The sequence below is a fragment of the Somniosus microcephalus genome, chromosome 20 (assembly GCF_052327205.1).
Source record: "Somniosus microcephalus isolate GS21.2 chromosome 20, FLI_Smic_1.0, whole genome shotgun sequence".
Taxonomy (NCBI): Eukaryota; Metazoa; Chordata; class Chondrichthyes; order Squaliformes; family Somniosidae; genus Somniosus; species Somniosus microcephalus.
The window spans coordinates 46675210-46819388 of record NC_141006.1 but is presented as its reverse complement, the minus strand read 5'-3'; the positions used below and the strand labels follow the sequence as shown (position 1 = coordinate 46819388).

The following is a 144179-nucleotide window of genomic DNA, read 5'->3' as shown; positions in this document are numbered from 1 at the left end:
TTGGTCAGGTCCTCGATTTGTTTATCGATTCCCGGCCACCACACATAAGCCCTGGCTAGGCTTTTCATTTTTACCCCTCACAGATGACCCTCATGAAGTTCATTGAGCACTCTATCCCTTAACTTGGGTGAAATTACCACTCGGGATCTACACATCAAGGTCCCCCGGTACACTGACAGCTGTTCTCTCCTTGTCGAGAATGCTGGCAACAGTGAGTCGCCATGTGCTGGCCATCCCTTCACCGTCAAATCATATACCCGAGACAGTGTCGGGTCATTTCGGGTTTCCTTTTCGATACAAGCGTTAGTTACCGGTAGGTATTCAACTATAGTCGAATGGAATATTTCGACAGGATCCACTGCTGGTGCTTCCTCCGCAGTAGGCAGTGGCAGGCGTGATAGCCCATCAGCATTTCCATGCTGTTTCGTGCCCTTATATTCAATCTCATAGTGGTGCGCCCCTAGAAAAAGTGACCATCATTGTAGTCGTTGCGCAGTCATCACCGGAACGCCCTTCTTCGGATTAGAGGCTGGTGATCAGTCAGCAAGGTGAATTTCTGCCCGTGCAGATAGTGATTGAACTTTTTCACTCTCCACACTAGGCTGAGGGCCTCCCTGTCAATCTGGGCGTAGTTACGCTCGGCTGAGGTTAGTGATCGTGACGCAAAGGCTATTGGCCTCTCTGAGCCGTCCGAGAATTTGTGCGACAGCACCGCTCCAATGCCGTAGGGTGACGCATCACATGCCAACCGAATTAGTAATGCCGGGTTGTAATGGGCCAATACCTCTTTCGATGTGATTAGTGTTTTGCTCTTTCTGGAAAGCTCGTCTACATTCGTCACTCCACTTCCATGGCACCCCAGTTTGCAGTAGGGTGTTCAGTGGGTGTAGTATTGTAGACAAATTTGGCAAGAACTTATGGTAGTAGTTTACCAGCCCGAGGAACGACCTCAGTTGTGACACATTTTCCGGTGCTGGAGCCTTGACTACTGCTTCAATCTTCTCTGGGGACTTATGTAACCCCTCTTTATCGATAACGTGGCCACAATACGAGATCTGTTTTCTAAAAAACTCGCATTTGGGGCGGTTAGCTCGGAGCCCATATTCCTGCAATCTAGTGAGCACCTGCTCCAGGTTGGCAAGGTGATCACTGTCATTTTCGCCCGTGACCAGGATGTCGTCCAAATAACACTGGGTCCCTGGGATCCCTTGCAGGACTTGTTCCATTGCCCTCTGCCACATAGCCGGAGCTGATGCTACCCCGAATACCAGCCGGTTGTATTGGTAGAGACCTTTATGGGTGTTGATTGTGAGGTATTTTTTTGATGCTTCTTCTACCTCCATTTGCAGATACGCCTGGGCCAGATCAATCTTAGTGAAGCATTTCCCTCCAGATAGCGAGGTGAAAATATCTTCAATCCGCGGAAGTGGATATTGTACGGTGTGAAGGACCGGGTTCACTGTTACCTTAAAGTCCCCACGGATGCGAACCTTCCTTGGTTCCCCAGGTGTGCTGCTCAACGACTTTTTCATCACAGGGACGATGGGTGTAGCCCACTCGCTCCAGTCTACCTTGGACAGTACTCCTGAACGTTCCAGACTCTCCAGCTCTGCTTCGACGGCTGGGCGGATCGCATAAGGTACCGGTCTGGCCTTAAAAAATTTTGGGCTTGCATTTTCTTCAATTTTAATCATCGCTGTCATGCCTTTTAGTGTTCCGAGTCCTTGCTGGAACACTTCTTTCGCGTCAGTTAGGATCTTTGACAGTCGCCCAGGTGTGACGTCGTCATCCTTTTTGTCAGCCACAGTCAGTGCCTGTATGGAATGCCAATCCAGTTGTATTTTCTGGATCCATTCACGTCCCAGTAATGGTGGTCCTCCATCTTGCAATACATACAGGTCTAGTTTTAGTGTTTCCTTACCGTTATATATAACGGTCACCCTTATTTATCCTTTGGGGTAGACTTTTTGCCCCGCGTACGTCTTCAAAATAACTTTTGTGTCTCTCAAGGGTATGTGTGAGAATAGCTGCTCGTAGTCCCGTCGGTTTATGACTGTTAGGGCTGATCCTGTGTCCGATTCCATCTTTACCTGGACTCCTGCTAACTTGAGAGTGACCCAAATGGTTCGGTGATCCTCCGTTGTGATCACATTATGTAGTTTCAGACAACTCAGTTCCCTGCTTTCGGAGTTGTTATCACTCTTTTGTTCGTCTGAACTATTCTCCGTCATCTTATGTACCTTCTTGTACTTTGCTTTGGTAGGTTTCTTATTGCTGGTTTTCTTTCCTGACCTGCAGACTCGTGCTATGTGTCCTACTTTTCCACACTGTCTGCACACTTTGTCTTTGAACCAGCAATCATTCTGGTCGTGTGTTGTTCTGCCGCAGCTCTGTTCCATATGACATTTCGTTTGTGCCATATTCTTGTGGTCTCTGTTGTATCTCTGCAGCGCCCTGTGCTGCTGCTTCATATGATATCGCAATGCTGAAAGCCTTTTCCAGCGTAAGGTCCTTTTCAGATAAAAGCCTTTTCTGGGTTCCTTCACTTTGAAGCCCACACACAAACTTGTCCCTTAAGGTATCTGCCAGTCCCGCTCCAAACTGGCAGTGTTTCGATAGTTTGCGCAGTTCTGTTAAATAATCAGCATTCCTTTCATCCTTATGCTGCTTCCGTTTGTGAAACTTGAATCTTTCTGCTATCAGCAGCGGTGTGGGGTTTAAATGTTCCTTTAGTATCATTACTATGTCTTCAAAACTCTTTTCCATTGGCTTTGTTGGGGTTACAAGATTTCGTAATAAACTATACATCTTTGCATCCATTAAATTTAACAATACCGACGCTTTCTTGTCATCTGACACCTCATTTGCCTTGCAGTACACCTCTATTCGTTCGACATATGCAGTCCAATCTTCGACTTCATTGTCAAATGCGGTGATACTGCCACTCTTCGGCATTTTGGGTGTGGTTTAAAATGGCGTCTCCCAATGGCTTAAAATGGTGTCTCCCGCGTTTTCCTTCCTCCCCCGCTGCTGCCAACGCCACTCCCGGTGGTTCTCGTGGCAATGGCGGCGCCCTGTAGGTTTTGCGCGCTTCTCCTGCGCTGCTGCCAACGCCGCTCTCGGCGGTCCTCGTGGCAATGGCGGCGCCTCACGGGTTTCTGCGCGTCTCTCTCTCCCTCTCTCCGACGCTGCTCGGCCCCTGAACACTAGCTATGCCCTGTGTGCTCTGCCCTCTCTCTCCCCCGTCGACGCTGCTCGGCCCTTTGCTGTGCCGCTCGGTCGGGCTCTAGCCCGCCACTGTCCGGGAAGGGTCTGCGCACTACCTGTTGCCAGCCCGTTTCGCTGGACCACCTCGACTGGAAAGCCAAGCCTGGCTCTCGACAGCCTCCCCTGCAATTCTCGAGTCTCTGCTGGATGACTGGGCGGTTGCCCGTGGTCGACGCCCGAGTCTCTGGCCTTGACCTCCAATCCACTGATCTCCAGGAATGAATCCCCGGGAGGTGATGCAGAGTTGCAGGTAGGTTCGAACCTGCCTCGTCGCCAATGTTGCGTCCATGTATAATAAGACACAGACTACGGAGAACGGTACAACAGGTGTTTACTCAACGTGGCTCACACTGCAACTGATCTGTACAGATTACTACTCAGTGCTATATACAGGTGTGGTCACTGCCGGTACTACAGTATACATGAGCTGTAAAACATAGTTCCCCCTTAAAGGTATATACATTACAGTAACCTTCTCCATCTCCAAATTGGAAATGTCTTCTTTTGTATATAGCTCTTGATAAAAGCTGCTAGCCGCCTCCAAAGTCTCCTCACTTTCATGAATGATCTTCTCCCCAACCTTCAACTCTTCAATTAACGATAATCTCTGTCGCAGCTTCTCTTGCTCCAGAAAATATCTAGTGCATCTTTCGCCCTCCAATGCTTCTCTAGCCTTTGCACAGAGAATGGCCCCCTTGCATTTTTCAGCTTGCAATAATTCCCACTCTTCCTTTAGCACCCGGAACTTAGTCTCAGCTCCCTTATCCCCTCCGTCAACTGCTTTACAGACATCCGTAAACCTTTTGTTTACATTCTCTTCTCGATGCCGGTTAGCTGCCGCCCTCTTTTTCCCATAACATACCGAAAAAATTTTTACCTCATATTTGAAATTGTCCCACCAAACTCTTCTTTTTAACATGGCTCAAGGATGGCCAGGACTGGGAACTCAACATCCAGGGGTGTTCGATATTCAGGAAGGATAGGCAGGAAGGAAAGGGAGGTGGGGTAGCATTACTGGTTAAAGAAGGGATTAATACAATTGCAATGAAGTATATTAGCTCTGATGATGTGGAATCTGTATGGGTAGAATTGAGAAATACTAAGGGGAAAATAACATTAGTGGGAGTGGTATATAGACCTCCAAACAGTAAGGCGGAGGTTGGGGATGGCATTAAAAGGGAAATTAAAGATGCGTGCAATAAGGGCACAGCAGTCATCATGGGTGACTTTAATCTACATATAGATTGGGCCAACCAAATTAGTAACAATACTGTGGAGGAGGAATTCCTGGAGTGTTTACGGGATGGTTTCCTGGACCAATATGTCGAGGAACCAACCAGAGATCAGGCCATCTTAGACTGGGTATTATGTAACAAGAAAGGATTAATTAGCAATCTTGTTGTACGAGGCCCCTTGGGTCGGAGCGATCATAATATGATCAAATTCCTCATTAAGATGGAGAATGAAGTAGTTGACTCAGAGACAAGGGTCCTCAATTTAAATAAAGGAAACTACGATGGTCTGAGGAGCGAGTTGGGTAGGATTGATTGGGGAATGGCACTCAAAGGGTTGACGGTGGATAGGCAATGGTAAACATTCAAAGACCGAATGGATGAGCTACAGAATTTGTTCATCCCAGTTTGGCATAAAAATAAAACAAAAAAGGTGACTCAACCGTGGCTAACAAGGGAAATTAGGGATAGCATAAGATCCAAGGAGAGGACATATAAATTGGCTAGAAAAAGCAATAATCCTGAGGATTGGGAGCAGTTTAGGATTCAACAAAGGAGGACAAAGGGATTAATTAAGAAAGGAAAAATAGAATATGAGAGTAAGCTTGCAGGGAACATAAAAACTGACTGTAAAAGCTTTTATAGATATGTGAAGAGAAAAAGATTGGTGAAGTCAAGCATAGGTCCCTTACAGTCAGAATCAGGGGAATTTATAATGGGAAACAAGGAAATGGCAGACCAACTAAATACGTACTTTGGTTCTGTCTTCACAAAGGAGGACACAAATAACCTCCCAGAGATGCCGGGGAACATAGGGTCTAATGAGAGGGAGGAACTGAAAGAAATCAGTATTTGTAGGGAAATGGTGTTAGGAAAATTGATGGGACTGAAGGCCGATAAATCCCAAGGCCTGATGATCTACATCCCAGGGTACTTAAGGAAGTGGCCCTAGAGATAGTAGATGCATTGCTGGTCATCTTCCAGAACTCGATAGACTCTGGAACAGTACCCATGGATTGGAGGGTAGCTAATGTTAACCCACTATTCAAAAAAGGTGGTAGAGAAAAAGCAGGGAAGCCTGACATCGGTAGTGGGGAAAATGCTAGAGTCTATTATAAAAGATGTAATAGCAGAGCACTTGGAAAGCAGTGACAGGATCGGACAAAGTCAACATGGATTTCACACAGACACAGAAATCACACAGAAACCCCACAGTGCAGATAGAGGCCATTTCGGCCCATCGAGCCTACACCGACACATATCCCACCCGATCCCCGTAACCCCTACACCAACACATATCCCACCCTATCCCCGTAACCCCAAAAGATAAATCATGCTTGACTAATCTACTGGAATTTTTTGAGGATGTAACTGTTAAAATAGATAAGGGAGAACCAGTGGACGTGGTGTATTTGGACTTTCAGAAGGCTTTCGATAAGGTCCCACATAAGAGATTAGCGTGCAAAATTAAGGCACATGGGATTGGGGGCAAGATATTGACTTGGATAGAGAACTGGTTGGCGGACAGAAAGCAAACAGTTGGAATAAACGGGTCGTTTTCCGAGTGGCAGGCAGTGACTAGTGGGGTACCGCAAGGATCGGTCCTAGGACCCCAGCTGTTCACGATATATATTAATGATCTGGACGAGGGAATTGGATGTAATATCTCCAAATTTGCAGACGACACAAAGTTGGGTGGGAGGGTAAGCTGTGAGGAGGATGTTGTGAAACTCCAGTACGATTTGGACAGGTTGGGTGATTGGGCAGAAACATGGCAAATGCACTCTAATGTGGATAAATGTGAGGTTATCCACTTTGGTGGCAAAAACAGGAAGGCAGATTATTATTTGAATGGCAATAGATTGGGAGAATGGGAAGTGCAAAGAGACCTGGGTGTTATTGTGCACCAGTCGCTGAAGGTAAGCATGCAGGTGCAGCAGACGGTTAAGAAGGCAAATGGTATGTTGGCCTTCGTAGCAAGAGGGTTCGAGTACAAGAACAAGGATGTCTTGCTGCAGTTGTACAGGGCCTTGGTGAGACCGCACCTTGAGTATTGTGTGCAGTTTTGGTCACCTTACCTGAGGAAGGACGTTCTTGCCATGGAGGGAGTGCAGCGAAGATTCACCAGGCTGATACCTGGGATGGCAGGAATGACGTATGAGGAGAGATTGTGTCAATTGGGCTTATACTCACTGGAGTTTAGAAGATTGAGAGGGGATCTCATTGAAACCTATAAAATTCTGTCAGGTCTGGACAGACTAGATGCAGAAAGGATGTTTCTGATGGCCAGGGAGTCCAGAACCAGGGGTCATAGTCTAAGGATAAGGGGTAAGCCATTTAGGACTGAAATAAGGAGGAATTTCTTCACCCAGAGAGTGGTGAACCTGTGGAATTCTCTGCCACAGAGGGTGGTGGAGGCCAGTTCATTAAATATATTCAAGAAACAGTTGGATATATTTCTTGAGGCTAAAGGGATCAAGGGATATGGGGAGAAGGCAGGGACAGGGTACTGAATTTGGATGATCAGCCATGATCTCATTGAATGGCGGAGCAGGCTCGAAGGGCTGAATGGCCTACTCCTGCTCCTATCTTATATATATGTTTCTTTCAAGAACAAAAGTTCCTTCCGAGCATTCTTTATTATATTTATAATCCCTTCTTTATAAGCACTTTCTTTGAGGTATTGATTGTTTAAAATCCACACCCCTGAACCGATCTTAACTCTGCTGTTCCTAATTCTAAGAACCAAAGCCGAGTGATCACTAAAAAATACTTTTTTATAATAAATCTCCATCACCTCCGAAGTTAACCCTTCCCGCATTAACACAAAATCTATTCGGCTCTGTTTTAAAACATCACCCACCCAACCTGCTCTGGAGAACTCCCTTTTTATGGGGTTCCGGTCCCTCCATAAGTCTGTCAAATTTAAATTTGCCATCATTTTTACAATCATCCCTCTGGAGTTATCATCTTTAAAGGTCATCTGGGCTGAAATGTCCATCCAAGATAAAAAATACATTAAAATCCCCCACTATACAAGGACTTCAGTGAATAACACCCGAAAAAACTCGCGACGCTTGCAATGGTCGTTCGGTGCATAGATATTAAAGAGATCACAATTGAATCCCTTCAATTTTACCCTTAGCCGTAAAAATCTCCCCTCAGTGTCCTTGTCCACCAAGGCAACGTTCTCTTCTATGGACGGACTCACCAAAACAGCTACCCCTCTACGGTTATTGTTTGCACAACTTGCAAACACCTCTCCCTTCCAAACCTTCTGAACTCTTTCTAGAATATCCTCATCCCAAAAGGTTTCTTGCAGACACAACAAGTCCGTGCCTTTAAAACCCTGCAACAACTGCTGCAATTTTTTCTCACCCCTCAGTCCGTTCACATTAATCGAGACCAATGTAATCATGGCTCCAAAGAAGGGAAGTATGCCCAATAATCTCCCCATCATTTAATCTCTGGCTCTTCCCTCCTCTCATGCTCCATCTCAACTTTTCGGGCAGCTGTTGCTTTTTCCTGCAGCCTCCGGCTCTTTTTCACCTCCTGTTTGACCCCACCCCGCTGTTTCAGCCTCTTCCTTGCCTTAAGTTTGGACCCAGGAGCTGCCCTTTCTCCCTCCTTCTGCCCCTCACTAACCTTTCCCTTTCCACATGATGCCACCCCACCCCCGACTTCCATGTCTCTGTCCCCCTCTAATTCCTCACTCTCAAACTCTTCTGCAACCCCCTGTGCCTGCTCCCCGTCAGATACATAATCCTGCTCCCCGTCAGATACTTCATCTCCCATAGAGAGTCTTCCTGCTATCGCAGTTTCTCCCACTGTGCCGTCCCCTTCGACCACGTCTCCACCTCTGACCCTTGCACCTTGTTCCCTCACTCCATGGGACAATGGCGCACCTAAATTGTTCCCTTCTGACGGCTCTATCTCGCTGATCCTAACCTGCTGTCCCTTTAAGGCTCCTGCCTCTTGCACCCTCTCCCCGCCCTGCCCCCTCCCGCTCACTAAAATATCTGACTCACCGCCTCTCCCCGGAGCACTCACTTCCACCACACACCCCGCTCCTGCCTCCTCTCCCCCCGCAGACACCAGACTCCCCAGGGGGAGCCGAACTGCACTAAGGCTCGAGTCTGCACTCGACCCTCGCTGCCCGCTGCTGTCTTTGTTCCCCTCCACAGCCCTCGCCGTGTTTTCCACCATCTCCATCTCGATCTCCGCTCCGCCATCCTCAGCCTCTTTTTGTGCTCCTTTTTCCTTCATTTTACCGGCTGTGTCCTCCGACTGCACCGCACCTCTGGCCGTTCCACACTCCTCTCCCACTCCTTCTCCCATCTCCTCATCACTCATTTCGCTCCCTTCTGCCACACACTCACAGCGGGTGGGGCCTTTACGACACACCCCACAGCTCTCCGCCTTGCAGCTCCGCGCGATATGTCCCGACTCACCGCAATTGTAACAATACAAATCAGGACAGTTTCTTACGAGATGGTCATGTCCCAGACAATAGTAACACACCTTTACTTGGTTATCGTGCAGCACACGAAAGTACTGCACTCCCTCCAGTGTCTCGAACTTCATGCTGTATGGCAAAGACCTCACCCCCTCTGGGAACTGCACCTTTACATATCGGGTTCCGTCTGCTACCCGTGTTCCCGGATAGTACCTCCTCTTTATTTCAGAACAGATTTTAATGTCCCACGACTCCAACTTTTTACTCAGCACTTCGTCCTCGATGTACACAGGCAAGTTCAAAAATGAAACCACCACCCCCTTTGAATATAGCAGAGTCACCTCCAAGAATTTCTCCCCAACTTTCAGACTGAGCAGCAGTTTTTCCACCTCCTCACGGCCACTGACCGTCACCTCAAATCCCACATTTGGTTTTGGTCGGCAGGCAAAACAGCTTCCCTCGCCACAGTCCTCATGAACCGCCTGGATTATATCCCAGGCTCGAATCTTCTTATCTTCACACTGCACCACCACCGTATTTTCTTTACCAAACCTCCTGAGGTCCCGGCCCAAATCTTTGGGCCTTTTTTTCCCCTTCCCACCACAGTTTCTTCCCTAATAAAATTCCTCTCGGGAATATTGTCCTCTGAGGGGCCCGGCACTCCGGACCCCTCAGCAGCCATCTGGCTGTTTTTTGTGGGCCAAAAAGGCCCTAAAACCTGAAAACAACACCCCAAAACCCTCCACCAACTTTTTACAAAACTCCCTCCAACACCCAGCTGCAATTAGGCAACCAGTCACACCTGGCTCACTCCTAGCCCCTCCGACCTAGAGAGTGCGACCCACTGAGCCACAGCTGACACTCTAATGTGTCTAATTAATCTATGTATAAGTTGCAGGTCCACAGATATTGAGTAAAACTGCACTCTTTTTGACATCTTGATTGCTACCCCTTCCACCACCTTAAACATTCACTCCCTCCACCACCGGCGCGCCATGGCTACAGCGTGAACCATCTACAAGCTGCACTGCAGCAACTCATCAAGGTATCTTCGGCAGCACCTCCCAAACCCGCTACCTCTACCACCTAGAAGGGCAAGGGCAGCAGGCGTGTGGGAACACCACCACCTCCAAGTTCCCCTTCAAGTCACACACCATCCTGCCCTGGAAGTATATCGCCGATCCTTCATCGTCGCTGGGTCAAACTCCTGGAACCCCCTCCCTAACAGCACTGTGGGAGTACCTTCACCACACGGACTGCAGCGGTTCAAGAAGGCGGCTCACCACCACCTTCTCAAGGACAATTAGGGATGGGCAATAAATGCTGGCCTGCCAGCAATGCTGTAAGGGGTTTTCTCTTGCCCAGTCTCTCTCTCTGGTGAGACCTCTCTCTCTTTTGCACAGTAATTTACCGAGTGGTTTGACCCACTCACCCCTTAGGTTCTGTACACTGGACTTTGAGGCAGGAACTACAATGCAGAGAATACTCTGTAGACCAAGTTTAATGAAACGAAGTGAAATTTTATTGCATAAAGGAAAAATTGAATGTAAGCCAAATTAAGGTACATGGGAGGGAAAAAACAAATCATAATACAGTACTAACCAATATATCCACAGGCATATTACACTTTACAAGGTTCACCATGAAATAGGGAAACACACGGAACATCGAGGGACAACAACTCATTGTTAACTATCCCCTAAAATGCCCACCCCCTAAACCTAGCTAGATTAGATTATGAGGGGCCAGAAACATGCTCACCAGTCCCAGTTAGAAAATACAGATTTTGAAGTCTGCGTTTTGGTCCTCTCAGGCGTCCTGTCTCCACGTGGTCAGTGAAACGCAGCGGGCTGCGACACACTCTTTTCTCCCTCGAGGTAATGGACACAGACAGGCTGGATGTTAGCAGGCCTGGACGTCGGCATGGAAAGAGACCAACTGTTTGACCATTTTCATATAGGTTTCTTCTTGGCGGGTCGCCGTCTTTTCGTCTCGTCAAATGGCCCGGGGTTTGTCGATGATCTCCCAATAGCTACCCCGGGTCTGGGCGCTGACTCGATCTTCCCTCTCGAAGCTCTCTCTCCGAACTCGAACCTCGATCGTCTGAACCCGATCCTCTCCTCGATCGTCTCAGCTCGAACCTCTGAACTCGAACTTCTGCACACCCTGATAGCTACCCCAGGTCTCCAGTTATACTTCTCATGGAGGCCCTTATCTCCCGCCATATCAAGGTTAGTCTTTGTTTAAATTTTGGCGGGCTTGTAGCACAGAGGGGTAGTTATTGTGCTTAAAGTACTTTCGGGATGGCCGGTAACTGCCATCTCTGGTCTGGAATGACCTTGTATTGTCTTTAATGGGTCTTGATGTCCCCCTTTGAATTTGAAGCTGTTTCCCTTTGTCTGGGTAAACATTTTGATGGCCTTTATCTACAGGCCGATCTGATTGGATCTGCATCCAATCCATATGTATGGGGTTCTGTCTGGTTTCGCATTCTCCGAAATTGCATTCCAGAACTTACTGTGGGCCGAATCCACAAAAGCTGACTGTGGACTGCAGGAACCATTTTAAAATGTCCCAAAAAGCTGGTCACGGGGTCTGGCGGCCATTTTGTGTGCCCCTTTTTCTGGGCTTCTTTTAAAACAGTCTTTAAAATTAAGGCCTTTTCTGCCAATAGACCCTTATAGGACAATGTTCAATTTTGCAAATCCTACAGTCCCCCCTGATGATTCTATAACTTGCTTGAAGTATCATAATTCTGGGTGAGCAAAATTCTCTGACTCTCCATAATCAAACTATCTATGACCCCATGACACATGCATTTCCCATTTCAGAAAACCCACAGTGTACATTAAGCATCTATAGATGGCAATACATTGGAGTTAAAATCTGACACACATAATAAACTTCAATAAAAATAATAAAGAAAGAAAATACACACAAAATCATACATGAATACTATCAAAAATAGAGGAGGGAGGGAAACTCTAACTCTATACTCTAACTCTATACATAGCAGCAAAATTTAAATGGTTTTATGAAGGGGAAGTCATGTTTGACAAATTTGCTGGAGTTCTTTGAGGAAGTAACATATAGGGTGGATAAAGGGGAACCAGTGGACGTAGTGTATTTAGACTTCCAGAAGGCATTTGACAAGGTGCCACACAAAAGATTATTGCTTAAGATAAAAAATCACGGGATTGGGGGTAATATTCTGGCATGGATAGAGGATTGGCTATCTAACAGAAGGCAGAGAGTTGGGATAAATAGTTCATTCTCGGACTGGCAATCAGTAACTAGTGGTGTTCCACAGGGGTCAGTGCTGGGTCCCCAACTCTTTACAATCTATATTAACGATTTGGAGGAGGGGACCGAGTGTAACATATCAAAGTTTGCAGATGATACTAAGATGGGAGGGAAAGTAGTGAGTGAGGAGGACATAAAAAAGCTGCAAGGGGACATAGACAGGCTAAGTAAGTGGGCAGAGATTTGGCAGATGGAATACAATACTGGAAAGTGTGAGGTTATGCACTTTGGCAGGAAAAATCGTAGAGCAAGTTATTATCTTAATGGCAAGAAACTGGAAAGTACTGAAGTACAAAGGGATCTGGGGGTCCTGGTGCACGAAACTCAAAAGGTTAGTATGCAGGTGCAGCAAGTGATTAAGAAGGCCAATGGAATGTTGGCTTTCATTGCTAGGGGGATAGAATATAAAAATAGGGAGGTATTGCTTCAGTTGTACAAGGTATTGGTGAGACCGCACTTGGAATACTGCACACAATTTTGGTGTCCATACTTAAGAAAAGACATACTTGCTCTCGAGTCAGTACAAAGAAGGTTCACTCGGTTAATCCCGGGGATGAGGGGATGGACATATGAGGAGAGGTTGAGTAGATTGGGACTCTACTCATTGGAGTTCAGAAGAATGAGAGGCGATCTTATTGAAACATATAAGATTGTGAAGGAGTTGGATCGGGTGGATGAGGGGAGGATGTTCCCGATGATGGGTGAAACTAGAACTAGGGGGCATAGTCTTAGAATAAGGGGCTGCTCTTTCAAAACTGAGATGAGGAGGAACTACTTCACTCAGAGGGTGGTAGGTCCATGGAATATGCTGCCCCAAAAAGCTGTAGAAGCTACATCATTACATAAATTTAAAACAGAAATAGACAGTTTCCTAGAAGTAAAGGGAATAAAGGGTTATGGGGAGCGGGCAGGAATTTGGACATGAGTCTAGGTTCGGATCGGTCATGGCCCTGTGGGTAGCAGAGCGGGCCCAGGGGCCGTGTAGCCTGATCCTGCTCCTATTTCATGTGTCTAATTCTGTTAGATTCAGGAGATGGTTCTGTGATAGTAGATTGGCGGTTAGGATCAGATCAGCCATGATCTTATTGAATGGCGGAGCAGGCTCGAGGGGCCGATTGGCCTACTCCTGCTCCCATTTCTTATGTTCTTATGTTCTCCTCGTCTACCCGCACATAATGCTCCCTCCATTCTCCTCTGTTTTCATACTTCTAGAAACGTTCGTCCCTCTTACAATGTACAAAGAGTAAATAAATCACAATAGAAATCTGACATACTACGAGGATGTGGGAGGCTATCCTAATCCATGAAGGGACTTCTATATTAGTGAACAGGTCCCACCACTGTGTGGTCACTATATCTAATATGTCTGCCCCTATTTCTAATGTCTTCTGCTCCAGCATGTAAAAATGTTTCTGTGAAACGGCAACGGCTTTTAGTATCTTGATGAGGTGTTCAGGGAGAGGGGGAATGATGTAGCCAAAATGTGCAATGAATCGTTGCAGATCGGTGAAATTATCTTTGACAGTGAGGTGAACAGTAGAAGGTTCAGGAATAGGGACAATTCGCTCTTGGGCCACTTGAACTTCTGCCTTGGGTTTGAAACAGAAACTGCTGTCACTGACCGGACACCAGCCGTGCTGTCCATGTTGGTAGTGGGGCGCTGCAGTGGTGACACAGTATGTCCCACCTCCTATATATGCTACCTGCGGGGGCACATGGCTTTGTGCCATTGCCTCCATGGTGCAATTTATAGGCTTCGCGCCAACAGTTCTGAACCCGCACTGTGGTTTCGAATAGGCATTCAAGTGCTGGGGACACAGGATGATGTGTGCTTCCCGGCTCCAGCACCCCGAGAGGTCGGTACCCGTCATTGCATGCTCCCATCGAATGACGTAAGGTGGGACCGCTGTGTAGCGAATGTGTGCACCACCTTGAATGACTCCAATGTTCTCCACCCTGTATACCGGGGCGGGTTTAGCTGTCTTTCCCATAACCGGCATTCTTACCACTATGCCCATAATGGTGTGATTAGACAGCCCACAGTCCACTGGGACTGGGTAGGCCTCTGAAGCTAGTCTGAGCTGGCACGGACTTAATGCGTTCTCAAAAGGAGGGCTGCGAGGTGCTTATTGCTGATCCAGGAGGGGACCAAACCTTGTTTTAAATCCTCCAGATTACTGCGGCCCTCGCCCAGTAACCACGCCCCATACAGCACGCACACCTCATTCTGCGCAGCCTGATCTGATGCATTCCGATCCTCTCTGATGAGAGCATTTACCGTTTTAGCGTGTTTCTCCAGCTCAGCTATGATTTCTTTTAAGTGTAGTGTCAAGGCCTGGTCCTCATGTAACTCAGAACCCACTACCTTATTCTCGTCCGTGAGTATCTTTCTTAACTGCGTTTTTAAACCATTGATCTGGGTCTGCAGCTCCACGTCATCCAGAGTGTTGATGACAGAAGTCCCTGTGTTAAAGGCGGTAAAAATATCATTGACTGTACCCCTTCTTTGTCTCCCTACCCTGTCCAAGACCGCATGTGGTGTGGTGTACAATCCGGCTCTTTCGACATCGGCAAAGTCGAACTCATAAAATTGTCTGAACATATTTGTTAACAGGACCTGGTACATTTGCTCCGTTTCCTTGGGGCACCACTCTGGCAATCGCACCTCGGTGAGGTTTAAAATCACCGAGGCTACCGCGTAGTGCACCCCTTGGAGAGCACCTGACCTGTGGGTACCAATACCAGTCCGTTCCCGGGTCCCTTGGTAGTGGCAGGGCACCCTTCCTTGTGGGCTTTGGCTACCGGAATCGTGGGCAGGGGCTTGCGGGGGCGGGTGATGAGCTCAGTGGCATTCACCGGGATCGGAGAGTATGGGACTCTGCACGCCCGCGTGCTGACGTCCTACCTCATCCCTTTCCCAGCATCCTGCCACTGTCTCTGGAAAAAGATGGAGACGCCTGTGAGGCAGACGCGTTCTGAACCCCGCATGCAGATGTAAATCCCCTCATCTGGTTCCCACCACTTGTCCCAACAGACACTCAATCCCCCATGAGTCCCCGTAATAGTCCGATGGGTATTGTTACCCAGTCGCTCCCACTCGACCATGGAGAGTTTCATGGTCTTACTCAGCTTCCGAAGCCACCACCATCTGTCCAAAGGAACATGTCCATTGCATACTAAACAAATCTTCCTCCCGACGGTTACGCTGACTCTGGGCGCGATGATCCTCACCCTGGGACACATTAGAGAAGTCTCTCCGTATGCAAACCCGGACTGGCTGGAGTATTCCGTAGAGTTCGACCCCAGCCATCCTGGCCACCTCCCTTCGTGGAAGTAGGTGGCTGTGTCCTCAACGTCCTGTTCACCTGTCCTATCAGTCACGATGGGGGCTGTGTCCCCGGAGCATCCATACACGATGGAGTCCTTGGTGTAGCCCCAATAGGCCAAGCTACACCCGATCACCGCGAACACGATGAGAATCCTCTCCATGGTACCTTTGGTTCCTGCAACAGATTAAAACGATACAGCCAGGCTCCCGAGAGATTCTGGCATAGGTGAAGGCATGATCGGGTCTTTCGACCTCGATCCAAAACAAACACACATGCTGGGCAGATTCCAAAACTATTTCTTATAACACCCATCACCTTAAAAATTTACACACCTTATACTTAACCAAACTTAAACTTAACTAAACTTATGTACAGTGCCGCCCGTCCCCGGGTGGCCTGCCTAATCCCTGTTCGGACTGCAGCTCACCGCTCCCTGTGGCGGGGCCGTACTGACCTGTAGCTTGAGTCCCCCGCAGCTTTTGCTGCCAATTGGGACTGCATCTTTCTAGGGATTTCCCAAGTTGGTGTCTGCTGAAGTAGGGGGAATCTGGCCAGAGTTTTATTGGCTGAGGCGTCCGAGACGACCAGCGAGGGGGTGCCTTGGGCGAGGCTCCCTTTGCGAGTGGACCTTTGGTTGAGACTTTAGCCCTCACAGCCCATGGCTTCTCCACGATTGTCGGCTTCGGCTCCCTTCCCTCAGACTCCGTCCCTTTGGGATTTGGGTCTGTGGCAGACGACTCCTCCCTACCTGTCCCTACAGGTGGAGAATCTCCGCCCCCAAGTTCTACCTCCCCTAAGCTTGAGCCGAGGGTGGGACCTCCATCCTCTGACTCCACCTCCTCCAGAATCGTGTCAGGGGCGGGGCCTAGCTGTTCAGGCTGCCCCCTAACTGTGCTCGGGTCAGACGACCTGCGAGGGGGTACTTCGGGCGAGGCTCCCTTTGCGAGTGGACCATTGGTTGGGACTTTAGCCCTCACAGTCCGTGGCTTCTCCACGACTGTTGGCTTCGGCTCCCTTCCCTCAGACTCCGCCCCTTTGGGATTTGGGTCTGTGGCAGACGACTCCTCCCTACCTGTCCCTACAGGTGGAGAATCTCCGCCCCCAAGTTCTACCTCCCCTAAGCTTGAGCCGAGGGCGGGACCTCCGTCCTCCAACTCCACCTCCTCTAGAATCGTGTCAGGGGCGGGGCCTAGCTGTTCGGGCTCACCCCTAACTGTGCTCGGGTCAGGGGGAGGGCCTTGGTCTTCGGGCTCCTCCCCGTCTGAGTCCCAGGCCAATGGGGAAACCTCCCAGGTAAGCAGGATAGCTCCTCCCCTCAAGCAGGCTGTGGCACCAGCCTGTGTGGTCTGTGACTTATTGCACGCCTCAGACTGAAGATTTTTACCCTCAGACCTGGCCTCGGTTGTTGGCTCTTTTGCACCTGGCTTAAATAGTTTGCACTGGTTTACGTGAAACCATTTAGTGCGCCGGGGCAACTTCACTGCATATACCATGGGGCTGGCTTTATCTACAATACTGTAGGGCCCCATGTACAGTGGTTCTAAACTCCCCACTCGGGCAGAGTTTCCTATCATGACCTTGTCACCTACTTCCCACTTCTGGGCTACGGTGGTGGGGACCGGTGGGTCTTGCACCGATTCCCGTCTGGCCTTGTCTATGGCTCTCTCTCCAGCGCGGATGGTCAGACCCAAGAATTTTACTTCCTGCTGGCCGATCCGTGATTTCTTTGGGTTTACCTTTCTGCCTAACAGCTCCAATAGCTCGGCCAATAGTGGGCCATGCTCCTCCCTGGAATCTGTGAACAGGAGCAGGTCGTCCACATACTGCACTAGCTGATTGGGCTGGCTGAACTCTTTTAAGTTCCCTGCCATACATTGATGGAAAATGCTGGGGCTGTTATGGAAACCCTGTGGCAAGCAGTTCCAGGTGTACTGTTGCCCTTTAAAAGTAAAGGCAAACTTGTACTGATCTTCCCTCCTTAAAGGGATGGACCAAAACCCATTGGAAATATCCAGCACCGTGAACGTGGTTGCGGATGCTGGAATACTCCCTATCAGGTCGGCAACTGCTGCTACCGTCGGCGCGCAGGCTGGGATGTTACTATTGAGGACTCTGTAGTCCACTGTAGGATTCGCAAAATTGGACTTTATATTAATAAGGGTCAAATGGCAGAAGAGGCCATGATTTTAAAGACTGTTTTAAAAGAAGCCCAGAAAAAGGGGCATACAAAATGGCCGCCATACCATGTGACCAGCTTATTGGGACACTTTAAAATGGTTCCTGCGCAACCTCAGACAGATTTGTGGATTCAACCCACAGCAAGTTCTGGAAGCCGTTTCTGAGAGAACAAAACCAGACCCACACGTATGCATATGGATTAGATGCAGATCTAGTCAAGATCGGCCTGGAGACAGAGGCCATCAAAATGTTGCCCCAGACAAAAGGGGACAATTTCATATTCATGAGAACAGCACCCAGGACTAGATAACGAGATCAGCAGGCCATTCAAAACAATGAAGGTAATTCCAGACCAGAGATGGGCCAGTTACCAGCCGTTTAAGACATTTTAAAATATAATGGCTACCCCACTGTGCTCGCAGCCCGCCAAAAATAAAACAAAGACTAACCTGATTTTGGGCGGGAAGCGAAGCCTCTGAAAGAAAGGCATATCTGGAGAGACTTTTCGGCAGTTGGAGGAAGCTGGCAGCTGGAGGACACGCAGGCACACAGGCAGACACGTCGGGTTGGAGAACTGGAAACACGCAGCTTGAATCCGGACAGCCAGAAGAAGGAGCAGTCAATCGCAGGAGGAAGAAGAAAGCCAACATCGAGAAGGCTGTCTTGAAACCGGCGTTCCGCCCCGGGGAAGTACATCGGGAGATCATCGGCCATCCCCGGGCCGTTGCCGGAACGAGAGGCCATCGATCCAACTTGGGAGAAGAGACAAAAAAATAAAGGTCCCAAGAGAAGGAACCTTCCAGCCACTCCGGCTCGGGAGAAGAGAGAAAAGGAACCTGAAGGAGCGATGGGAGCCAGCCCAAGGCTCCTCTAACCAGGGTCGAGCCGACGATCCTCGACCCCGCCGACATCCAGGCCCGCCGGTGTCCACCGCCCCCGACCCCCACCTCAGGAGAGAAGTGTGGCGCAGTTCGCAGGGGCTCCACGATCCACGTGGAGACGAAACGCCTGAAAGGACCAAACACAGACTCGATTTCAAAACCTTGCACTTCCTAGTGGGATTGGTGAGCATGTTTCTGGCCCTTCACAATCAGATCTAGATAGGTTTAATAAGGGGGTGGATTTAAGGGTACAAGTAACATGAGTTGTTGTCCCTCGATGTTTCGTGTGTTTCCTTATTTCATAATGATCTTTGTAGAGTATAAGATGCCTGTATTTGCTTTAGTTAGTACTGTGTCGTTATGATTTGTTTGTGTGATTTTCCCTCCCACGTACTCCCTTATCTGCTTGCATTTGGTTTGATATTTTTCCTTAAGCAATAAAATTTCATTTTGTTTCATCAAACTTGGCCTACAAGAGTTTTCTCTACATTGTAGTTCCTGCGCCTAAGTCCAGATTACAGAATCTAAGGGGAGTGGGTCGAACCACTCAAGGTTTTACTGTGCAAGAGAGAGAGGCCTCTAGAGAGAGAAACCTCAGGGAAACCTCTCGAGGAAAACCCCTTACACCACCGTGGCTCTCCAGGAATTGTCCGGCTTCTTCACCGGCCACAAAGGAAAGTTTACGTGGGTGGCTATCGGCCTCAACACGCCCTGCTGCACCAGTGAAGACATTGCTGTCTCCATGTCAGGCTCCGCTTCCCTGGGGAAGTTGTACTGTTTTTGGGGTTGGGCCATGGGGTCCCCGTCTACTCTGACCTCAAACCCGGTGACCCTCCCGCAATCGTGTTTGTGAGTGGCAAATGTAGTCAGGTGATCTGACAGGAATGCCTGCAGATCTTGTGGGACGCTGGCAACCATGAGCTCGAGGTCGTAGCCCTCTTTTGGCTTCACGGTACATAGGGTCCCTTTCCCTTCCTTCCCTGGGATGATGACTACCTCGCCTTTCTTACCCGTACTCGCTCCCCAGAGACAGTGATTTCTAAGATCCATGAGGATCCCGTGTTCTACTAAGAAATCAGACCCAAGGATCCATTTTCCACCCTCCACCTCCGCCAGCCTGTTCTTTGCCCGTGAAGCCTGACAGAATATATGGAACCCCAGTGGACAGAGGTGAGGTGGTAGGGTTAGCTGCATGGATCACGGTGCACGATGCCCCCGTATCCAACAGATAGGTCCCTTTTACCTTCTCTACCTCCATCACCACGAGGGGCCGCCTCCATAAATCATATCACAACGAACACAGGTAAACGGGCTGTATGGGCTCCAGTCATTGGGGTGAAGCGGTCGGGGCTGCGGGAACGACTGCTATCTTCCCCTGTGAGATCATAAGAGACCGCATTGTCTCTAAAATTGATTCTATCGCAGCGGGATCTATAGCTGCACCGGCTCCTCTCTGGAACAGGGGCTGCGGCTTGGACCTGGACTCGTGCTGGGGCGGCAGTCTGGGCTTGGGCTTGGGCTGCGGGAGATTTTCCCTTATTATCCTTCCACGGATTTTTACAGTCACTGCGCCAATGCCCATCCTTCCCACACCCGTAGCAATTGAGCTTGGCCTGGGGAGGGCGATTCCCCTCCTGATGCCACTCCTTTTTACTTGGGGCTGCGGGTTTTGCCTCATGCACTTTTCCCTTAGAGGGAGGTGCCTCCTGACTCCTGCAATTCTTATACGCAATGGTGAGCTGTCGGAGCACTGTCTCCTCTGTGGTACCGGGACCTTGGGGGTCAAACCAAGATTTGGCTTGGGCCTGTATCTGCGGTAAGCTGTTGGCAACCAGGCAGCGGAGCCAATGAACCCGCTGGACATCGTTCATTGCGGCCCGTTCAGGCATGCCCGGACAGCTGCGCCGATACACTGGCCACAGAGTTTCTGCGAAAACCCGTGGGGGATCTCCAGTTAGCTACATAGTCCCTTCCACACGGAGGAACGGGTTGCCGTCATCCACTCCCATAACCTCCAGGACCTTGTCCCGGAGTTCCTCATACCCTTTCTGCCCCCTCCTACTCCCGTCTGAGAGGCAGTGAAGGATTGTGCTATCCAGGGAGAATAGCAACATCTTAGCCTGTTCTGGACCATTGCAGTCATTGACGGCGGCTGTCTGCTCTATCTCCCTGAAATGGACTGAGGGATCTCCCTTCTCGGAGAGTTTTGGGAGGTGGCTCACCATCGCTCTGATTTGTTGGGCACTGTGGGGCAGTATGATATGGTTCTGGAGGGGTCCATCATCGCCATTTGCGGCGGTGGAACCGTACCTCTGATGCCGAGCAGGACACATTGGTGCCGGCTCCGGCTTCACTACCGGGGGTTCTTCCTCCGGTTCTACCTCGGCTTTCTCCTCTTCTACCACCCCTTCTTTGGGCCAAACCTCATTATAGCTTGGCGGTGCTGAGGGTTCAGTGGCTGGTGCCACAACTACTTCACGTGGAATCGGTTTTTTGGATTCCTTCAGGAAGTCTATGTGACTTGTCTTTGGGCTTACGAGGCATACCATGCCTTTTGCCTTAGCCAGGGCCATTCTTAGGTCTTCTACCACCTTCTGGCAGGGGCCGTGGTCTGCGCTTTCCAACCCCTGCTCGATGGCCACCTTGCAAGCTGCCTTAACCTCCACTACTTTCTCCTCCTGCGCTCTTAGCTGTTGTGTGAGGCGGGCGCTTTTCTCCTGTACTCTCGCTTCATGAATCTTTGCCTCAGTAACCTGGCATTCCAGGTACTCTACTTTAGCCTGATGTTGGCTGGCTACAGTTTGGCGTTCCTGATTCAGCGCGTGAAGCGCTGCGATCAGCTTTTCCCCACCCATGGCCTTTTCCTCTATTTCTGATGCCTGGGTTTTGATCTTGGCTGCCTGCACTGCAACGACTCTGTCCAGAATCTGGACTTGTCTTTTGTAGCACATCAGCCACACTGCCTTCTCTACTGACTTTTTATGTTCTTTACTCTCTGTCCACCTGACGGCTGCGTCTACCGGACGCCCATCCAGTAAGAAATCGGAAATCCACTGCTTAGTGAGATTTACCTTACCAAAAACATAATCCGCTATCCATAACATTTCATCCATTTAAACCTGGGTCTAATACATTGCAATCCTGCTGCCAATGTCCTGCCGTGGTCGCCATTTTCTGTAAGGGGTTTTCTCTTGCCCGGTCTCTCTCTCTGGTGAGACCTCTCTCTCTTTTGCACAGTAATTTACCGAGTGGTTCGACCCACTCACCCCTTAGGTTCTGTACACTGGACTTTGAGGCAGGAACTACAATGCAGAGAATACTCTGTAGACCAAGTTTAATGAAACGAAGTGAAATTTTATTGCATAAAGGAAAAATTGAATGTAAGCCAAATTAAGGTACATGGGAGGGAAAAAACAAATCAAAGTACAGTACTAACCAATATATCCACAGGCATATTACACTTTACAAGGTTCACCATGAAATAGGGAAACACACGGAACATCGAGGGACAACAACTCATTGTTAACTATCCCCTAAAATGCCCACCCCCTAAACCTAGCTAGATTAGATTATGAGGGGCCAGAAACATGCTCACCAGTCCCAGTTAGAAAATACAGATTTTGAAGTCTGCGTTTTGGTCCTCTCAGGCGTCCTGTCTCCACGTGGTCAGTGAAACGCAGCGGGCTGCGACACACTCTTTTCTCCCTCGAGGTAATGGACACAGACAGGCTGGATGTTAGCAGGCCTGGACGTCGGCGTGGAGAGAGACCAACTGTTTGACCATTTTCATATAGGTTTCTTCTTGGAGGGTCGCCGTCTTTTCGTCTCGTCAAATGGCCCGGGGTTTGTCGATGATCTCCCAATAGCTACCCCGGGTCTGGGCACTGACTCGATCTTCCCCCTCGAAACTCTCTCCGAACTCGAACCTCGATCGTCTGAACCCGATCCTCTCCTCGCTCGTCTCAGCTCGAACCTCTGAACTCGAACTTCTGCACACCCTGATAGCTACCCCAGGTCTCCAGTTATACTTCTCATGGAGGCCCTTATCTCCCGCCATATCAAGGTTAGTCTTTGTTTAAATTTTGGCGGGCTTGTAGCACAGCGGGGTAGTTATTGTGCTTAAAGTACTTTCGGGATGGCCGGTAACTGCCATCTCTGGTCTGGAATGACCTTGTATTGTCTTTAATGGGTCTTGATGTCCCCCTTTGAATTTGAAGCTGTTTCCCTTTGTCTGGGTAAACATTTTGATGGCCTTTATCTACAGGCCGATCTGATTGGATCTGCATCCAATCCATATGTATGGGGTTCTGTCTGGTTTCGCATTCTCCGAAATTGCATTCCAGAACTTACTGTGGGCTGAATCCACAAAAGCTGTCTGTGGACTGCAGGAACCATTTTAAAATGTCCCAAAAAGTTGGTCACGGTGTCTGGCGGCCATTTTGTGTGCCCCTTTTTCTGGGCTTCTTTTAAAACAGTCTTTAAAATTAAGGCCTTTTCTGCCAATAGACCCTTACAGGACAATGTTCAATTTTGCGAATCCTACAATGCCCATATCCTATGAATGAATTTTTAAAAATCTATTGCAAGTTCACTTGCCTCAAAATGAATATTAAGTTTCTACATATTCACTCTAGCTCAACTCCACTCAATAGTCTACAATTTTTTCAAATACTACCGATATTATTTTAAAAAATAATCACAAGGTAGACCAGTACCTAAATAACAAAGATGTACAATATTCAATCTTTTTAACAATGCTCTATCTTTTATTCTTATCACCACTGTTACATTTGAATAAACACCTGAACTGGTTTGGTAATAACTAGCTACTTTATTTTCCAGACCCTCTAGAATATTCATTCAAAGAATAATGAAGTAATATGAGAGGACAATGGAGTATAATTGTTCCAATGTGCTTACTCCCATCAGAGGGTCATCTGGTGTTTAGTTAACAATATGCAAGTACCTTACGTATCAATTGTAACTTTAAACCATTGTAAAAATGGGATCAAACCAAAAGTTGAGCGGTGGGACATACGGCCCACTGACCACGCCGCTACACAAGAATGGGGTAGCTCCTTCTCTCAACTTTTAAAATAAAATCGCAACAAAAAGAGAAATTAACCGACACTTCTGCTTTACTGGCAGAATCATCACATGAATGATTTTTTCCCCCACCCAACAGGGATCATTTCAATCACTGTTTATATTGAAGCCAATGAGGCAAGGGGAACGGAAGACAGATTAGGTAGAAATTGGACCTCGTTGCATCTGTTTTACAGGCGTAAAATGGGCATAAGGTCTCATTTCAGGGACCAAAGTCCCTTGCCCAAAGTATGCTGAAAAGGTGGCCGGCCCGGTAAATGACGGGCCTAATGCCTGTTTTCAGCTTCCTCTGGGTAACTGGATACCGATGAGCAGAGCAGGAGCAGGACCTGCTCCGCTCAGGATCCTTCAGCAGCCGATGCAGCCTAAGCAGGGCTGCCAACAGAAGGTAAGTTTTTTTTTTACATTTAATAAATCATTGCTATGGAGCCAGGAGAAACCGGAGTGGTGCTCAGGCTCCACAGTACTCTCAATGTCCCCCCGCTCCTGTTCTCCCTCCACCACCACCACACACACCCCCACCCCCAGGACCTACCTTCAGGCGGCTGGACGATGTGGCAAGCGGCAAGAAAATTCATCTTCTTAAAATGGGCGAGCTGCTGTCAACTCACCCAAGTAATATTAATGAGGCCCAATGCTCAATTTCGGCTGGCCATGGGCCTCCTGGTTGGTTTGCGTGCCCAGTGCGTGACACTCATTTCAGGCCTGAAAACAGGCCTAAAGAAATTTCCACCCTATCTTGTATTAGCTTCCCACCCACAGCACATTAACAAGTGAGGAAAATTAAAGAATTTCACAAAGAGAGGATTCTGCAAAGCAACTTTTAATCATATTAGGTCACCCCACTACCTTAAAATAAAAGCTTGTTAGGTATCCTTAGTTCCATAAATTGATGAGGAATTCAACAGTTGCTTAAATTCTGCAAATTTAACTTAAAATTCTCTTTTCACGATGCACCAGTTTAAAATAAGTTGCAAAAATCCACTGCAGGCACTATAAAGATAACAAGGTGGGTTAATGAGTTTGATTACTTACATAGGTTGCAAACTGCTAAAAAAAAAACGTCTGGTTTGAATTAATTTTTTAACTTTGAAGTAGAGGAGATTTCTTTTGCTGTGAATGATCCTTAAGAATTTGCAGGGTTGGGAACACCTTCTGCCTGCTTACATCACTCATGATCTGGATGAGGGGTAAGCCATTTAGGACTGAGATGAGGAGGAATTTCTTCACCCAGAGAGTGGTGAACCTGTGGAATTCTCTACCACAGAACGCAGTTGAGGCCAACTTATTAAATATATGCAAGAAGGAGTTAGATATATTCCTTAAGGCTAAAGGGATCAAGGGATATGGGGAGAAAGCAGAGACAGAATGTTATAAATCTCATCAACATAAAGAAACGACTCATGAAATAACACTGGACGGCCAGCTGGCGGCGCCGTCCAAGGAGTATAAATACTCGGGTGTGGGCCCAGCTTGCCCAGGGACATTTTGTAAGACAGGAACTAGTGAAGTACAACTAGACCTCCATGTTTTGAAACAAGTTGATTAAAGCCTTGCTTTATGCTCAAACCAAGTGCGTAGTGAGTTTTATTATGTCACAGGGTACTGAATTTGGATGATCAGCCATGATCGCATTAAATGGCGGAACAGGCTCGAGGGGCTGAATGGCCTACTCCAGCTCCTATCTTCTATGTTTCTATGATATTGTAACCTTCTGAACTCCTGTTTTGCAAGACTTACAGAATTTTCTCACTAACCACAAGTAGTCATTTTGTGCCCAAAGAAGCCTCTTTTTCTAAAAATAAGTGTTATTTTCAGTTACAGCGCTGCAGTATTAAACATGATTATTTTAATTTTCATTCAATTGAATGTAAAATACAGTTGAAGTTCTCCTCAAGATTATGGGTCATCTTTTAAATTTTCAGACACTCAAATTTTGATATAAATTGTTCAGTAACTAATCACATTGAGTTCAGGTGCAGATGTTTTACACAAAAAAAAACCTTTTGAAAATGATTGCAACAAACTGCTTCATAATGTACTGAGCAGTCATAAGGTTTCATTGGTTTAAACTCCTTCGTCGCAAAGATGATTTTTTATCTCTATTAACACCTACAGGAGAATATTGTGTGTGTGCTGTGATAGTCTCCTGTAACACACAGTCATCCCAAAGTTATTACCATTTCAATCGTGTGGTAAAGTATCACTTCTGTCCAGATCACATGCTGCAGTTGCAGGAGCTGATCGCCATTGGTAAAAGCTACATCACAGCAACAAAAGAAGTGAAAAACAGAGAAGCATAAACAATGGTAAATGATGTTAAATGTGTATATGTTATACAGAATCGTGTAAAGTGCGCTCCAAGACAACAATAGATCTCCATGTCATTGCCTGATTTTTGTGTTGTGCTACGAATTAAATTATCCAGGTTTCTCCTTGGTTTCTGCGGAAATTTTTTACTGACATTATTTCACCAACAAGCTACTCATTGCAGTCTATTATCCGTCCATTCTCGTATCACTCTGCACTCTAGGTGCATCAGCAACTTGCATTTCCAAAAAACATCACTACCACCAGCATTGCTGGCCACACAAAAACAAAAGAGGGCAGTAAGAATAATGCAACAGACCATAAAATACATTTTTTTTTTATTTAACTTTTTTAAAACTTAAAAAAATTCTTTTGGTCAGATGACAAGGTTTCCCAGTTAATAAAACGTGTTTGGTTATTTGTTCACATTTTCCAAAATCATTCACAATCCAATAAATGACAAAGTCACACAGTATCTGGTACAAAAGGCACAATGAGGACCAATGGGATATGCAGTTTACCCCATAAGTAAAGACCAACTCATAAACCATGAACAGCACAGGCACTGGGTCTTTCTGGGTAATCAGCTGTGTACCTCACCCTCCCAACTGTTGATGCTTTCTCTGCCGATGTCTGCCATTGCCATTAATTGTTTCTGTCAGTGGACAGAATATTCCCTTTGGTGAAGCAGTGCAGACATTTGACCCAAGTACTGAAAGGAAGAAAGAGATTAACAGCACTTTGCTCTCTCACCTTGGGAAATATATCCCCTATTTATTTCCCCACCCAAACACAATTACTACCACCAGCCACGTTGCTAAGAACTGGTACTGTGACTAGTCCTGCGCAAATTTCAGAATGGGCATTGGTGCAAATAACTAATTAGTGTTAATTAGCACAAGACATACAAAATTAAAGTTTTTAAACACTAGACCTCATCATTTAAGGCAATGCTAGTTTTTAGAAGTATCAAATCATTTTTCCTCCTTCAAGAAACAAATGGACTCTTGCATTGAACCTATTATATATACTTTCCCTGGAGTGGAATAGATCAGCATTTTGTACCTGGGTACCCATTGCTTTTTCATTTGTTGAAAATAAGTGAAGGAGGAAGAGGGGATGGGGGGTACGAGGAAGATGGGAATAGGATTCTACTCATTTATGCACCACACTGGAGATTGATAGAAATACATTTTCTTTTATACAGTTAAAGTTTAAAAGACAACGTTTGTTTAGAATATGTGAACTTTGAAGACTGCCTCTCTGTGAACACCCAAGAGAAGGAAAAAAATGGCAATGGCATACAGACACAGTGGGAGGCTTAATTCCCTCATTAGATGAGGAATGCATCAACTTAAACAGTTTCTTTAAAGAAGTTACATTTTACTCAGTTGAAATTTTTACAGGAATTTGGCAGTGAAGCTTCTGTGCTGCGTCATTAAGAATCTATTATGACATCCAAGAAGCTACAATTATAGATTGTTACCCCAGATATGCTAATTCATTACAGTGGGATAACAAAAATATATCACGCATTCTGAGACTACACCTGCAGTTTGAAAAACATCAAAGAAAACATGAAATGTCCATCACCACACTGTTGATACTTGAGCCTTACTCTTTATATGTACAATATATACGCTTCACAATGCGGAGATCCTGAGCACAATACTAATAGATATCACAAACTGACTATATCACGATACACAAACCCCATAATAATCACAATAAGGTCAACAGAAAATGAACCAAGACAACGCATATCAAAATATTTCCTTGCCTTTGTGCACTAATGTTAGTGAAAGCGTCAGCCTGAGTATAAAGCATATTTCTGACTTTATACTCAAGTAAATGTCCTCACTAACATTAGTGAAGAGAGGAAAATATACCCCAAGAAGGCTACATTTAAAATGTTATAGTTTAGTAAATCAAAAACTTGAATCGCTTTGATTTACCATATCTTCAGGCATAGAAATGTAAGGTTTCCGCAAGTAGTTTGTCGAGCAACCTACACACCAAATTTGGAAGCTCAGTAAAAATGTTATAAACCAAGACAATGAGCTAATAGGAACCAGTGCTCTTCCCAGTTTGCTGCATTGGAAAACACTGCTTTTTTGCCTTATTTTGCCATGTGACAATCACGGAGAACACTTGCTATAAAAATAAGAACCTATGCATGATAAATGATTTTTAAAAAAAGGTAGGCAGTTAACAGGGCTACTAATATTGTAAACCTAGCCGCCCAAGTAATATTTTGGTAACTGCGGGATGCTAGGTCACTCAGCATTGTTTGCTTCCCCTTTATCTATGATACAATATTTTATACATATCCATAGTACAATGCTTTAATGTTTCAAATCATGATATGATACCAGCACACCATGATTCTAAAACACACACGTCCTCTGTATGCTGATAGTTTTAAAGATTTTGGAAATCATTGATCATATCAGGAGGTCCTGGTACCATTTTGTGGCATTAAAATGATTATACATGAATATTTCCTCTATTGAAGCATTAGGGAAGTATGTCATGGATTCATGATGTGTAACAGGGAAGGATGTGATTTTGAAACCATACACTTTGACTAATATTTCAAGAAAGAAATGGTTTTTGAATTATCATGGAGCCAATGTCCCCCAAAAAAGGAAATAGTTTTTTTATTTTCTCATATGAACAATGAATTCTTCCACATACTTCATGAGCACCATAAAAGCGTTTGATAGCAATCTATTTGCCATTCCTTATATTGAAAAACCTGTTGAAAAATCTGAAAAAGGTTGAAATCGCAATAAAAAATGACATGTAAATTGCAGAAAAAGGTGAATAATCCTAAGATTACACTGAAGTAGACATAGGCTGGCTAGTGATTCCATGTATATGGTCCAAGAGTCAATAAGAATTTATGTCAGACAGAGCTGAAAGCATGTAGTACTTTGACATCCGAGATTTAACAAGTTGAGTTGTATAAACAAAGGAGAAAAAAAAGATTGCTTCAGTGACACACTGGGCTTCATCCAACACAAGTGCAGATTAAAAATATGATAATGTTCAACTCTTCATGCTTGGCTTCAACAAGCTAGTTTTTACACCTGGCCGGAAAAGAGTGATGGCGCAAAGTTCTTAGGTCCAAATATTGAAAGCAGCCAATAGTCTATGTACATTGAGAGAAGAGGAAGAGGTAGGCTGATTCCTGTTCTGTTCCTATATTCTGGGCTCCTTTGAGTTTGTCCATGAATGTTGAGGATCCTTAAACCTCTTTAAGTGTTATTTGACAGCCTCCACTTATGTCCTTTATCTCCACCAAAAATGCAGCATGGTTACAGTAATGCTGCACAATGTTATCATCCATGTTTACCAAGATTCTGTAGGAGGGGAAATGGAAAACGAATGTCAATTAGAGCTCAATAATTGTGGTCAAAGCTCTTGAGCCTCAAAAAACTGCGCCATAAGGGACAGCTTCTCCCTACATGACTCATGTGGAGATAATCGCCTATGAAACCTCCTTTATATGAGACAGCAAAGTGGCCTGACCAGTGCTAATGCTATTCCTTAATGAGCCAATAGGAGACATGCTTCCACGGGGTGGCATAGACAATAGGCTGTTCTTCCTGTCCTCTGAGGAAGAACACTTTGAACTTGCAATTTATTCGTCCAATCTGCTTGGCTTAGAATTAAAGCTCATCCCTAGCTGTTGCAAATCTATCTGTGTCACAACCAGTTGCAACTTGTTTTCAAAATCAGGGCTAAAATAACCTGACTAGCTTACAATATTTATTGTTTCTAAATTTAAATACAAAATTCCTTGCCATGAACTGGGAACACCTGTTTTGAGTTCTTGCGCTGAGTCATTGACAAGGACCAAAATCAGTGTTCAAATCAGCAATGGCCACATTCCAATCCAGTCACGAACAAACATTCCAAGGTTTTTTTTAACTATTTGCGCATATTCATTTCCTCTTATTCAGCTGTTATCCCTTTTGTTTTGCAAAGCTCTGATATTAAAAAGAAAAATCATGTCTATTTTAATGTTAATGTAGGCTCTGACATTGACATTTTTATTATTGGGTTGAACAAACACCTCAAGGAAGGCTTAAGAGATGCTGTTCTCCATATTGCTCAATGTTAAAAATGTGTCATCTTTGTCATTCTATGAATGGAGCACATATTAAAAGATGCAAATTTAAGAATTCAACGAAGATAATGTTAAAAAAAATGCATCTTCCAAGTAAAATTACAAACATAACCTTTGAAATTCACCTTGAAGTATTGTAATAATATAACAACTTTCCAGAAATACAGCGGATAAATGAGTGGAAAACATTTTAAAAGGAACACCAGCACCAGTTCCAGACTTCATGATTACTATGAGCCTTCCCAGTGTACTATAGTTTGCATTGATGTTAAGCAGTTTAGGCCTACACAAACTGTGTAGTATAATTTAGGAGTAAAGTCAGCGAGACAGAATTTTGGCAAGCGGTGCAACACCACCTTGAGGAGATAGTCTGAGAATGCTATGGCTTTGCACTGGCTGCAGCACAACTGGTGTGAGGTGAACTTTAAAAATTTCTGACTGGAAATTAAAATATTCTATTAAAATAGAATTGCAACACTAAAGCAAGCAATTTGGCCTAACCAATTTGTGTTGGTGATTATCTTCCACACAAGTAGTAGTCCTCATCTCGTGCTCGCCCTGGTCCCATAGCCTTTTATCCCTCTTTCCTTCAACCATCCATTTAACCTATTCAATTACTAACTCCAGTAGTGCATTCCCTAGCCTCATAACCCTCTATGTAAAAAGGTTTCTCCTGCTCTCTGTTCTTAATCTCTTACATTTAATCTTATATCTTTGTCCCCTCATTCTAGACCCTTCAATCACTGGAAACAGACTGTCTCTATCTTCTCTGTCCCATCCCTTCATATTTATTATGTTATCACCAATTACTATCCCATTCCAGACCTTTTTATTTAAGATCAAGTGTAAAAACTCTGCATAATAGATACTGGTACAAATTCAGAGGCAGGAAATGAGAAGCAGATTCACCTCTGGTGCATGCTCATTGTCATTGCCTATTTTACCACAGCCATTAACTGTGCAAATATATCTATGTACCCAGAAATGCGCACATGCCAATGAATAAACGATTCAGGCCACAAGTGAACTGACCCTGCCAAGATCTTCTGCTGAAATGAGGGTCCACACCGCTAATTAAATTACTCCAACTACTGATTGCTCACAATATCAGAGCTGCTCAGTTTATACCATCTCAGAGTTGGAAAACTCCATTTGAAAATAATAAGATGTATCACTTTCAAACCTTAGAGCTTAGTTATCATGTACATGATGAGTGTGATCACTCCGCTGCTGTCTAAAAGGGAGAGTCACTCCATGGAGACGAGCAATAACTGCAATTATCTTGATTTCAGAGTTGTGTCTGGTATGAAACCCACAGTTTAAGAACAGAGTTCCTGTACTGGTCATGACTCCAGTTTGTGTACTTACCAGCCCACTAGGGGTTGCTACTAATGTGGCCGTGTAAATGAGGCACTCCCAAAAGAGATAAAATCTGCTCAATTACTCACCCTTTCATACATTTCTTGTAAACGTTGCAAATTCTCTCCTTGAGCAGCCCATACTTCTCTGAGATCTAGGTCAAGAATGTCAAAAATGCAATTGTCAAAAGGGTCAAACAAAATTGCTTCAAGTATCTCAGAAGGTCAACTCTGCTCCGAGGTTTATATTAGTGAGTCCTAATAAGGGTTGAAACATGGGAAAGAAGGACCACATGATATTTACTGGAGGCTTTTACTGTCCATTGTAGTCCTTATATATATTTTTTAATACTTTTTTCCTAAATGAAGCAATATGGTTAAAAACCTCAATACAAACAAATAATGAGAATATGGAACTATAGGATATTCACCAATCCTACATTCCCAACAGCCACATCCTTGACCTACACTCTCTTCAAGCTCAGTCTGTTGCTGGGATTCAGGGTCAGTGAATTTACCCTTGTTTTTCTATAGTTTCTCTCTTGTGGCAATTTCTCTATAACAGTTTTAATGTTTCTTGTGAAGTTCAATGGGTGTGTTTGCCATGTAAATAATAATAGTGAAGAAAATACAAAGCAATGAAAGAAATCAAAATATTTACAACCTTGCAGTTGTTGCTGGCGAGCAAATTATCACCAGGTGATAAAAGAAGTCCTGAATAAACTGGTTGCCGATTATATTTGAGTCTTTCACAACACACAGATTGCGAGAAGCTAATGAAACTAAAGTCCAAAGATGTGCGGGTTAGGTTGATTGGCTATGATAAATTGACCCTTAGTGTTAGGGGGACTAAATACGTGGGGTTACGGAGATAGGGTGGGATATGTGTTGGTGTAGGGGTTACGGGGATCGGGTGGGATATGTGTCGGTGCAGGCTCGATGGGCCGAAATGGCCTCTATCTGCACTGTGGGGTATCTGTGATTTCTGTGAAACCCTTATTTAATGGGGGGAAATCACAGTGTGCTACATTAAAATGTGAGTGCACTTAATTTGAAAGTTTAATGCCCTCATTAAAATAGCAGGCAGAGCAACATGTTAACACATTCATATGCTAAATTACACCGTGCAATTTCACCCCATAACAAAAAACTTTCCAATTGAATTCAGCTGATTTTTGTAGACAGGTCCACTTTCCAAATATACTGTATATACACCGAATCATATTTTTTCATGGCAATTTTCTTCCACCTCTCTGCTGAAGTTCATGCTGGGTGCAGTTCCACAGCTGCCAAGCTCTCTCTGATACTTCACCAACGTAGCCAAGCCTGATCTTGTCCTCACCCGACACCCATACCCACACACTTCTAGTAGGTCACTTGATTAACAATCAGGAGCTGGAATCCTGGTCAATTTACTCCTCCCTAACTCAGGGACACTGAAGCCAATTGTACTGCTTGTAAAGTCACGCAGCCTGAGATCAGCTAACTCAGCACAAACCAGGGACCTTCTGGTCATATTGGCTCAGCTACTCACTGAATACATTTGCTAAGTCATTAGGAAGATCCCACTGAATTACTTTTTATTGTCAGTGTGAATGCTAGTTGAATTCTGTATCCAGATGGTCATCCTACACAGATGCTCTGAACAGCTGGCCTCTGTATAAAGTTGAGGCAAGCTTTTCCCTCAGGGTGATGGTGGAACATTTACTGTTCCACAGATCAGGATTTCTCTGCAGCTGCAGAGGTGACAGAATTTTAATATTGAAATATCCCTTGAGTGGAATTAACCTCCTACCACAGCCTTCTTTAGCACCAGTAAGAAAAAAGGGCAAAAATCATGTGACAGCTGAGCAATGCTGCCCGCCTCATCCATTGTCACCAACTATGTACCTCTTTCCGAGCCTTATCAACGTCACAGGAACAGGTTAAAAGCAAATAACTGGTGGTATCACTAGGGGTAATTCAGACTTTGTGCAATTGTATAAAAGGGGTGATAGCCCATTTAACATTTCTCCTGATTTTTATTTCCGTTGAAGTCCATAGGAGAGATGTAAAACGGGCTGCCCCACAAAGCCAGATTCAGACAGTTATGAAATTGCTCAATTTGCTGAAAATGCTGCAGTAGTTTAATACTATGAAATGCAACAACTTACATATTGATTTTTTTCCCATTTTATCTTACTACATTTTGAAACAGGATATTCAATAAAGAGAAGTAAATAATACGATACTTACAGCATTCTTCAATCCATTAAGGTTAGGAGTCTTTAACATCAGGGCATCAAAAACTTCTTCTGACTCCCTCCGCACATATAATAACACTAGAAAAGGAATATAGATAACGTTTTTATTTGCATTATATTTTGCATTTGCTCATTATTCATCCAGTTTGCCAAGAAAAACCATGCAAAGTGAAGAGCCAGTATTAATAGAACATTGTCTCAGTGTGTTATATTGACACATTCACAGACAATTATAGAATTGCTAATAGAACTGTTGATTTAAAGTTTAAAAAGCCGAAAGGATTTGAGATCTGAATTGGCTTCAACAGCTTTCAAAACTGCACAATGTCTCAGTAATATTTTTTATGTGATTTTCTATATTTTACGACACAAATTATCTAAATGCGCAATGGAAATATATTTATTCTGTGCACAGTTCTATTAATTTTGACACTATACATCCAATAATGAACCTGCACTGTATACTGCAGCAAGTTCATTTTAATCCAATATTAAATCCAAACTGCATGAGCATAGGGTTCAACCATGCCTAATAAATATTTTTTTTATGACAGACAATCTTATGAATTAATAACACCATTAGGGAGCTTTGTTGCTGACCTTTCACCTATGTATAAGATTATATTAAGTGATATGAATCTATTATTCATTAGTTAAAACCAACAGGGATTATAAAACAAAGCACAGCTCTTTATATCCTGTAATCTTCAAAAACTGAAAAAATGAATTGTACTTCCTACATTTGCAATTTGGTAACAAATATAAAGGTTAATAATCTGGAGTGGAGATCTATAGAATACTGTAGTTTGAATATTTGGAACATATATTTCATAAATATTTTATATGGCATATATATTTTAATTAATTCCTTGTTTACTTTACATGTGAGATACAGCACTAATGGAGATATACAAAAGCAAGGCAAGATCTATTTTCAGTAAATATTTTAATAATTATTCCATTTTTCATGTGGGAAAATATATTTTTATTACAATATTACAGTTTTGAGCAGTTTTAAATTTTGACGATAATGATCTCTCACAAAGATAAAGTCTTATGAAACTTCTACAGGAGTTCTATGAAGACAGAGTGACACATTAACCCTCACACACCAACCAAGAGGAACAGTCACAGGTGGAACAGAACTCAAGATGGTGACATTAAATCCCAGTAACAGATACCAAAATATAATACAATCCACTGTGGTGAGGAGATTCCTGACATTAACAAATCTTCATCAAGTCCCAAAACATTTGCCTGTGGGCCCCTCAAAGCTGGATATTAAGGGAATCAAGGGATTTGGGGATAGTGCAGGAAAGTGGAGATGAGGTAGAAGATCAGCCATGATCTTATTGAATGGCGGAACAGGCTCGAGGGGCCGAATGGCCTATTTCTGCTCCTATTTCTTAGGTTCTTATGAAAAGTAGTTCTTGCAACATTTAATGTCGAGAATTTTTACAAATACACGCAATATATAAGCATTGTTGATGTGAACAGATTCTTTGTTAAAGGTTTTTAATCACACTTTTTATTAATATCAATTTGATGGCATACTACAGCAGTTTAGTGCATTTCATCCAAAATTTGAAAATTAGGTGGCAGCTGGGATTACAGGAGCCTCCTTGTCCTCTTAATTCCCCACAATCACTGTGTAAGCCACACAGTGATGTCACTGGTTGCATATCTGGCAACGTATCCTTACTATACCTGAAGTGTTAAAAATAAGATGGAAGATGCCACATAAACCCCAAAGAAAGGTTGTCTATCCATTTATTTTCTGGGCAACTAGACAATTGCAGTTCCTGAGGTGTTCAGGGTGCATGCAAGATAGGGTAGGATGGAAGAGCTGCAAATTACTTTGGCCAGAAATATTGTTTTTTCTGGACTTGAATCTCAGTATTACCCATTTTTACCTTTGACTACTACACTATATGGCATCAGATTTATCTCTCTGGAATTTTGCATCTGTTTGAAGATAGCAAACTTTTTGACTCTCACCTAATCAAGGTATTTCTGGAACAACCATTGGTAGATAGTTTAGGAGCTTTGTGACTATCTTCTAGCAGTATAATTCTACAATATTTTGCACTTGCTTGCATCATTACTTTGATTCACAGGGCTCTAAAAGCAAGGAGTTTATAATATCCACCAGTTTAAGAAAATAGTTATTTTAAATATATAGAGGGGTAATTAAAAGGCAGTAACACACACAATGAGATCCAGCTAATATTTACAAAGCCCACAGATTTTGATCTTATGTCCTCATCAAAACCTGTTATCTGTATGGTTACCCTGGAACTCCCTTCTGATTTTTATTGTATTTGTTAATAAAAGGCACAAGTCAAATATAAACAGCTTGCACGTTCTTTCTTTTAATCAGTAACTTGCATTGTTACCAGATAGCTGCTTATTAGAGGAGCACATGCTAATTGGTTAATTACCTTCCCCGATGACTGAGGAAGGTCTGTATAGGTGAGAGAGCACAAAACTACTTAGTTGGACTGGGAAGGTACAGCAGGAAAGCCACTGAATACATGGTCAACCCTGCCTCTGACAGCTAGCCCAGTTTCTGATTACATTGCCGTTTGGGTTGGTGCCGCCTGCAGGAACACCAATGAGAACTCTCTCTTTTCATGGTGCTCAAAGCTGACAGAAGCTACAGTCCACCGTTGTTGACTCTGCCGTGCTACAGCTGACATTTGGGCTACCATCTGTGGCAGTGTTGTAAACAATGTTATTAGGCTTCAAAATTATTGGTTGTTCAATCCATAGTTTTAAAGTGAGAAAGTCTTAAGCCTGTATTTTAACCCAGCCCGCTTGTCGCAGGTCCTTAAAATGGCAGGCAGGGGGGTTTGTGATGCATTCCTGTCTGACACTACTTTAACTCATCATTAAAAAGCACAGTAAGGTCACCAGTCCCAGACAGACGGGGTCCTACTTTACATTCAAAAGTTACAGTCCGATGACTGGGGCCAAACTGATAGCCAGACTTAGTGAAACTCAGCAGAGAGGCAGGAAAAGATCAAGGTAAGTATTTTCATTGAGGATTCTTTTCAACGATTCATTTGTGGCTCAGGAGAAACAGAAGTGCTCCTCTGGGCCCCGCAATCATCCTTGGGCCTCCCCAGCCCTGGCCTGGGCTCTCCCTCCCAGCAATGGCATCTCCTCTCAAACCACCACCACCACCACCGCCCCCTCCCCAGCACTAACTTTATGTTGCAGACTGTTCCCTTGAGTCCCTGGTGGTGTCGGGCTCCCACCAGAGTTCCCGCTCCCACCCACCAGCCCCGATGTCACTCTTGCCGGTGCTGTACTATTCAAATGAGACCCGGGAGTTCAAATGTCCCGGGCACTGTAGTGTATGTACCTTGAAGAAGGAACTATATTCTGCAGCCCCTGTATACTGCAGTACCAGTAGTGACCACCCCTGTATATAAGCCTGTGTAGTAACTTTGTATAGTAGTTCCAGTTTTGTCTCCATTCAGTAAACACCTGTTATAACCAACTTCTGCAGTCCGTGTCTCAATTACACACGAACATTACATTGGCGACGAACAGATCCGAACTTACCTACAGTTCTGCACCACCTCACGGGGATCCATCCCTGAAGCGAAGTTATTGGAGGTCGAAGCCAGAAGGAAGAAATCCAAAAAGAAAGAAAAAAAGAAAAAAAACAGACAGAGGAAACGGGCGTCGACCGTGGGCAACCGCCCTCTAATTCATCGAATTCGAAGATTTGCAGGAGAGGCTGGCGAAAGCTGGGCTTGGTTCTCCAGTCTATGGTGTTCCAGCTAATCGGGCTGGTGGCAGGTAGTACACTGATCCTTCCTGGGCTGCGGCGGGCTAGAGCTCGATCGGGTGGCTTTTCAACGGGGCCGAGCAGCGTTGTCGGGAAAGAGGAGAGAGAGAGAGAGGGTGGAGCACAATGGGCGCAGCCGGTGCTACGAAGCCGGGCAGCGTACAGACCCGAGAAGAGGGAGGAAAGTGTCCCATAGGGTCTGCTCTGACGACGGGAACAGTAATTAAAATAAAGGAAAAAGAAGTTAGAAGCACAGAAAGCCGCGAGGAGCTGCAGTTTGCCACGGGGACCGCGGAGAGCGGCGTTGGCAGCAGCGTGGGGGGAAGCGCGCGAAGACCATAGGGCGTCGCCATCAAGGCATAAAAATGCCAGCAACAGCGCTGGCAGCAGCGGAAAAGACAGAAAGCACGGGAGGCGCCATCTTAATCCAGCGGGGAAGAAGGCAAAGCGCGGGAGGCGCCATTTTGTTCAATCGGGGAAGAAGGCAAAGCGCGGGAGGCGCCATTTTGTTCAATCGGGGAAGAAGGCAAAGCGCGGGAGGTGCCATCTTAGATCTCCAAGATGCCGAAGACTGGCAATATCACTGCCTTCGATAATGAAATAGAAGACTGGACCACATATGTGGAAAGAGTCGAAGTATATTGCAAGGCAAATGAAGTAGCCGATGAGAAAAAGGCATCGGTACTACTAAACTTAATGGGCGCAAGAACGTACGGCCTATTGCGGAACCTGATCACTCCAGTCAAACCGATGGGGAAGAGTTTTAACGAAATTGTTGATATCCTACAGGAACACCTAAATCCTACACCGCTGCTGATAGCAGAAAGATTTAAATTCCACAAGAGAAATCAGCATAAAGATGAGAGCAATGCTGATTACCTTACGGAACTACGCAAGCTATCAAAGCACTGCCAGTTTGGAGCAGGACTGGCAGATACCCTATGGGACAAATTTGTCTGTGGACTCCTGAGTGAAGGAACCCAGAAGAGGTTACTCTCGGAGAAAGAGCTGACGCTAGATAAGGCTTTCAGCGTGGCAGTATCGTACGAAGCAGCAGCAAGGGGAGCTGTGGAAATACAGCAAAAGCCACAGGAATACGGCACCCATGAAATGACACGGGGATTTGAAAAATGTTATCGCTGCGGCAGAACAACCCATGACCAGAAGGACTGCTGGTTCAAGGACAAAACATGCAGGCAATGCAGAAAGATGGGACACATTGCACGAGTTTGCAGGTCCGGGAAGAAGACTAATGACAACAAAAAGACTACTAAGGAAAAGTACAGGAAAGTACAAAAGATGACGGACAGTAGTTCCGAAGACCAGAAATGGTGTGGTGGCCGGGAATTGATAGAGAAATCGAAGAGATGACCAAGAGCTGTACAGCATGCCAGAAGGTCCAAAACGCCCCACCACAAGCCCCTCTACATCCATGGGAGTGGCCCTCATCTCCATGGCAAAGGGTGCACATTGATTTTGCTGGTCCATTTATGGACTCGATGTTTTTAGTTGCGGTGGATGCACATTCAAAGTGGCCAGAGGTAATAAAAATGTCCTCAACCACCACAGAAAAAAACTATCACAGTCTTACGAACCATATTCGCTAGAAATGGGCTGCCTGAACAGATTTGCTCCGACAATGGACCACAGTTTGTGTCTGAAGAGTTCCGGAGGTTCTTAAAGAACAATGGTGTTAAGCATTACACATCCGCCCCATATCATCCAGCCGCCAATGGATTGGCTGAGAGGTTCGTTCAAACATTCAAGAAGGCTATCAAGGCAATGTGTAATGAAGACATACCCCTACAACACAAGGTGGATAACTTCTTGTTTGCCTACCGGAATGCGACACATGCAGTTACCAACCAAACTCCAGCCATGATGTTCTTCAATCGAAGACTAAGATGCCACTTGGATTTGGTTAAGCCAAACATCAGAAGAGATGTGGAGAACAGGCAGTTTCAGAATATGAATGAAAGGCCAACCAGGAGTTTCAAGATAGGTCAACCAGTTTTGGCCCGGGACTACCGCACAGAGAAATGGCAGCTAGGAACGATCTGCCCATGGCAAGGACCTCTAATGTATACCGTGGACGTTGGAGAGAGCATTGTAAGACGCCATGCTGACCAGATTCTAGAGTCACTGGAAACGTCAAATCTACACCACGATCCTATACACCTGATGATGAAACCGAAGTACCAATTGCATCTACCTCAGAATCGGTGATATTGGAAGCAGACGAACCAAACAACGACGTTGATCCCGAATCAACTTTGCCAGAAGAACCTGATACCCCAAAGAGGCGTTATCCGGACAGAATCAGGAAGCCTCCTCAAAGACTGAATTTATAATTGATTAACTTCAGCTAATGTATATAGCAAGTGTAATTGTAAATATGTTATTTAATTATTAATCGAATGTTATGTACTGTTTAGCTAAAAGGGGAGGAATTGTAGTGTATGTACCTTGAAGAAGGAACTATATTCTGCAGCCCCTGTATACTGCAGTACCAGTAGTGACCACCCCTGTATATAAGCCTGTGTAGTAACTTTGTATAGTAGTTCCAGTTTTGTCTCCATTCAGTAAACACCTGTTATAACCAACTTCTGCAGTCCGTGTCTCAATTACACACGGACATTACAGGCACAACATCTCTCTGCGGGGACAGCATCTCTCCGCAGGGGGGGGGGTTCCCTCCTGCCCTGTACCCTGCCCGCTCTGAACACGCTCCAAGTTAAAATTGGGGCCTTAAAGATTGTTCATGCTGTACCTCTCTCTGCTTCACAAGGCCTAGCCAGTTTGACAGGCGGCGCCAATTCATTCTTGTATAGTGTCTCGTTATCCCTCTTTATTGGGAACCTGCAAATTTCAAGCACACAATGATGAGTGATACTCAATACTGTTTGATACCACAAAAGAATAGAATCATAGGCACATTGCGGTAAATTCAAACAGCTATTATCTATTTCAATTCTAGACATATACACATGGAAATTGAGATTTCTGTCGTCTAATGTAATTTTAGATGGTTCGAGTAAATCTGATTTTTTTAAATGGCTTCATCCCGCTGCACCTCTGGGATCCCTTTGTTCTGTGGCAACGTTGGTATATGCTGAGCATCACATGTAAATGGCCACATGTAACTCAGACCTTGTCATCACATTCAACCAGAAATACCCGTTCTAAATTGGTTTTCTTTGTTGTGTCAATGCAGAACAGAACTACACAAAATACAGCCCATAGCTTGTGTCCATGGGCCATTCCATATTGCTATTCTACATGAATTATTCTTGGTGATGGCTGTCTCAAAATGTATCTCTTTAATCTTGAATAGAGAACAAATGTGTCATGACAGATAAAACAACCTCTGGGTGCATTTACACTGTAGCCACCCATCTGAGACTGGTAGCTACAGTTCAGATTCAGCCGGGCAGAATCTTGTTTACATTGATTGACTCCTGCCTGGTTACAACTTTCACTGTCCTGTTTAGGAGAGGGCTCTGCAAATACCTGGATGCATGTTTGTCTCTTAAATTTAGAAATGTAAATGTTTACAGAGCAGGTGGGAGAGAATCTGTGCTCTCTCAAACATTTATTGAGGACTTTGCAAACAGTCATAACAGTCACTCCCTCCACCACCAGCGCACCGTGGCTGCTGTGTGTACTATCTACAGAATTCACTGCAGCAACTCGCCAAGGTTTCTTCGACAGCACCTCCCAAACCCGCGACCTCTACCATCTAGAAGGACAAGGGCAGCAGGCGCATGGGAACACCAACACCTCCATGTTCCCCTTCAAGTTGCACACCATTCAGACTTGGATATATATCGGGGTTCCTTCATAGTCACGGAGTCAAAATCCTGGAACTCCCTCCCTAATAACAGCACTGTCGGAGCACCTTCACCACACCGACTGCAGCGGTTCAAAAAGGCGGCTCACCACCAACTTAAGGGCAACTAGGGATGGGCAATAAATGCTGGCCTTGCCAGTGATGCCCAAAGCCCAAGAATGAATTATAAAAAAAAATCAGGTTTGACACTGCACTGTATTCACACTCCATCAAACTGAAGCAATGTGAGACTATTCCCTCCAGTCTCACATCAGGTCAGGTTCTGATCCCAGATTTGGACTGCTGGTTTTGCATCTGTACAAAGCTGAAATTGCTTCATACTGACAGTGTAAATGGATTCTTTGTAAGAGGCTTCTTTCCATCAAGCGGTGCTCTAATCTTTTACTTAAACCACAAAGTCTAAGGGCTAAAAATTGAGCCGCTCCCCATTTGGGGTGCTAACTTCGTCGGGGCGCTACTTTTAGCGCCCCGGAGAGATTAGCACCACCGCACCGGAAATTGAGTGGTTGCGCCCCAAGAGGACAGCGGGGCGCTACTGGAAGCGCCCCGCATCCCTCTTGGGGCGCTGCGAGTCAATATCGCGGCGCAATGTGCCGTGGTATTGCAGGCCTTCCTCCCCTTCCTAAAGGGGAGGGGCCTTGCGAAGCACGAACCGGGGCCCAGCTGGGCCCCCGGGGATCGGGAGTACCGGCAAAAGAGCCCGACGCTCAAGAGAGGTGCTCTCTTGGCGCACAGCCGGCACTCCGCGGGGGTGGGGGGGTTTGCCGTTCAGGAGGCCAAGGATGAGAGCGCAGGCAGGTGCTGGCAGGCGGCCAGCAACAAAAATGGCCGCCCCGCACCTCGCCTTTAAATAGCCCCTCCCTGGCCGCAGGTAGGCCCCCCTGATCCCGTCAGACTTAGCGTCCGACGATAAGTCAGGGGGCGCTCCCAAAGATCTGGTTAGCACCGCCGCTAACCTCCCACTGAATTTCACGGGAGGCGTGGGCAGCGCCGCGCCCAGGCGCTAGTTGCTTTGCGCCCCGTTAGTGCCCTCTTAAGGTGCTAACGGGTGATGCAAAGCAACCCAATTTTTACCCCTAATATTTTTCTGTAAATCATGTAATCTACAGTCTTGCCTGTGACCGAACAAGACTGTGGAACACATTCAGCATGTACAGCTTCGCTGAAACAGAAACTGTGCTTACTGATTTTTTAAATTTAAAATAAAATCAAAGCAGTATTGTATATAATAAACCTCACCTGAATGTGGGTTAAAAAGTTCTAAGCTAACCTTTAGTTTCAGCTCTTGATGTTTAAAACAGGTCGCATTATATTCCCTCAACCTCTTATAATTCACACCTATGACTTTTTTTCCCCAATTGCTTTAAAAGTAAAATAATTCCTAAATGTAGGCAGTCTTTTGCGGGCTTTTTTCAGAGGCCGGTGTTGGGAGCAGCAGGAGAGCGGCGTTACAGTGAGTATTTAAACTCACTTTCGCGGGCTTTTTTCAGAGGCTTATCAATCTCGCAGACCAGCGGCGGCATTCCAGAGCCACGTCATGATTCAAAAAGTGACATGGGCAAGAGGAAGCAGCTGATTGGGTGAGTACGGCCAGGTGAGTATTTATACTATATAGTTTGACAGTTAAGGTTAATAGTTTATAAAGTTTAGAAGGTCTTAATTTTTGTGGTTTATAGTTTCTAAGGTCTCTGTTGTGTAGCGGGGAGTGCTAGTAAACAAGGGCCCTTGAGTATATCATTTAATTGTAGTGTAATTTGTGGTATTGATTTGATTTAATTTAATTTGAATTAATTAAAGGGGAAGTCATGGCAGCACAGCTCAGCCCTGTGGCATGCTCCTCCTGCATTATGTGGGAAATCAGGGACACTTTCTGTGTCCCTGACGACCATGTGTGCAGGAAGTGTATCCAGCTGCAGCTACTGGAAGACCACATTGTGGCGCTGGAGCTGCAAATGGATACATACTGGAGCATTCACGATTCTGAGGGCATCGTGGATAGCACATTTAGGGTGTTGGTCACAATGCAGGTAAAGGCTGCACAGGCAGGAAAGGAATGGGTGACTGCCAGGCAGAGTAGTAGGCGCAGGCAGGTAGTGCAGGGGTCCCCTGTGGCCATCCCCCTCTCAAACAGATATACCGCTTTGGATATTGTTGGGGCAGATGGCTTATCAGGGGAAGGCAGCAGCAGCCAACTTCCTAGCACCATGGGTGGTTCTGCTGCACAGGACAGGAGGAAAAAGAGTGGGAGAGCTATAGTGATAGGGGATTCTATTGCAAGGGCAATAGATAGGCGTTTCTGCGGCCGCAAACAAGGCTCCAGGATGGTATGTTGCCTCCCTGGTGCAAGGGTCAAGGATGTCTCGGAGCGGCTGCAGGGCATTCTGGAGGGGGAGGGTGAACAGTCAGTTGTCGTGGTGCATATAGGTACCAACGATATAGGTAAAAAATGGGATGAGGTCCTAAAAGCTGAATATAGGGAGTTAGGAGGTAAATTAAAAAATAGGACCTCAAAGGTAGTAATCTCAGGATTGCTACCAGTGCCACGTGCTAATCAGAGTAGAAATAGAATGAATACGTGGCTAGAGGAATGGTGCAAGGGGGAGGGATTCAAATTCTTGGGACATTGGAACCGGTTCTGGGGGAGGTGGGACCAGTACAAACTGGATGGTTTGCACCTGGGCAGGACAAGGACCGATGTCCTAGGGGGAGTGTTTGCTAGTGCTGTTGGGGAGGGTTTAAACTAAAATGGCAGGGGGCTGGGAGCCTGTGCAGGAAGACAGAGGAAAGGGAAGCAAGGATAGAAGCAAAAGACAGGAAGGAGAAAAGCAAAAGTGGAAGGCAGAGAAATCAAGGGTGTAAATCAATCAGGGCCACAGTAAATAATAATTCTAAAAGGACTAAGAGTGTTAAAAAAACAAGCCTGAAGGCTTTGTGTCTTAATGCTAGGAGCATTCATAATAAGGTGGATGAATTAGCTGCGCAAATAGATGTAAACGGATATGATATAATTGGGATTACGGAGACATGGCTCCAGGGTGACCAAGGCTGGGAATTCAACATCCAGGGTTATTCAATATTCAGGAAGGACAGACAAAAAGGAAAAGGAGGTGGGGTAGCATTGCTGGTTAAAGAGGAGATTAACACAATAATAAGGAAGGATATTAGCTCTGATGATGTGGAATCTGTATGGGTAGAACTGAGCAATACCAAGGGGCAGAAAATGTTAGTGGGAGTTGTATACAAACCCCCAAACAGTAATGCTGAGGTTGGGGATGGCATTAAATGGGAAATTAGAGATGCGTGCAATAAGGGCACAGCAGATATCATGGGTGACTTTAATCTACATGTAGATTGGGCTAATCAAATTAGTAATAATACCATGAAGGAGGAATTCCTAGAGTTTATACAGGATGGTTTCCTGGACCAATATGTCGAGGAACCAACTAGGGATCAGGCCATATTAGACTGGGTATTATGTAATGAGAAAGGATTAATTAGCAATCGTGTGCGAGGCCCCTTGGGAAGGAGTGATCATAATATGATAGAATTCTTCATTAAGATGGAGAGTGAAGTAGTGACTCAGAGACTAGGGTCCTGAATTTAAATAATGGAAACTACGATGGTATGAGGTGCGAGTTTGCTAGGATGGATTGGGGAATGTTACTTAAAGGGTTGACGGTGGATAGGCAATGGCAAACATTTAAAGATCGTATGGATGAACTACAGAATTTGTTCATCCCTGTTTGGCATAAAAATAAAACAAAAAAGGTGACTCAACCATGGCTAACAAGGGAAATTAGGGATAGCATAAGATCCAAGGAGAGGACATATAAATTGGCCAGAAAAAGCAGCAAACCTGAGGATTGGGAGCAGTTTAGGATTCAGCAAAGGAGGACAAAGTGATTAATTAAGAGGGGGAAAATAGAGTTTGAGAGTAAGCTTGCAGGGAACATAAAAACTGACTGTAAAAGCTTCTATAGATATGTGAAAAGAAAAAGATTGGTGAAGTCAAGTGTAGGTCCCTTGCAGTCAGAATCAGGGGAATTTATAATGGGGGACAAAGAAATGGCAGACCAATTAAATACATACTTTGGTTCTGTCTTCACAAAGGAGGACACAAATAACCTCCCAGAGATGTCAGGGAACATAGGGTCTAATGAGAGGGAGGAACTGAATGAAATCAGTAGTTATAGGGAAATAGTGTTAGGGAAATTGACGGGATTGAAGGCCAATAAATCCCCAGGGCCTGATAATCTACATCCTAGGGTACTTAAGGAAGTGGCCCTAGAAATAGTAGATGCATTGCTGGTCATCTTCCAAAATTCTGTAGACGCTGGAACAGTACCCATGGATTGGAGGGTAGCTAATGTAACCCCACTATTTTAAAAAGGTGGTAGAGAGAAAACAGGGAATTATAGACCGGTAAGCCTGACATCGGTAGTGGGGAAAATGCTAGAGTCCATTATAAAAGATGTAATAGCAGAGCACTTGGAAAACAGCAACAGGATCGGACAAAGTCAACATGGGATTTACAAAAGGTAAATCATGCTGGACTAATCTACTGGAATTTTTTGAGGATGTGACTGGTAGAATATATAAGGGAGAACCAGTGGATGTGGTGTATTTGGACTTTCAGAAGGCTTTCGTTAAGGTCCTGCATAAGAGATTAGCGTGTAAAGTTAAAGCACTTGGGATTGGTGGTAAGGTACTGACTTGGATAGAAAACTGGTTGGCAGACAGGTAGTAAAGAGTTGGAATAAACGGGTCTTTTTCCGAGTGGCAGGCAGTGACTAGTGGGGTACCGCAGAGATCGGTGCTAGGACCCCAGCTATTCACAATATATATATTAATGATTTAGACGAGGGAACTAGATGTAATATCTCCAAGTTTGCAGATGACACAAAGCTGGGTGGGCGTGTGTGCTGTGAGGAGGATGCAGAGAAACTCCAGTATGATTTGGACAGGTTGGGTGATTGGGCAGATGTATGACAGATGCAGTATAATGTGGATAAATGCGAGGTTATCCACTTTGGTGGCAAAAACAAGAAGGCAGATTATTATCTGAACGGCAATAGATTGGGAAAAAGGGAAATGCAACTGGGTGTCCTGGTGCACCAGTCGCTGAAGGTAAGCATACAGGTGCAGCAGGCGGTTACGAAGGCAAATGGTATGTTGGACCTTCATAGCGAGAGGATTCGAGTACAGGAGCAAGGATGTCTGGCTGCAGTTGTACAGGGCCTTGGTGAGACCACACCTTGAGTATTGTGTGCAGTTTTGGTCGCCTTATCTGAGGAAGGATGTTCTTTCCATGGAGGGAGTGCAGCGAAGATTCACCAGACTGATACCTGGGATGGCAGGAATGACGTATGAAGAGAGATTGGGTCGATTAGGCTTATATTCGCTAGAGTTTAGAGGAATGTGAGGGGATCTCATTGAAACTTATAAAATTCTAACAGGACTAGACAGACTAGATGCAGGAAGGATGTTCCCGCTGGCGGGAGAGTCCAGAACCAGGGGTCACAGGCTAAGGATAAGGGGTAAGTCATTTAGGACTGAGATGAGGAGGAATTTCTTCACCCAGAGAGTGGTGAACCTGTGGCATTCTCTACCACAGAAGGCAGTTGAGGCCAATTCATTAAATATATTCAAGAAGGAGTTAGATACATTTCTTAAGGCTAAAGGGATCAAGGGATATGGGGAGAAAGCAGGGACAGGGTACTGAATTTGGATGATCAGCCATGATCTCATTAAATGGCAGAACAGGCTCGAGGGGCCAAATGGCCTACTCCTGCTCCTATCTTCTATGTTTCTATGTCTTGTATTTTTCACAGTTGCCCCACTGTTCTGTTTCAATGAACATTACTTTAACTGTCCAGTTCAGTGATATCACAGTTTCTCACAGAAGAAATAAATAACAATTTGTCGTTGTGAATTAACTTGTGATGATGGAATTCCAGGATGAAAGTTTGTGCTAAGATTTGGAGGATTAATTGCTCCTTTGGTTAGGCACTCAGGTCATTCACCTGACTTCATAAAATATATATTATGCTTCAGTAATTAATAAACACTAAAATATCAAATTTTCCACAATTTGCACTGATTTATATATTGCAGTGTAGTACCTCATTTTTTTAATGTTTGTATTTTGTGACTGTTTCTTACATGCTAAATTATTGATGTTTAAACTTTTCCATGCTTGCACATAGTGAGATGAATTTCTTTGCACATCGGCGCCTTTCACGACCTCAGGATGTCAAGCGCTTTACAGCCAATTAAATACTTTTTGAAGTGCAGTCACTGTTGTAATGCAGGAATGTTGTAACGCTAAATTCCAGCATCCCCTGTAGGAGTCGGTGTCAGTGCGCAAAACCATTTGAAATTTCCCTTATATCTTTCTCAAATTACTGCATGGAGGCACATCTATGAGTTCTCTGAAGTGAACAGCTTGACTGCATGGAACATTAAAGCGAGCTATCTCATCATCAACAACATGCATACATACATAGCACCTTTAACATTGAAAAATATCCCAAGGCACTACACATTAGTAACCTAGAATAAACAGAAAGGATTCCTTACCTCTCGGGACGTGTGACCTCACAACCCATCGAGTGCACCTGAAAACAAACAAAGCAAGATTTTCACACAATTTTCAAGTATTATCCAGGGCACTTTTTTTCAACTAGCAGTTGCTGCTAAAACTGAAAGAGGCTATTGAAAAGCATCTTTGTGAGTCACAGACTGAAATTTGGGAGCACTGAACTTGGCCATGTTATGTATTTAAAGCTTTTCTTAGCTACTGAAAATGTTGCTACAGAGCTCTGTTAATGTTAACTGCTAGTATTCCTGTTTAACGCCATGCTGTGGCAAACAAGGATTCTGCTCTGAAGAAGCAACTGTACTGAGCTAGTGCAGTGCTTAGAACACTGTGTTTGTGGGCCTGAGAGTGGAGCTCAGCAGGTGATTGATTCGCTTCAAGCAATGCTGTGGCACAGTGACACTCTCTGGCAAAGAGCTGTGCTTCTAGTTTTTCAACAAGGAGATTTTATTCTGACCTCTGGGAGAGAGGGATGATTTTTTTTTAAATCTCTGATAATTGTTGGAGGTTGTATGTAAAAGTATTTGAGTTCAGACCCCATTCACAGTACAAAACAGTCCTCAAAATAAAATTTACATGTGGCCTGATGGCTCTGACTAAATACACAACATAAAAATAAGAAAAAAACACTTGCATTTATATAGCGCCTTTCACAACCACCAGACGTCCCAAAGTGCTTCACAGCTAGTGGAGTACTTTTTTTTGAAGTGTAGTCACTGTTGTAATGTAGGAAGCGCGGAAGCCAATTTGCGCACCACAAACAGCAATGTGACAATGACCAGATGATCTGTTTTAGATGTTGATTGAGGGATAAATATTGGCCCAGGACACTGGGGATTACTCCCCTGCTCTTCTTCGAAATAGTGCCGTGGGATCTTTTACGTCCACCTGAGAGTGAAGACGGGGGCCTGGAACTGAGCCATATTGACCAAGCTGGTAGGCTTGGTTCCCAGATCTACGCTGCATTAGCTAACCTGTATTGAGGCAGCAGTAAGGGCATGAAAGTTGGCCCCTCAGGGTAGGAAGTAATGCAGTGAACTCTACTGGAAAGTCATCAGCGAGAACAGGACAAGGCCTGGTTTTGATGCCTTCCATGTTAAATTAGCTCACAGGCACTCTCTAATGAAGAACAGCTACTTCAAGGTACTGGAGGGCTGCTGCTGCCCATGGGACTTAACTCAACACAAGCAGGAGCAAAGGCAGGAAAAATTAGGAAGGAGGAAAAATTACAATTGGAGCCCCATAAAATAAACAGAAGCCATCATCATTCTACAGTATTACACATGCTGCACTGATCAGCACATTTACATACCAATGCAGTTCGTTGTGAATAAAGAAAATGGATTTCTGGGGTGAATAGAAGAGGAGAAGAAATCACATCTGTCACTGTCTTAAAATATGTGATGTCATTTCCTTTGTGGTCTGGCTGTGGAAACCTCTTGCTTTCGGCAGCTGCTAAATATAAAGGACAAGACATAAGATCAGGCATTAGGAGTTCAGCTTTTGCAGATTGATAGTGCATGCAGATAGGAAAAGGCTTCGTTCATATCTTCGAAGCAATAGGTTGAAGTCCCTGCACACTTCAGGATCAAATCCCCACCCACCACAGATAATGTAACTTAGCAGTCTTTAATCACTCCAACAGAAATTAAGAACTAAGAAAAGATCCAGCACATTGGCCTCGCTGTTAATCCCCCCCATGACGGGCGGGAGAGGATTGCGGGGGGAGGGGGGCGGTTAAACAGTCAAATGCCCAAAATGCGACCCCAACCCCCTGCGCACATGCCCGTTGCAGCTTTTATGGCAGCAGGTTTCGTGGCATCCGAGTGTCCCACCGTGGAGAGATGGGACATTTCATTAGCATATTTACACTGGGCTCCCAATTGCACAGTGATTTAAAATTCACTGCTGCTACAAGGGTTTCCCAGGGGTCGGAAAACCCAGCAGTGAAAGGGAGGCGGGAGCTGCTGGCTCCATAAAGTAAGTGCATTTTCCACCAGTCCTTGTGGGCCAGGAGGAGCAGGAGTGAATATCGGGGGCATTGAGTCTATTTCTTTCAACTTCCCAATCTAGCCCGTCCTGTCTGACTGTGATTGCAATGTCAACCAGAACAGTTCTTCCCTAAGATGCCTTAACCTCAGAGGAAATAGCCAAAAATGTGAATTTTGGTTTCAACACCAATGCCCTTGTGGCCACTCTGAGTGAGAATCCTACAGTAAAATAAATAGGGAAAACTGCATATGCTAGAAATCCGAAATGAAAACAGAAAATGCTGCAAAAATAGATCAGGTCAGTCAACATCTATAATGAGAAAAGACAGGTTATGACATTTTGGATGTGTACTCTTCATCAGACTGAAGGTTAAAAGATAAACAGTAATTTTAGTAAAGTTGTAAGAAGGTAAAGAAAAAAGGGTGGGAGGTAGGAGGAAAAACTAAGATACATCAATCGCAGAAAGGTAGTTAATGAGTTAAAAGACCTGCAAACTGCTCAGCAGAAAATAAGTGATCTAAAGATCATCAGTGAGATAATACAGACATATAGAAAGGGCAAAGGAATGTGCAAATATGAGGGAAGGGGTTGAAAAGACAAAGGAGGCACATGTCGAATAAACATTTGTGAAATAAATAAACATTAAAGAAGAAATTTTTTTTAAATGTGGGTGCAGCAGAATTGAAATTATAGCAAAAAAGAGAAGTAAAATGTATATCTAATATGACAAGAAGAGATAAAGAACAAGTGCACACCAAGGCCCCAGACCCCTGCCAACACTATGCTCTGCCAGAGTCGCCTATCCAAATACCAGCCCACCTCCCCTCCTCCCAAACATTGATAGACCCTTTCTACATCACGAGCAGTAACTGCTGTGAAGAGAATGTAGAGTGTAGCTAAGGTCTGAAGTTATGAACATCAATGTTAAGACAAGAGGGCTACAATGTGCCTAACAGAAAGATAAGGGGGGCAATTTTGCCAGCCCTGGGTATGGAGGTGGGACTGCCGGGAAAATGGCAGAATTTGGGGGTGGGTGCACAGCCCGCCTCCATGCCATCTTCCCAGGAGGCGGGTAGCCGTCCCATGGCGGGTCCCGTCTCCTTGGAGGCAGGAAGGGATTAAAGCCTATTAACTGCCTGTTAACAGGCAGAAAATAGGATTATCCCCTTTTTGCCCTCACAAGTGCGGGCTTCCCAAAGGCTTCAAAACCCGCCAGGTCAGCGAGGCGAGTACTGGGTCTGTGGGGGTCAGGGGGGTGCAAAAGTGTGGTGTGAAGATAAGTGATGGGTGCAAGAGTGGAGAGGTGAGTATCTGAGGAAAGTGCAAAGTGTTAGTAAAAGTGTACTTACCTTTGTTTCTTCCTGCAGGCTTCAGTCGGTTTGTATGCGGAGAGTCTCGGACCACCGTGTTGCAGATGAGAAATGGCCATTGCATTCTCCAATGCAACAACCATCTCATTTCTGTAAAAGAAAGAGGTTTGATGAGGTCTTGAATTCAAGACCTCATCAAACTACAGAGAATGTCACTGTTTGACAGCTTCACAGAGCTGTCAAATGATGATAATTCATCTGTCAAAATTTTTTGACAGATGAATCGTCATACGTTGACGTTCTCTGCAACCGGCTTTCCCTTAATTGGCCTGCTAAGCCCACTGGGCAGGCTTAACAAGGTCAGTCAAGGGAAAATAGCGTGGGTTGCCCACAAATCGATGGAGGCGGGACATCGACCTGCCAAGCAGCAGTCCCGCCTCCAACGCGCCCCCATTAACAAAATCGCCCCCTAGGTTACGGTTTTTGAAGTTTACATTGAGCTTCCCTGAAACCACGTCGGAGACTAAAATGTAGAGGTCAGAGTGGGGATGGGAAAGAGCGCTAAGGTGGAGAGCCATAGGCAGGTCAGGGTAACACTTATAGATGGAACAGAGATGTTCAGTGAAGCAGTCACATGATCTGCATTTGGGTTTCCCAACTTGGAGGAGACCATGCAGTAAGCAACCAATGTGGTGTATTAGATTAGAGAAAGTACTTGTGAATTGCTGTCTCACATGGAATTAGTGTTTGAGGCGTTGGATAATGGTGTGGGAGGAGGACATGGACAGGTGTTGTATCTCCAGTAGTTGCATGTGAAGGCACCAGGAGAAGGACAGCTGGAAGTGGGGATGGTGAAAGAATTGACAAGAGTATTGCATGGGAACCAGTCCCTTTGAAAGACAGAGAGGGCTAAGGAAAATATGCTTAGTTGTGGGATCATTCTGTAAGTAATGGAAATGGCTGAAGATGCTGATCATTGAAGAGGTTGGTGGAATGGAAAGTGAGGACAAGAGGGACCCTGTTGGTTTTGCGGGAGGAGGGGGAGAGGTAAGAGCAGATATTCAGGAAATGGAATGGACAATGTCAAAGATCCTGTGCACTACTGTGGGGTGGTGGTGGTGGGAGGGGCGCTCGCCTGAGGGAAAAAGGGGAGATTTCAGAAGCTCTGGTGTGAAAAGTGGAGTCATCAGAGCAAACTTAGCAGTTTGCAGATTTTTTAATACCGGGGCGCTAATTTTAACGTCCCGAAAAAGTTAGCGCCCCCACGGCCGACTTCCCAGGTAGCGCCCCGAGAGGGAGGAGGGGTGCTACTGGAAGCGCCCCATGTCCCTCTTGGGGCACTACAAGCCAATATCACAGCGCTACGTGCCACAGCGCCACGTTCAAGAGGAGTGCCAGGCTCACGGAGAGCAGCCGCCAGCCGGCACCCCGCGGGGGGGCTTCACGGGGGCCGGGGACAGCAACAGGGGCAAATGCTGGCAGGTGGCCAGCAACAAAAGTGGCCGCCCGCCAACTCCCCTTTAACTAGCGCCGCCCCGGCCGCAGGTAGGCACCCCTGACCCCGGCGGACAAAGTCGGGGGGCGCCACCCAATATTATAGCCGGGGCGTGAGCGGGGCGCTGCGCACGGCGATGATGTCATCGCCGGCGGTGCAGCACTGCATGACGCTAACGGTTAGCGCCGCCACTAACCTCCCACTGAATTTCGCGGGAGGCGTTAGCGGCGCCGCGCCCAGGCGCTAGTTGACTTACGCCTCTTAGGGCGCTAACAGGAGGCGCAAATCAACCGAATTTAGCCCCCCAACTCCCTCTGTGTAATTTGCGTTTCTGTTAGTTCTTCCCTCTCTCCTCCTCTTTTTCTCTCCATTTCTCGACCTTGTTAAAATATCTGTTTATCTCACAGCCATAAATCTGATGAAGGGAACACATCCAAAATATTATAATCTCTCTTTTCTCTTTACAGATGATGACTTACTTGCTGTGTATTTCCAGCATTTTCTGTTATCATTTCTGAATGAGGATCCTATTGTTTTAAAAATATTAATTTTCCTTCCAATATTTCACAGAGAATTCAATTTTTTCTTTTGAGTTCTTTAAGTTCAAAATTTTCTATTTTGGACCGGATGTATATTTTGTACATTCTTTACTTTGCCTTCGTGTTCATAGTGTTCAGATTTATGTTTTTCCAAAATATAATTTATGAAAACATAAAAGTGATGGAAATAAAATCTGGACGTGTTTAGTGCCATTAGGATTTTTATTCATTTTATTCCACCTGGCATGCTATCCCAAACATTATTTTACTCACTGTCTGTGGTGGAATCTGGGAACTTGCTTTTTCTTTTAGATTGTTTGCGCTCTTCATCTCTCATTTTTCGCTCAGCACCCTGGAATGAAGGATATAAGAAGAATGTGGAATGACTATCCAGAATGTGAATTGTAGGTGAATTAGTTAACAGAAGACGGATCTTTCCCTAGTATAAAATTCAACAAATAGTGATTATACAATCCTGTTGTAATTAATTAAGAAACTAAACACCAGTTCTGACTTCATCATTCTCAAAGGGTGTACAGTATTTCCTGTTTGTAGATCAAATTCCCAATCATAGAATCATAGCATGATACAACACAGAAGGAGGCCATTCAGCCCAAAGTGCCTGTGCCAGCTCTTTGGTAGAGCTATCCAATTAGTCCCACTCCCCTGCTCTTTCCCCATAGCCCTGTAATTCTTTTACACTTCAAGTATTATTTTTAATTTGTTTATGGGATGTGGGCGTCGCTGGCAAGGCCAGCATTTATTGCCCATCCCTAATTGCCCTTGAGAAGGTGGTGGTGAGCTGCCTTCTTGAACCGCTGCAGTCCGTGTGGTGAAGGTACTCCCACAGTGCTGTTAGGGAGGGAGTTCCAGGATTTTGACTTAGCGACGATGAAGGAGAGTATTCCATCACACTCCTTACTTGTGCCTTGTAGATGGTGGAAAGGCACATCTCCTATCGGCGATATACTTCTAAGTCAGATTGGTGTGTGACTTGAAGGGGAACTTGGAGGTGGTGGTGTTCCCATGCGCCTGCTGCCCTTGTCCTTCTAGAGGTCACGGGTTTGGGAGGTGCTGCCGAAGAAGCCTTGGCGAGTTGCTGCAGTGCATCTTGTAGAGGGTACACACTGCAGACATGGTACGCCAGTGGTGGGGGGAGTGAATGTTTAAGGTGGTGGATGGGGTGCCAATCAAATGGGCTGCTTTGTCCTGGATGGTGTCAAGCTTCTGGAGTGTTTTTGGAGCTGCACTTATTCAGGCAAGTGGAGAGTATTCCATCACACTCCTTACTTGTGCCTTGTAGATGGTGGAAAGGCACATCTCCTTATCCAAATCTCTTTTGAATATTACTATTGAATCTGCTTCCACCACACTTTCAGGCAGTGCATTCCAGGTCACAACAACTTGCTGTGTAAAAAAATGTTTCCTCATGTCGCCTCTGGTTCTTTTGCCAATCACCTTAAATCAGTGTCCTCTGGTTACCGACCTTTCTGCCACTATTTACTCTATCAAAACCATTCATGATTTTGAACACCTCTGCCAAATCTCCTCTTAACCTTCTCTGCTCTCAGGGGAACATCCCCAGCTTCCCCAGTCTCTCTACATAACTGAAGTCCCTCATCCCTGGAACCATTCCAGTGAATCTCTTCTGCACCCTCTACAAGGCCTTGACATCCTACTTAAAGAGTGGTGCCCAGAATTCAACACAATACTCCAGCTGAGGCCTAACCAGTGTTTTATAAAGTTTTAGCATAACTTCCTTGTTTTTTGCACTCAATTCCTCTATTAATAAAGCCAAGGATCCCATATGCTTTTTTAACAGCCATCTCAGCTTGTCCTACCACATTCAAAGACTAGTGTACGTACACCCCCAGGTCTCTCTGTTCCTGCACCCTTTTTACAATTGTACCATTTAGTTCATATTACCTCTCCTCACTCTTCCTACTAAAATGCATCACTTCACACTTCTCTGTGTTAAATTTCACCTGCCATGTGTCTGCCAATTTTCTGTCAATGTCCTCCTGAAGTCTGTTACTATCCGCCTCATTGTTTACTACATTTGCGAGTTTTGTATCATCAGCAAACTTTGAAATTATACCCTGTATACTCAAGTCCAGGTCATTAATATATATCAAAAAGAGCAGTGGTCCTCATTCTGACCCCTGGGGAACACCACTGTATACACTTTTTGTAACAGTCCAAAACCTCCTTTGATTTCAGGCCGTTGCTAATCTATTACTTTAATCCGACTAAAACACTGGAAAAGTAGCCTGGTGCTACGAGCTGTTTAATCTAATTGAATCTATCTACTGTCTACCTGTCTATGCAGGATGCCTGGCCAGGAGACAAACCATCAGATCATTGTTAGTTTCCAAACCATGCATTTACATGGCTTATGAAAATATAAGGGTGGGATATGGGACCACATACCATATCATTAGATAAACAAAACAAGTTGTTTCTATACTTCGGGTGTTACTTAAACTCCATGCTCTCTTTCATAGTGACATTCCATTTCAGCTTTATCAGTTATTTTGTAGTGGTTGACGCCTCAGGTATTCATTACGTATCTTTCACTAATCCTGGCTCAGATTTTAAAGGAGATCCTATCTCTCTTCCTTTCCTACCATTATTCATAATGGAAAAGAAAAATCAACTTAAACCAGAGACCTCTATAATACCCTAGAGGTTTCTCTTACAATGACTAGTCAGCCAGTACAATTTTTCCACAATGCTCTGCAGTCATTACGGTCAACCAGCTGGCATTTTCCTACCACGACCAGATTGCTAAGTAAGTACTACTAATAACTACAAGCCTTTCCATTGCATTCACCTGTCATCCAATGAATGCAATACCACAGTCAAGCAGCTAATAATGCACCGGTCAGCCAATCCGCATACACCTTACCCTAATCAAAGATCCTTCTGTTATGTCCTGTTTGCTACTATAGCTACAGACGTCTTGGTAACTTTGAAAACTCAGCCTTTCATAATTCTCCATTCACAATACAGTGTGCATCCATCATATGCATGAAGAAATGGGTGAGGTTCACCCACTGGGAAAGCAGGTGTTTCACTCACTATTATAAATGCAAAGTTTTCATGAATAGGTTAGCTGTCTTATACATTGCCTACATTGTTTATCTTCTAGCTATGGGCCGCAAAGCACAGTACCTAGAAACATACTTTGAAAGCCAATCAGAATATCATGTTTTTATTTGGAACTTGCCCACAGGTAACTCATGACATGAACTGAAGAGAAACCTACAGGTCTTTTCCACCACTTTCTGCTTATCGTGTCATCAGTTTCAATGCAGTAATCAAGGCACAAAGAGTTGAGATAACTCAATCACTCAATATGTGCACAACTCAGAGAGCATTCCTCGACTGCACTCACCCAAACCGTTCAAAAAACTATTTTGCAAGATTTGGCATTTTAATTGTGCAACACATATTCCTATCACTGAGTCTCCACGGATGTTGCCTGACTTGCTGAGTTTTTCCAGCATTTTCTGTTGTTATTTCCTATCACTGAGATTGTTTTCATTGCAGTAAAAGTATTGTCTTTTTTTTATCATAGCTGTATCTTTTTCACAAAAAGAAAAAAAATCTTTATCCACTGTCATCAATAGGGGTTTCAGAAAAAGGGAGAGCTTAGGATACATGTTCTCCCAAAATGTTAACACTTTGCAGTACAAGGGTATAATTTATGGCACTTGCCCATGATAAACCACAACATTGAACAAATTTTACTGCAGATATATTCTACAGTTCACTATCACACTAAAATGAAGTATAAAGCACATCAGTTCTTTACCAAACCCAGTTTGGGATCAGAACATAACTAGAATGCTCACAATACTAGGATGTAGGCTTTGGAATAATTAATGGACCATTTTCTATGAACAAATATCTTTTAATGTACATTATATTATGGTCAGCTTCATAATAAAGCTTTCGCTATTCTTCCAAGAATTTGCTTTAACCTCCAACCTCAGAAGAATACTTTCTACTGTATAAATGCGATATTTCTGTTTTCTACACAATCCTTATAGCATCGCTGAGTAAGGCTGACAATTTTATACCAATCAAGACTGAATTGTGAGCAGATTTGTACAACCAGCCAAATTTATCATTTCAGTTTCTGCTTTTCTTTTAGTAATATCTGAAACTCTTATTTTTTTTTTCTATTTTTTCTACTTTTTATTTTTCTACACTTCTCTTTTCTATATTTCCTGATCTTTGCTAGTTATAATATTAAATATCAATATTCTCGGGATACAAAAGCACAGCAGCTTTTAAGACACCACAATCACAGAGTACTCAGATAAAACTGTACCTTGTCCACAAATATTTTAATCTGACAGACAGCCCGGTGAATAGGCTTGTCTGATTTGGCTTCACAGTCGTAGGTGTCTATCTGGAGATTCAAGGGAAGACCTTTGACTCCCTTCTGTGAGGAGAAGTCTGTGCTCAGGCAGTTAATTCCAATGTAAACCTATTGGAGAGAAACAAAAATAAGTATTATTTTTTGCACATTGTTCAACACTGCTTTTTAAAAAGCATCCCATCTAAGTGAGGCAGGAACTTTTGGACTGAATTGTTAGAGGACTACAGAGTAGAACTATCCCTAGGGAGCAGGGGACACATTCAAAGCCTCATACTTCATTAGAAATATTCTTTCAAATAAACTCTTTCTTATAGATGGATCCTATGGATAATTACTGGTACTTAGAGTGATATAGTATTATTTGGTGGCCTTGGTGATAGTTCTTAAAACTCCATCTTGGCTACAACCGTCATATTTCTACAAATAACATGCCAAGAGGGGTGTGATTTCAAGAGTTGTCCTGGGATGATTTCGGCACTGTGTGATTTTTTTTCCCAGGGTTTATCATTCTATTTGGGTTTTTTTAATTGACGTCCATGACTGATGCTACAAGTTGAGTGGTTGTGAGAATACAACAGAATCCTCAAACCTTGATCAGACGAACTCAACTGAAGCATTTAAAGTATATGTTAAAGAAATAAAGACTTGCATTTATATAGCGCCTTTCATGACCTCAAGATGTCCCAAAGCGCTTTACAGCCAATGAAGTACTTTTGGAGTGTAGTCACTGTTGTAATGTAGGAAACGCAGCAGCCAATTTGCGCACAGCAAGCTCCCACAAACAGCAATGAGATAATGACTAGATAATCTGTTTTAATGGTGTTGGTTGAGGAATAAATATTGACCAGGATACCAGGGATAACTCCCCTGCTCTTCTTCGAAATAGTGCTATAGGATCTTTTACGTCCACCTGAGAGAGCAGGCGGCGCCCCGGTTAATGTCCCATCCGCAAGACGGCACCTCTGACAGTGCAGCCCTCCCTCAGTACTGCACTGGAGTGTCAGCCTAGATTTTTGTGCTCAAGTCTCTTATATAAAGTGCACTGAGCATCTGTTGCTTTACCTTCGCGAATAATAAGGTCTGAGCTGTAATAAAATCAATCACGTGTGGCGTCATTGAAATAAAAAAGTCAAGTAGGTGCAATACTCCTTTCAGGGTCATATGGCAAACAGCCAGTCATTCATTTCATTCGACATTGTTTCTGACTGCACCATTCAAATGAACATCATTATGGTTGGGAAGGGGAAAGAGCTACTGGGTTGAAGCAATCAAAATTAGCTGGTTGTATGAACTCTGTTTCAGAGCCACCTGGAAACCTCAGAGTTACCTTAAATCAGCATCAGCGGTCTTTGTGCGAATATCTTAATTTAAAAAAAAACTTTTACATAAAGGAAACTTTGTTTCTGACAGTGTTCACTGAACACTTGTTTACCAGTAATATCACACATAAATCATTTTAGCAGGAAAATGTTACCCTTTAAGATTATGTTTCAAATGCCATGCATATAACAACCTCATGACAAAATCAGGAGCAGCAGCTTTATTGCGAAGTAAACAATGAATCTGCATGGGAATCTTTTGCTGTTTCTTTGAAAGTTAAACTCGGCTGGTGCCTTAGGCCCCTCTCCCATGCCACACAACATTCCACAACCAGAGGACGACACAAGATGCTGTTTCCAGGCCTCTCTGCCAGTATTAACCAGCCAGTAGGAGATGATATATGACAGCAGAACAGTTGTTTATGTTTCATCCTGCTTCCATTTAGTTTGCTGTATATATTCAATTCATGACATATCATCCAGATATAGTAACTGGATAATGTTTTAGCAGAAAATAATATGTAGTGAGAGGTTATTTGGAGAGTTGCAAGGTACTGAGTCAGGTTTTGGACCAATATCTACTGACCAATAATCCTGGCCGGCCTCTCATCTTCCACCCTCTATAAACTTGAGCTCATCCAAAATTCTGCTGCTGCCCGTGTCCTAACTCGCACCGAGTCCCGTTCACCCATCACCCCGTGTCCTAACTCGCACCAAGTCCCGTTCACCCATCACCCCGTGTCCTAACTCGCACCAAGTCCCGTTCACCCATCACCCCGTGTCCTAACTCGCACCAAGTCCCGTTCACCCATCACCCCGTGTCCTAACTCGCACCAAGTCCCGTTCACCCATCACCCCTGTGCTCGCTGACCCGTGTCCTAACTCGCACCAAGTCCCGTTCACCCATCACCCCGTGTCCTAACTCGCACCAAGTCCCGTTCACCCATCACCCCGTGTCCTAACTCGCACCAAGTCCCGTTCACCCATCACCCCTGTGCTCGCTGACCCGTGTCCTAACTCGCACCAAGTCCCGTTCACCCATCACCCCGTGCTCGCTGACCCGTGTCCTAACTCGCACCAAGTCCCGTTCACCCATCACCCCTGTGCTCGCTGACCCACATTGGCTCCCAGTCCGGCAATGCTTTGATTTTAAAATTCTCATCCTTGTTTTCAAATCCCTCCCTGGCCTCGCCCCTCCCTAGCTCTGTAACCTCCTCCAGCCCCACAACCCTCCGAGATCTCTGTGCCCCTCCAATTCTGGCCTCGTACGCATTCCCGATTTTAATCGCTCTGCCAGTGGTGGCGGTGCCTTCAGCTGCCTAGGCCCTAAGCTCTGGAATTCCCTCTGTAAACCTCTCCGTCTCGACCTCTCTCTCCTCCTTTGTCGCTCCTTAAAACCTACCTCTTTGACCAAGCTTTTGGTCACCTGTCCTAACATCTATCTCCTTATGTGGCTCGGTGTCAAATTTTTTTGGATTAATTAAAGACGCTATATAAATGTAAGTTGTTGTTGAATGGCTATGTCATAATGCGCATTGATTATTTTATAGTCATATATACACACAAAGTATTTTCTTCCACTGTTTACATGAAAAATGGCTGAAAATGAGTTGAGTTCAAAGATTGAGGCAAGGTAAGAAAAGAGTAAATAATAAACTATAACAGGATTGTGAAGGCACAGGCACTACTCGACATTGGATTAAATTGGAGAAACACCTGCACATTCGGATTTAAGAATGTAATTTACAGAGGCTTTCTAACATCCGTTTCTTGCCAGTTTTCTCCCCTGAAGGTATTGCTTTGCTGGGATCTCTGGTTCCACAGGCACAGGGCACCCTCTGATACCTTGCCCAAAAAGAAAAGAAATACTTGCATTTATGTAGCGCCTTTCATGACCGCCGGACGTCTCAAAGCGCTTTACAGCCAATGAAGTACTTTTGAAGTGGAGTCACTGTTGTAATGTGGGCAACCCGGCAGCCAATTTGCACACAGCAAGCTCCCACAAACAGCAATGTGCTAATGGCCAGTTAATCTGTTTTTGTTATGTTAGTTGAAGGATAAATATTGGCCAGGACAGTGGGGATAACTCCCCTGCTCTTCTTCGAAATAGTGCCGTGGGATCTTTTACGTCCCCCTGAGAGAGCAGACGGGGCCTTGGTTTAACGGGTCATCTGCAAGACGGCACCTCCAGCAGTACAGCACTGCCTCAGCACTGCACTGGAGTGTCAACCTAGTTTTATGTACTTAAGTCCCTGGAGTGGGATTTGAACCCACAACCTTCTGACTCAGAGGTGAGAGTGCTGCCCATTGAGCCACAGCTGGCACTGTGGCCATCAATCATGTGCAAGTCTTGACAGTGTGCGTTGACAGCCTACTTACTCACATGGGATTGGGGAACAAGAGGAGAATATCACAGGCAAGTCTCATCCAACATCTACACATGCACACTTCCAGCAGGATGTTACTGGATAGCGATTCTAAGTGGGAATTCCCTCCCTAATTCAGGGGCACTGATGCAATGGATAGCACTCCTGCCGCCCTCTTGGCTGAGATGAGCTAACTGCACAAACTGAGGATTGAATTTAGGACCTTGTTGGTTTGTATGGCTCAGCTATTCACTTGATAAACTTGTTCAGCCATTAGCCAGTGGCAACTTATATAGTTATAGTAACAACTTGCATTTCTATAGCACCTTTGATGCAGTAAAATGTCCGGAGAATGTCTGAGAGTAAAGAACTATAATCTCCAATTATCTGATGGGGCTTAAAAAGAGCAACCCAGTGATTCAACTAGTTAAGACACTAGGGGGGAAAAATTCAGTATCGCCCCATTTGGGGCGCCATTAGCGGCCTTGCACAAAGTTTAGCGCCTGGTGCTAATTATTGCCTCCGACGGCAAACTTAACTTTTATCGCCCTGGAGGTGATTGGAACGCTAAATCAGACGCTTCACACCTGTCTTAAGGCGCGAAGGCCGAGGAGCGAGGCGCTACCTCAGAGCGCTGGCGAAGCTCATGTGATGTCAGTCAGCAATGGAACACAGACACACTGGCGCCGGCCAGTTCTTAAAGGGGAGGTCTGACGAAAGGTCATCAACCTGAAACGTTAACTCTGTTTCTCTCTTCACAGATGCTGCTTGACCTGCTGAGTTTCTCCAACATTTTTTTGTTTTTATCTTAAAGGGGAGGGTTGATTTTGCACTCCATCCACATCCTGCTCATTGCAGCCTTGAATCTCAGCCTGGAGAGACCTGTACATCAAATCTGCTGGAAAGAACAATGGAGAGACCCAGGGAAAGAGCTCAGAGTGCAGCCCCCATAGTCTCTTCTAAATAGATACAAGGAAGGGCATATCAAAATGAACCTGCAAAGTGCTGCTCAGTATGCAAAACTCCTTCACACAGTGTTGAATCTCTCCAGAAGTCTCTCTCTCTCTCTTTCAGAATGCGTGGTGCAAAAATGTCACCAACAAAAAAAGGCAGGAAGTGGCCGACTTTAAATAGCGCTCCCCCAGTCCCTTCCTGACTGCAAAATGCTCCCCTCAACCTGTCATTGCTAGCGGCAGGCGGTAAGGCAGGGGGCGCCACTCAATATCCGGTCCGGGGCGCTACCGGGGTGTTGCGCACTCGACTGACGTCATGATCTGCCGGCGCAGGAGATCGTGGCGGTAGTTTTTAGTGCCACTGCAAAATGTCTAGTTAATTTCGCGAGCGGTGCAAACATCGCCGCGCCTGGACGCTAGTTGCTTTGCGCCCCATTAGCACCCTTTTAAGGCGCTAATGGGAGGCGCAAACAATTGAATTTTTCCCCTAGGCTCACACATGAAGAAAGACCATTTTGATGAGGTCCAAGTAAGTAATGGGCACCCATGGACCTGTACCTAAGGACGAGCACAAAAAAATTGGTGGCAAAAGATTGAAAAAGTAAAATGTTTTTCAAATAAAATTAATAAAAGTTATTACTGTGATTCCACTATGTAAAGTCACAGTGTAAGTCAATCCTCATTAAATAATTGCTCACGACCCCTGAAATAAAATGTTACCTAAAATTTCTATTAATTGCAAAACAAAAGGAAAATAACAGAGTCATCATAAAGAATGACAGTCCAGCCCTGCAGCTCAATTCTAATTAGCATCTGGCTTATACGTAGAGCCTCGGAATTATGCCAAGTGATATTAGTGCACAAGCAGGAAGTGTTCATGAGCTAAAATCACAGCATCATTTGAAGCCTACATCACAAATTTGAAAATAGCTTCTTTTTAAAAAATACCTATCCAGGGTGAAACAAAACTGATTGAACTGTACGTTACTTTTAGCACAGATCACAATTCAATCCTGTTCCAGTGATGCGATCTTATTGGTTTTTCTCTCTGTCTTACTCAAGTTTCCTTCAAAAGACCAAATCGAGCCAGCTGCACAATGATTACAATCAGACCCTGAAGGAGTTTCGTTTCAAACATATCTATAGGCTGTGCTGTCAGAGGAGTTTTAAATCATTTGTCACAACTGGATTTTTTTCTACTTTATTTCCTTGTTCTGTTTGACATGGAGGAACATGAACATAACAAGTGAGCACTAAAAGTTGCTTGCATGGCAGGAAGCCATCTCAATATTGCCAAGAAGCATTTCGGAATATAATTCCAAAGTACTAGCGCTGCAAAGAACAGGTGTCGGAGAGAATGAGGAACAACAGAGGGGGGAATACAACACTTTTTCTTTTCCCTCGTCTGTCCTCGTCTGTAATTAGCTTGAATATGGTTTGTGATTCCACACCCTACAGCCTTTAGGGAGAAAAGTCCATAACATTTCAGGTACCTGTTCAAGGTGTACATTATTGAGCAAATGCCCTCGGGAATGTTACATACCTAAAGTGTTTTTAATGGAATGATGCCCGCATCCCCACCTCTTAAAGTAACTTTACTTTCAGATATCACGCCAGCCTATGGCTACTACACAGATATTTAGTGTGAGTGTAGCTTTAACGCAGCACTATTACCTTAGAACATGTCCTGCTAATCACTGTACAAGGTTTGAATAGAAATCCTTTAAGCAATGACCTTCAGCGAAGCAATGCTATTATAACGTCAATCAAATGTAATCAAACTAATTTATAAATTTCATAAAATATCAGCAAAAAAGTCACAATATTTAGAGCAGGGATAAAAAATAATGTTTATTGCAGCGATCCATAGCTCAGTGGAAATAAATGCCAATTTTGCAAAGGTGAGTTTGAGCTGGCCCATGCTGAGTCTCACAGGACAGAGGGCAGGTCACGCCACATTTTGCTCACAATCTTTCATCGTGCCAAAACTGGATGGTACACTTTCCTTGAAGATGGGGAGTCGCAGCCAAGTAACAAATAAACAGATGCTCAGGCATCCAGGCCGAGGTACTCCTCTGCTGTTTGGGGGGTTCTTAGTGTAGTCAGTAGCCTAGTTTCTTAGTGTAGTCAGTAACCAAGGCCAGTCCTGGTCTCCTAAGAGCTGTTGCGTTTGTGTTTCATCTCCTACAAATAAAGTGGGCATACTGGACTGCTGCCCAATGAAGGCAGTGTGACTGTTTTCTGGACAACGGCCACTGATCTTCATAATCATGTTTCTGTGGTCAGACGTCGTCTGAAAATTAATTGAGCGCACCTTTTCTGTTCACATAGGTTATGGGCTTGATATGACGATAGCCCAAATACATGCTAGCTCTGGGTACTCTCTCACCTAGTGAAAGTTGTGCATCCTATCTAGCGGATGTCTCCTTTCCACAGGGAAAGTGATGAAGGTGTTGCTCTTGCAAATGTAGCATTTGATACTATCTTGATACACGTGTGTACTGCCGACCCTTTTATGTGGCAGATGTTCCCTGGATTGGCTTGAAAAAATCCAGTAGCATGAAAGCTTCATGCTTTGGTTAGTTGCAATGCTACAGGAAGAGCCATCCCTGTTCCAGACATTGTCTGCAGGAGATGGGGTATCCTACAGCAGATGGTGCAACTCTGTGACAGGGTCTCTTGTAAAGTAGAGGTGACGAAAATGTATCCAGGTACATGAGAAGGGGTCTATAAATAGGTCCAGAATAGGACAGGTGCAGACAAAATGGCTCAGGTGTCTTAACACTTGCTTTTGTAGTCCCTCTTGAACTCACTTTACTCACCTAAATCAAGTGGTGTTTTGGAAACACACAAAGGAACTTACAAAGGAACACAGGAACACGAGTAGGCCATTCAGCCCCTCGAGCCTGTTCTGCCATTCAAATAGATCATGGCTGATCTGTATCTTAACTCCCACTTAACTGCTAATACAAAAAGAAAATACCGCAGATGCTAGAAATCTGAAATAAAAACAGAAAATGCTGGAGATACTCAGCAGGTCAGGCAGCATCTGTGAAGAGAGAAACAGAGTTCACGTTTCAGGTCGATGACCTTTCGACAGAACTGAGTTATATGCATTCAATATTACATCAAAAAATCAACTAATCACCCATGTGCATTCTCTTAGTAACTGTCTTGCATGTGACTTTGCCTATCTTAGTGATGTTACGCAGTGCTACCCCAGTGACTGCAGCATGGCTGGTGGAAGGCTGCTGACTTTCAGCAGGGGGCACTACATTTGGCCTCGCAGGACGACCTCGAGGAGCTGGTGGCTGGGAGTGTCAAATCGAATGACAATGTTTCTTCTTCTTCTTCCTCACTCTCATCTCTCTCTTCTTGGTCAACCACTGGCTGAGCAGGCTGGATTTCTTGGGTGTCTGAAATGAGGAAGGCACAAGTGTAGGAGTGTGGTGAGGGGAGGGTGGGAAAGCAAGAGGTCCATACTTACACCATGTTCTGCTTGTACATTAGAAGAGATTGTGAGATGAGAGAGAAGTGGGATGTGAGAAGGAGAATAATGTATGAGGATACCGGCATCTTATAGTCTTTCAGCCCCACCGTTGGCCAAGGGCTCAGCCATGCCCTGCCAAGAATGGCCAGCACCCTCTCCTCCAAGGAGGTGAGGTGAAGCTAGAAATGTGAGGTGTGCCTCATGTTTGGTAGAGATTGTTGGTAGGTGAGTGATGGGGGGGGGGGGGTAGTGTTCATGCATTGAGCAGTGCATGAGGCTAGTGGTGCAGTTGGTAGGAGATGGTTTATGAAGATGCATTCATTGACCTTGACCATTTGTCTGAGGTGATGAGACTTCTTTGAGTACTGGAGCCAAGTCCTAGGGGCAACATTGCTGGCAGTGACTGCCTCGATGTTCTGGTCCCACATCCTTCTTTCTGGAGGGCCTCCTAGCCCCCCGTGGGTAGAGGACCTCTCTTCCAATGTTGACCTCCTGCACAAAGCTCGAGTACTGCATGTGAGAACTTGGGTGCCCTTTCCCTGGCCTGTTGAACCATTTGTGTTAGTGCTGAAGCACTTTTACCATTTTTTACATGCAGAAGGCAGTTCAGCTTTAAGAGCTGAAGGCTGCCTAGTTGGGAATGATTGTTAATGTTTTTTGTCAGAAGGCAGTTGCGCTTTAAGGGCTAGAGACTGCCTATTTTTGAATGATTTTTAATTGGTTTTCAGAAGGCAGTTCACATTTAAGGGCTCATAACGGCTTTCAAAAATGACAGACTTGCTTTAAGAGAATGCAGCCTCGCTCCAGCGACGCGACACTGGGCCTCCTGCTGAGCGCACAGCCTGAAGCAGCACATTCGTCACTGGGCTGTGCGCTAAAATCATTCAAATCAGCAGGCAGCACCAAAAATAACCTGCTGCCTGCGCTTTCTAAATGGGCATGAGCAAATCTCGCCCCGTGGTGCCACCGCCCATTTTCAGGCCTTATCGAATTTCTAGGCCTTTAATCCTTTGTCATGGTAAAGTTATTTAAAATGCTTGTGAGCTAAGCATTGAAGTTGTTTCCCCAAAGATAGAAAACAATAAGCAATTTATTACCCTGTCACAGTAATCAATGAATACCTCACCCTCATTGTGTTAGGAATTCCCTGGTCCTGAACACACAACAGGGAGGTCAGCTATAGATTTTCCCCTCTGAGATAATAGAGACAGAAACACACACTGAGAGTCAGGTTTTTAAACAGATGGCTCCTGGGGCAGGACTTCACCAGACTCCAAAGATTAGAATGCAGGAGGGTAATTCGAAATAATTTAAGTCAAGCAAGGTGACCAACTGATGTGGGGACGTGTAGTATAGTCATAATTTTGTATTATTATGTGATGACCAGTCTTAACATTTCCTCTGTATGTTCACTTGCTGTCTATGAAATAAAGCAGTGTAACAATTTATATCTGGCCTTGTCTCAGCAAGCGTTTTTTTGGTCAACAGGTGCATGTACGAGAGATATGACTTCTACTTCAGATCACAAGGAGGTCCTATTGTTACACCCTTGGTTTATGCGATCATAGATTTAGTTATTGGGCAGTACGGGGCACACCTAAATGGTGCTCAATCCACTAATGGAAGTGACCAGAATCACTGTACCTGAGAGAAGATCTAAAGTAAGATGCAAATTTGTACAAGTGAGATATGCTAATTTTGCTTTAAAAAATTAACCTATTTAAATGTATCTCACTCTTAAAATTAAACACAGTTCCTCCTGTTTAAATTAGCTTGAGATCAATTTTATTCCTTTTGATCATATCACTTAGCATTAGCTAAGCATTAGAGTTAAGTAAATATTGAAAACTGACAGGGGCATTTAACCCTTTTCTCCTGGAGGGATATGAGATAATAGAACCACTGGCTACCACCTCCACATTTTTACAATAAAATGGGTGTGGTTCTCAGTGTTTGCTTCCAGAGAAAACATTATGTGGCTACAAACATGAACTCAAGATTGCTTAGTAGTCAAAACAGGCAAATGTATTGAACTGCTGCCAATAGGTAAGATCGTCAGAAAGAAGGTCGCAGTCACAACCCACAATTGCTATTGGCTTTACTCTTCAATTTTGTACTTGGGCCAATTGAATATAACACATTTTAAAAAAAAACTAGTTTATCCTTCAATATAACCCACGTGGGTTGTAATCTTCCACTAAACCCAAACCTTATAGTAAATACAAAAGGCGTTTGACAAAGTGCCACATAATAGGCTTGCCAGCAAAACTGAAGCCCATGGAATAAAAGGGACAGTGGCAGAATGAGGGACTTCAGTTACGTTGATAGACTGGAGAAGCTGGGGTTGTTCTACATGGAGCAGAGAAGATTGAGAAGAAATTTGATAGAGGAGTTCAAAATCATGAGGGGTCTGGACAGAGTAGATAGAGGGAAACTGTTCTTATTGGCAGAAGGGTCAAGAACCAGAGGACACCAGGTGATTGGCAACATAAGAAAGCACTTTTTTACACAGCGAGTGGTTAATATCTGGAATGCACTGCCTGAAAGGGTGACGGAGACAGACTCAATCTTATCTTTCAAAAGGGAGTTGGATAAGTATCTGAAGGAAAGAAAATTGCAGGGCTACGGGGCAAGGGACTAGCTGAGAGTCGGCATGGGCTCAACGGGCTGAATGGCCGCCTTCTGTGCTGTAACCATTCTATGATTCTATGATACATAAACCATCTCCAGCGAGAGGTGAAAGATGACTTTACCAAGCTGAAGTCACCAAGTTATCATTGGTCACAATTATTGTCACTGCCTATCAATATACGATCCAGTGATTGGGCTGCTGGCACTTCCAATCTGAACCTTCCTAGAGGAACCATATTTTTATAGTGTTGGACTGGGTGTAGAAGAGGAAAGATCCAACACTATCTGTTCTCTCAGAAGCAAAGAATATTTTAAGAGGGCAGGAGGGAGGGGTCACCTCGTAAAACAGCACTTCCAGTGGAATGCCAAATAGTCCTCATCAGCCTATCTGCTGCAGACACTGCTGTCCACAGCAGCATTGGTAGGAGTGACACAACATAGTCCCTGTCAAAAAGAAATCTTGTTTTCACCATGAGGGCATCCTCTATCGTGGGGTGGTACTACTGTACTACCATGATGATTGAGTCTGATTAAGGACAGTTCTACCAATAACCAGCTCATCCATGAGGTGTGGGCCACACCAGCAGCCAAATTGTATACCATCACAATCTGTAACTTCACACATCCCTGACTCCAACCTCTCCATCAAGGTGGGAGATCAACCCTGTTTTAATAGGGAATGTAGATGGGTGCACCAGGAACAACACCATAAGGCACTAACCTAATGAAGGTACAACACAAGATTACCTGCATGCAACACACCAAAAGCAGCAGGTTATAGAGTGAGCTAAACAGTCCCACAACTAACAGATCAGAGCAAAACTCCGTAGCCCTACTACATCTTCAATGGTGGTGGAGAATCAAGCAGCCAAGAAGAAGAGGAGGCTCCACAAACATTGTCATCCACAACCATGATGGAGATCAGAAAGTGAGTTCAAGAGACAAGGCTGAAGTGTTTGTAAGCAACTTCATCCAAAAGTGCCAGGTACCCAGCCTCTTCCCGAGGTACCCACAACCACAGATGACAATGTCCAGTCAATTCGGTTCACTTCATGTGACATTAAGGAACGGTTGAGTACATTAAATACAGGAAAAGCTATGGGTCCCCACGTGCGCCTCTTGAATCTTTTCAAAGATCAAAGGATCAGAACTAGCCACTCTTCTGGCCAAGCTATTTCAGTGCAGCTATGACACTGGCATCTACCGGATAATGTGGAAAATCACCCAGTTATGTCCTATCCACAAAAAGCTGAACAAATCTAACCCAATCAATTACTGCCCTAACAGTCACTTCTCAATCAATTACAAAATAATGGAAGAAGTAATCAACAGTACCATCAAGCCACACCAACTCACTAGTAACCTGCTCACCTATGATTAGCTGAAATTCTGCTAGAACCACTCAGCACCTTACCTCATCACAGCCTTAATCTAGGCATGGATGCAAGAGCTGAATAGCAGAGGAGAGGTTAGAGTAACTGCCCTTGACATTAATGCAGTATTTGATTGAGTATGGTACCAAGGAACCTTTACAAGAACGAGATCAGTGAGGTCAGTATGAAAACTCTCCAGTGGCTGGAGTCACATCTGACACACATGAAGGCACTCGTGGTTGCCCGAGGCCAATCGATCGTTGCAGCTCCAGAATGTCGCTACTGGAGTTCCGTGGGACGGCATTGTAGGCCCAACTATCCTCAGTTGTTTCCTTCAGTGACTTTCTCACCATCATAAGTCAACAATGGGGCTGTTTGCTGACAATTTTATAGTGTTCAGCTCTATTCACAACTCCTCCAGCATACAGCAGGACCTCAGCAACATCTAGCCTCAAGCTAATTAGTGACAGGTAACATTTGCATCTTAACTGCCCTCTGAAGTGGACTAGCGAGCATTCAGTTATATCAGGGCAACAAGGAATAGGCAATAAATGCTGACCTTGCCAGCAATGCCCACATCCTAAGAATGAACAAAAAAAACGTGGCTCAGTGATAGCACTCTCACCTCTGAGTCAGATGTTTGTGAGTTCAAGCCCTGACACAAGATACTTGAATACATAATCTCAGCTGACACTCCTGTGCAGCACTAAGGGAATGCAGTACAGTAAGAAGTGTCGTCTTTCGGATGAGACATTAAACTGATGCCCCATCTGCCCTATCAGGTGGGCATAAAAGATCCCATGGTACTTTCAAAGAAGAGCAGGGGATTTCCCCCAGTGTCCTGGCCAACATTTATCCCTCCACCAACATCATTAAAACAGATTAAGAACCTAAGAGCATAAGAATTAGGAGCAGGAGTAGGCCATACAGCCCCTCGAGCCTGCTCCGCCATTCAGTAAGATCATAGCTGATCGTCGACCTCAACTCCACTTTCCTGCCCTATCCCCATATCTCTTAATTTCTCTGGAGTCCAAAAATCTATCTATCTCAGCTTGGAATATACTCAACAATTGAGCACTTTGGGAGAGAATTCCAAAGATTCACAACCCTCTGAGTGAAGAAATTCCTCCTTCTCTCAATCTTAAAAGGCCGGCTCCTTATCCTGAGACTATGCCCCCTCATTCTAGACTCTCCAGCCAGGGGAAACAATCCCTCAGCATCTACCCTGTCAATCCCCCTCAGAATCTTATATGTTTCAATGAGATCACCTCTCATTCTCCTAAACTCCAACCTACTCAATCTCTCCTCATTAGACAATCCTCTCATCCCAGGGATCAATCTAGTAAACCTTCGTTTCACCGCCTCTAAGGCAAGTATAATACAGTTTCATTTCTGCTTAATCAAATGATTATTTTCCCAGTCAATTTGTGAATTTCAGTGAAGGTGTACAGGAAACTTTGGTTTATCTGGAGGTTGTATGTCCGGAATACTCGATCTAACGGCAAAAATCAGGAGCCGTTTACTATAAGTTTTTTTAGTTCTCGTTCTTTTTTTTTCCCAGTCAGGCACTGCAAGGTCTGTAGCTATAGCAACAGCTTCAGCTGGAGACGATTGCAGCTGCAGCCGACTGTTTAGAAGCTTTTGCTAAGCAACAGTGTTTGTTGTCAGATACGGAGATGAAAACCTCCGTATGCTTCAACATTAACTTTGTATGTCCGGCAGTTTTGATAGATCGGCAACACGCCGGTCCCGTCGGTGCCGGATATCACAAAATTTCCTGTATTTGACATATGGCTCCCCTCTGATATCCCATACATCTCCCAGTTTTACCTTTGCTTCCTTGCTGGTATCCCAAATGAAGGACAGAGCATTAAATGCCACTTCTTCAACACAGCTGATGGTGCTGTTGCTTTCCTTATAATCTGCTGTAAAAAAACAAATAGATATAAATAAGCTGCAATATATAATGTAACTACAGGAAACTCTCGTTTAAACAGCATCTAAATATCCGGAAATCTCTATTAACCGGCAAAATGCAGGAGTAGGTTCAGGTATGTTTTACTTTATATTAGTGGCCGTGTAACCGGGGTTCCTGCACCTGTGGCCATGTAACCGGGACTCCTGGATCTGTGGCCGTGTAACCGGGGTTCCTGCACCTGTGGCCATGTAACAGGGACTCCTGGATCTGTGGCCGTGTAACCGGGGATCCTGCACCTGTGGCCGTGTAACAGGGACTCCTGGATCTGTGGCCGTGTAACCGGTGTGCTGTGTAACATTGCTCTCGTACCTCGGTAGGTATATCTCTCCATTATCCGGAATTTTTAATCAACCGGCACCATCCCGGTCCCGTAGGTGCCGGATACCAAAGAGCTTTCTGTAACTGTGAACAAAACAAACCTTTGAGACCAATGTCGGGATTCTCCTCCCAGTGATAGTAGGGCAGTACTTCCCTCACTGCTGTGACACCATTGCAACCCTGATCCAGTTTTCTGACGCACGACAGGTTTCTGGTGGGATTCCCACCACCAAGGATGAGCTTGCCATTGCCCGGTTGCTAAATCCCAGCAGCACTGCAGCAGGGGGCACCAATGCAGCACCAGAAGAGATAGCAGGCAGGTAAAGGGGCAGAAGTGCCCTGAAGACCAGAAGAGCAGCAGGCCAGCAGGCCCAGGGATCTATTGCCACCTGCCCCATGGCAGCCCCAGGAAGTGGCGGTAAAATGCACGGACGGAAGGATAATCCATTGGGGTCCTGGAACCTTCTTCCCACTGTCCTTTGCACATGGCAGACAGAAGAGGAGCAGCCAGCTGCCCCCCACTGCGGGGGGGGGGGGGGGTGCGGGGCGGGGGAGTGGGAGGAAATGCAGATCAGGCCGTGATGCCTCACTGCCTAGAAGGTTCCATCATTCTCTGCTGCTATCACACTCGATTATGTAGGTGAATCCAGCTCCAACTGCCCATAATTATAAATTTTAAAATGTTGTTTCCAGTTCAATAATCTAAACGTTATATGTATGCTGGGTGCTTCTAAAGCTAGGCAGTGGGACTCATTTTGAATTACTCCAGCAAAGATCCTCCATAGATATGATGGTCTGAATGGACTTCTTCTGTGCTGTAACCTTCAATATTTCTATGTAAAATCCTTTCTTTTATTTGTTGCAGGACCTCTTGCACCTTTTAAACCTTCACGGATGCTGTCCTCTGATAGCTATACTGATCAGGCCAAGAAGATCACCTTTTCCTTTAGATAATCCCACAGGTTGAGGTCTGCGACAGATTTCTTTGTTTGAGCTATTTGTGTGGGGGTTTTGGCAGATATCCCTGTTTAATCATTGACCCCTTGGTTGGTGATCTCACAAACGAAAGCCTCAGTGGAAAAATCACTTTTTTCCCCCTACAGTCAGTGGTTGCAGGGACCATCTCATACAGGTCAGCAAAACAAATGAATCACATTATACAGCATAGCCATTAATCTGCGATTTCACCATTGCATGGTGTTTACAACACAGAAACAGGCCATTCAGCCCAATAGGCCTATGCTGGTGTTTATGCTCCACACGAGCTGCCTCCCACCCTTCTTCATCTAACCCCATTCACGTATCATAAGAACATAAGACGTAGGAGCAGGACAAGGTCATTTGGCCCTTCGAGCCTGCTCCTCCATTCAATAAGACCATGGCTGGTCCTTCTATTCCTTTTGCAGTCTTTATAAAGGCCAAATAATATATCCCCATATGCAGCCACTTACCATTAAGTGGCCACATCCTTACAAATTTGCCTGCTAAGCAGATTATCTGCAGCCCAATTTAGCTCGTTGTTGCTCTTTTGGTGCGATCAATAAACAAAAACTGTAACTTAACAAAAATACATCAAACGAAACTTAACAACTTAAATTAAAATTTGGTTTCCGGGAGTGATGATGCACTCCAGTCCCTGCGGTGCCCACCGGTCGCGGAAGGCCTCGATCGTGTCGGCGGACACCGCGTGCTCTATCTCCAGGGCCACCCAGGCACAAACGTGGCTGCGGAAGAGAGGCAGGGCAGTCGGGCCGAGCGACCACCCCCGACCGCCCGCTGCCTTTAGTTCGCTGTTGATGTGAGGCTAAAGCTGTGCTAGGAATTTCTGCTGATTATTCAAATCAACTGACTTTGTAAAATTAAGCACAGTCACCGTGGAGCACTTTTGCTTAACTGCACTGGCATCTATAACACTCATGGCACTGATTTTGCTGAGGCCACATTCAGTTCCTTGTGTGATACGTTCTTCAAAGACATAATCACCAATTAGATTTTACATTTTGCTTTAAATCTAGAAGTCGCTACTTCTTTATATGATTAAGTATCTTAAATATTTTTCCCATGCATTTCACTTCATCAATTGACCCATTCTAGAGGTAACATAATGGAATCCTCTCTGCAAAGGCTTTTAATGGATCACAAATGAAATGAATACTGAGCACCTCAATGAATATTAATGACAGCTGATATTAAATTTTATATGCCATAAAGATCGCTATTAGTTCTCAGTACAATTGAGAAGCTGAGCATTTTCAGCAATTACTGCTAGATTTTGAGAGACAAAAAAGGGATAGAAAGGAAAAGGAATTAAAAATAAAATTTGATGCCTAAGTAAGGTTAGCCATGATAGCATCAATTTCTTTACCAAAATCAATGACCCGTTGCTTGACTGTATGCTGTCGGGAATGCCAGTGTTTCCAATACTTCAGTTGTTCTTCCGGAGTCTTTGCATTGTCAAAAACAGTCATGACCATACTCTACATAGAAGAAAACAGTTATTGATCATTTATTTGCTTAGGCTGGAATTTTAAGCCTCCGCTTCTATTTGCAATATCCACCTTTTAACCAGGTAACTTATCTTAAATGATTTCCATACACTTCCCTGGAGCACACCCGTAAGAAACAATTATAGGACAGGTTAAAAAGTTATCATTTTTTAATGTCAACACTGACTGGAATACAGAAACTATTAAATAATAAAATGTTCAATTGGCCTGTTGAGATGAATATTTGCAAGAATGATATATGAATTTGCTTAAATAGACTACAAACTGCTAAATGCCCTTATTACACACCAATTGTACATACTTAGAAAGAAAGAAATGAAGACAATTTGGGCCTCAACATTAATATATTTCAGCTGGACATCTGCACAACAGGAAATGCTTTTTAACTCGGGAAGAATGATTGGTCTAAAAGTGCACTGGGAGTGGCTGCCTGCTGGTTTCTGACCAGGTTGCCCTGGTTGCTCATGAAGGTTGTGCTGCTCGCATGCACAGGCCTCATTGAGGGTTTGGAAACCACAGCAAGCAGGGCAGGGCAGGGCAGGGCAGGGCTGGGCTGGGCTGGGCTTCCTTCCCCCACATTATTTGTGGTTTGTTACTGAAATGCAATGTTATTGCTGAAGGCCCATTTTAAATGTGAAAATTTAATAACTCACTTCCTGGTATTTCTCTTACAGCATTGGAAGGCGTTACTTTTTGGCCTTTTATTTTTCTTTTGTTCTACAGGAAACTCTCGTTTAAACGGCACCTAAATATCCGGAATTCTCTATTAACTGGCAAAATTCTCTCTCCGAAAACAACACCTCAATAACCGGCAATGTTGCCGAGTCCGAGTCTCCTGCGGTGGCCGAGTTAGTCAGTGGGGGTAGTTCTCCAAACTGCCACTACTCGGCTTCTTGGCACTGTCGGAAGTCAGAACACCTCAATACCCCTGTAACAGGAGTCTGACTCTCCCGCGCTGCCGGTAGTCTCTTCTGATCCGCCATTTTACAGGGGTACTGTGTGTCTCCCACGCTGCTGGTAGTCATTGCATTGCATTATGGAAATCCCAAAAGTTGGTCCAAGCAATTTAACACAACATTCTGTAGGTGAGTACCCAATTACTATATACTGCACATTTCTTGATTTTTTTCTTTTTCTTTGTTAAAAATAGCCTCGGTAGATAACCCTCTCCGTCATCCGGAAATTTTGATAAACCGGCAACACGCCAGTCCCGTCGGTGCCGGATAAAAAAGAGTTTCCTGTATTTAATTTGATGCATTTTATGGTCAATTTGTACTTTTTCATTTTTGTATTGTTTTAACTTTTTTTTTCACCTCTGACCATTGAAGGTAGTTCTACTCTCAACGCAAACACCTTCTGCTGGTAGGATGGCCCTTCCTATGGGAAATCCTCATGCTCAGGGAGCTTGAGGGTGAGGAGGAGCTGTAGAGGAATAATCACTGATGTGTTATTACTCATGTATGCAAGGCCACAAACACTGCAACAGCTACTCGAACATGTCAAAGGACATGTGCCTTCACCACCTATGCTTCACCAGCAAGGCCTTTCCACAAATTGGGATTGCATCCTCAATGTCAAAGAAGCACCTGTACAGTGATGGACAACTTGGAAGTCAGTAAATGACTATCATGCAGCTAGATTGTTTTACATTGATTTGAGGTGTTATGCCCTCAAGATGTGAGGGCGACAAGGCTTTCAATTGTACACAACATCCTGAAGGTGTGTCCTACTGGAATAAAAGAACTGGATGGTTGTGACAGCGGAATCAATGAGCAGAAAATGTGGAACGGTGCGCCCAGCCCGAGACCGCACGCCACAACATCGGAGGCTGGACACCACGTGCTGTCAGGTGCACTGCTCCCCTCTGAGGAGGGTGCTCAGCAGTGCAAAACAGAGTGACCTTTCTTACACCCACCTCAGGTAGCTGCGTGTTAATTTTGTTAGCTAATTGTGGGTCTGTTGCTGTACCATTCAGTCACTTGCCCACAGAATCGGTTTCATGCCCCAACATCAGGTTTCCTTTCACTTTGTTTCTCCTGTTCTTCCACCCCCCCATCCCCATCCCCAGCCTTGGCAAAGGCTGACAAATAGTTAAAATGAACTTTGAAGCTTTCCCCATATGTAGCCACTTATCTTTAATTGCGCGCATCCTTTAAATTTAACCCACTGGCCAGATTTTCCACAACCCTTATTATACAGGCTTCCTGCAGAAGTAACTATAAATAATTATTGAAATGAGCTGATCACAGAAAATTGTTGGCAGTCAGCTCACTGTACTGCTGCCTGGCTTTGTACCAGTTTAGGCAGAAAGGCCGATGAGCTGAAATTCCTCATTGGCTTTGCTGGTCTCTCTGTGGTGGGAGACCAGCAGGACCCTCTGGAAGACAGCAGAGAGCTGATGGCGCCGGATCAGCACCTTTTTATGAGAGTTTCTGACTTGCCTTTTAAGGAGCAGAACCTCAAGCTGCCCCCTACAAGGCAAATGGTGTCGAGTGGGGGGAGCCAAGTGTGAGAACTCCCTATGCTAGGATTTTCCACCCTTTGGCTCAGTTGGTATCTCGCGTGTCCGCGCAAGGGGGTGTGCCAAGTGAGTTGAAGCATAACGGCCTCTAGGTGGGTTATGTGAACCCCACCAGTGCGGTTCAGTTCAGGCAAGTGACCTGAACCCCCTCCCCAAAGACATAACAAGATTTTGAAAAAGGAATCAGATTGACCGCCCCTTACACAGAGCGCCAAGGAGGACATGGTCATGGTCGGCTGCTGGACATTCTGGACGCATGGGACACACAGGTGCTAGTAATGCACCCATAGTGATGCTTGCGCCAACTTGTCCCCATGAGGTGTGCTCCTGCTCACCCCGCAAACTCTGGTGGGGTCAGCGCTGAAGCCCACAGGTGGGCACAATCTTGGTATAACCGTTTTCAGCACGAGCCGTAGGTTTTTTTGACTCCCAAATTTTAGCCTGGAAATCGGAAGAGTTTTTTTTGTTGATATTTGTCTTTAAGTTCATCAAATGGCAAAATAATTCTCAAAAAAAAACTTTATGAAACAGTTCACATGAAAATAAAGAAATTGGAAATCTTGGAAATCTGAAATGTAAACATCAACTGTTGAATTGGTTTACAATGCAAACGTTAACATGTCTTTACTCTGTGCTGTCAATGTCCAGCTATGTATTTCCAGCATTTTATATTTTTACTACTTCATTTAATAGAAATGATTTTGATGGATATTTTATCCAAACAGTGATGGATACGCTGATGTGAAAACTGAGTTATGAGGCAAATGCCAACAGCCTCTTGAGACAATATACATCATGTGTTGAAAATTGTCAGTTGTTCATCCACATTCTAAAACTGAACTGAAACATCTGTTATTTTGGGACTCCTTCGGTGTCAATGTTTGATTCACAAGTGCCATACTGGCCAACATTTGTTTGAATGCATATCAGGAAGGGTGCGGTGATGTTAGGAGAGAAAACAAGTACAAGGAAAGAAACTGAAGGCGCTGTTAGGCAGAGCTTAAAGAAAACACAGGTATTCTCGCTGGAGCTCCACAAGCACCATCTCAACCAGAACACCGCATCAGACCAATAGTTATGCTCATCTGTGAGAATGTGATGTGGGCTTCAGGTCCGTCAGCACCTGGAAACTGCCAGGCCAAAACTTTAGCCTGCCTTTGCTCTATTCAGATGCCGAAGGGCCTGTTGTGAGTTTCCACTATTTTGTATTTTTATCCCTAATAAGATGTAATTCATTAAGAACTATAAGTATTGCACTAAAGACCATTACTAGATCTACAGATAGGCTATTGCCCCTGTTGAGCCACCTACTGTATATAAATGTATATTGATGGCCCTGAATTTCCTAGACACTTGCGCTGTTGCAATGGCGCATCTACATCATGGGGACCCTTGAACGGCACAAAAGAATGAGGAAATTATGGAGTAAGTGACCTACACCACACCATAATTTCCTGGGTCATTGGCACCACTCCGCCTTTGCCTTCACCAAAAGCAGTGCGAAGGTAATTATCTTGGCTCCGCCCACACTGAAATCAACGGCGATCGCGAATTTCCTGGATTAACTCCAGTTTTTACGCCGCTGCCACTTCGACTAAAAAATAATGGCGCTGGTGGCCTGGTGGCGGCATGAGTAACGACTGAGAAGGTGCTTCACGTGAAACTGCTCGTAACTTTTGCAAATATGAAAAGCCAATTTTGTGTGAAGTTCTTGCCATTCTTCTTCAACTCAGAAAGAGCGGGTACTCCATGTTAGAAAGGAGTGGATTAACCACCCGTGAAGGCTCACTGTTGCCTTTGGATTGTTATTGTGCTGCCGTATTCTCGGGGTGAACTAATGGAAATGGAAATGGCTTCTGATCGCATTGGGTGTGCAGCAGCTGGCTGAGCACTGCACGCATTAAACTACAGCACATCATTTGGATTATAAAACGTGGATTTAGAAATTTAAGCTTCACGGTTCTAATGTGTGACCTTTCAACATGCTTCACTGAATTTAATCCTGCGGGAGCCTCTTTTTATTTTGAGTGTGTGCTCCCGGAATTAATGGATGATAAATGCTGGGTAGTACACTGATGTCCAATCGCAGCGGGTGAGGCTGCATCCCAAGAGGACACATTTGGTGTCCATGCTGACGATGATCATACTGATTTATTGACAATTTAAAGCGATTCTATAAAATAAGACCTTTGGGATGTTTTTCTGTAGTTTGTACTTTCTCAAAAGTAGGTGCGAAAACACATCAGCAGAACAGCAACTTAGCTAGCAGTGCAAACAGATATCTAGGTTAATGAAGCCACGGTGCAGAATCCAAAATGTCTTACTCGAACTTTGGTTGAGGATAATTGCAGACATTTGTCACCTTCCACAGCTCTCAGTGTGATGGGGTAAAACTGTCCCTTGTTGAGGTAACCCATCGATTCCTCTCCTGGCTTCTGGTTGACAGATTTCGGGGCCTCCAGCATGCACGCAAAGTCGACCCTTAAAAAGGAGGACAAGCAAATTTGAATATACTGATGCAACTGTTCTTAAACAAATAAGGGGTAGTTTTCCAATTTTACCCTCCCTTCGGGGAGCCTTGGCTGCTGGCAGCTTATATCAGACACGTTGGCATGAGCGTGTGTGGTTTTCCGACCATTTTAAATATATGTGCCAGCACAGGCACGAAGGGCCGAATGGCCTCCTTCTGTGCTGTAGGTTTCTATGATGAATCTATGAATTTTATGGGCTGGATTTTGCCAGCCAAGATGAGTTGGGGGACGGGACTGCTGCCTTCCGGGTTCTAGCCCCGCTCCCAGTGACATCTGATGAACAAACGCTATTTTGCCCTGTTTGGCCTTGTTAAGCCCACCCTGCGGGCTTGCCGGCCAATTAAGGGAAAGCCTTTTTCAGATAACGTCACTGCATGACGCTTCAGCTGCCAGTTTTCTTAAAGGGACAGGCCCCATGATTTTTTGACAGATGAATTGTCAGTGTTTGACAGCATTGAGGTGCTGTCAAACACTGACAATCACTGTCCAAAGGTTTGCCCTTGCACCCAGGCTCACCAATGACTCTCTCCTTAGGAGAAAATAGATGGCAGCTGCATGTGCGATTGCAGAAGCCATCTGTCAATTCTCCCGATCAGATGAGGCTTCACAGATACATCAAATCTTGTCACCTGTGTAATGATATCAGCAAATAGTGATGGTATTTGCCTGTTTGATTATGATGCCTTACCAGCATATTTGCCTGTTTGATTATTTATGCCTGACCAGCAGAGGGCATGTGAGAGACAAGCAGTTTAGTTTTAGTTTCGTTTTAGATGGATCTCTAAGATGGTGTTAACTTAGATGAACATACTTTAGATTAAAAGACATTCTCTTTCATCATGTGTCATCATTGAACCCACATACAAATCGATACATGGTGTCAGAAGTGATTGAAAGAGATGAAGAGGAAAAATCTGAAGTTAAATCAGCTCTCCACATATTAGCAAGCCAGAAGAGAACATCGTTACTTACCATTGGAGAATAGATAACAAAGTGAAAAAATGGAAGGTTTACACCCACCGGTGAAGCTTCAGTTGACAGGTAATGTGGCTGAAAATTGGAAGAGGTTCAAACAACGTTTGGAGTTGTATTTATCAGCAATCGGAGCTGACGAGAAAAGTGATAAAAGGAAAGCGTCAGTGTTCTTACATGTCGTGGGTGATGAAGTGCTGGAGGTGTATAATAACTTCACATTCGCTGCTGATGGAGACAAAATGAAGCTAGATAAAATAATGGAACAGTTTGAGGCCTACTGCATACCTAAACGTAACGTGACGTTTGAGAGGCACAGATTTTTCACATGTGTACAGAAAACGGGAGAGACTATTGATCAGTATGTGACTGAACTAAGAAACCGAAGCAAAACATGTGAATTTGGGGGACTGACAGACTCGCTGATAAAAGACAGACTGGTGTGTGGTATTCCAGATAATGGTCTAAGGGAAAGACTGCTGAGAGAGCAAAATCTAGACCTGGGAAAAGCCATAGCACTGTGTAGGGCTACAGAGACTGTGAAGTTGCAGGCAAAGGAGCTGTTCAGTGACAGTAGCTGCAACGTGGATGCAGTGAGTAAGAACGGAAACAAACCGTTTAACAAAAAGAGCGCCAATGTGAAAAAAGAGGCGTGGCCAGCAAACAAAAATGAAAGGGGCAATCGAAAGTCATGTAGTCGATGCGGAACACAGCATACACCAAAAAAGTGTCCAGCATATGGTAAAAAATGCAATAGTTGCAACAAAAACAACCATTATGCCCGTTGCTGTAAGAACCAAGCGCAACAAAGCAAGGTCCATGCAATAGATGAAAGCGAGATAGAGGAGTTCTATGTCGATGTTGTGTCTGAAAACAAAGAAGAAAAAAGAGACTGGATGTTGACACTAAAAGTGAATGACATACATATTCCATTTAAATTGGATACTGGAGCACAAGTTAATGTGATATCAGAGACTGATTTTAAGAAAATTGGACCCAGACCAAAGATACATGGAATAAAAGTGAAAGTGACAGGATACTCAGGTACTGATATACCAGTGAAAGGAAAATGCATTGTCAAAGTGACACACAAGGACAGAGAGCACACGCTAGCATTCATCGTAGTGCCAAAGGATGTGCAAGCCATACTAGGTTTAAAAGCCTATGAGAGACTGAACCTGGTAAAGAGAGTCCTCGTTGTGGAAAGCGAAGGAGAGGCAGTCTATGATGAACTCATGAAAGAGTACAACGACCTATTTCAGGGTCTAGGCTGCCTTCCAGGAGAACACACGATCAGAGTAGATAAAAGTATGCTAACGGTCATACATCCATGCAGAAAAGTTCCGTTTGCTCTTCAAAAGCAACTGAAGGCAGAGTTGAACAGGATGGAAAGCCTGAACATGATTCAGAAGATAGATGAGCCAACTGAGTGGGTGAGTTCCCTCGTCGTAGTGGACAAAAAGAATGGAAAGCTCAGAATTTGCCTGGATCCAAGAGATCTAAACAGAGCAATAAAGAGAGAGCACTTCAAGCTTCCTACACATGAGGAAATCATGTCACAGTTTGCAAATGCAAAGTATTTCAGCAAGTTAGATGCATCATCAGGATTTTGGCAGATGAAACTGGACGAGGCAAGTTCAAGGCTGTGCACATTCAACAGTCCATTTGGCAGATACAGATTCCTAAGGTTACCATTTGGCATTACCTCAGCTCCTGAAGTGTATCACAAAACTATCCATATGATCTATGAGCACCTGGAGGGAGTTGATACATCAATGGATGACATCATAGTATGGGGAACCACGAGAACTGAGCATGACGAGAGACTGAAAAAAGTGCTGGAAGCAACAAGGAAAACAAACCTGAAGCTGAATAGAGAGAAATGCCAGCTCGGGGTGACAGGACTGACATTCGTGGGAGATATCCTTAGCAGTGAGGGCATCAGACCAGATCCCAGAAAGGTGTCTGCCATAGAGAATATGCCAAAGCCACAATGCAAAAAGGATGTGCAGAGGTTTAATGGAATGATCAACTACATGGGTAAATTCATATCCAACCTCTCAGAAAAGATGGCGCCACTGAGACGACTAACTGAAAAGAACATAGAATGGGAATGGAATCATGAGCATGAGAAGTCATGGAGCGATCTAAAGAAACTGCTCACAGAGGAACCAGTTCTGAGGTTTTATGACCCAGCGAGACCCATCAAGATATCATCAGATGCATCACAGAGTGGGCTCGGTGCCGTTCTTCTGCAAAAATATGACTACTGGCAACCTATTGCATATGCATCGCGCTCAATGACAGATGCGGAGACGCGATATGCTCAAATAGAAAAGGAGCTGCTCAGCATCACATACGCCTGTGAAAGATTTCACCAGTTTGTGGCAGGACAAGCAATCAGTGTAGAGACTGACCATAAGCCCTTGATTGCATTGTTCCAAAAGCCACTAAATAGCTGTCCGCTTAGAATACAAAGAATGATGATCAGGCTGCAACGCTATACACTGAATGTTGCGTACACACCGGGTAAGCTGATGTATACAGCAGACACGTTGTCCAGAGCTGTTGACCCAAGCGAGCCCGCAAACACCAAAATGGATGAAAAAGTGAACGCCTACGTGGACATGATCACAAGTGCACTGCCCATAGCAGATGCAAAAATGGAGCTCATAAAGACTGAGACAAACAAAGATGAAACAATGAGACGACTGAGGAAAAGCATCTTGGATGGATGGCCCAACATGAAGCAAGACTGCTCACCTGACATGGCAGAGTACTGGAACTGCAGGGCGGAACTATCAGTGGTCGAAGACATCATCTACAAAGGAAGTAAAATAGTTATCCCAAAGAGTCTGAGAAAAGAGATGCTAAAAAGGATCCATGGAGGACATCTGGGAATCGAGAAGTGTAAGAAAAGAGCACGAGAGGTGATGTACTGGCCACGAATCAACCAAGATGTGACAAATGAGGTGTCAAACTGCACAATATGCCTGAAATATCGAGCAAGCAATCCAGTAGAACCACTAAAGCCACACCCAGCGCCAGACAGACCTTACCAGAAGGTAGGTGCTGACCTATTTGTATGTCAAGGGAAGGACTATCTTGTAGTCACAGACTATTACTCCCTGTATCCAGAGGTTTGTAGACTGTACAACACCACTGCAGATGCTGTGATAAGATGTATGAAAGCCATATTCTCCAGACATGGAAATAACAACAGAAAATGCTGGAAAAACTCAGCAGGTCAGGCAACATCCGTGGAGAGAAATTTGAGTTGACGTTTCGGGTTGGACCCTTCTTCAAAACTGGAAAGAAAAGAAACTAGATCGGAGGCAGGGCTGCGATCGGACAAAAGAATAAAAGAAACAAAAGAAGTAAAAGAGATTAGAAGCTAGACGAGATGGTGATAGGCTAGGATTAGGTGTAAAGTGTACTGGCAGGGCAAAAGATAGCTGCCAGGTGTGAGAGAGAAACAAAAGGAAAGGGGGGGGGGAAAGGAGTGGAACAATTACAAGAGAAAATGAAATGGGGGCCGAGCTTATGATCTGAAATTGTTGAACTCGATATTGACATTCTCCAGACATGGCGTGGCAAGCGAGGTCTTCACAGACAACGGACCCCAGTTTTACAATGCAAGTTTCCGACACTTTGCGAAAGAGTGGGACTTTGTCCACACAACGTCAAGTCCTCACTTTCCACAGTCCAATGGACTAGTAGAAAAATCAGTCCAGACAGTGAAAAGACTGATGTACAAGGCAAAAGACAGTGGAACTGACTTCTACCAGAGCATGCTTGTATACCGCACAACGCCGCTCGAGTGTGGTATGTCACCAGCCCAACTCCTTATGGGACGTCGGCTAAGGTCAAACCTACCCATCCCGGAGAACCCCCTGAAAACAAAAGAGGGGGAGAAAGTGAGGAAGTTCAAAGAACAACAGAAAGAAAAGCAAAAGTACTACTATGACAGAGGAACACAAAACCTACCTGAACTCCACACTGGTGACCAAGTAAGGTTCAAAGACAAAACAAACATATGGACTCAGAAGGGAACTGTCCTGAGTGAAGTTCAACCAAGATCATACACCATTCAGGCAGATGAGGGTGCTGTTCTGAGAAGAAATCGTCGAGATCTTCTCATGAGACCAGCCACAGCAGGTCAAAAGACTGATACTGTTGAACAACCTGATCACACAGCAAGTCAAAAGACTGATACTGTTGAACAACCTGATCACACAGCTGAGAACACATCATCTGAGGCAACAACTCAGATTCAAGAACAATCAATCAGAAAATCCTCAAGACACGTGAAGCCTCCTGAGAGACTCATTGAGCAAGTTTAAGGACTATTGTTATAGAAGGAAGTAATGTTATTTTATTCTCTCTTCAAGTTCTAGTGTATTTACATATTTCATGTGAACACACAAAACAAGGTTAAAAAACCTTGATAATGATAATGATAATGTAAGTTCATTAAGTGTTACAGTTAAAATGCAGATTAATACAAAGAAAACATGTTGTTAGTTAAAAGTAAAATACTTTTGTTTTAAGAAAGGGAGATGTAATGATATCAGCAAATAGTGATGGTATTTGCCTGTTTGATTATGATGCCTTACCAGCATATTTGCCTGTTTGATTATTTATGCCTGACCAGCAGAGGGCATGTGAGAGACAAGCAGTTTAGTTTTAGTTTCATTTTAGATGGATCTCTAAGATGGTGTCTCCTGTAATGCTGTTAACTTAGATGAACATACTTTAGATTAAAAGACATTCTCTTTCATCATGTGTCATCATTGAACCCACATAGAAATCAATACAACCTGCAGATACATATAAACAGAATAAAAATATTTCTCACTACATTCCCTCACCTGTCATACTTACCTGTGCACCATTGCACCCATCACACTACCTCTGCAGCTGTCATTTGCACGCTTACACTGCAGCAGACCCACAGCTCACCTCGCTGACCCTGGCGGGGTTTCCCGCCGTCGGAAAACCCGCATAAGCTGGCTGAAAATGGGGAAAAGCCTCTTACCTGTTAACAGGCAGTTAATTGGCTCTAATCCCCTTTCCGCCGCTAGGAGACGGGTCCCTGCACGAGTCGGGGACCCGCCTCCCGGGAAGATGGTTCGGTGGCGGGTTGGGAGCGGGGTTGGGACCCGCTCCCAATTTTTCCCATTTTCCCAGCAGACCCGCCTCCAAACCCGCCTCCTCAGGGCTGAGAAAATCCAGCCCTATGAATTTCTGATATACACAAGCCAGCAGGAAAGGCTTCCCTCTGGCAGCTCGGTCAGAAAAGTATCGCTCTAACTTCGATATTTAGATTTAGCTTCGCTTTTATAGCTGGGATGTAGGAACCCAGTGCAATGCAATGAGAAGCTTTTATTAATTACTCTTACCATTTTCTTTGAAATATCATCTTTACTGATTCCAGCAAGAACATTTTGCAAAGCTCATTAATCCCAGCTAAAGTCCCAGCTATGCCCAGAACTGTGATAATTTTGCTTGCCACTGATAAATAAATAAATTACCAACAAGATTACTCTATTATTGATTTAGATTCATGGAAAACCATTTAATTAGAAATTCTTAAATAAACATTTTATTCTTTCCATCAATTTAACTGAATTTTCCACACCAAATATGTCATATATCATACTATTCAGTTTATTCTGTGCTGACGTATATGTGTGCATGTACGCGAAAATGAAATTTTTGATAAACAAACAGACCTATTTCATACCAACATAAATGAAAAGCAAATTACTTTACAGACCCTGTGTGTGGTTGTAGAGGATTCTGTGCTGCACAACATGATGTACAAGTTGAGGTAGATTCAGTGCTCTGTTTGGAAATTCCGTTATTTTTTAAATGACCACCAATTACTTGGTATCATATAACCAGCTTCATCTAGCCTATTGGAGCATTGTGTAACTAAGTTCAAAGTGGGTTTGAAAATATATTTTGTATTCTTCTCCCACCCCCTCCCCCGCCCCCATCAATTGTCAAACCGTAACATAACATGCTCCCATAAAACGTGAAATAGAAAGTGTGTTCATTTAAAAGACTGTATGTAATGGGAGGAATATACCAACCTTGGTCTATTATTTGTAACATTTTCCTCAACACAAGATGGTCTTATCAAATCGTCAAGAAAGGCCTATTTAAAAAAAATGCAAAAGATTCGTAAATTAGATGCATTTATTTTTATTATTTTCCCAAGTTTTCCATTGCCCAGTTTGTGTTTTCCCCTTCATTTGGCCAAATCTGTCCATGTACAATGCCATGGAGGCATAAATCAATACTGCTCTTTAGTCAACTTCCCAGCAGGTACCTTTAAGCATGACAGGCACTGGGAAGAAGTTCCTTCCTATCAGTTTCCTCTTAACTTTTTGACCAAGACCAGTAATCTCATCCATTGAGAAAGCCTTGATGCTAATATAAGTGAAGATCGTGATTTAAGTTATAGCTCTCTTAATTGAGAATTCAATTTTGTAGCATTGTAGCTACTGAGCTGGCTCCACCTTTAAACATAAAATATGCTATAAACATTTTAAGGTAGGCATCCCCACTGAGCTGGTTAAAGCAGGGAGTAACTGAACCATCCAGACAAGGAAGGCCCCAGATTCACTCTATGGTTTGGGTTCAGTTAACTGATCTCTGGGGCAACAATCCAAATGTTACTACTGGCTTCAGGCCTCAAAACTCGGAGTTAAGGAAGAGGTAATTGGCTAGGGTTCTGTCGCCTGATTCGTACCCAGTGATCCTTGTTGGAAGTGTATGTTGGGGGAGGAAAGGGTTGGGTTTGATTATTACACCTGCCCCTTCCTGGCCAACATTAAGGCATGACACATGAAGAGTGCCCAGCACCCATGGAATAGAACCCCGTTAATGAGTTGATGCTTTCAGAAGTGAAAGGGAGAAAATTGGCATAAAAATTAGGAAGAAAAAAGTATTTTAAGGTACCTGTAATATGCAACAAAGTTTTATTGACCTTTGCTCCCTTTTGCTTGGTGGGCTCTTTGAATTGCACCAGAGTTTCTGCTAGGATTTTAAATAGTTAAATTCAAGGACTTAAAAGTTTAAATTTTACCGTTAGCAACTCAGCTGTTATGCAGTTTCTTAAACCGTACAATGTTTTGTTCTCCCCAAATTAGGCACCTCCTAGCTCTTCAATCCACGCTTTCCTTCTCAATTGGAAAGGTCCAGTCCACAGATACTGGTATGGATACCACTAATGGACCATCTAATGTCTCAAAGTATATGACACATGTACAGTAATTTCACTACTGGCTCTTTCTTTCTTTGAAATATTTCCTTTAGGTTGTTAACTTCTTTCTCCTAATCTTTTCCCCAGTTCTGTAATACACCTTTTAGGGTCACTGGGTGAGCAGTGGATTGGACATTGATCTTTCATCTCTAGGGCCTGAGTCCAAATCCAATTCAGACTGATGCGATGACTAGCTCTAATACTGTCCTACTTGAAATGAGTTTGAGTCGTCTCAATCTAGCATCTAGGGCCCATGGTGTATATCGTCCCTTATTAAACTCTGGTTGGCACCAAATGGCAATCTCATTCAAAATTGCCTGAGAGCAGTTGGCTTGGGAAATGGAAAAATGACACCCTTGTGCAACAGTGCATGTTCTTCGGATGTTGGGGCTGAGATTGCAGGGAGATTTACTTTGCATCGAAACACACTGGCCTGGTTTAATCACGGGGCGAGCAACAAGTTTGTGTGTTGGCGCCCAGAGAGATTAACTCTATTAAGACTTACATTTTTTTAATGAACACATATATAAAAAAAAATAAGCTTAACAGATCTTTGACAACTGTGAAAATTAAATACTGAGTGGCAGCAGCTAGCGGCACTGAAGATAAGCTAGATAAACTCGTTCTCATTGGTAGGGAGAATTAACTTCACTTTGTAACTTGAGCTTTCAAATTCTTAACTAACCTCGTAGCAGATTCCCTTATTGTTAAACTCAGACTCAAAAAACTAAAGTGCACAGTAATTCTTCAAACTCGATTACTGGCTACTAAGTAGCTAACCTTTCAAACTTACTGCCCATTTTTGAACCAAACCATCTTCAGCTTTAACAGTAGTTAAACAATTCATGTTTGTCACTTTCTGTTATTCCTCTAACCAGGATTAATTCATTACCATAGGCTGTAATTTCACAAGATAGGTTTGGATAGACATTAGCTCTGCATAAATACCTCATAGAACCCCAAAGGGCATCAAGCAAAACTCCAGAATATTCGTCCATCTGCACTGTTCAACCCTGTTCTGCTACCTTCCATAGACATCATCCTCTCGGCCGTCCCTCTCTCACCCCCAGAACCACAGGAACAGTAGTCCATTCCAGCTACGCTACTGCTTTGTCAGTTCAGTCCTCGACTGTGATCATTTATTACAATCTTTTCCTTTTCTCTTTGAAGCTATTTTCCCCCTTTAGATTTTTTCTTCACCTAGTTGAGAGCACAGCCTGATAACTCACTTCAAGGCTTCTGCCAAAGTGCTCTATAATCAATCATCAGGAGGGGTGCGAGAGCAGGCAAGGTAATCGGCCTCCACTGTTATGTCTCCCCCCGCCCGGTGACCAAACCAAGATCAAGACCGTGCCGAGAGTAGAAACACAGGCCTGAACTTGCATTGTATAAATCCTTTATTGCACAATCCATTGGTACACAAATAATTTATAGCATAGTTGATTATATTTGTACTAGTATTAATCATTTGTGTCTTAACCTTGTTGAGATGATGTTATAAGCTAGCTCAATTTAATTCATTTTCATAAACATTTACCTTAATAAATATTTGGATTTCTATGGAAATTAAACTAACCTCAGGTGACACATCCTTGAATGTATCTTTGAAATTGTGCTCAGGAGCCCACCTTTGTTGTGCCGGAGTCATTAAAATATTATCAAATGAATCAGTTAGATTGCAGTCATATGGATCCATGGGAGTAATGGTGTAGACATCCAACTGTGGCTGCGATTTGGGAACTGTAAAGATAGAATCTGAATGGAGCCGGTGGGATCTTCTGGTTGGATCAGGGTACGCTGTTGCCATGGTGATATCTTCAGGTAAAAGTTTCATAGTTTGAACAGAATTATCCAGAGAAGGAATGTCATCAAATTCAAATCCAATTCCAGGGTTATTCCTGTAGGAAAGAAATGCATTTGTGAAAAAGGCACTGAATCAAACTTTTCCCCTCATTTTATTAGATTTTTGATTTTTTCTGGATGGATTTCAACTCCAGACACCCCCTTCGGTGAGGAAATGGGTCAGTGAGTCCCAGTTTGTACCCTACAGCTGCCTTCCAGTGAGTGAGTAGGTCAGTCAGTCAGTCAGGGTCTAATTCCTTCACGTGTAAGAGCGGGGCCAATTTTACCCCTCCCCACCTGATGGATAACGGGCTGGTGGACAGTTGAAATGCCCCTGGTGATTCACCTCCGATTTTCCGCCTCTTTTGAGTTGCTCTTGATTTTAACGACTCTTTTGAGCAAGCGGCCAAGGCACTCGGCTGAAGCTGATGGGGTCCTTCTTTAAATTTGCAGATTGATACCGTCATTTTTAACTCTGGCCTGACACGGAGAAGCTGCTGTGGCTTTCAACAACAATGTGTATTTATATAGCGCCTTTAACATAGTAAAACATCCCAAGGTGCTGCACAGGAGTATTTTAAGACAAAAAAAAAATTAACGCCGATCCACATAAGGATAAATTAGGGCAGGTGACCAAAAGCTTGGTCAAAGAGGTAGGTTTTAAGGAGCGTCTTAAAGGAGGAAAGAGAGGTAGCGAGGCGGAGAGGTTTAGGCAGGGAATTCCAGAGCTTAGGGCCTAGGCAACAGAAGGCATGACCACCAAAGGTTGAGCGATTATAATCAGGGATGCTCAAGAGGGCAGAATTAGAGGAGCGCAGATATCTCGGGGGGGTTGTGGGGCTGAAGGAGATTACGGAGATAGGGATGGGGCGAGGCCATGGAGGGATCTGAAAACAAGAATGAGAATTTTGAAATCGAGGCGCTGCTTAACCGGGAGCCAATGTAGGTCAGCGAGCACAGGGGTGATGAACGATTTCCTACTAGGTCAAGAGAGTGGGAAGAGGATCAGGGACCAGAAAAGGTTCTTTAAGGTATGTTTTCTTTTACTTTCCTTGTGGGGACGTACATAGGACCCCAACTGCCATTTTAGGAAAGTTACGGATTTGGAGACAAAGATGAGCCCATAGGTAAGTTTTACTGGATTTTTGTGGGGCCGGGAGGAGCAGGAGTGTTCACAAAACCAGCCTAGGCCACTGCCGCACCTGGTCCCACCACTTCTGAGGTTGGATCCTCCCCATCCTCACCTTCTTCCCAGCCGGAGGGACCACCCAACATTGTGGCAGCCAATAGGCTGCCCCGGGGGAATGGTTTTCCGTCCGCAGCCCGCCAGCCAAATACTAACATAGACCGAGCCTCCTGCTGGGAACTATTGGGCGGCTGACAGGCGCACTCTGCCATACCCAATTATCTTCGAAATAGGCGCAGAGGTGAAAAAATGGTATGCTGCCATTTTAGTGGTTTTGAGACATTGGGCTCGATTTTCCATGCCCCGAGGAAGTGGGTTTGGTGGTGGGAGTAGTGGGAAAATTGCAGGATCGGGGGGGCAGGAGCCCATCCCGCCCCAACCCGCCTTCGTGCCAATGTCCCAGGGGGCGGGTACCCGACCTGTGCTGGGAGCCGCCTCCCTGAGGCAGGAAGGGGATTAGTGCCAATTAACTGCCTGTTAACAGGCAGTTTTTTGCCTAATCCCTATTTTTAGCCCTGAAGTGTGGGCTGTCCGACGGCTCTGAACCACGCCAAGTTAGCGAGGCTGACCGTCGGTCTGCAGGGGTTGGAGGGGTCGAGATGTCCGTTGTGCAGGTGAGTGATGGGTGCATGTGTGCAGAGGTAAGTGTGTGAGGTAAGTGTAAAGTGTTTTAATAAATTTTACTTACCTTTACTTTCTCCTGCAGGCTTCCTTCCTTCAGTTCTCGGGAGTCCCTCAGTTCACCAGCACAGAAAGCAGAATGGCCGCTGAACTGTCAAAAGCTGCAGCCTTTGCTTTCTGGTCTGGAGAGCTCACTAACTGAGTCTGAGTAGAAGGACTCAAGTTAGAAGACAAATTGTCAGTGTTTGACAGCTTCACAGAGCTGTCAAACGCTGATTTTTCATCTGTCAAAAGCTCTTGACAGATGAAATGTCAATCGCTGATGTCACCAGTAACCAGGTGTCCCTTAATTGGCCTGCTGAGCCCACTGGGCGGGCTTAACAAGGTCAATCAAGGGAAAATAGCGTGGGTTGGCCACAAGTCGATGGAGGCAGGGATACAACCCAAAAAGTGGGAGTCCTGCCTCCAAAAGCTCCCCATTGACAAAATTGAGCCCATTGTCTTGATTCTGGCTCTGAGACAGGGGTTCACTTCTTGCACATTTTTGTCTGCACTGAAAATGAAGAAAATGCCCTGTTCTTACAGATGAAGGCCACTTGAGATGGAAAATGGAAAAAGTATTTGCCCTCAGGGGAATTCAGTCCAGTGTTGTTTTCTTCCATCTTCAATTGAGTAAAATATGACGTGGCCAGTCAGTGGAAAAAGAAACATCAAGGTCTAAACATATCTCATACCTCTTTAATAAATTCGGTTCACACGGGCAAGATACTTTTCCAGGCAATAGAATTCTTTCCTGCTTTGGGACCTTTAAAAGAAGTAACATCACATTAAAAAAACTGAACATGGGAAACCATCAAACTGTTCAGACTGGCAAAAAATTGCATCAATCACCAGGAATCAGTTTGAACTACCTATAGTAATTGTAGAATAACACATACTTAGTTAGGACAGCTTGTTCACATCAGTTACTGTAAATTGAATGACTTGATATTATCTTACTTTTAAGAATGAGATAATAGACTATTTACGTGGGTTCCTTCATGTTTATAGGAATATTGGAGCACATTTTATAGTGATGTTAACGTTTCTCTAATGCAAGTTGTTGTTGTTCAATATGCACGTCTCAAGTGCTCCCGGTTAAGCAACATTTCGATTTCAAAATTCTCATACTTGTTTTCAAATCCCTCCATGGCCTCACCCCTCCATATCTCTGTAATCTCCTCCAGGCCCGCAACCCCCCCGAGATATCTGCACTCCTCTAGTTCTGCCCTCTTGAGCATCCCTGATTTTAATCGCTCCTTCAGCTGCCTAGGCCCTAAGCTCTGGAATTCCCTCCCCAAACCTCTCCGCCTCACTGCCTCTCTTTCCTCCTTTAAGACCCTCCTTAAAACCTACCTCTTTGACCAAGCTTTTGGTCACCTGCCCTAATTTCTCCTTATGTGGCTTGGTGTTAAATTTTTTTGTCTTATAATACTCCTGTGAAGTGCCTTGGGATGTTTTACTACATTAAAGGCGCTCTATAAATACAAGTTGTTGTTGTTGACTTTCCAGAGCCTCTCTTCACTTCCCTGCATTCAAGTCTCTCTCCCCTGATTTAAAGAGAGCAAATAATCACATAGCAGCCCTGGTATACATTTACGTAGGTTGTCTGGTGTATCTATGAGTTTCTCAGTCATTTGCTGAGCCACCACAAGGAGTAACCTTTTGATGACCAAAAGGACTTTCAGACCAAAAGCAACAAAATAAAAACTAGCCCACCAGTCAGCTTAGGGATTTTTAGTAAAGTGCTGCAATGAAGGAGAACATTTAATTTCATCTGGGAACATACACTACAGCAGAAGCTTAAGTTGGTAGTTCCCACTGTGCCACTTGATGTTTGGAAAGCGAGAAAATCACTCTTTTGATCATTTATATTTCAATTTGGTTATTGAATGGAAAATAGAAAAGTTCTCTAAGTGTTTGAGTTTCATTGGCTTTAGAGCATTGAAATGTTGACAAGGGAACTTAAGTTAAAATCATAGTCTAATTTGATATTCATGTTCAAATAAACCCTAAGGGAACTGATTTGAGCAGTCCGTGCTTCTTGCCAAATAGGTCACGGGACGATTTGGTGCCATTAGTGTAAATATTCACTGTTTGGACTGCCCTACCCTTCCAATAAAGGAGGGTGTGGAGGCAGTGAGCTAATGGAACTATATAGAATCACAAAAAAAAGGGAGGAACTCAAAATTTGCAAAATTATTCTCGTGTCATGTCATGTTAGTCATTCTGATGCTGTACAGAAAGCAGAGTGATCCTTGAATTGAGATTTTGTTACTAAGGTAAAAACTTGTTTCATACAAAATAAACTTGTCCCTTTGATCACACACCTTCCAATCAAAACAAATACCTTGTAATAGTCATAGAGAAAACTCAATGCAGCTACACTTTCATCATCACCATTGATGCTCATCATGGCCTTTGTTGCTGCAGTTAATGGATTTTCCAGGTAGTTTTTCCAAGCTTCATCCTCATTGCTGACAGAATGTAATTGGAAGTTGACTCCTTCATTGTGGAGCACCATCACAGGCCTCATACTGAAATAAATGAATCAGAGTTACAGTGAAAACCAAGTAACCGGATATCATTGGGACAAAACTAAAATGGCTGTTTGTGAATGAGGTGACAAATACAGAAAACAATTACTTAAGGGGAGTGGCACGGTGCACCAACATGTGGTGCCACAGGCTCGATTTCCCCCCAGTTACAGAGATCCTGGACTCAGCCACACACAGGAGAACAAAATTGGAAAGGGTCATTGTTCATACTTCCTAGCAGACAGCTCAAGAGCAGGTTAGAGCTAAAGTTACGTGACCGATAAGATCTTGCTGCAGTTGTACAGGGCCTTGGTGAGACCACATCTTGAGTATTATGTGCAGTTTTGGTCGCCTTATCTGAGGAAGGATGTTCTTGCCATGGAGGGAGTGCAGCGAAGATTCACCAGGCTGATACCTGGGATGGCAGAAATGACGTATGAGGAGAGATTGGGTCGATTGGGCTTATACTCGCTGGAGTTTAGAAGAATGAGAGGGGATCTCATTGAAACTTATAAAATTCTAACAGGACTAGACAGACTAGATGCAGGAAGGATGTTCCCGATGGCCAGGGAGTCCAGAACCAGGGGTCACAGTCTAAGGATAAGGGGTAAGCCATTTAGGACAGAGATGAGGAGGAATTTCTTCACCCAGAGAGTGGTGAACCTGTGGAATTCTCTACCACAGAAGGCAGTTGAGGCCAATTCATTAAATATATTCAAGAAGGAGTTAGATATATTTCTTAAGGCTAAAGGGATTTAGGGATATGGAGAGAAGGCAGGGACAGGGTACTGAATTTGGATGATCAGCCATGATCTCATTGACTGGCAGAGCAGGCTCAAGGGGCTGAATGGCCTACTCCTGCTCCTATCATCTATGTTTCTATGTTTAAGTAATAGCGAGGGGAAAAATCCCTGATTTCACAGATTTCTGAATTGGCTGCTGAGTCCAACGGTGTCTTCAGTGTACCCAGAAATCCAGGGAATGAGTCATTCCCAAATTGACCAAGGTACAAGCTGAATGCCATCAGATTCTGATGAGCATGTCCTTTCCTCATGAAGGCACTGGGGCAGGAGGCGATATATACGGCTGGGTGCCAGCACAGTGTCCATGGCCAATGTGGTTAGACCGTTAAAAAGGCTGATTTAAAAACTAAGAACGGCTGTGAATGTGCTGTAAAAGATGTAGCATTATCTAATCGAAAATGAATAGAGGACAGAGGACTTCAACAATTGTCAGAAATTAAGGAATAATTAACAAAAGTACAGCTATAAAGTGTTATCATTCATCCAAAAAATAATAATTTTGAGTAGTCAGATCTATTTGTCAATGCTTGCTTGAATGACACTAATGGCTCCAGTGTTGATAACCTGCTTCATTTCAATATTGTTTATTCTCCTTGCTATTTTTAAAATGCAGCACAATAGCCAAGCCCTGTCACACCCCTCAGTGACATTTTAACTACAGGGCTCCTTGCTGCACTCCAGCATTTTGTTTTTCTCAAGCTTCGATCAACAATCTTGCCCAACAATCTACTTCTCAAAGAAAAATATGAAATACCCTCAGAATATGCTACCTGCAAGACTTTGATCTTTCTGAGATAATGGTTTCATTCCTGTGTCTCATCCAGAATTAACACATCACATTCCTCGTAAAGGTGTTGCCTTACATCGTACCAAATTGGCTTGTGGTAAAACAATCGCATTCTGCTAATTAGCATCGGGAAAATAATTCCTGCACATTCCGACCATAAACGTGCATGTTGAGTTGTCGCTGAGATTCTTCCTCCTTTGGGTAGTTAGTTTGTAAATAGGCTTTTTTTTCTATTTTAAAGTGATAGATAATGGGGTTTTTGCAGTAGATTAAATCAAATCAAAATCAAATCAACTTTTATTGTCATTGTTAGTGCACAAGTGCAGTACAACGAAATGTAGGCTTGCGGCTCCCGAGAGTGTACAATTTGGATTAGGACACTTAAACATTTCAACATACATTTGTACATATATATTAGCATAAATATGACCATAATAAAGTGCATCGGCAGATGTGCAGGCTTTAGTGTTTATTTGTGGAGTTCAGTAGGATGACAGCCCTGGGAAAGAAGCTGTTCCTAAATCTGGTCGTACGGTTTGTAAGAATTTGAAACCCAACATAACCCAATATGCAAAATAACACATTTCTACCAAATTCAAGAAATGTTGAATATGGTTACAGATCTTTTTAAATTGGGGATCTAAGGAGAGGAGTTAAAATCGCAAAAAAGGCGCTATTGTTTGGCTAGGGGTGAGCGCTTTAGAGAAAAGCCCCCAGTGGTCGATTTGTTTTTTGAAAACGCTCAGTTTGGCTTTCCAAAAGAAGTGAAGGAGTGTTACTTCTCTCTCTGACAGGTTGTCATCTCCCAGCTATGCCACATCACTATTCCAGCTGTGTGTCCCATCTCTTGAAGCTGACTCTGCTTCTGTGACATGTTCATAGTCATTACACAGTATACAATATGAATACAGTACATTGATAACTATATCTGATTCCTCTATATGGCTGGAGAATTAGAGAGACTGAGGCTGGGAACAGATCATGTTCATGTTTGTAGTAATGCCAAGCGAAGGAAACTTTTTGAGGTGAACTTTCTGTTCATCAAAAGGTGAGGGTTCCTGTGCTAGTGGGATACATTTTCAATTTGTGCTATCAGAACCAGTACCATTACCGGGCAAGTTACAATACACATCAGATACAGGGTAAAGCTTTGCTACTCTGGTTCAACAATGTGCCTTCACCCCAAGCTCGGAGGAGTATTCATCAGTACAATAGTGCAACATTCATATTCCTAAATACTATAAGGCCTATTTAAGCAAAACGTTCCTAATTAAAACTAAATTCTGCAGTTTTGCGCTATAGCTGTGTGCCCATTAGGAAGTGAATTAAACACCTGAATTCACTTAGAAATCATTATAGCCAGAGAAGGAAAGTCATTGGGCTAGATTTTTGGGGCGCCGTCAGGCGGGATTTCAGGCATGTGGGGGGGGGGAAATCCCGACTTTGGGGGTCCCGACACCATCCCGCCCAAAACCCCGCCCCACGTAAGTTTCAGGGGCGGCGGGTACCTGCCCCGCACTGGGACCCGCCGAAACCAGGCGGGAAGGGATTAGTGCCAATTAACTGCCTGTTAACAGGTAGTTAACAGGCAGTTTTTAGCCTAATCCCCATTTTGAGGGGTTTCGTGTGGGTTTCCCGATGGCTCCAAACCACGCCAGGTTAGAGCAGCGGGCCGTCGGGTTGAATGAGTTGGAGGGGTCGTGATGTCGGTGCTCAGGTGAGTGATGGGTGCATGAGTGTAAAGGTAAGTGTGTTTGGTGTGTCTAAAGTATGTAAAGAACTTTTACTTACCTGTACTTACCTTAACAGCCTTTCTTCCTGTAGCCGTCGGGAGCGCAGCACTCAGCCGGTAATTAAAGCTGAACGGCTGCGATCTGTCAAAAGTGACAGCCTTCAGCTTTTAGTGCTGCTGAGATTTCTAAATGAGTCTGCGCAGAAGGACTCATGTTAGAAATCAGACTGTCAGTGTTTGACAGCTTCAAACAGCTGTAAAACACTGATATTTCATCTGTCAGAAATCTTGACAGATGAAATTTCAGTCTGTGACGTCACCTGTTGCTGGGTGGCCCTTAATTGGCCTGCTGAGCCCGCTGGGCGGGCTCAACAAGGTCAATCAATGGAAAATCGCGCGGATTGGTCGGACGTCGAAGTAGACGGATCAGAAACCCGAAAGGGGAAGTCCTGCCTTCTTCCCGACAGGTTCGACAAAATCGACCCCATTGTCTGGGCTGGGTTTGAATCCATTTCCCAGTGATGAGAGGTGTAATTCACTGCTCCATCTAATCCCTCAAAACTAGAACATGAAGTCAAATGAAACAGTTCCATTTTTGTAATGTTTTAAATTATCTACTTAAGTCATGCTGAAAAAGGATAACTTTTAGCTACCCAAATTATTTCCCGCAATTGTTTTGCTCTCTCCTAAAGGCACACACTTTAATGGCCCGAGCTTGTTTCCATGAGCATCTGATTAACAGCCCCAAGGATACCAACAGGCACATTGGCCACATTTTCTGCTTGTGCTCTTGCTAGCCCTTGATAATCCTGTCCCTTAAAATAAATCAGAGGAAAATCGAAGACTGGAGATCGTACAAGCAGAAAACCCCAGCTGCAGTGGAGGTGGTTTTAACTGAACTCGCCCGACTGGAATCTGACAGGCTTGGGCTGACTGCTGGTTTTACATTCCATCCGATTTTACTCTCCAATGAAGTAATTTATTTTAGGCAATATAGTTTAATTTATATTAATAATAATCCATTGACCCATAAAAGTTTATAAGAACTTAAGAAATAGGGCAAGAGAAGGTCATTATGGCCCTTCGAGCCTGCTCCGACATTCAATAAGATTATGGCACAGAATTAAGCCATTTGGCCCTTCGTGAGTTTACCAGCTCTTTGCTCGAGCAATCCAAAACTAATCCCACTGCTCTATACTCTTTCCCCCCATAGTCCTAAATCCCCTTTGGCTTTAAATATTTATCCAATTCTCCCTTAAGCATTGCAATAGTTTCTTCCTTAACTACTCCTTGTGGCAAAGCATTCCATGTTCCACAGTGTAAACAAATTTCTCCCAATCTCTTATCACTCTCAGTGACAATTTTAAATTGGTAATCGCTTGTCACTAACTCCCTTAATGCACTCTTATCAAAACCCTTCATAATTTGAAAAACCTCTATCAAATATCCACATCGACTTCTTTGTTTCAATGGAAATATTCCCGGTATCTCAATCCTCTCCTCATAACTGTAGTTTCATATCCCTGACATCCTCCTGGTGAATCTATATTGTCCACTCTATATAGCTTTAATATATTTTGATTGAGAAGTCTGGTTTAACTTGAAACAGTGGCATGGGAGGAGAATGGAATTGGTGGCCAAGGTTTGTGGTGAGGGCTGAAGGCAATGGTCCTGAAATTGCGGTGCCTGTGATGGCGTACTCTCAGGGTATGCTGCCATATTCCTTTTGAAATGCCCCACAAGTTTCGGATTTCTGCATGCCCTTGCGCGAAATCTGGAACTTACGGCTTGACAGGCCATCCGCAGGGGGTCCCAAAAAGCAATCGCTGGTGCAGAGTTGAGCTATTTGCTCAGCAATTGCCCACATAAGATTTGCGGGTTAGGTTGATTGGCTATGATAAATTGACCCTTAGTGTTAGGGGGATTAAATACGTGGGGTTACAGGGATAGGGTGGGATATGTGTTGGTGTTGGTGTTGGTGTAGGGGTTACGGGGATCAGGTGGGATATGTGTCGGTGCAGGCTCGATGGGCCGAAATGGCCTCTATCTGCACTGTGGGGTTTCTGTGATTCTGTGATAAGTCTTACGGTTGATGCAAGCAGGCATGGGCCTGTTTGCATCAGCGTAGGGCTTGTTTGCATCAGCGTAAGGGGATATCTAAGGCTTAAATTAAACATTTTTGTTAAGTCTGTGTGTTATATTGAGAATCACTACACAGACCACAAGAGTAAACTTTAACAGGTCTTTACTAGTTGAAGGTCAGGGCGGAACTGCCCAATAAATCATTACACAGCACTTATATACCGGTGTGGTCACCACCGGTATTACAGTATACAGCAGCCAAGATAAAATAGTGCAACCCTTAAAATAGTTCTCTTAAAGGTGGACGGTTACATACACTACAATCCTCCCTTTTTAGCTTAACAGTATATATTCCCCATTAAACATAACATCATAACATATATACACAACTTCATGTAAAACAGTTCACAGATTCAGTCTCTGAGGGGGCGCCTCCTGCGCCTCCTGACTCGGTCCGGATAACGCCTCGGTGGTGTAGTAGTTCTCGGTGGTGTAGTAGGTTCTCGTTGCTGGGGTGACTCATCTAATAGTCCTTCACTGGACTTAACAGCTTGAACTTTCTTAACTTCAGAACCAGCATTGCTGACTTCTAAAGGCTTGAGTACCTTGGGAAGTTTTCCTACTTCCAGACTGATTTGGCTCAGTTCGGAGGGACCACGTGCGTGACCTGGTAGGGGTGATAATGGTTCAGATGAGTCATCATCTTCTGCTTCTTTTCTATTGTCTTCTGTTTCCTCCATCACTTCAGCTTTTGCCTCTGCCAATTTCAATTTTTCATCTGCTAAGTTCATCTGCTCAATTTTTTGTTCTGACTGTAAGCTTTCCCCTTGCAGCTTCAGCTTTTCATTGGAAAACTTAAGTTGCCTCATCTCCTCCATGCCCAGCTGGACATTATCCAACTTTTGTTCCAAATCCAGACATCTCTCCTGAAGAGACTTCTTCATGTGTTCAGCTTCATCCAGCTTTTTCTGGGCTTCCTGCAAGTCTTTTACTAATGACATCACTTGTGATTTCAATACTTCAACTTCATTCGGAGATTGATTGTTCGGACTATTCAATCCCTCTACTGGAGCAGCTGTTTCAGCGTTCTGTTGTTCTACATTGACGTGAGTCAGCGTACTCTTGGCATCCAAGGGCTGCTCTGCTGCAATCTTCTCAGTCTGTGTTGCAACCTCAGCTGTTTCAATAACTTTTGAGAGCTCCGAAACCCTTTCCTTTGAAGGTTGAAGCTCGTGTTCAAGTTTTTCCAATTTCAGAGTCTTGTCCCTCAGCATATGAAGGAGTTGGCTGACCGTTAACTCTTCTGACATCAGACGTTTCCCAGTATCGTCGTCATGTGTTTTTGACGTATAGGCTGCAGGGCTGTTTGTAACCTTGCACTGGGGGTCCTTTGTTGCTTTTAATTCGCCATCATCCGCAGCCTCCACCGTTCGAATTTCAACAAATGAATTGTCCGGTGATGCTGCACCCAACTTCAGTAGGAGCTCGGAATTCATGGCAACCAAATCAGCCTTTCCTGCCTGCAACCTGCTAACAAGCGCCTTCAGTTGCTGAACATCCTGCTCCACCAGATTAGGGCACGCACCTTCAGAAACTGAATCAGCTTTGATTCGTTTGGCCTCCTCACGCAGACGGTTTGTGTGTTCCTGCTCCATTTTCTCAATCAGCTGCTTCTGCTGTCTTCCCAGATTCTCCAACTCTGTGTCAAAGAACTTTTTCTTTGCATTCATCTCTTGCTCAAAACGGCGAATCATTTGTTCTAATTGCTGTTGTAGTTTGAGATTGAGTTGAGTTCGAGCCCGGTGTTCCTCAGAAATGTGCATGTCTGTAGACTGGACAGACTCAGAATTCTCTGTCAAACTATGTTGTTGTTGTTCAGTGGAATTCTGTTCTGATACTTTGTTCTCTCCTGAAGCATTTATACACTCCTTCGTTTTTCCATCATTAGTCTGCAAGTCCATTTTAGACTTGTCTTTTGCACATGGGCTGGTCTTACCATCATCAGTTCCAGGGTCTGAGCTGATTGTCTTCACCGAGTTCTCACTCTCTGCTTTGTCACTGTCACTGCTGCATATGTCCTCATCCAATATTCTGGACAATCGTGCAGGTTTGACATCTTTTCTTTTTCCGGAATCTCCCGTTATTGCGTTTAGGGAGTGCCAGTCCATATTTATTTTCCTGATCCACTCCCATCCCAGAAGTGGTGGACCTCCCTCAGGTAGTACATATAAGTCCATTCCTTGGTGTTCTTTGCCCTTGTGTATCACCTTGACTTTTATCTTTCCGATGGGGTATACTTTTTGCCCCGTGTATGTCTGCAATACTATCTCCGTATCCCGTAGGGGAATATGTTTGAATGACTTTTTGTAATCTTGCTTATTCATGACCGTCAACGCCGATCCGGTGTCCAATTCCATCTTCACTTGGACTCCTGCTATCTGCAGTGTGACCCAGATAGTTTGTTGGTCAGCTTCCTTACTCACGTTGTGAATTCTCAGACTACCCAGTTCCTTGCTGTTGGAGTCTGAATCTGAATTCTGTTCATCCGAACTCTTCTCAGCCACCTTATGTACCTTTCTGCACTTTTCCTGTGGTGACTTTTTGTTGCTGGTCTTCTTTCCTGACCGGCATACTTTAGCTATGTGACCAAGCTTGCCACATTTTCTACATTCCTGGTTTTTAAACCAGCATTGGTTCTGATCGTGTGTTGTCTTCCCACAACGATAACATTTCGTTGTACCCGAAGCCATTTGATCTACGCTGAGTACCGCTGCCTTCAGCTGCATTTCCGCGGTGCCTCTCGCTGCGGCTTCGTGCAATGCTGCAATAGTGACAGCCTTATCAAGTGTAAGATCATTCTCTTCAAGCAACCGCTTTTGTGTTCCTTCTTTCGACAATCCACACACGAATTTGTCTCTCAGTGCCTCTGTCAGGCTTTCCCCAAACTGACAGTATTTTGCTAGCTTACGCAGTTCAATTAAATACTCCGCGTTGCTTTCCGCTTTCAGTTGCGTTCTCGCATAAAATTTAAATCATTCCGCTAACATCAGCGGTGTGGGGTTCAAATGATTCTTCAGGACAGCAACAATATTAGCGAAAGTCTGATCCGCCGGTTTAGCTGGTGATAGAAGATGCTTCAATAGCCCGTATGTCTTCGCACCCATTGAGTTTAGTAAGGTTAGTGCTTTATCTTCATCTGATATTTTATTTGCCTTACAATATACCTCTATGCGTTCTACATACATGGCCCAATCTTCAACATCGGGATCGAAATCGTTGATGTTACCACGCTTAGGCATCCTCGCGATCTTCTTGAGAAACAAAAGAATTTTTTTTTTTTTTTCTTTTACAAAATGGCGGTTTCCCGCGCTTGTCTTCTTCCCCCGCCTCCGAAAATGGCGGCTTCCCGCATTTGCCTTTCTCCCCCGCTGGCTGTAATGGCGGTTGCCGTATTGCTGCGTTCGCCCTCCCCAGCGGTTTTCAATCGTGCCTCCCAGCCCCTCTTGCAGTCCGGTCCTTTCCCCCGGCTGCGGCTGAGTTCTCCGCGGTTTTTTATTTATTTATTTATTTTTTATTTTCTCCCGCGCCTTACGCTGACCCGGTCGCTGCGCCTCGCGGCCTCGGTAGCCGCCCGGCCTTTTTCACCGGTCGCGGTCGAGCTCTTTCTCGACGCTGTTGCGTCTCCCAGCCCGCCTGCAGCCCGGTCTTTCGCACCGGCTGCGTTTACAATCACCGCGGCTCCCGTGCCTTACACTGCCCCAGTCTCAGCGCCTCTGGCCCCGACTTCTGTCCGGCTCTTTTCCCCGGCCGTGGTCGAGTTCTCCGCCCTTATATACTCCGTTTTTCCCTCCCCTACTTCACAGTCAACGTTTCCGACTGGCTTCTCGTCGCTGATCGGCTTACCCACCACCGTGATAGAAGGGATGATCACTGCCTGTTGCTGATGGAAGGCTTCGTGTCAGAATTCTTCCTTTGCTCTGCAGACCTGAGTCTTCTCTCAGCAGAATGATGAGGGCAGATGCCTCCTCTCGACGCCCGTTAAACTGCCTTGGATGTATCTCTGCTGCAGGGTAAGATCGTACTCGTCACCACTGTTAAGTCTGTGTGTTATATTGAGAATCACTACACAGACCACAAGAGTAAACTTTAACAGGTCTTTACTAGTTGAAGGTCAGGGCGGAACTGCCCAATAAATCATTACACAGCACTTATATACCGGTGTGGTCACCACCGGTATTACAGTATACAGCAGCCAAGATAAAATAGTGCAACCCTTAAAATAGTTCTCTTAAAGGTGGACGGTTACATACACTACAATTTTTATATCCTAAATTATGCACATACACTGTATTAAATGAATTTATGCAAATATTGGCCCAATTTCCAATCTTAATGGTGTATAAAATTATCAAAAAAATAAGTTTTTATTGAGGTCGGTGCAATGAAGGAACTTATGAATAAAATTCCAATTCTGTACATTGTATAATAATTAGATTTGGTGATTCCATTGCATATCATTGGGGGATTCCCTCCGTAAATGATTGAATAGAATTCTTCTTTGTCATTGGAAGATCGGGCCCACGTTATCCCAGGTACTCTTCTGAACCGCCTGCATCCCTGGGATCCATGGGCCATTATGCTGCTCTCTATCTCGAGGCCCGAGACTGCAACTTTTCACAGCCTGGATGCCAGGAAGTACTTTCGTCATTGTTTTGCGGGTCGGAGGCGAACTCCAGAGGTACGCCTCCGACCGCAATTTCTAGGTCATTGGTTTCAGTTTTCCCAGTGTTCAGCTGGAAGAAATTGCAGGCAATTCAAGACTGGATGTTCAATAAGCAGTCTTACAATATAGAGCTAGTGGAGGGTTTGAGACAAGTGGTGGAGAAGTAGAACTGGGTATCATCAGCCTACATGTGGAAGCTGACTCCATGGGCAGGATTTTCATTGGGCCGTGGAGTCGGGATTGGAGGCATGTGGGGGGGTTAAAAATCCCAAAATCAGGGGTCCCGACCCAATCCCACACCCAACCCGCCTCCATGCCAATTTCAAAGGAGGCGGGTACCTGCCCCGCACTAGGACCCGCCTACCCGAGGCGGGAAGGGATTAGTGCCAATTAACTACCTGTTAACAGGTAGTTAACTGGCAGTTTTTAGCCTAATCCCTATTTTCATTCTTGAAGTGTGGGATTTCTGACGGCTCCAAACCACGCCAAGTTTGCGAGGCGGGCCGTCGGGTTGAAGGACTTGGAGGGGTCGAGATGTTGGTGTTCAGGTGAGTGATGTGTGCATGAGTGCAAAGGTAAGTGTGTTTGGTGTGTCTAAAGTGATTAAAGAAGTTTAAATTACCTTTTCTTACCTTTTCAGCCTTCCTTTCTTTAGGTCTCAAGAGTCCCTCATCTCACCGGCACAGAAAGCAGAATGGCTGCGAACTGTCAAAAGTGACAGCCTCCAGCTTTCTGTGCAGGAGAGATTTCTAACTGAGTCTGTGGAGAAGGACTCAGGTTAGAAGTAAGACTGTCAGTGTTTGACAGCTTCAAACAGCTGTGAAACGCTGATATTTCATCTGTCAAAACCTCTTGACAGATGAAATTTCAGTCTGTGACGTCACCCGTTGCTGGGTGGCCCTTAATTGGCCTGCTGAGCCCGCTGGGCGGGCTCAACAAGGTCAATCAAGTTAAAATCGCGTGGATTGGCCACATCTCGATGGAGGCGGGACTACAACCCCAAAAGTTGTAGTCCCGCCTCCTACCCGACTCCTGAATGAAAATCCAGCCCCATGTCTTCAGATGCTGTAAACAAGGGGCAGCCTGTAGATGAGGAAGAGAGAGCCACAAATAGAACTTTATGGGACCCCAGAGGTAACGGTGCGGGGGCAGGAAAAGAAGCCGTTGCTGGAAATGCTCTGGCTATAATTGGATGGGTAAGAGTGGAACCAATTAAGGGCAGTATAAGCAATTTTTGTCTCCTACAATCTGGAAGCTGAGCCTTTTACTATAATCTGCCTTTACCAGAGCTGCATACTTAAAATACTTACACTAGATTTAAAGTAGTCTGACTGAACTGTTTGAAGATCCATCTTTCAACCTCTTAATTCTTTTGAAGTAGATATTTTCAGATGAGTTTAAAGTTATCACATGCAAATTTACAATTGACAATTCTACATAAAAATATACAAACAAGAATATTATGCAAATGTGGCGTTAGCTGGGATTCACACCAGATGCAGACGAAAATTATATTTCTCTCCACAGAGATCTAAGTGCACTTAACAAGTCCCCATCAACCAAACAACCAATCAATGAAACAAAGCACTTTTGATCATTGAATCAGAAGATACCAAGGGTGATTTTCCACATTTGCACTACCAGAGGGAAGCCGCATATCCGGAAGTCCCAGGTTTGCAGTCGACGAATTTCCCTACATTAGTTTTAATGGATGGGAAATTGTTGACAGCGTGTCTGTGATTTTGATTTGCTCAGCCAATGGCCAATGCCCCCTGCCAGACACCGAATCAGAAGATCTGGGCTAGCATCTCCTTTTTAATGAGCACTAACAATGAGCAAATGCCCACATGTGTGTCCTGGCGATTTAACTCTTGGAGAACCAAATGACTGTTTTGAATGTCAGTACACCCTTTAATTTTATTTGCAACACATCTGCAGAAATATTGTTATGTCAATTTCTGGTAATGACTATTCCAAAAATCAAACCAGAAAAGCCAAATTGTAGAAATATTTTCAATTCACAATCCAAAATAAATTTTAAGCAAATGCCCCTCTTGCTGTATTACAGATTTTGGTACAGAAATGAGATAGTCTTCAAAACAATTAAGAGCAACAATTGTCATTACCGAAACACAACAACCTTCCACCTACATCCGTCAAGCAAGGGTGGGGAGTTAAAATTAAACTTTTAAAACATTTAGGGCTATTTATTCCCCCTTTTTATGTGTAATATGTCAATTTCATTGATATTGGAGAACGTTCAAACCAAAATCAAAATGGCAGTTGCATGTGATTTTGTTGTAGATAATTCATGCAATACAAATGTAATAGCTCAAACAAAGGAATGTTACTAGGGATGCCTCAGGGTTCAAATCCCAGAAATACTCAAAGACGGTTCCGAATGGCTTGGACATCCATCATGGAGGAGCTCAAAGACCTGAGAGAGGCACATGGTTCTAATTTCAGGCAGCTCTATCGCGGTCATGAGGAGACGGTCTCCGTCAGGCATGGAAACAGGGACAGTAACATCAGTGGAAATTCTGGGTCACTACGTTGCTCTGCAAGATCAGACAGCAATGACACTGCATTGGCACTCCTGGCACGAGTCCAAAAAGCTTTGTGTTAGTCACGTATGCAACTTAGATCGTGTTGTTTATCAGTTGGCTCAGCAGTCATCCACCACTGTTACTTCCTCAACTGAAGGAACACTTGCGTATAACCTCGCATGGACATGCAATATGTAAAAGTACACAAATCACGGGGGTGATTTTTCAGCATCCTGGCTAGGCAGGAGGGAACAAGAGGGTACCGCTCCAAAAATCGCCATGCAGCACTTACCGCCCCGTTCCTGCTGCTGCTGCTCCAGCCACCATTTTTGATCTGTCCTGAAAATGGGTGGCTGGAGTGCCCACCTATTCCGGGCGGGAAGCTAGTTTTAATATGCTAATCGGGGTCCTACACTATTTATAGGACCCCGATGCAATGGGCATGAACACTCCTTCTGACCCCACAAAAACCTTGCCACCCATTACTGGCCCATCCGCATAAACCAAGCCATTTGCTTCCCCCTCCCCACAACTCATTACTTCCAGTTCAGCTCCACGGAGGAACCACTGGACTTCCCACCTACCCCGATTAGCACAATCGCTCCGCACTGCCCAACTGATGTCGGCACAAAATAAAAATGACCCCCCATAAGAGGAAGCATAGCAGAAAGACACATTCTTACTTCGGTGAGCTATAATTTCCTTCAGCTAAGCGTTGAGACGACTGAAGCTATTGGACTGGGCTGTGGAGGCGGGATTGGAGGCGTGTGGGGTTTAAAATCCCGAAATTGGGGGTCCCGACCCCATCCCGCCCCCCAACCCGCCTCCATGCCAGTTTCAAAGGAGGCGGGTACCCGCCCCACACTGGGACCCGCCTCCCCGAGGTGGGAAGGGGATTAGTGCCAATTAACTGCCTGTTAACAGGTAGGTAGCAGGCAGTTTTTAGCCTAATCCCTATTTTCATTGTTGAAATGTGGGATTCCCGACGGCTCCAAACCATGCTAAGTTAGCGAGGCGGGCCGTCGGGATGAAGGGCTTGGCGGGGTCGAGATGTCCGGTGTTCAGGTGAGTGATGGGTGCATGAGTGAAGAGGTAAGTCTGTTTGGTGTGTGTAAAGTGTTTAAAGAAGTTCTACTAACCTTTACTTACCTTTACAGCCTTCCTTCCTTCAGGTCTCGGGAGTCCCTCATCTCACCGGCACAGAAAGCAAAATGGCCACCAGCTGTCAAAATCTGCAGCCTCTGCTTTCTGTTCTGGGGAGATCTCTAAATCATCCTGAGAGGAAGGAATTAACCTGGAGTACAGATTGTCAGTGTTTGACAGCTTCAAACAGCTGTGAAACGCTGATATTTCATCTGTCAAAAGGTCTTGATAGATGAAATGTCAATCTGTGACGTCACCTGTTACCGGCTGGCCCTTAATTGGCCTGCTGAGCCCACTGGGCTGGCTCAACAAGGTCAATCAAGTCAAAATCGCGTGGGTTGGCTAGAACTCGATGGAGGCGGGACTACAACCCCAAAGGTTGTAGTCCCGCCTCCTACCCGCCTCCTCAATGAAAATCCAGCCCTCTGTCTTCGGCCCCTGCCACAAACACCATATACTTACCACCAATTCTATCCCCTTCTGCAACTATTATCTCAGTCTAAACCAGACAGTTTGAAATTTCGGCATCTTATTTGACCCTGAGATAAGCTTCAGACTCTATATCCTCTCCATCAAATATGACTGTCTATTTCTATCTCTGCAACCTCCGTGTCTACATCAGCTCATCTGCTGCTGAAAACCTTGTCCATGCCTTTGCCACCTTCAGACTCAACTATTCCGATTGCTCTCCTGGACAGCCTTCCTTTCTCTACTCTCTGTAAACTTCAACTCCTCCTATTTTCTGCTGCATTCAATCCTGTACCAAGTTCCGTTCACCCATCAGCCCTGTCCTCGCCTGCATTGACTCCCGGTCCTCTAATGTTTCCAATTTAAAATTCTTATTCTCGTGTTTACAGTCCTTTATGGCCTTACCCCATACCTCTGTAATGTCCTCTAGCCCAACAGCCATGCCCCCAAACTCTCTGTTCCACCAGCTGGGCTCTTGTGCATCCCCCTCTCCCTTCATCCCACCATTGGCAACCATTCCTTCATTCATCAGAGCCCCATGCTCTGGAGCTCCTGTCTATCTCTCCACCTCCAACTCTGTCTATTCTTGTCCAATTTCACGTCTGTCAAGCGCCTTGGGAGGTTTGTCTACATTAAATGCACTATATAAATGTAAGTTATTATTATAGCACATTCACTGAAACACCATACGCACACACTCATTAAATAATATCATGTCACTTTTCATTTATCTTGTAATCTGTCCATTTAATTTTGCAATGGAGAGGGAATGGGGAGCACACACCAGAATTCCTGACATGCCATCCCGGCGAGCGAAACAAATTAATAAACTAACTGCTAATGTGCTATTCTATTTAGGCATGTCAGCAGACAAACAACCACACGTGAACAGTCAATGGTGCACTGTGTCTTTGGTATTTGATGTGGTGAAAAGGTGAGCTAGTGCCGGTGGCCCCTCATGATTCCTCACATCTATTTTATTGTTAACCATTGCACAGAAGGGAAAATATAGCCCTTAAGTTGAAACCTTTGAAGCAAACTTTACACTTTCAGTGAACTTTTATTAAAATTATGACATTAAAGGCTTAAAATCCTTGAAAACATAACTTAAACTTTTTAGCCTAGAATTTACTTTTGGTGCTATTAGCAGGCAAATATTTAACATACTTTTATGTCCACTATTTCAGGGACACATGGGTGAGATCTGATTCCAGAATTGGGAAATTCTATGCATTTACACCCTCTAATACCTTTATGTTAAGAATGTGCAATAGGTTCTTCCAGTCTTGACCATTCTATTTGTTAACAGTGATCATGTTGGTTGATCTTTAAGTTAGTTGTACAAAGCAAGGAAGAAAGAGACTTCTAAGTTTCACCACTGATAGAAGTGAATAGTGTGGTGGAATTTGCATTCTCACAACATGGATGCAGATATTACATTGTGCAGCAGTAGCAGGAGGGAGCGGTCTGAAAAAGCAGAGGGCAGAGGAGTACCACTCACCGAGCAATCAACCCCAAGGAGCGGATCTTTTTTTTTTTTTAGAAACCCCACAGTGCAGATAGAGGCCATTTCGGCCCATCGAGCCTGCACCGACACATAGCCCACCCAATCCCTGTAACCCCTACACCAACACATATCCCACCCTATTCCCGTAACCCCACATATTTTAATCCCCCTAACACTAATGGTCAATTTATCATGGCCAATCAACCTAACCCGCACATCTTTGGACTGTGGGAGGAAACCGGAGCACCCGGAGAAAACCCACGCAAACACGGGGAGAATGTGCAAACTCCACACAGACAGTCACCCGAGGCTGGATTCGAACCCGGGTCCCTGGCACTGTGAGGCAACAGTGCTAACCACTATGCCACCGTGCTGTTGCCCAGGCCTCAGAAAGGGTACAAGATAAGGATCAGACTCAGTAGGGAGTTTGTGACTGACATGAGGCATCTGGTCCACAATGACCTATAGGATACTCAATTGTTCATACAGTTCTCCCTGTGAAATTGTCCTTTCAAGCTAGCTGCCCTAATGCTAGGACACTCAGCACAGGCTGGAGATTGAATCGGAGATCTTCTCAGTTTGCATGGTACGGAGTGTTTCTCCAATAAATAACTGAGCCCTTGGATCTGCAAAATCACAGGTTCAATCCCCGATCTATGCCACGCTAGTGAATCTCAGCTGGCTACAATTGTTCTTTGCGTCCTCAGGTTAGGGAAGGGGAAATCTGCCTTGTAACCCTGGAACAGCGTGGATCCTGGGTGAGCAGAAGATAAAACTGATAGGCCTCTGATACTCACTGCCAAAGCATATATATTAATCGTTTTGCACAGAGATCAAATTTCCTTCCCGCAAACCTCACTTCCCGTTGTCATGGTGTTGCCCATGCTTTTCTGTCAGCATTAGCCATTGTAGATTGCTATGTCAATATTTTCCATTCAATTTTGCTATTTCAACTGTCACAATGCAGTTGCAGCCTCCGAATAAAAGTCTCAACTTAATAAATATATATATATAGGAAAAAGAAAGATTTGCATTTATATAGCGCCTTTCACGGCCTCAGGATGTCCCAGAGCACTTCACAGCCATTGAAGTACTTTTGAAGTGTAGTCACTGTTGTAATGTAGAAATATATAATAGGAATATAGATATAGTAAAATTAAGTACTGTTAGAGGTAATTTGGTAAAGAAGGTAATTTAATTAATTAGTTAGCTATTTCTTGGCATTTGCTAAAGAACCCACACCTTAAGCAGATAGACAGGAAAGGTGAAGAGCTGTTCACCGAGGGTGGTTGCCTAAGTTGGTTCAAGATCCCTGCTCTTGCTCCTCTGAGCTGGCTGTTAATAGCCACTCAAGAGTGGTCTCAGCACAACTCTGTCTCAGATGTTCCCTAACCCCGCAACAGTCTTCCATTTGGATCTCTCCACAGTACAGGAAACTCTTTTTTATCCGGCACTGATGGGACCGGCATGGTGCCGGTTTATCAAAAAGTCTGGATTACAGAGAGGTATAGTAAAAGGTACGAGAGCCCCGTACACAGCAACAGATCCAGGCTTCCCTGTTGTTTAGCAACAGGTGCAGGAACCCCGGCCACAAGATCCAGGCATCCCTGTTGCTTAGCAACAGGTGCAGGAACCCCGGTTACACAGCCACAGATCCAGGAACGGCCATTAATATTAAGTAAAACTTACCTGAACCTACTCCTGAATTTTGCAGGTTAACAGAGGTTTCCGATTATTTAGGTGCCGGTAAATCGAGAGTTTCCTGTAGTATGGTTAAGATTAGGAGCTCAGAGCTTCAGTGGATACAACTTGTATAAATTCCCAGGAACAGAGGTATCGAATAACTGTTCAAAAGAGTCAGAATAGCCCTTTAAATCTTCAGCTAAAGATTTTGACAGTAAGGGAACAGGACCCTCCCATAGGAACCTAACATTTCAATGAAGTGCCAAGATTGCTTAATTAGTCCCGAAACCATTGCACAATTTTTAACTTCTGGAAACGTTTGGAGGGAGGGCTCGTCAATTACCTAAAGCATTAGTCATAAACGAAACCTGACAGATACAGACATGTTGTTGTTATGGGTGGTTCGAAACTACAGGCTCGTTAAAATCCCTGAACTGTTATATGTTACAGTGGGCAGCACACCCATACTTCAGTTCACTCAGGGTTGCTTTACATAGAATGTACAGCACGGAAACAGGCCATTCGGCCCAACTGGTCTATGCAGTTGTTTATGCTCCACACGAGCCTCCTCTCACCCCGCTTCATCTCACCCTATCAGCATGACCTTCTATTCCTTTCTCTCTCTCATGTGTTTATCTAGCTACCCCTTAAATGCACCTATGCTATTCACCTCATCTACTCCCTGTGGTAGCGAGTTCCACATTCTAACCTCTCTCTGGGTAAAGATGTTTCTCCTGAATTCCCTAAATTAACAAAATTGGAGAATTTACATTTTGCTTCCGCAAAATAGTTGGAAAGAACAATGCGAAAATGCTCATATTTATGCAACACATAAGACCTTGTGATGTCCTTGTGATACCTTTTATAGATAGTAATTTCAGAGGAAGCTGGAATACCCAATTGTGCATGGCCAATTTAACACAGGCAGCATGACTAAAGTGATATTATTGAATAAGCTTTAGGAGCCAACGCTCACGTTAACAGGTCAGGTATAATAACAATATCAGTGCTCTGGAATTATAATGCTACGTCAGCAGTCGCAGTTGAAAAGGTTACCAGGACTGTTGTGCAAGGTTAAATCCCGTGTCTGCAGAGCGATGAGCTGAGCTCCCACATGGCAGCTGCCTCTCATTCTGCCAGCGCATTTCACACTTCATCTAGAGCCATTCTTTGTTTCTTAACCTGTCCTATTACCATCTCGTCTCGCCTTGATTGTCTCTTAATGTCTCTTCACCTCTCACAGACCTTCCCTTTTGTTCTTTCATCCCCTCCCCCATTTCACAGCCCCCAAACTTGCTTTTTCATCTGTTTCATTTCCTGCTTTTTTCTCAGTTCTGACGAAGGGTCTTCGACCTGAAACGTTAACTCTGTTTCTCTCTCCATAGATGCTGCCCTGGCCTGCTGAGTTTTTCCAGCGTTTTCTGTAGTTATTTCGGATTTCCAGCATCCGCAGTATTTTGCTATCGTATCCGATGAGCTGAGCTCGTTGGATGTTACAAAGCCAGCTCACATGCTCCCTGTGCACTGAATGTGACGAAGAGAGCCCAGCAGAATTTTGGAATCATGCAGCCCTTGAAGGACTGCTGGTCAAAATTAAAGGGATAAATGTAAAAGAGATTTTTTTTTTTAAAGTGAGTCTTTTTAAAGGCTCAAATATTTAGTAAAGCATTTGCAAAATTGAATTGAATAACAGAGCAACGCTCCCCCCATGCCCCCTGTTTGATTAGTGATGCCATTCTGCTGCATGAGGTCGGTGTGAGGAGGGTTGCACTATTCAGCATTCTGGGGAACACTTCCCAGGACATGATAGCGCACCAGGCCCCGTGGGAGCTAGTGGCCATGTGGAATACTGTCTACAGGAACTTTGAACAAATACAGGAGAAAAGAGCACATGGTGAGCAATCTGACAAGGTAAGACTAATCAACAGTACCATATGCCAGGTAGATGTAACAAGATTCCATGTCATAGGCTGGGGCTCTTTTCTCTAGAAGACAGAAGACTGAGGGATGACCTGATAAAGGTCTATAAGATTATGAAAGGGTTTGAGAGGGTAGACGTAGAGATGATATTTCCACTTGTGGGGAGGCCAGAACTAGGGCCCATAAATATAAGATAGTCACTAATAAATCCAGTAGGGAATTCAGGAGAAACCTCTGTACCCAGAGAGTGGTTAGAATGTGGAACTCACTACCACAAGGGGTAGTTGAGGTGACTAGCATAGATACGTTTAAAAGGAAGCTAGACAAGCACATGAGGGAGAAAGGAATAGAGGGATTTGTTGGTGGGGTTAGATGAAGAAGGATGGGAGGAGGCTTGTGTGGCGCATAAACACTGGCATGGACCTGGTGGGTCCAATGTGCTGTAAATACTATGGCCGCGATTTTACTAACCTCGGCGGGTCCATGGTGGACAACATCGGTGGCGGGTCCCAAACCCCTGCTAGCTCCATCCCGCTCTGTGAAATGACCTTCCGTTGATTGGCCTTGTTAAGCCCGCCCAGCGTGTTTCCCAGCCACTTAGAGGAAGAGGGTCTAGTGACGTATTTGATGACATGTCATCAGCCGGTTTCCTTAAAGGGGCCATATCCAAATTGATTTTGACAGTAATGCTGTCAGTGCTCTACAGCATTGAGGTACTGCAAACACTGACAATCACTGCACAGATATATTGTATGAAAAAAAAGACTAACGGGACTATACTAAAGGTTCAGTAAACTTTACCAAATAACATATAAAAGCAATTTAAGAGTTCCTTCACATTTGCAGCCTCCCTTGCTCCTATAGCAAACAAGTGCACATGCAGAATATTGTTGAATTGTTCCAAGTGCTCATTCAAATATTCCTACATCAAATCTAAAACCTTTTTTTTTTGCACATTCAAATAGATAAAGCTAATGGGGTGCCACCAATGTAATCATTTATGTTTTAAAGTATTATATACCTTTTAAAGTTTTGAGCCTGCCTTGACCTCTGTGTTAGCAGCACCACTGATGCCACATATTACTCTGAAAGAGAAAACCTTTCACTGTCACAGTTCTTAATTTAGAAATAACACACATACAAGAATGGAAGTGGTTGCTTTAATTGATACCCTTGATTTTATCATCATGGAAAGAAATAACATCACTGATCATGTTTTGCCATTTCCTCTGCAACACACACAAAGCACTGGAAATAAAAGCTTGTGGTCGATACTTATTTAGAGTCATAACGGCACAGAAAGAGGCCATTCGGCCCATCGAGTCCGTGCCGGCTCTCTGTAGAGCAATCCAGTCAGTCCCATTCCCCCGCTCTATCCCTGTAGCCCTGCAAGTTATAAGAACATAAGAAACATAAGAAATAGGAGCAGGAGTAGGTCATTTGGCCCCTCGAGCCTGCTCCACCATTCAATAAGATCATGGCTGATCTGATCTTGGCCTCAACTCCACTTCCCTGCCCGCTCCCCATAACCCTTGACTCCCTTACCTTTCAAAAATCTGTCTATCTCCACCTTAAATATATTCAATGACCCAGCCTCCACAGCTCGCTGGGGAAGAGAATTCCAAAGATTCACGACCCTCTGAGAGAAGAAATTCCTCCTCATTTCTGATTTAAATGGGCGACCCCTTATTCTGAAATTATGCCCCCTAGTTCTAGATTCCCCCACGAGGGGAAACATCCTCTCTGCGTCTACCTTGTCGAGCCCTCTCAGTATCTTATATGTTTCATTAAGATCACCTCTCATTCTTCTAAACTCCAATGAGTATAGGCCCAACCTGCTCAACCTTTCTTCATAAGACAACACCTTCATCTCTGGAATCAACCTCGTGAACCTTCTCTGAACTTCCTCCAATGCAAGTATATCCTTCCTTAAATAAGGAGACCAAAACTGTACGCAGTACTCCAGGTGTGGTTTCACCAACGCCCTGTACAGTTGTAACAGGACTTCCCTACTTTTATACTCCATTCCCTTTGCAATAAAGGCCAACATTCCATTTGCCTTCCTAATTACTTGCTGCACCTGCATGCTAACTTTTTGTGATTCATGTACAAGAACCCCCAGATCACTCTGTACCTCAGCATTTTGTAATCTCTCCCCATTTAAATAATAATTTGCTTTTTTATTTTTCCTACCAAAGTGGATAACCTCGCATTTTCCCACATTAAGCTCCATCTGTCAGATTTTTGCCCACTCACTTAGCCTATCTATATCCCCTTGGAGATTCATTGCGTCCTCCACACAATTTGCTTTCCCACCTATCTTTGTATCATCAGCAAATTTGGCTACATTACACTCAGTCTCTTCATCCAAGTCATTAATATAGATTGTAAATAGTTGAGGCCCCAGCACTGATCCCTGCGGCACCTCACTAGTTACAGTTTGCCAACCTGTAAATGACCCATTTATCTCAACTCTCTGTTTTCTGTTAGTTAGCCAATTCTCTATCCATGCTAATATATTACCCCCAACCCCGTGAGCTCTTATCTTGTGTAGTAACCTTTTATGTGGCACCTTATCAAATGCCTTCTGGAAATCCAAATACACGACATCTACTGGTTCCCCTTTATCCACCCTGCTTGTTATATCCTCAAAGAATTCCAGCAAATTTGTCAAACATGATTTCCCTTTCATAAAACCATGCTGACTCTGCTTGACTATATTATGATTTTCTAAATGTCCTGCTACCACTTCCTTAATGATGGACTCCAGCATTTTCCCAATGACAGATGTTAGGCTAACTGATCGATAGTTGCCTGCTTTCTGTCTCCCTCCTTTCTTAAATAGGGGCGCTACATTTGCGGTTTTCCAGTCCGCTGGGACCTCTCCAGAATCCAGGGAATTTTGGTAGATTACAACCAATGCATCCACTATCTCTGCAGCCACCTCTTTTAAGACTCTAGGAAGCAGGCCATCGGGTCCAGGGGACTTGTCCACCTTTAGTCCCATTAGTTTGCCTAGTACTTTCTCTCTAGTGATAGTGATTGTTTCAAGTTACCACCCCCCCAACCCCAATAGCCCCTTGAATATCCATTATTGGGATGCTTTTAGTGTCTTTGCCCGTGAAGACCGATACAAAATATTTGTTCAAAGTTTCTGCCATTTCCCTGTTTCTCATTATTAATTCCCCAGACTCATCCTCTAGGGGACCAACGTTTACTTTAGCTACTCTCTTCCTTTTTATATACCTGTAGAAGCTCTTACTGTCTGTTTTTATATTTCTTGCTAGCTTACTCTCATAAGCTATCTTCTCTCTATCATTTTTTTAGTCGTCCTTTGCTGGTTTTAAAAAATTTCCCAATCCTCTGGCCTTTCACTATTCTTTGCAACATTGTATGCTTTTGTTTTCAATTTGATACCATCCTTTACTTCCTTAGTTAGCCACGGATGGTTCATCATTTTCTTAGAGTCTTTCTTTCTCACTGGAATATATCTTTGCTGAGAGTTATGAAATATCTCCTTAAATGTTTGCCACTGCTTTTCTACAGTCTTACCCTGTAATATATTTTCCCAGTCCACTTTAACCAAGTCTGCCTTCATACCTTTGTAATTACCTTTGTTTAAGTTCAGGATTGTGTGAAATAAAAATTTGTAACCTCAGACATCAGAAGGTATTGCAAGGGACCATGCATCACTGCCTTCACTCACACACACATTCGGAAGAAAATATGTGAAATGAGGGGAAAATGAAGTGCATTGTTCCAGCAAATTGTCACTTATCACTTGCTGAAATCATGCTACTTCATCAGAATAATCACTAGTCTTTTATTTCTCGTCCAATGGTTCAATTTGCAGAATTCTGTTAAATTTTCCACTGGCAGTAAAGATAAATATGAAGAAGTGCTTAATCATGTGTTAATGTTTGGGTAATTTAGGTAATTAGACCACATTAATCTCCCCAATAGCCTCAACCAGCACAGTAAAGATAATCCCACCAGTGCCGACATCTTCCAAAATGAATGGAACATTTTGAAAGAAAGACAGACTTGGATTTATATAGCGCCTTTCATGACCACCGGACGTCTCAAAGCGCTTTACAGCCAATTAAGTACTTTTGTAGTGTAGTCACTGCTGTAATGTAGGAAATGCGGCAGCCAATTTGCAACCAGCAAGCTCCCACAAACAGCAATGTGATAATGACCAGATAATCTATTTTAGTGATGTTGATTGAGGGATAAATATTGGCCAGGGCACTGGGGATAACTCCCCTGCTCTTCTTCAAAATAGTGCCATGGGATCTTTTATGTCCACCTGAGAGAGATGGTGGGGCTTCGGTTTAACGTCTCATCTGAAAGACGGCCCACTCTGACAATGCAGCACTCCCTTGGGGTATCAGCCCAGATTTTTGTGCTCAAGTCCCTGGAGTGGAACCTGAACCTACAACCTTCTGATATCAGAGGCGAGAGTGCTACCCACTGAGCCACAGCTGACACTTTGCATAGATCTCAGTGCATATGATGCTAAGTAAACTCTACTGCAGGGCTGGTAAGTTCCTCGGAGCTGGTACTCTCTGCTACCGTAACTTCGCCATAGGTCCAGTGGAAACCTTGTTTACCACATAAATGGGGCTTCTGCCAAAATTCCGGTGTAATTACTACAGCGAAGCAGGGCCAGCTCTAAGGAATTTCCCAACCCATGTTTTTCAGTGATACCTTTCTGACTTACATTTTGAACCATGTTTGACAACTATTTGATTTAACAATATTGGTGCAAAAATGCTGAGCTCAGTAGTCCAGATAGACATTTGTCCTACCAGTCACCGCACTCAAATGAGATTTCAAGAAATGGGTGTTCTGCTGCCCGGGAACTGTGAGCTAACCATAGGGATGGTTATGATAGTGTAATGGTTATGATACTAGACTAGTAACCCAGATGTTGTGGCTTTAAATCCTACTTTAAATCCTATGAAATTAAATTAATTAAATCTGATAATTAACAATTATTAATAATCAACCAACTAGTTTACTATTTCCTTCAGCGTTGGGAACTTGCCTACCCAATCTGCCCTACATGTGGCACCAGTCCTGCAGTATAGCTGATCCTAATGGCCTCTGACAAGCCACTCAGTTGTAAAACAATCACTACAGTCACCAATCTGGGAGCACGACCAGCATCCAGAAATTCAAAGAGAAGGCCCATCACCTTCTTACAGCAACAAGAGATGGGAAATGAATGTGGCTATACCAGCATTGTGCCCATCTCCAGAACAAATTAAAAAAAAAATCAAGCCCTACAAGGAGCAGGAAAATGGGTGAGTCAAAGATCATGTTTGCCGCAGCCAATGTTATTTTGTCTGCCCAACCAATGTTATTTTGTCTGCCTTGCCAATGTTATTTGCTTCCAGAGACCGTGTGGTGCCAAACCACATTCCTATGGTGATTGTTTCCTATAACCTGTCTGATATGTACATGTGTCTGTCCATAAATATGCAGGTATATTAAGTCAGTGTGCAAATAAAATAAAAATTGTTACTGGGTTGTTTCTAAGTGTATCTAATTTTGAAAATCATAACTATGGGTAAACCATGGACTGGAAGAGTTCTACAACACACTCAAAAATGATGCAAGTCAATTAAATAATGTGAGCTGGCTCCTAATTATTCCAATCCAGTTGCCATTCGTCAGTGTGGTTCCTCAATCACATTAGCAGGTAAAAGGTCAGATATTTTGCAGTGCTCTCATATCCAAATGTGCACCAATAGTCCTGCTGACATCACAGCACATCATCTGTTCAATACTGAAGCTCTTACTTTTGAGCACGTAAGCAATTTGTAGCTAATAACATTTTAGAGAGCTATCAGAAACTATTTTTTCATTAACGGTAGAATATGATTAAATAAAATGTTATAAAAATATATATTTTCCTTTACCTGGCTGTACATTCACAATGCTTAGATGAAAATGCAATGAAAGGCTAAGCTATAAATAAGTGAATAACTTGTAAATAACTTAAATCCATACAAAGTCTAACTTTATACAAGTGTGAAGTTTATGCTAACACCAGTCCCAAACTATTGTTGAGATGAGTAACAACACAAGTGGTTTTAGGGATCAAAAAAAGCCTTTAGGTCCAATAAACCTGTCCCTTTTGATTGATTTCCAGCCACCTACCTGGCTCTCATCTTATCTCTCAATCTCCTCTCTCTCATGAAAGACATGCAGTTTTCCCTTGAACTCATTTATATACTATCCAATTATTTATGCTTTAAAAGTCTCCCTCTGGTAATTTATTCCTCAAGTCGATTACCCTTTGTGTAAAATATTTCCACCCATCTTACTCCTGAATTACTTCATTCTTAACTTGTGTCTTCTGATATTTGTACTTCTTACCACTGTGAACAATTTGCCTGGATCTACTTTGTCAATACCTTTCATAATCTTGAAAACTTAATTTAGGTCACCTCAAAGTCTTTTCTTTTCCAAAGAAACCAAACCCATTCTCCTTAATCTTTCCTTGTAACTTTAAATTCCTGATATCTAGAGAAATCTTTATTGGTCTCTTCAAGGGCAGTAACAAATCCTCTCTCACTGGGCGACAAGTCTACACACACGACTACTGATGGGGTCTGATGAAGCTTTATGCATCAACAATACGACCTCTTCTGATTTGTTTTCTATTTGTTTGCTAATAAACACGGTACCTTAACTACTTTTTTCTCCCCCTACAGCCTCGCACAAGGCTACAGGTTCCATATATTTACCTACAGACTTGCAAGCTGATCATAAAAGCAATATAAAGGAATAAGAATGAAACAGGAAAGATAGTGCAATGACATTCACGTGATCTTGTGGATATTTAATGAAATGGGGAAATCGCACCCTAATCACGCTGACAATAGATTATGGGCTTAAAATGTGATTAAAATAAGACCTTTTACATTAGAAGGTGTACAAGAAATCTTGAATCTTGTGGTTATATACAGCAGCATTATAACACTAATGTATGGTAGCACAATCAAAGTTGCACAGCACCATCAATTTTCTTTCAGGAATATTTAATTATATAATAATCTTGTTCAAAAAAATTGATTGAGATTATAATTCTGATATATTATGCTATGCTCCAAACTAATTATTGTGCCAATGAAATCGGAATTAATTTGCCGCAACACATACTGGGGGCGAAATTGGGTGAATTTGCGCCTCGGGGCGCTAACGGTGCGCAAATGGCTTTGCGACTGGGCGCGGCGCTGACATCAACTCCAGCCATATTTGGCCGGCCACTTTGGGGGCAATGATTAAAGGTAAGGTGGCCGAGGTAAGTAAAAAACCCTTACCTTTCTTGTTCCAGTTTCAGCCCGGCACTTTGCTTGAGTGCCGCGCTGATCGCGCGGGATTGCGGCTGCCTTGGTGGTCCAGGTAGTTACTTTTTCTATTGCAGAGTCTGCAGCGATGACCCTTCCCTTTAAGGAGGGAAGGAGCCTTTTAATTCAGCAGCGCTGCACGGCCCAGTGTGCCGCGCTGCTGAAGTCACCGCCCCGCCTGCTGCTGATTGCGCTCCAAGAATGAAGTGTAGGGCTTGATTTAGCACTCCACTTCCTTCTTGAAGCGCAAACGGTGAATTTTTCAAAAGTTTGAAACCGTTAGCGCCTGGGACTAACTTTTCAAACTTTTAAAAATTAGTGGCCCAATCGGGGCAATAGTGAATTTCTCCCCCACTATCTTTAGTGCCATTTTAAGGACTATTACATAAGGAATAGTACGCACACAAAAGCTGTGTATCTAGTTCTTATGAATTACACTGTAATCATATTGACAGTACATAATTGTCTTGAAATGTAATTGAAATATCTCCTTTCACTCTAGGGGGTGTGTGAGAAACTCTGAATACTCGGGTGAATGGTGAGAAAATATATCTGACAGTAAATGTTCTACATTACAACAGTGACTACACTTCCAAAAGTATTTCATTGTCTGTAAAGTATTTGGGACGTCCTGACATTGGAAAGGTGTTATATAAATGCAAGTCTTTTTTTTAAGGTTTCTGATTGTTGTTTAGTATTGAGTCTCATCATATACTGCAAGTTCAATTTGGAACAAATAATTAATGCACAAATAATAATTCTTGGGAGCTTTGCCTAAGCATAGCCTCAACTATTTTTTTTTCATACAGGCGGGACAGAAACATTACACAGCTGAAAGCCAATAGCGCAGATACGACCCATATTAATCTCACTCACCTTCTCTCACATAATATTGGAGTAGGCCCTGGCAGTAAAGTACTGGATAGTGGGAGCATTCAGAAATTTTATTACCAGTGCAAACTCTCAATGAATGCCCACGATTGGGGAGGCAGGGGGATTAATCTGGATAAAATAGCAGTATCATGATCCCAGGGGAAATATTGAAACCTTTGCATCCTCAATCAGCTCACACATCCATTTAACCAATGTAATAAGGCTTGCTTATTTTCAGATGCAGTTGCATTTTATTATATGTAAATCTCACATCTTCAAAAAGAAACCAAAAAGTGTAATTAATGATGACAAAGTAAAAATATTAAGGTAAAGCACTGCTAAATGAAATGAAAATAATCGGTCTTATAGAAGAATCCTTCCATTGTGAACTTTGCATAGAATTGACAGCACAGAAGCAGGCCATTCAACCCAACTGATCTATGCCGGTGTTTATACTCCAGACAAGTCTTCTTCCACTCTAAGTACCTGGTCCCAACCTGCCCCATATCCCTCTACTCCCTTCTCCCTCGTCTATGCATCGAGCCTCTTCTTAAATGTGTCAATGTTATCTCCTTCAACCATTCCATGTGGCAGTGAGTTCTACATTCTCACCACACAGTTTAAAGTTTAGCGAGAGGGTTCGAGTACAGGAACAAGGATGTCTTGCTGCAGTTGTACAGGGCCTTGGTGAGACCCCACCTTGAGTATTGTGTGCAGTTTTGGTCGCCTTATCTGAGGAAGGATGTTCTTGCCATGGAAGGAGTTCAGCGAAGATTCACCAGGCTGATACCTGGGATGGCAGGAATGACGTATGAGGAGTGATTGGGTCGATTGGGCTTGTACTCGCTGGAGTTTAGAAGAATGAGAGGGAATCTCATTGAAACTTATAAAATTCTAACAGGACTAAACAGACTAGATGCAGGAAGGATGTTCCCGATGGCCGGGGAGTCGAGAACTAGGGGTCACAGTCTAAGGATAAGGGGTAAGCCATTTAGGACAGAGATGAGGAGGAATTTCTTCACCCAGAGAGTGGTGAACCTGTGGAATTCTCTACCACAGAAGGCAGTAGAGGCCAATTCATTAAATATATTCAAGAAGGAGTTAGATATATTTCTTAAGGCTAAAGGGATCAAGGGATATGGGGAGAAAGCAGGGACAGGGTACTGAATTTGGATGATCAGCCATGATCGCATTGAATGGCGGAGCAGGCTCGAGGGGCTGAATGGCCTATTCCTGCTCCTATCTTCTATGTTTCTATGTAAAGAAATTCCTCCTAAATTCTTTATTTGATCTGGGGGCATCTTATGTTTATGCCCCCTTGTTCTAGGCTCACCCACAAGTGGAAACAGTTTCTCCACGTCCACCTTATCGAACACCTTCATAATTTTAAAGATCACTATCAGGTTCCTCTTAGTCATCTCTTCTCCAGAGAAGAGAGCCAAGCCAGCTCAATATTTGCATCCTCTCAATTCTGGTAAATTCCTTGTAATTTTTTCTGCACTTTTTCCAGTACTTCAGTATTTACTTTTTTGTAATATAGAGAGCAGAACTGCACACGCTACTCCAAGTGTGGTCTAATCAAGGTTCTATATAAATTGAACTTACATATTATGTTTCCATGAACAGATTATCTATTAAAGAGTGGCTACCGGGATAGTAGACAAGAATTTATTTTCAATTATAATCTGCCTACGCAGCAACATTCATTGCACTTCAAAAGTAATTCACTGTGTGAAATGCTTTGAGATGTTTCGACGTGATATGGCACCACATAAAAACAAGCATTGTTAATCCGGCTTTCATAATGTAGAAGCCATCATTACACATTGGATCTGCTTATTGTTCTATGCGCAATAGGTACACAGTGCTGCAACTGCTTGTTCATTATTGGCAAACACAATACTGTTATATTTCAAGCAGGTTGTATCCAGGCTTTTCAACTGTCATGATCTATTGTACATACCTTTTGTTAAGCTAGCTGTGGGATCGTGAGTCTCCATTTTATCCTCTGCAGTTGAATAGCAATGCTTGAATAACACACTGGGCTTTCTGTTTTAGCATCCACTGTGCTTCACTCCAAGCCTGGCTCCCACTGACAGTGCTGCAATAATCTTTAGTGCTGCAATAATCTGAACGTCATCTTTAATTTATTAGACCACATGCAGAACCACAATTTGCTCAAACTTGACTTGCTATTGTTGAAAATCTGCTCTTTTATTCCTGATGCTCATTTTTGAAGGAGGTAATCAGCCTGATATGATGAATCCCTCTACTCTATGTGTCAAATCCCCCACCTGTGTATCAGATTCCCCAGTTTGTCTTGAGACCCTCCAAAACAGAAGCTAAGTGTTGGCGGATTTGTTCCTTAAAAAACCTGGCAGAAGCCTTGGTGAACGTAATGTGATTCTGCTGCATACACACCACCACATTAATCAGGAAATAATGTTTTTAAGCAGAGTATCGAGACTAATGCAGTATCTTCAGGCAAAGACGCAAAAAATAAAACTGCAGCTGGAACCAGCTAGTAGGTTAATTATAATGGACAGATTGTAATAACTGATAACAATCTAAGTGCTCAGTCGCAATGTTTAATTATTGGTTTTAGCACATCTGTATCTATCTCACAACTTCATTTTGCCTCATGGCAAAATAAGCACTGGCCCTAAAAATCAGCAGCAAACAGGTGCCCTCTCAACGCTATTCAGAGCGCTTTGTTATCAAGGGTCTTCACCTTACAGCAGTTAAAAACTTTATGAAGGTTTGAGTGAGAGCCCTACTTCATGCATGTTGAAATCACAGACATAGGCAATGTTACTTCATCTTAATGAGCGTCTTCACTTTCCCAACACCCATTCAATGAGGAAGAAAATTGCACGCATAAAATTTTGCCTCTGGCAAAATAGTGCTCTGCTGTCGAAACCTCCGACTGACAGCAGGGTACTTTAAGTTTGTTTAATTCAAATGGTGGGCTTGGTCTGACAATGTGACAAGTTATCTGTGATCACCTTGGCTTACAACATCACAATAGAAACTCAGGAAACTAAGAGTTTTATTGACAATAGAAAGCCTTTCCTAACCCTCTCTCTTCAACTCACGCAATCAAGTTTAAGTGCATTACAACACAAGGGAGTTTTTTTTTTAAAAGACATGTTGGCTTTTTCTGTTTCTTGATTTTGAAACTAAGCAAAGGAATAGCAATTCTACAGGTATTTATATCGGGCTGGGCTGGTAACTGCATGATAATACACTTTTCTTTCACAAGTGGTCAATTCATGGGTCTGGCATTAGGAAGGTCTGTCTCAGAAATAAATAGCCACTGGCACAACATTAATGGTGCCAGCTTCTTTTTAATCAGGATACAAAAAGTATTTTGTCAGTTCTCCCCTCCAACTCCAGTTTTACAACAGTGACTACACTTCTAAAGTACTTCATTGGCTGTAAAGCGATTTGGGACATCCAGATGTTGTGAAAGGCGCTATAAAAATGCAAGTTATTTCTTCTTTCTTTCCTGAAGCTGCTGTCTCATGGTGGAGCACAGCTTCAGGGTAAGGCTGTCCTCTGATACCAAATCCAAGTGGCCATTCTTCATGCATTAGAATAGACCCTCTAGGGCCGCAAAATCCCTGGCCCTAGCAGGGCGCCAAGGCAGTATAAACAGGTAAAGTGGGCTTGGATTTGAGGTGGGACCCAGTTCCACCAGGTCTCTGCTCATTTTTTCTTCATTGTGAAATTCCACTGTCTTGCGTATTCCCCCCTCTATGTGGATGTCATTAGAAAAGGCAGGACGAGCGGGATAACGGTATCCATCATAAATCCCACCATTTTGACTTCCAGTGTTACCAATGCAAAGCACACCTACATGATGCAGGTATACTTGCGTGCCAGGACAAGATCTCTCAGGAATAGGGTCCCAAAAAGCTGAAAATGCTGGTTACGCATTGAGAGCTTTAATATTGGGCCGGATATTCCGATCCCTACGGGTGTGTACGCGCTGTGTACCCACCCGTAGGGACATCGGAAATGCCGGCTTCAGGCATGCACTGCGCATGCGCTGGAACCCGGCATTTCCAATCTGTCAAGAAAGCTCTTGACAGATCCTCCGGCTGCGTGGGAGCAGCGCCTCTGCGGGCGGAGAGTTCCGCTTTTTGGAGACCCTCCGCCTGCAGAAAACACTTACAATTCTTGCGCCTGTAAAAGCAGGCGTAAGGGCTGCTTTTACCAGGATAAGAGTTGAAAAAAGTTTTTAAAAAATTTCCACTGATTTATCATTTAAAAATACTTTAAAAAAAGGTAAGTTTATTTTTAGCCCCGTAAAAACTTTATTTTTTTGAAAAATTTGAAGTTCTGTTTAAAATAGTTAATTTATCGTACTTTCAAGTCATCTCAAAAATGTGACTTTTTAAAAAAATTATTTAAAGTTTTACTATGTTTTGGGGGTGATCTCCATTCATATATTTGACAGGTCTTCCTGTCAAATGTATGAAGGGACATGCCCTTCTGTGATTGGCTCCCCCTGGCCCATGTGATCCCAGGGACGCTGCGAACTACTTGCGCCTCTGGGATACGTGGGCCCTGCGCACCGGCAGTTAGGAGAGGCCCAGCATCGGAACTGTGCGCCTCCCGGGAGCCCTCAGGTAAGGGCGCAGATTTTTCCAGATCGCAGTCCTCTGCCCGTGGGAGGCCTGCGATCGGAAAATACGGGCCATTGTGACTTTTTGGAAGTTCTTTGGCCAGAACAGCCCACCAGCCACTGCCTTCCAACCACAATGGAGCGTCAAGGTGCCACTGACAGATTCCTGGCGCTCCGCAGGTTGGACACTCGGAACACCAGAAATGGTGCGAGCGTCTGCTCCCTACAGGCAAATAACCTCGATCCTGAGATTTGGGATGATTCAAGGTCGGGGCAGACTAGTAGAAGCTCCAAGTATTCTGGCGCCTGAGTGTCACAGCCAGTTTGACCATGTGGCTGATTCCGTCCTCTCAGATGTTCACACGCACTTACATTCCAGCAAGAGTCACCGAACAGTGATCAGCATCAGGAACCCTTCCTTAGTTATGGACGTAGACCAGCTCCCCCACAATCCCCCCCCCCCCCCAACCCTCCCCGGCTCCTCTGACAATGCAGCAGTCCCTCAGTATAAGTCCATGCAATATGTTCCCTGGGCCTCTCCTGCGCACATTCTTGCAAATAGTTTCAAAGCAGCATTGGTGGATGCCCAGGAGCTCATTACCTGCCCTTTTACCCCTTTGGAGTGTTACCCTCATCAAAAAGGTACCTTGTGCACGTCAAAGTTTTCATCATTTGAATATTGGTCGTTTTGAGTTCAGTAATTTGACAAGCGACAGGACAAAAGCTGGAGTTTGTTCTGAACTACACTGAAGCTTTAATAAGAATAATCTTACCAGAACGGCAGTTTAGCATCGCATTACATTACCTGTACCAATGTGCTGCATAAATTTGTTAGAGAATCAAACGCTTATATGGCAGAGCCCATTTGTGTGAAATAGATCTCAAAGCAATTTAACTATTTTCTCATTACTGTATATCTGATATGTATAGAAAGAATTGTATGATTTCTGATTTACAAACCACTTATACTGTCTACACCTGTTAAATGTCTCTCCCCACCTCCCCCCCAACTCCCCCTGCCCCACCACCCCATTTACTTAAAGGCACAGTTTGACCAGCCAGGTTGCATTTATAATAATGAGGCTGGGACCAGTTTAAAGAGCAGAATGGTTGTATTCTGCCAGACAGCGAGGCAATTAAGTGATTAGCACTTCCACATTTACAATGTGGAAGAGCAGATGGCACAACCAAATACCCAACAGAAAATTCTCCTGATCGTTGTACCCTTGGCAGTGTGGAGGCTCGCACAGGGAAATGTGGGAGAGATAAATTCTGCTTTTTAACAAAACTATGCACTTATCAGGTAAACAAATAAAGGGACTTGCACTTACAATTCTGAGTTGTCTGCCCACATCATTTACTCAAACTAGGGACTTTTTAATTGACCATGCCAGGTTTGGTCCTATTGACGTTACCAACGAGTCTTGCCCATGCACAGCTGGCAGCAAACACATCTGCCTCACTACAAAGTTAAACATCTCTGTCACTTCGGTGAGGTTCTTCACATACCAATCGGTTGGATAAATTGAAACCAGAGTAATTTAAGTGATGCAATGATTCAGAATTAGTCTTTACTGAAGTGCGACAACATAGCAACGAGTGAGGAGGAGCTGATAACAGTTACAGAATTTAACATGGCTCAGACAAGGGATGAAGAAATGGAAATTTGAAATGGGCAAACTTAACTGCAGTGTTTTAAAGTCAAGGCAATGTATTTTGCTGTAAAGTGCAGTGATATAAATTAGTATTACAAAGCTTTTCTAACATACACAATTGTTTAAAACAGCACGTGACTAGTAGAAGGATATTACAATGTTTTCTGTATCTGCATTGCCATAGTATTGCATATACACCACCCCTAAATATGATCTGATATACCTGCTCACAACTCACTCTCCAGTAAAGAAGCCACACAAAACATCTCTAGTGGCCTCCTTGGTTATCTGACACATATCTTCATTCTTTTTTGTGCCACTCCTGGGCAGCATGATGGAGGAGGTCTCGTACATTAAAAACACTGTTTTACCAAAAGACACAAAACACTGCTGTTCGAACATTCAGTGCCAACTAAAACAAACGCCTTAAAGGCACATTCGCCTGTCAACAACTAACATCTGCTTTGATCAGCAATGTCTCAATGACAGCTTTAGTCCATGTCCCTGCTATTTTCCCATCACTGAATAGCAAACCCAAACCAGCGGGAGTTGGAAAATACACAGTTAGTTCAGATTCATAATTGCTCCGAAATTAAACATTGAGCCTCAATGAAGCAATCAGCAGATGTTCACCCCTACTCTTTAAATCGGTAATTGCTTTTAGGGATGTTACAGAATTCTGCAGTGTTTGTCTTTCACATCGGGTTGGTTCTATCTTCTGTCCACTACGTGCTGTATCATTAGGTCAATTTATTTTCTAAAGCTTTACAGCTCTGCTTTGTCCGCAGCTCTTCCTTTATTTGTCTATTTATTTTGGTGTGCTGCTAGGTTGTAAAATGAAAGTGCAATAACCCACATCCAGCACACAGACACTATGAGGAGACTTCAGTCTTAAGGCTTGCAATGACTGTCCAGATGTGCAGCATTGTCGAATACCTATTCTAAATTAAATACATTTGATTACATTTTTGTGAATATCTAACACGTACCGCGAGACAGTTACAAACAGCTTTTGCGAAGCTAAATAATGGACCATTTGTTTATCTATTTAATGGATAGTAATCCCTTTCCAGTTCTGGTGAGCAGAGGTTAGAGTTCTGGTCTCTGAACACTAGATTGATATCCAGCGGGGTACTTGCGTCCGATAGGAGTGGGGTGACGACCAATGTTCCCTGTAATTTTGTTTGGCGCCGCGCGGCCGCAATGGCGGTTTTTACATTGAAAAGCCGGCAAGCCGGCTGCGTGGGTTCCCTGGACGTTGGTGATGGACCCCTATCGCATCTAGCTGGTTGTCCTGGTAGGGATTGCGAATCAGGCTAACAACCTGTCCATGTACGAAGGGATTTGTTTATGGAAACAACCCAGAGCACAGTCTGCTGGATGTAAAGCAGTGGCCTCATTTGCCACTAGACACAGGAGAGCAGAAGAAAAAAAAATATTTTCCAATTTTGAAGTGCATTCAGGAACATGATTATCAAGTCAGGTCATGAATGATCGGTCGCTGGATAGTAAAACGCATCATTCACACCCACGGAATATACACAGAATCAAGTATAAACTTGACTAATTTACCTACGAGTTCTCCTTTTTGACATTTCAATTCCAATCACTAACTATTGCTAAGATAGAACTGAACAGTTGCTGCAACCATGGCTACAGGATGCTCTGATGCCATCACGTGGCCAGATTTAAACTTTAATTATATTGTTCAGGTTTCTTACAATGGCAAAGGAGGAAGCTGATACTCTGAGGAGCAAAGCAGTAGTGGAAATCTCAACTGATGTTCACTTCTTCCTCTTGAAATATGCAAACATTCATAGCAAAAAAAAAATCACACTGCAGCAGAAACTTGACACAGAAACAACACTCGTCCTTTCAGTAAACACAGCAGAGTAATAACATGGTTTAAACTGGCGCATGTGTTCCCTATCCATGAAAAAAGTAATAGCGTAAAATAAAGTTATAACAACTACTGAGACTTGACTCTGCCAGAGCATTCACTTACCCAAGCTCTTTGGACATAGTCTGTCTGTGCACAGTAACCTTCACAAGTGATGTATTTTTATAGCAGCTGCTCTTACTCTCTCAGGTCAAAAACATCCAGGTGGTTTTGTGTGATATTTCTAGTTAAAAGTAAACCGCGTCAGTGATGGATCTCTATTTATTTCCCTTAAGGTTCACTGCAGGAATTTTGCTGACAGGTAGATTCTCCTGCCCTTTTTCTGATTGGTCTCCTCAGATACAGGTACGCCTGCAGGTGAGTCAGACAGGTGTACAATAACAGGTGCAATAGCTTAACTCTTTAACTGCTGGATTCTTGAAAATTTTACCTTCCCAGTTTTTTATATATTATGTGTGTATAAAGAAAGAAGGAAAAAAGAACATGCATTTATATAGTGCATTTCCAGAACTCTGATCGCCCCAAAGCGCTTTACAGCCGGTTAAGTACTTTTTGAAGTGTAGTCACTGTTGAAATGTAGAAAAAGCGGCAGCCAATTTAGCAATAACAAGGCCCCACATATAGCAATGAAATAAATGACCAGATCACCTGTTTTTAGATGTTGGCTGAGGGATACATTTTGGCCTGGGCACCGGGAGAACTCCCCATCTCTTCTTTGAACGGTGCCGTGGGGTTTTTGAAAAGGGCAGACAGGGCCTGGGTTTGACCTCTCATCGGAAAGACGGCACCTCCAGCAGTGCAGCACTCCCTCAGTATTTCACTGAGATGCCAGCCTAGATTATGTCCTCCAGTTTCTGTAGTACCCATTCTAAAATATGTGTAGTATATAAGTGGAAAGACCCCTTCAAGCCTTTGACAAACACTAAATATGATGGCAGGTTACTTGTCCCATAACATTGACAGGTCTCCAATTGCATTCCTTGCTGCTGCTGCATCTCCACAGAAGTGAGTACCTGCCAAAACGTAGTGCAAGAACTTTTAATAAATGGTCCCATGTATCAGTATATTCTGGAGTAAACAAAATACAGAACAGTCAGTGTATGAATATACCCACGCTGTGAACTGAACTAACAACAGAAAATGCTGGGAACACTCAGCATTTTCCTCAGCAACTGTCTTGTGAACTGAACCAGCTTACAATCTCATCATGCATGGGCTATGAAACCCAGTCTACTGTGGAATATGTTACACATCACACTGAAGAGCATGCAGTCTTGGGCATGCCGTCTCTGTGCCATGACAGATGTTCCATTAGCACTGGAGATATAAACAAGGACACTGTATTGACATGTTCATTTGGTTAACTTCAAAATATAATGACTTAACCGAAAACCCAATGTGGCAATGAGCGACAGGGTTGGTGTAACAACGCCCTGTGCCACAGAGCTGTCCTGGGCACCGGGAGAACTCCTGAGTTAAAAACATAGGAATTGCTAGACGGATAAAGACCAGGGTCCATCTAGTTTGCCTTCTACCATCCCGGTAGTCACATGATATAATGATAGTGGAGTTGTTGACTAACCATTGCAATCAATCTCTATCAATTAATCTACAACAGACCCAGACATGAGCCGAGGAAAACATCAAGTGGTGGAAAGCTTTGCGAACCATGGGGGAAAAATTCAGTATCGCCCCGTTTGCGGCGCGATTATCGGCCATGCGCAAAGTTTAGCGCATGGCGCTAATTATCACCTCCGACGGCAAACTTGGCTTTTATCGCCCCTGGAGGTGATTGGAGCGTTAAATCAGGTGCTTCACACCTCTCTTAAGGCGCTAAGGCCGAGGAGCGAGGCGCTACCTCAGAGCGTGGGTGCAGCGCAGGTGCTGTCAGTTAGTGATTGAACACAGACACACTGGCGCCGGACAGTTCTTAAAGGGGAGGGTCGATCTTGCTCTCCAGCCACACTCTGCTCATTGGAGCCTTGAATCTCGGCCTGGAGAGACCTGTGCCTAAATCTTGCAGTCAAGGACTATGGAGAGGGCCAGGGAGTGAGCACAGCGCTTCAGCGAGCGGGCCTTGGAGACTCTGCTTGGCGCGGTGGAGCGCAGAAGATCAATACTGTACCCAGAGAGTGGCAGGAGGCCTTTGCCGCGCGATTACAGAAGAGTGTGGAGGGAGGTGACACAGAGCGTCTCCTCCAGGAGCATGGTGCCCAGGACCCATACTCAATGTCGCAAAAAGTTCAACGACCTCACTCGGGTCGTCAGGGTGAGTGTCTTTTTTTTAATACCTCTCCATCCCTCCATCTCAACCTCACTCTATGGCCAGAGGGTCTTAAAACCCCAATGCCCAACACTCATCCAACACCTATGGCCATTTCATCAAACACACACGCACATTCCACACTTTGCATACAGTAAGGGCTATTCAACCTATGGGAGGCACATCAGGCAAGACCATGGTTGCATACAGTAAGGGCTATTCACCTATGGGAAGCACATCAGGCAAGACCATGGTTGCATACAGTAAGGGCTATTCACCTATGGGAAGCACATCAGGCAAGACCATGGCTGCATACAGTAAGGGCTATTCACCTATGGAAGGCACATCAGGCTAGACCATGGCTGTATATTTACTCAGACGCCGCCCTTTTTCTTGCAGGCCAAGCTATCTCATAATAGGAGACAGCAGCAATGGACAGGTGGAGGGCGGCCTCAGCTGCTACCCCTCAGCGATCTTGAGGAGCGTGTCCACAGGTTTGTGGCAAGCCGGGTGATCGGTCCCGTCGTCACTGGAGAGGCCGACCCCGTTCTGGACAGCAATGGTAAAGTCATCACCTTTTTGCCCTCTCTCCTTCCACTTGTCCCTCAGAACACCAGCCTTTGACACTTTCAATCCAACATACTAAATCGCTGCACTCATTCCTCCCTTACTGCCACCCTGTCCTCACGCTAAAGCCACTCTTGTACCTCCCTGCTTTCAGATGGTGATTCACCAGCTGAGGAGACAGGCCTTCAAGCTGCCAGTGGGAGTGAAGCTGCAGGCGAGGAGGAAGATGAAGCCAGAGCATCAGCGCCACCCTCTCCCAAGGAAGCCCATGGGAACACGCCTTCCCTGGAGGGGAGCAGGGGGGAAGGGTCTGATAAGGGTGAAGCTCCAGGACTCAGCGGGTTGCAGCAACGCGATGGGGGTAGGGAAGCTCAGGGGCCTTCTCCCCAGAGGGAGAGTATGCCAGCGAGTCTGACTGCACTGGACGCAGAGGAGGAGCGGCTGATCACTGAAATAAACACCCAGGCGGTGGACATGCATACTGAGCTCATGGGTGCAGTGGGAAGGGTGCCTGAATGCATTGAATCACTGGCAAGGAGTGTGGAGCACTTCGCTGTCGCACAGGCGGATGCCACGCAACTGCTTAGTGCTGCAATTCAGTCACTGGCTGCCATGACCCCATCTCTGACTGCTCTCATGCAGACTCAGATTGAGGCCACGCGAGCACTGACTGCTGCCATCCTCGCTGGTTCGGACACATTTCCCCGGGGCTCTCAGCGCACCGCAGCAGGCCAGCAATCTGTGCTCCAGCAGATTGCTCCGGATGTTGAAGTGCTGCCCCGTGGGAGTGCCAGTGTGTCGGTCGAGCAGGGAGTTGCTGTCCTCTCTCAAGAAGACAGCATTCCTGCTGCCACCACTGTCACTTCTCCACTCCACTTGCACTATAGGACAGACTGCTGCCGCCCATGCAGAGTTGGTGCAGTCTGCAGCCGGGCCCTCCAGGCCCAGAGCTGGTCAAGGCCGTCCTTCAAGGGCATCTGCAGTCTCAGGTTCTGACAATCAGCAGCCTTCCACCAGCCTTGCTGTAGCCACTGGGGTCCCATTACGGAGAAGCAGTAGGGTGGGAAGGGGGAAGTGCACAAGGGAAGGAGATCACCCTCGAAGGGCAAAAAGTAGGAGGTGTGACAAAATGTTGTTCATTTTTTTATTAAAGGCCGAGGTTCGTGGTCAAACTTTTGTTTAGTGTTTTGGACATTATCTCCAGGTTGTGAGAACCAGTTATGTTAATGACTTTTTTTTGTGTTTCCTTCTATTAGTTTGTCATGAGGAAATGACACACACAGAGTTTGTAAAATAAATAAGATTTTGTATTCAAAATGTACATGTTTGGTCTTTGCAATCATTGCTGCCTTGGCTGACTTAGGGTTTGCAGGTTGGTTTCATTCATGTTCTCAATGGCAGAAGCCATTTCCCCAACAGGGGCCTAGAAGCGGCTTGCTATCAGCTGTTGACAGACGGCCCTTCCAGTTTCTACATTGTGGGCCTCCTTCCCGCCTTGGTGCTGCTGATGATCATCCTCCTTCTCTTCCTCCTCCTCTTCCTCCTCCTCCTTTGGTGGTGCTCCAAGACCTGGTGGCATTGGCTGGGTCCTGAGGATTGCCAGGTTATGCAGCACACAATAACGAAGTGGGAGACTCGCTCAGGCGAGTACTGCAGGGCTCCTCCAGAATGGTCCAGACAGCGGAACCGTTGCTTGAGCACACCGATTGTGTGCTCAACGATGTTCCTGGTAGCTTGATGGCTCTCATTGTACCGCAGCTCAGCAGGGGTGTTGGGCATACGGAGCGGTGTCATCAGCCAGGTGCACAGTGGATATCCCTTGTCCCCGAGAAGCCAACCACCTGGGTGATGCCTGGAAAAGTTCTGCCACAGTAGTCTGGCGCAGGATGTATGCATCGTGGCTGCTGCCAGGATAGCAGGCATTGACAGCGAATATCAGCTGTCTGTGGTCACAGACCAACTGCACATTTAAGGAATGGAATCCCTTTCGGTTACGGAAATCCTCTGCATTCTCATGCGGAGCATGCAAAGCCACATGCGTGCAGTCAATGGCGCCCTGCACCATGGGGAAGGCCGCTATCCTCGCAAAGCCCAGAATGCGTTCATGCTGCTTGGCCGGGGTCATGGGGCAAAAGATGTACTCTCGTCTCCTTTTATAGAGGGAATTTGTGACCTGACGGATGCAGCAATGGACCGCGAACTGGGAGATATTGGCGGTGTCCCCATTAGCTGATTGAAATGAGCCAGTGGCATAAAAGTTGAGAGCCACTGTTATCTTCACTGCCACCGACAGAGACGTCCTGCTCCTCAGTTGAGGCTACAGATCTGGCTGCAGCAGGTGGCAGAGCTCAGTGACCACCTCCTTGCTGAAGCACAGCCTTCACAAACACTGCTCCTCAGACATATTAATGTATGAGAATTGTTGGTGAAATACCCTGGGAGGGTAAGGTCTCCTGTACAGAGGCCTGTTGGCCCTCCTCCGTCTGGCCATGATTGCCACTCTCTCTCTGCATCTCTGTGCCCTCCGAATCTGCTGACGCAGGACGACGCTCCCATTCATTGCAGCCCACATAGTCTCTTGGCAATCAAAGTAATGAAGGTCAAAAACCAAAGTACCTGCAAAGTTATGGTCAGAAGCCAAAACTACTTCACACAGCGTTGACTCAATGCAGAAGTCTCTCTTTCTCTCTCTCAAAATCTCTCTCTCTCTCAGAACGAGTGGTGCAAAAATGTCTACCACACAAAAAGCCAGGAAGAGGCCCCCTTTAAATAGCGACCCCCCAGCCCCACAGCGACTGGGAAGCATTCCAGTCTACATGTCGTTGGTTGCGCCAGGCGGAAAGGAGGGGGGCACCACTCAATTTCCGTTCCGGGGCACCACAAGGGCGTTGCACGCTCGAATGACGTCAAGATCTGCGTGCGCAGGAGATCGGGCGGTATTGTTTAGCGCCACCGCAAAATGTCCGGTTAATTTTGCGAGAGGTGCAGATATCGCCGCGCCCGGGCGCTAGTTGCTTTGCACCACATTAGCGCCCTCTTAAGGCGCTAACGGGAGGCGCAAACCAACTGAATTTTTCCCTCCATAGGTCCAAAGTCACTTGTTCCGCCAAAGCATGCTACACTTACCATATGCCATGTCTCAAATTACTCATATGCTGTAACTCAAAATATTATTTTCTGAAAGAAATCTGTCTAATTTACATTTGGATCAATCAACACTCTCTGCTTCCATCATCTCCCTAGGGAGCCTGTTCCATAGATTTATCACTTGCTCGCAAGATTCCACAAATTAGTTTTGAATTCACCCCCCTTCAAGCGTAGGCCGTGTCCTCTGGTTCTACAGTTCTGGACAAAGTGAAACAGTTTGTCTTGGTCTACATTCTCCAGTCCCTTTAGACTCCGAAAAACAGCAATTCCATCACCGCTCAACCTTCACTTTTCCAGTGAGAATATGCCCAATTTACATAATCGCTCCTCATCATCCAATCCCTCCATCCCCTCAATCATTCTAGTTGTTCTCTTCTGTATCATCTCAATAGCTGAAATATCCTTTTTGTACTGCAGTGACCAGAACTGTGCACAGCATTCTAAGTGCAGTCGCACCAATGAGTTATAAAGTGGCAGGTTTACCTCACTATTTTGACTCAACACTGATCTTTTAATACATCCCAACATCTGATTGGTGTTATTCCATGCCACCGAGCATTGCTGCGATAGCTTCAGTTTATTATCAATCAGGACCCTTGGTCTTTTTCATTTTCCATACATATTAATTTTTTTCCAATTAAGTGATAGCCCCTTCCTGGAGTTTTTGTCCTCCTGTGAAGCACTTTGTATTTCTCTACATTGAATTCCATCTGCCACCTGTTTGCCTAATTCTCAAGTATATTTAAATCCTCGTAGCTTATCCTGTTCACTGTTGTCTATCACCTTCAGTGGCTTTGTATCAGAGGAGTTTCCCTGCTGTCTGCCACAGGGAAAGTCGTCGCAAGAATCCTCCTCAATCGCCTTCTCCAGTGGCCAAAGAGCTCTTCCGAGAGTCGCAATGCGGATTCCACCCACTAAGGGGCACAATGGACATGATCTTCACCGCACGTCAATTACAAGAGAAATGCAGGGAACAGCACCAACCGCTGTACATGGCCTTCTTTGATCTCACAAAGGCCTTCGACACTGTCAACCGTGAGGGATTATGGAGTGTCCTCCTCAAATTCGGCTGCCCTCAAAAGTTTGTCACTATCCTCCGCCTGCTTCACGACGACATGCAAGCCGTGATCCTGACCAACAGTTCCACCACAGACCCAATTCATGTACGGACCGGGGTCAAGCAAGGCTGTGTCATCGCATCAACGCTCTTCTTGACCTTCCTTGCTGCAATGCTCCATCTCACCCTCAGTAAGCTCCCACTGGAGTGGAGCTAATTTACAGAACAAACGGGAAACTGTTCAACCTCCGTTGCCTCCAGTCCAGATCCAAGGTCGTCCCATCCTCTGTTGTTGAATTACAGTTTGCAAATGACGCTTGCGTCTGCGCTCACTTGGAGGTCGAACACCAAACCATCGTCAACACCTTCACTGAAGCGTACGAGAGCATGGGCCTTACACTAAACATACGTAAGACAAAGGTCCTCTACTAACCTGGCCCCGCCACACAGTACTACCCCCCGATTATCAAAATCCACGACAAGGCCTTGGACAACGTGGACCACTTTCCATACCTCGGGAGCCTACTGTCAACAAGGGCAGACGTCGATGACGAAGTCCAACACCGCCTTCAGTGTGCCAGTGCAGCCTTCGGTCAACTGAGGAAGAGAGTGTTTGAAGACCAGGACCTCAAACCCGGCACTAAGCTCATGGTCTACAGAGCAGCAGTGATACCCGCCCTGCTGTATGCCTCAGAGACATGGACCATGTACAGCAGGCACCTCAAAGCACTGGAGAGGTACCACCAATGCTGCCTCCGCAAGAACCTGCAAATCCATTGGCAGGATAGGCGCACCAACGTCAGTGTTCTTGCTCAGGCCAACATCCCCAGCATCGAAGCTTTGACCACGCTCGATCAGCTCCGATGGATGGGTCACATTGTCCGCATGCCCGATACGAGACTCCCAAAACAAGCGCTCTACTCAGAGCTCCGGCACGGCAAGAGAGCCCCAGGTGGGCAGAGAAAACGCTTCAAGGACACCCTCAAAGCCTCCTTGAAAAAGTGTAACATCCCCATCGACACCTGGGAATCCCTGGCCCAAGACCGCACAAAGTGGAGGAGAAGCATCCGGGAAGGCGCCAAACACCTCGAATCTCTTCGTCAGGAGCAAGCGGAAGCCAAGCGCAAGCAGCACAAGTCAACCCAAGCACCCCACCCACCCGCCCCTTCAACCACCATCTGCCCCACCTGTGACAGAGACTGTAGGTCCCGCATTAGACTAATCAGTCACTAATCAATGTGGAAGCAAGTCATCCTCAGTTCCGAGGGACTGCCTAAGAAGAAGGATCATTTGCAAATTTAGCAACACTGATTTCTGCTTTCTTTATTTTCAGTACCAGCCTTTCCAGGGGAAATGTATCAAAGGCCTTAGTGACATCAAATGTGATCACATTATGACCACTGATACTTAAAACCTCACCCACTTTTGTGTTGGAGATTTGATCAACCTATTACTCATTGTCAAATACAAAATGTTTTCTTCCATAGTTGGCTCTTTCACAAACTGAGTCATAAAACATTCTCCCATTAACTCTAAAAATACTTTCCTTGCCCTACCAGTACAGACATTGGGACAGATTTTGCAGTAGAAATAACAGTAAGGCTATCAGTGCTAACAGTAAGGCTATCAGTGCTAACAGTAAGGCGTTCAGTGCTAACAGTAAGGCATTCAGTGCTAGCAGGAAGGCGTTCAATGCTAACAGTAAGGCTATCAGTGCTAACAGTAAGGCTATCAGTGCTAACAGTAAGGCTATCAGTGCTAACAGTAAGGCTATCAGTGCTAGCAGTAAGGCATTCAGTGCTAGCAGTAAGGCGTTCAATGCTAACAGTAAGGCGTTCAGTGCTAACAGTAAGGCTATCAGTGCTAACAGTAAGGCTATCGGTGCTAACAGTAAGGCTATCAGTGCTAGCAGTAAGGCGTTCAGTGCTAGCAGTAAGGCATTCAGTGCTAGCAGTAAGGCGTTCAGTGCTAACAGTAAGGCTATCAGTGCTAGCAGTAAGGCATTCAGTGCTAGCAGTAAGGCATTCAGTGCTAGCAGTAAGGCGTTCAGTGCTAACAGTAAGGCTATCAGTGCTAACAGTAAGGCTATCAGTGCTAACAGTAAGGCTATCAGTGCTAGCAGTAAGGCGTTCAGTGCTAACAGTAAGGCTATCAGTGCTAGCAGTAAGGCGTTCAGTGCTAACAGTAAGGCTATCAGTGCTAGCAGTAAGGCTATCAATGATAACACGTGGAAATCAGACAGCAACTTCCAGCAACTACACAGGTGCAGTTAAACGCAGGAATCTGGAAGTTGCTGTCCGAGGTGCCCTGCTCCTCCAAAAGCTGTGCGAAAACGGTATCTCGCCGAGAGACTCACCATTCAAATACATTGGACAGCGTGAAGTTGCCATACTTACCTGATAACTACGAACTAAATTCACCAGAAAAAGTTAGGGCTTGTCCATTCCAGTGCAAGTGAATTTTTAACGGCGTGATAAGTCTTAATTATTGCCAAACAGCTTCGCTGGCATTGAAAATTAACTTTAACAAGTGTGGAGTCTCATTCCTTCAGATTTTAATTAGTGTTGGAGATTTAAAAACACTAAAAAATGTAAATAACATTTTTTTAAACTTTTTCTTTCTGTCTCTTTTTTCTCTCTCTCTTAATCCAATCTTTCTTTCCCTCTCTTTATTTCACTTTCTGTACCTGATTTGACATTGAATTCAATATTCTAACTGATACTTGCTGGCTCAGAGTTTGCGCTGTTCATTAACGATTCAATCTGACTGGTTAGGGAGATACACAGTTGCTTGAAGGCAAATGGTATGTTGACCTTCGTAGCAAGAGGGTTCGAGTACAGGAACAAGGATGTCTTGCTGCAGTTGTACAGGGCCTTGGTGAGACCGCACCTTGAGTATTGTGTGCAGTTTTGGTCGCCTTATCTGAGGAAGGACGTTCTTGCCATGGAAGGAGTGCAGCAAAGATTCACCAGGCTGATACCTGGGATGGCAGGAATGACGTATGAGGAGAGATTGTGTCGATTGGGCTTATACTCATTGGAGTTTAGAAGATTGAGAGGGGATCTCATCGAAACCTATAAAATAATGTCAGGCCTGGACAGACTAGATGCAGGAAGGATGTTTCCGATGGCCGGGGAGTCCAGAACCAGGGGTCATGGTCTAAGGATAAGGGGTAAGCCATTTAGGACTGAGATGAGGAGGAATTTCTTCACCCAGAGAGTGGTGAACCTGTGGAATTCTCTGCCACAGAGGGCGGTGGAGGCCAGTTCATTAAATATATTCAAGAAGGAGTTGGATATATTTCTTAAGGCTAAAGGGATCAAGGGATATGAGGAGAAGGCAGGGACAGGGTACTGAATTTGGATGATCAGCCGTGATCTCATTGAATGGCGGAGCAGGCTCAAGGGGCCGAATGGCCTACTCCTGCTCCTATCTTCTATGTTTGCCCTGTTCACACAGGTCCCAGATGCCCTGTAGAGGGTGATGCGCTTTTTGGATAGTTGGCTGACAGGAACCTCCAGTGCAAAAGCCCATAGTGGAAGTGTAATGAGCGGCTACCGTTTGGTGGCTGCTCACCGCAAAATCTGGCCCATTAATATTATTGCTCTAATCAATATAAGATAAGTCAGTTGGTCCCTTACTAACTGTCTTCATTATCTCAACCCACGGTTCCAAACCAAGGCTATCACCCTAGCCTGGGGGTCCATAATGTACCCCAATAATAGTTTATCTCTGTTACCATCCCAAAGAAGTGGCTGGAATTTTCTGCAGGTAGGCGGGGGGTGGGGGGGCTCTGAGGCAGGCGGGAAACCCGGGAGGTCGGGTTCCCCACAGGCCCTGCCTGAGATGCTGGCTGGCTGCGGGCAGGTAGGCCTGCAGATGCAGAGAGGGAGCAAGGGGTCGGTCCAGGGGAAGGATGGGGGGTGGGGGGTGGATCGGCAGGGGCTTGGTTGGGGATCGTGGGGGACAGGAGAGTTTCGGGGATCGGCAGGGGCTTGGCGGGGAGGGAGGATTGGAGATCAGCGGGGGGTGGGGGGGTTGGGATCAGCAGGGGGAGAGGATCGGGGATTGGAATCTGCCAGGGATCGGGGATCAGGGGGGGCTTGGCGGGGAGGGAGGATTGGGGATCAGCAGGGGGGGAGGATCGGGGATTGGAATCTGCCCGGGATCGGGGATCGGGTGGGTCGGCCGGATGATTGGGGGGTCGACGTGGGTTCAGCCGGAGAATCGGCAGGGGGAGGGAGAGGATCGGGGCCAGCCACCGGAGGAATGTGGGGGAGAAAGGCCTCATGGTGGGGATCGAAGGCCTGGGGAGGTGATCAGAGGCCTCGTGGTGGGGTCTCCAATCGCGGGGATTCAGTTAGGCAGGGACCCTGGATCCAGGAGGTAGATAAAAGCCACTTACCTCCTGGATGCAGCAGTTCCCACCTCAGTTTAACTGAAACCCGTCCTCATGCAGTTAAATTCAAAATGGAGGTGCAAAAAAGAGACTTCCAGGCTCATTATAATATTTAAATTAACGTAGTGCCCCCTGGGAGTGAGTTGTTCGCCCACTCCCCCCCACCCCCCTCATCCCACCTCATCCCACCTCCATTAAAACCGGAAGAGAGGGGGTTGGAGGCGGATCAGGTTGGGAATCCCAATTTTAATAATTTAACTGCCCCCTCGCTCCAAACCCACCCATTTTTTAGGGGAAAATTCCGGCCACTGTGTCTGCCCTTTCCTATTTTATATCCTCTTTCATTTGTGCTTTAATACTGGAGTTTCTATATCGTTTACACCGCCCTTCTTTACTCCCAATACAGGCTCTCCTAAACAAATTACATCCTTCCCGATATGTATCCCATTGATTGGAATCATTCCACCATGTCTCTATGATGCTCATGATGTCCAATTTATCAGCTACAAGACCTTCCAGGTCACACATTTTATTTTGTCAGACTTCTTGCCAATCAAGGCAAAGAAACCAGAGATAGAATGAAAATCAGAAGGATAAGTGGTCCCAGGTTATTCTTGCACCCAGTGACCAGCTCAGGAATGACTTTGACAGAGGTTGTAAAAAGGCCACTTGTCTGTTCTCCCACCTAGGGAACAGTTGGTGATCTACTCATATTCAAAATTAAACAGATTGAAACAATCCATTACTGTGCAAAGGAAAAGTCAATGAAAAATGATCAATCGGCAACTAATATAGTCTTAGCTAGTTTGCGAACTAGTTTAGTACTTTAACGTCTAAATGCCCAAATCAATAATTCTGGCAAATCTATTTAATAGTTAGCCACTAAAAAAAGAGAAAAAGTCATATTAAGTTGAAATATTATGGAAACAAGATGACTGGATATTTTTTATAATGCTCACCAAAACAACAAATGCGATTTCAGGTTTTAAATTGTGCTAACATGGTAACCTTATTTTTAATGGAATTAGACAATAGTAATTCTGTAATACCCGTGTTCTCAGAAAAGTCAAAATGACTGAACAGTAAATCTCAGCTCCCTCCAGGTTTAATAGAAAAAGTAAGAAAGGTTTTCCATAGGACAATATTAATCATTGGCCAGGGAACAAATAGCCTGCAGACACTCGGAGGGTAATTTCAACTTATTGCTGGTGCGTGTTATTGGCAGTGCGGGTTGGGCACATGTTATAGAAACCATCTCATTTTCCTTTCCATTGTTGAACATTACCCTCTTAACATCAAGACTTGCACATGAATAATGACCATTGGAGAAGATGCTGGAGGGTGATAGACATACTATCCATACCTTCTTTAAGCCAGTGGAATCATACCCCAGCAAAGAGCCAATGAGAGAAGCAATGAGAGAAAATGGGCATACTAGATTTCCATCATTTGCATGCTGTTTCCAGGCACACGGATTGACACAAATACATGCGTAGACATAAGTGGCGCAGTTTAGATCCATAATAACCTAAATCTAAAGTGTGTGCGCTGGTAATGGGGCTGAAGTTAGAAAAAAATAGATGTAGCACAAATTGTTTTTTCTACATCAAAATAAAAGTCCACCCATTTCCTAATTAGAAATAGAACTTTGTTTCCCCGATCTGATGGATCATAGGTCCTTATTGTGATATACCCTGTTTTATACAAAGATTTCAATAATAAGTACGATTTCAGCCAAAGTATGCGCAAAATTATTTTAAATATTGAAACCTCCTCATCAAAGGGCACAAAAAGTATGAAGCCAAACCTGGACAATGCAGAAAGATATACAAGCACATCAAGACCCATAGGTTTATTCATGTCCCAATTGTGTGCCTGTGGTTATGTTTTATTGGCACCACTATAAATAACACTAGGTGGTCCTTAGAGTAGACGTGTCAGAGAGTAAAAGCTTGGTCACAGCCTCAGCTAGCTTTGTTAAACATAGCTTAAAACCCCTAGACGATTGCATAATGATCTCTTTCAATATTACATCCAGAAGTACAAATACGCTGATGTACAAACATATCAGTGAAAGAAACAGTACTCAAACCAGACGGAAAACTAACAGAAAATATCCCCTTTAACAAATGCCTTACAAAAGGTATTGAACTGCAAATTCTGTGGAATCATTACTCAATCAGTGTAGGTACCCGCTGTCAGTATGTACTTTATATTACCATTTATCCACATGCTTAACATATCAACTAAATCTTTTCAAATGTAATGTATTGACTTTGCACACAATGCTATTGTAGATCTAATGAGGATTTTCAGGTCAATCACATATCATTCTTTAACAATGACTGTATGAACATACCAATGATTTAGCAGCACACCTGGCAGTTGTACTAGAGTTGCATCTTCAGCACTCTGAAAACATTGATCGGGATGCCATCCACATAAAATTATAAAGCGGTCAAAGATATGTGGATGTTGCTCTTGTGACTGTACACTGTGATGCCTATGAATATTGCCACTGAGCCATTAATAACATCTAAATTCACAGAGGAGGAAGATTTAGATGGGACACCCCTTCGCTTAATGCCTTGACAAAAGGAAATGGCACAACAGACATCTCAATCTTCTATAAATGAGACTTGCTTTAGACATTATAGTTGGAATCCAGCCTTCAACATGGTACATTCATTGTATCATTGATCAAT

The 144179-nt window shown here is 44.4% G+C and overlaps 1 protein-coding gene across 2 annotated transcripts; it reads right to left on the bottom strand.

The window, feature by feature from the left end:
* Positions 1–28807: 28807 nt before the first annotated feature.
* Positions 28808–130262, bottom strand: LOC147103197 (grainyhead-like protein 3 homolog). Of its 2 annotated transcripts, none has more exons than XM_085962597.1 (16): positions 130147–130262; positions 94042–94228; positions 92387–92457; positions 89580–89901; positions 86829–86893; positions 79552–79708; positions 74565–74676; positions 71734–71828; positions 57721–57879; positions 53655–53733; positions 49358–49500; positions 48027–48064; positions 40368–40456; positions 33791–33876; positions 31646–31710; positions 28808–29427 (listed from the first exon to the last, which is right to left on the bottom strand). In XM_085962597.1, exons 1-16 carry the CDS (start codon positions 130161–130163, stop codon positions 29313–29315), a joined length of 1800 nt encoding a protein of 599 aa, XP_085818723.1. In that variant the 5' UTR covers positions 130164–130262; the 3' UTR covers positions 28808–29312. The 2 variants fall into 2 exon arrangements, with proteins under 2 accessions (XP_085818723.1, XP_085818724.1); XM_085962598.1 differs by having other exon boundaries at positions 49358–49497.
* Between the last annotated feature and the right edge of the window lie 13917 nt (positions 130263–144179).

Excerpts from the sequence above, each read along its gene's own strand:
- LOC147103197 (XM_085962597.1), bottom strand. Across the intron at positions 89,902-92,386 it reads GAACCGAATTTATTAAAGAG|GAATAACCCTGGAATTGGAT; the intron begins GTATGAGATATG and ends TCTTTCCTACAG. Across the intron at positions 86,894-89,579 it reads TCAAGGATGTGTCACCTGAG|GCCTTTCTTGACGATTTGAT; the intron begins GTTAGTTTAATT and ends TTTTTTAAATAG.